At 38.0% G+C, this 129446-nt stretch overlaps 5 protein-coding genes and 1 long non-coding RNA gene across 9 annotated transcripts; 2 read left to right on the forward strand and 4 right to left on the reverse strand.

Annotated features, from left to right (window-relative positions):
• The first annotated feature begins 1180 nt into the window (after positions 1–1180).
• LOC126780166 (uncharacterized) lies at positions 1181–1584 on the forward strand. Its single transcript, XR_007670449.1, has 3 exons — positions 1181–1286; positions 1366–1448; positions 1532–1584. It is a non-coding gene; the product is annotated as an uncharacterized LOC126780166 (long non-coding RNA).
• Positions 1585–21847: 20263 nt separating this feature from the next.
• Positions 21848–24279, reverse strand: LOC126780089 (collagenase-like). Its single transcript, XM_050504354.1, has 5 exons — positions 24082–24279; positions 23642–23909; positions 23081–23179; positions 22646–22842; positions 21848–21952 (listed from the first exon to the last, which is right to left on the reverse strand). The coding sequence occupies exons 1-5, from the start codon at positions 24277–24279 to the stop codon at positions 21848–21850; spliced, it is 867 nt and encodes a 288-aa protein (XP_050360311.1).
• A 4737-nt stretch (positions 24280–29016) lies between these two features.
• Positions 29017–31371, reverse strand: LOC126780088 (collagenase-like). The gene is made up of 5 exons (XM_050504353.1): positions 31174–31371; positions 30440–30707; positions 30141–30239; positions 29799–29995; positions 29017–29121 (listed from the first exon to the last, which is right to left on the reverse strand). Exons 1-5 carry the CDS (start codon positions 31369–31371, stop codon positions 29017–29019), a joined length of 867 nt encoding a protein of 288 aa, XP_050360310.1.
• A 13749-nt stretch (positions 31372–45120) lies between these two features.
• Positions 45121–47827, reverse strand: LOC126780047 (uncharacterized). 2 transcript variants are annotated; one of them, XM_050504303.1, is made up of 3 exons: positions 47777–47819; positions 46396–46446; positions 45121–46193 (listed from the first exon to the last, which is right to left on the reverse strand). In XM_050504303.1, the coding sequence occupies exons 1-3, from the start codon at positions 47790–47792 to the stop codon at positions 45205–45207; spliced, it is 1056 nt and encodes a 351-aa protein (XP_050360260.1). In that variant the 5' UTR covers positions 47793–47819; the 3' UTR covers positions 45121–45204. The 2 variants fall into 2 exon arrangements, with proteins under 2 accessions (XP_050360260.1, XP_050360261.1); XM_050504304.1 differs by lacking the exon at positions 46396–46446 and having other exon boundaries at positions 47777–47827.
• A 6698-nt stretch (positions 47828–54525) lies between these two features.
• LOC126780120 (Kv channel-interacting protein 4-like) lies at positions 54526–109720 on the reverse strand. Of its 3 annotated transcripts, none has more exons than XM_050504387.1 (10): positions 109547–109720; positions 83913–84035; positions 67175–67311; positions 64371–64440; positions 59181–59251; positions 57808–58020; positions 57402–57570; positions 56669–57098; positions 55775–55838; positions 54526–55149 (listed from the first exon to the last, which is right to left on the reverse strand). In XM_050504387.1, the coding sequence occupies exons 2-7, from the start codon at positions 83914–83916 to the stop codon at positions 57460–57462; spliced, it is 606 nt and encodes a 201-aa protein (XP_050360344.1). In that variant the 5' UTR covers positions 83917–84035; positions 109547–109720; the 3' UTR covers positions 54526–55149; positions 55775–55838; positions 56669–57098; positions 57402–57459. The 3 variants fall into 3 exon arrangements, with proteins under 3 accessions (XP_050360344.1, XP_050360343.1, XP_050360345.1); XM_050504386.1 differs by having other exon boundaries at positions 83913–84118; XM_050504388.1 differs by having other exon boundaries at positions 57396–57570; positions 83913–84118.
• A 9400-nt stretch (positions 109721–119120) lies between these two features.
• LOC126779832 (uncharacterized) lies at positions 119121–119969 on the forward strand (the record flags this gene model as incomplete). The annotated part of the gene is made up of 2 exons (XM_050503953.1): positions 119121–119180; positions 119730–119969. Coding segments are annotated over 2 exons (300 nt in total), but the record flags the coding sequence as incomplete, so codon positions are not given.
• Between the last annotated feature and the right edge of the window lie 9477 nt (positions 119970–129446).

The following is a 129446-nucleotide window of genomic DNA, read 5'->3' on the forward strand; positions in this document are numbered from 1 at the left end:
CGCTCACGCGACGTGTATATAATTAAGACGTAATTTTACTAATTATACACGTTTCCGTAAACATCCTTTTATTAAAATTTTGACAGATTTGTTTGTACATTTTTATCTCTTATTTCATCCCCATGTGGGTCGAAATTTAATAAATGCAGGAAGTAATGTTTATTTACTTTTTATCAAGTGCGTAAATACAAAGTTCCGTGGTTTTATCTTCGATAATGACGAATTTCCATACAAAATTGCATCCTATTTAAACCCTGTCAAGCCTTTTTTCGCAATAAAAAATAGCTTATGTTCTTTTCCAAGATCTAGTCTATCTCTGTACCAAATTTTATCAAAATTTGTTCAGTGGTTTAACCATGAAAGCATGTTAGCCGGACAGACATAGGCACTTTCGCATTTTTAATATTAGTAGAGATAAGTAAGATATACTGATTAAAAAAAAATCTACAATCGCAAACTTAAGATCCCTGTGCGCATACGACTTTTACATTGTTACATCTGGCCTATACTTTTTTACGGGTGCGAAGCATGGACAATTAAAAAACCAACAACCAACGACGCGTCAACCAGACATGGCAACTTTTGGAGACTGTCAAGAAAAGAAAAGTTGCATATCTCGGATACGTGCTTAGGTATGAAAGATAATAACTTTTGCAACTCATTATGATGGGAAAGGTTGCCGGAAGGAGAGCTTTTGGTCGCAGAATAAAGTGCTGGCTGTGCAACAACCGAGAATGGACGGGAATCGCGAATGCGGTCGAACACTTTCGCCTCGCGAAGAACAAGAATGAGTATTCAAAGCCGACTGCCAACCTTCGCTAGTCGGAGTGGCACTCGAAGCAGAAGAAGATAAAAAAAAAAATTGAAGCAACTACTAAAAAAATGAGTTTAAAAATTAAAACCAGACTACGGAAAAAACGCACTTTAAAAAATGTGAAACAAGAAAAAAATGTCTAATATTCTTATATACAAGTGTTATTCAATATTTATTAACGATGAACCTCTCCTAATGAAATTAATTTTAATCGTTTTATTAAATAAAGTTCGAGTAGTAAATCGATATTTGTTCCATCAACTAAAATCGATTTTATAAAGTTTGATGGTTGGCAGCACTGCATCGTTCGTCGTTTTCGACTGGTCACTGGAGGTGTTCTCTTTCGTGACCTCTTTGTAGGTTCATTTCCTTTTTACCTCAGATTAGGAGTGGTCGGTTGGTTATCGTTACCACTATTCATTACCAGTAACCGGCGCTTTGTAATTTATAACGGTAAAATGTCATTAAATTTGTAAGTATTACCAGTTAATATCGTTTATTATTAGCATTCATTATATTATACGTTATATATATCCTTCTATTCGTTTCAGATTATATCCAGATAACATAACGGAGGATTATCTACGTCATCAATTTTATTTCAAATATTTAACGGGTTTCCGGATGCCGAACCGTAAGTAAAACAATTGTATTCGCCTAATGAATGCATCCGATTTATTTATCGTGGCATATAAAATAGTTTTGTTTTAATTTCAGTCAATGTACTAAAACCGGCCACGTGGTTATGTCACATACTACCCAATTTTGATATCCTCATACACCCCACAGGTGAGTTGGTGCATTAGTTACATTATTAATCAAAATCCTACACGGTTCAGTATTAATTTTAATTATTTTTTTTGATATTTAAAACAAAAATTGAACTTTGCTTTTGACAGCATACTATACCATAATCCAATCGGAGTAAAGGTACACAATGCATGCGATTTTCTCATTGTTCTGCTGTATTATGCGCCATAAACAGTTCTTGATTAATTTACCTTTAATTATAATACAAAACTATTTCACCTAACTAATTATAACCACATTAATTTAACTTTCGAATTTCCGATTACAACTTCGCGGACATTGAAAAAGCCAATTTTTCACGAATCCATAGTGAATTACAATATAAAAAAAAGTAATTATAGATTTTACATGATATCGACCAATGATATCGGTATCAAAGTTGTTTATTTGGGTTTACTCCTCTTGTATTGAATCTTAAAGTGTTTAAAAAAATTTAAAGGTTTCATTTTATTTATTTTAATATTGTTCTTGTTTTCTTATACTGTTGTATTGCTAATTAAGTAAAAATATTTCCTATATTGGTGCCTAAAATGTTAACTTCAATCATAAGTTGACTAGCGATTTACCTGAGGCTTCGCTCAGGTCATAGTTAGGATTAGGAATACACATATGCAGAATCAGTGAAATTAGACACATGCAGGTTTCTTCATGATGTTTTTCTTCTCCACCAAGTGTGAGATAAATCATAAACATAAATTAAGCACATTGAAATTCAGTGGTGCTTGTGCAGTTTTATATATATGTATTAAATTTTAATAATTTATTTTCTACTTGTCTCTATTTTACTCTTAAGAACTAATATTTATCTAAGAAATTAATAAGATGTTTTGTTTTCAGGGTGAGAGGTTTTTATTATGTTACAATAGTAATATAATAACATTAATGAGCCGAAGAGTTCTTGCTGAGATGGAGCTGTTGCTGTGCTGTTTTGTTGAAGATTCAACTGCTGCATGTCCAATAAGCTGCTGCTGCTAGCCACTTTGCACTGCTTTTATTTCTATGCTGAATGATCAGTTTCATTTTCTATACTGGACGCTGCATTCATGGTTTGCTCTAATCCTGCTTATTTATTTTATCTTATGTTATTACAATTATGTCTAAGTTTAAAACCAACACTCATGTTGCATCAAACTACATATTTGACATATAAATTGATCAATAGTAAGATAGAAGTCAGTTAACTTTTAACTTTTTGAGGAGAATGGCTGACATATTGTATTATTATGTAATTTATATTTATATGTAATTTTATGAAACGTCATAATTTTAATATTTTTTTTTTGTGTATATTATAATAACTATGTTATGTATTATGCATTCTTTTAAACTTATAAACGTTCTCCAATATTTACCTTAAATATTCAGTACGGACATAGGTTATATATAGTTCGGTAACAATAAAATGTTAGTCTTGGAGATTTTGCAACATAACTTGATTAGCGAACGGCTTTACGAACGCTGCTTAAACTATAACACAGCTATATGATTACTTTCCATAAAAAGTTTTTTAGCTTAAAGATGAAACAGTAAAAATTCAACGATGGCGTTTGTGTGCATGTTACGTTTAATTAACAAATTCATTAAACATGATTCAAGAATATATGAAGAATGTATTGTAGTGTAAAGTTAGTTATATTATGAACTAAATGTTTGACTCTGGTGATATCACATTTCAAAAAATTATCTCTATGTAGGGGAATTAGGGCAAATGTGTATTTTAAATTAAAATAAAATAACATTTTTTATATTAATGTTAACAACCGCTATATCATTATGAATGCTACTTACATATTTACTCAGGTTACGTTACGCTCCAAGATTTTAATTTTTTTGTCTGATCCATGCCCTTGAGTGATGAGAGGCGAAGTTAGTAGAAGACTAGGGGCAGCAGGAATCTCATTCATCCATTCATACTTGTCTAGATGTCGTTTGTCGACTAATTAGATGTCGTTTTGGGTATTTTTCCGCATGCCTTCGTTCACCCAATGTCGTGCTGAGCGCCCAACTAGCTGGGAGTCGTCGGCCCCGGGAGTAACCATGCTGTTTCCTACTCCCGTCTAGTGACCGCGGCCGTGGCTGCATTGTACAGGTTGGTGTTGCAAGCGGTTGAGCGCAGTTGATACTGGAGAGGATACCTGCATAGCGGATCTACCCATACTGTAAGAATGTGGGTCCGGTACCGTGAAGGTCCTGTAGAAACCCGACTCAACCGACGCCGTTGAGATTGCGGTCATCTGGTTGAACCTGGTCCAGTTAATGTGTGAACCTCTCAGAACGAGGCCTGGTATTTGCTCGAATATGGATTTTTCAAGCCCGAGGAGTTCGTGCATCTCCCTTGCAGAAACGCCGCTCCAAACACCGCGCCAGGAGGCGGTACATGAGGTGGCACGTACACTCTCCGCTCCAGATAGCCCTAGTCTATCAGCCACCAACTGGACTAGCTCAGCGTGTTTCCTGTATTTGCTACGTTTCGCACGATGAGCGTCGTCCTGCGGTCTCTGACCCGAGACTATCTGAATGTTTATGATCACTCCAGCCCCGCCCCTAGCAGCGATTATATCGGGCTTTCGATACCCTATTGAGGTCACGAACCTCTGCTCCACGACCACGGTCCATCCTTTTTCTACCAACGCCTCGGCGATGACTTTTGTGACGCAATTATGGCGTTAGATTCGGCCGCCGTGCGTTCTGAAGCACTGCTGTATGGTATGAGCCGTCGTCTCCCTGAGCATGCACCCGGCACGACAGTTCAACGTCGACTCTCCCATACATCTACGCCCTCGCGATGCCCGGACTCGGGAAGGGAGGGCGTTACTGTGGTAGTGCACAAATTGCACGTATTCTCAGCCACTATATTGCATGCATCGCTCCCTTATCCACTTAGTGGAGGCCGGATTCCGGAACGACTCTCGACGTTTGAGGCATACAAATTCTCCCACCAATATTGCTCCACAGACATCTGTGGAGCAATATTGTCTTGATACATCGACGCCCTCGTGATGCCCGGAATCGGGAAGGGAGGGCGTTAATGTGGCAGTGCACAAATTGCACGTAGTCTCGACCACTATACTGCATGCATCGCTCCCTTATCCACTTAGTGGAGGCCGGATTCCGGAACGACTCTCGAAGTTCGAGGCCGTCCGTCGACGCATACAGACTCCCGCCAATACTGCTCCACAGATGTTAGTTGGGTTTTCGGATTTTCCCTGGTGAATTTCCTTATCTGCTTTTTGGCCCAGCTGAGTTTTTTACGGATCCTTTCGGATCTGGCGGCAGCGTTGGCAGCAGACCATCGCGACGAAGCCAGCCGTCCGTACCGTAAGATGAGGTTTGGAACGACTGTCCGTAGCGATGGGATCGCCAAGCCACCGGCCTTAACTTCGGCGTGGAAATAGGCCTTAGGCACATCATGTGGAAGCCTTAGCCACTTCCTCACTGCGCCCCGGATCTCAATGTCGAGCATTCTGAGTCGATCATCCGATATCGTTCCTAGCACTAGACCGTGCATGAACCTCGGAATCAGGTGACCTCTCACAACTTCGAGCCGCTGTTGCGGCTTGAGAGGTGCCTTGGAGATGTTGTCCAAAGCCTTGCGCACCTCCTGCTCGAGCATTGAAGCCCCGGACGATTCGAAGTCTATGCCAAGGTATCTCCAGCGTTCCACGCAAGACACCAGCCGAAGCTTTTTCTTCCCAACAGAGAACACCCTCTCCGTCAGTTAGTGGTGTTTCTTGCGTTTCCCGTCTAGCACCATTGACAGAACGGAACTTTTACTGTGGTTGATACCAAGACCCACCATTTCGCCGACCTGCACCACACGATCGATGGCTTCCTGCATCCCTACCTTCGAGCCTGCAAGCAGGACTAAATCATCGGCGTAGGCTAGAGCCGAGATCTGCTCATTTTCTAGCCTATATCCGACTCCTTTTGGTAGTGACGCAAGGACTAGGTCCATCGCCATGTTGAATAGTATCGGTGAAAGGGGTCTCCCTGTCGCATCCCTCGACCCACTTTAACAGGATGGCTACGTTCGTTTCCGACAGCTAAGGTGGTACTTGCCGTCTCGTACATGGTAGTCATGTAACTGCAGAACCCATCCGGCAGCCCTCTCGCCCTAAGCAGCTCAACAAGTGCCGCGTGCGACACTGTGTCGAATGCCTTAGAGAAATCGAGCACCGCCACGTGGCATTCTCGCAGTTTTTTCCTGCTATCCCCCAATACAGCGTCAAGCACGGCGGTGTTTTCGAGAGTACCATCGGCACTCACGAAACCGCGCTGACGCCCGACAGGTGGACAGCAGGCGAGCAACCTCCTCGCCAGGATGCTGTGTAGGTGCCGAAGTGGTACCGACGCAATTGAAATTGGCCGATAGTCACCCGGACCTTTCGGAGCATCACTTTTCGGGATGAAGATTGTTCGACACTGTCTCAGTGTTTCGGGGATACTCCCTTGTACCATCCATCTGTTGAACATTTCCACTTTTAATGATGCTGGAATTGCCGGCCAGTCATACGCACGGATTCCGTCCGGACTTGGCGCAGTCCTCATGTCGATGCGGGACTTCCGACACAATTCTTGCATCTGTGCGTACTCTGCTCCGTCTGCGGCTAGACCGAAAATCTGACGCAATCGGTTAGTCATTTCCATAATTCTTACGGCGGTGGCGTCTCCTAGCCTTCGCCCCAGGCTCGCAGCGCCGCTTCCGTCTCTCAATCTCCAGAAGGAGATCTTCGAGTACTTGCGCCGCGTTCGAGCCGACTGGGGTTTGGGCTGTACGGCGTGGCTCATCGTCAGGTAGGTCTTCGGAGGCGCTCTCTGGCTCTCTCGTAGGCAGCACTTCCAAGGTCAATTCGATGCGCGAACCCCTTCTCGCGTTGGGCTCAACTTCCGAGAGTGCCAACTCCTCCAGACATGTTCTCACAAGTCCTTTGTATTTGGCACTCCGGCGTTGGCCCTTAACTGCTTCCAACGTCCTACGGAGTTGGGGCAGTTTGGCGAGAAGGTCTGCGTTCGGACACTACCCGGTTTCCCTGGTAAGTTGCGCCTCGACTCGAGCCATGAGAAGCAATTCCTCCTCACTTCACCTGCGCTTCACCAACGCTGGAGCAGCCTCCGCATTGGCCTCGACGGGGTGGGCTCTACGTTTGTGGACACCCAACCCCGTCTTGGTTCCAAAAGTACGTCCACACACTGGACAGGTCCATCCAAGTGACCGCCCAACATTCCCGCCGGGAACGCCAGATCGAACCACCGGGGAGAAATTGACCGTGCTTCCCGACTCCTGTGGAAGATCGAGGCGGCCCAATATTCTTTTAATCGGACTTTTTGCAACGGAAAATTCTCAAGGGGATACTCCCTTGTACCATCCATCCGTTGAACATTTCCGCTTTCAATGCTGCAGGAATTGCCCGCCAGTCTGGAAACCTACTGGTTTCCAACTTTCTTTGGTTGTGCTTTACGGCCCGAGTGTGTCCGTCGATCACTTCAGCTGCTGCACGACTGGAACTCTTCCGGAATAGTTTCTGCATCCTTGCGTACTCTATTCTCCTCCGTCAGCGGCTAGACAGAGTCTGACGCAGTTTGGTTGTCACCTCCATACTTCTTACGGCGTTGGCGATTCCTAGTCTTCGCCCCCGGCTCGCTGCCTCTTCCGTCTCTCAGCCTCCCGAAGGAGACCTTAGAGTACATGCGCCGCGCTTGACCCAATGGGTTTCGACTGGACGCACTTTGGTTGTCATATCCATGTTTCTTGCGGCGGTGGCATCTCCTAGTCTTCGCCCCCGGCTCGCGGCGCCGCTTACGTCTCTTTACCTCCCGAAGGAGATCCTCGAGTACTTGCGCCGCGTTCGAGCCGATTGGGGTTTGGACTGTACGGCGTGGTTTATTGCCAGGTGGGTCTTTGGGAGCGCTCTCCGGTTCAATCGTAGGCTGCACTTCAGAGGTCCGCTCAGCGCACGACCCCTTCTCGCTTTGAACTCAACTTCCGAGAGCGCCAGACAAGACTCTCCGGTGATGGCCCTTAACTGCTTATTTCGTTCTACGCAGTTGGGTCAGTTTGCCGAAAAGACCTGCGTTCACACACTTCCCGGTCTCCTTCGTCAGTTGCGCCTCGACTTGCGCCATGAGAAGCAACTCATCCTCATTCCACCTGCGCTTCACCAGCGCTAGGGTATCGTCCGCATTGACCTTGACGGGGTGGGCTCTACGTTTCTGGACGGCCAGCCCCGTCTTGGTTCCAAAAATTACGTTTACAAGCTGGACAGGTCCATCCAACATTCCCGCCGGGAACGCCAGGTTGAACCACCGAGGAGGAATTGACCGTGCTCCCCGACTCCTGTGGAAGATCGGGGCGGAACAATATACTTTTTATCGGACTTTTTGCAACGGTTAATTCTCCCTTGTGGTCGATCCGCAAACCCAACCACGGGGCTCGCCCACGTTTTTTGCAAGGTCCTAGCCGAAGAAAACCGCTAGGCTTGAAGGACCAACCATCGAAACTACCGCCACCTGGATTATATCATTAAAGATGACACCGCTCGAAGATAATCCAAGATCAAAAATCTGTAAGAGAGTAAAGTTCGCTTGAATCAAGTTAACTAAGCCCGCGCGGTGCTTTTTATCTAAATTGGTATTAGTCGTTCTTTATAATCGCAAAACCCGTTCTCTTTGTACTTGTGTATACACCCAACAAGCTCGTGTGTTTTCGTTTGCGAGCGTGCGTGCGTGCTTTTCTTGGTGGTAGCACTGAATAAGCTTGTTCGGATGGTTACCAACTGAGTCTATCGCCAAACGGCAATACAGAGTACTGTTGTGTTTGGTTGTTAGGGAAACTGAGCCAGTGTAATTATGGACACGAGGGACGTAACGTGTTAGTTCCCAAGGTTTTTGGCTAACAGCTTCAATGTCTATGGGCGGCGGCGAATACATTAGGCGACCTATTTGCACATTTGTTTAAAATTAATATACTATGTATTTTGGTAAGGATTCATACTTTGGGACAGAGAAACTAAACTAGTTGTACTTCCTTATTCCTTTTTAAATGTGAGTTATCTTTAAAAGATAGATACATGTTGTTGCTGATATTTTACATTTTGTGTACATACAAATCTCTCATGTGAAGTATTTTTTTGTATCAATTTTGGCGGCCTTCGGTTCAAACGCTTCTGGACCTGTTATTTTCTCTCGGACTGTCAGCGCGCTATGCTATGTCTTTAAAGGTGCTTCATATGACCTTACTGTATATGCCTATGTCCGATCTGAAACATTAAATGAAATAATGTGAAACTTCGGTACTAATCGAATTGGAAGAGAATCGAGTACGTGATATAGGTGTAACTGAAAAAAAAAAGATCTTTTTATAACATTAGTATTATTATTGTGTTGATATTTAAAAATATATATAGAAAAAACGTAAATGACAAAGATTGGGTTTGCAGGATGCAATTCTCTTTCAAATTGCCACTAGCAGTTGGTGACTGGTTTAAACCAAAACTTAACAGCTCCAGTAAGTTTCGTATAACTGTATTAATAAGTGGTCGCCCGATTTTCGATCGTGATTCACTGATAATAAAAATGAGACGACATTCATAGAATTATACACATTAGTGCATTAGTTATTGAAATATAAACGGTGAAACCTGGTACTGGCATAAACAAAGCCAAGCAATTTCAAACGAGTCGTTATGTTTTGTAATGTTTGACGCAATAAACTTCTCACTATTGAAGGTAAACTCTATTCGAATCTATTAGCGGCTTGTGTTGTTAGGTCTTTGCGGTTTGGCTACATTTGAGATATAATATATATAAAAACAGTGTTCATAATTATAATTTATGTAATTTAATTTCTGATACAACAATTAATTTGTAAAAACGCCTACATATCATTGTCTGTTTTTAATTCATGTAATATTTACGAGCGTCTGATTAAATCACTCGGCGTATGTAAAATAAACTACCCGTACTTATAAATGAGCAATATGTATTATAATTTGTGTTATTTTATTTATAACATTAGCTCGTACAGATGTTTATTTCGTTTTGATTAATTTTAGAAAGCTTTGTGTCTAACAAATGTTATTATATAATTATTTCATAATATTCAGTGGTCAAAAGTTAAATTTCCTCGAAGTGTTTAAAATATCGTTTTATGAACTCGGTTTTGTAATTGTCTTCATTGTAATTTAATTTTTTCTTAAAGTTTTAATAAAAATGTACTCAAAAGTATAATTTGGATTTTTATTTGTCAAAATATTTAAGTTTATTTTTGTTTCAATGTCTGAATGCTTAACAATGAAAGGTCATTATGAGTCCTTCAATGAGCGGTATGTTAGGTTGTTATTTTTTAAAGTGCGTAAGGTATAAGGGTGACAGTGTATTGTGTGTGAGAGATACGTAAATAATTTCCTTCAGCGATAACATATCTTGTTTCTTTATCTAAAACTACAAACAAAATTGAACCTTATTGCTAGAACACTATTATATATATAACGTATATCTTCTATTTATTTAAATCTAACGAATGGGATATTTATAAAAAGGTTGTTTTTTAATTTACCCTCAAGTAAAATTAAAAATGAAGCTTTGTGTGCAAGTCAAGTTATTTAATATTAGAGTTAAAAAATGTTTGAATGGGTGGGCCTATTGAGCCTTTTGAGAAAAGCTACAAAAATAGGGTTTTGTTGCTTACATACCAATTTATCTTGTACTTATGTTTATTTGTAATAAACTAGTTTCATTTAATTCTTTATTAAAATGATAACGTTAAGGCGAGCTGGCTCCTCCGTCGCCTGTGTTTTGGTGGTTATTTTTTGGTGTGTTTTGAAAATTAAGTGGAACATTTCGTGTGTAATTTTAAGTTTAGTTAATGGATCAGTCAGTCTGGACAAGTAATTATATTTCTATAAACTGTTTTTCTTTTCATGTTTCTAGTAGATTTGCCGACGATTGAAATTTGTGTCTTAATATGACATTACATAGACTTGTGATTTGTGAATAAATTCGTTGTATTCATGTAAATTAGTAATAATATATGTCGCCTGAATGAATGTGGAAATTATAATTATTATCATAATAAATAAAAAAGTAAAGCACTAATCTCTGTTTTATTAGACAACTATAGACTATTTTTAGTTTTTCGATTGTGACTATGTTTAGATGTCTATGACTGCTGAGCGAAAATTAGCCATTTTGTAGAAAACTATCGAGAAACGCACCTTACTTGTGCTTAAAATGCAATACAAATATCTATAAATTGCACTGTGGTTCGAAATTCCCGTCCTAACTTCTACCCTCTATTTTTAATGGGCGGTACATAAATGGCGCAGGACGCTTTGGAATATTTTCCTCAAAACTTTTGTATGAAGTCATTATTCTTCGATCCGAGTTAGTGTTCTGTGCTCATAATGCCTTCACAAATCTTTCGTGTAACAGACAAATTGAATTACTACAAAATAATTATTGACATATGGTTAAATTTAATATTTAAAATTAATATTTTATTGAATTTTATATAACTTGGAAATTATTTATTTTCCACAAATTATATAAAAAAAGGAAAATAAAAATAATATAAACAACGCATTTTTCAAACAGACTGTTTAAATGTAGCACTGCTAGTCTAAATAAGTTTTATTTATTGCATAAAATAATTAATGTTACTTAGAATAATTATACCAGGTTTATTTTGAATATGGTCACAGTAAATTAAATATTTTAACGATGAATTAAACATCAAATGTGTTCATCCAATTCCAATAACTATTTGAATATGAATTTCGTGTGTTTTAGACATTAAAAAAAATATAATCATTTAAAACATAACTTAAAACAAAAAGATCAATATTTGTCAATATACGCCGCTAGATGGCGATATGAAACTTGCAAGTCATTTGCCCTCCCGGCGAATATAAAAGAAAAATATATATATATACTATTGTGTCTCATTTTGCGTTTATTTGGAACATAAATTTTCATGAATAGTAATAATTGTTAGAATATGTGAATATGTATATATAGAATAGAATATGCTTTATTGTACACCGGAAAGCTATACAGAAACACAGTTATAAACATAAAAGAAACTCTTAATGGTATGTACGTATGGCGGTCTTGTCGCTAAGAGAGTGATATCTTCCAGACAACCTTTTGGTGAAGGACATGATATTAATAAAGCGATAAGGCGTATAGATCAAATAATTTAAAGAAAATATTGTTTTATTTATTGTTAAGACTTCATCTGAAAGTCGCTCCAATTGTTAATTTTTTATAAAATTGTATAATGTAACAAATTTTTTATTTATTTTAATGTTTGTTTTCGCCACTTTAGGTCTTTTAAATAAAAGCTTGTTGTGAAAGAGAAGAATTATTTACTATTAATTCTTTTGAGCAAGAATAATGTCCATCGCGACGACGTCACTTTAAATACCGTCTGTAGTATTCCGTGTAGTTAAAGAAACTAGCTGACCCGTGCGCACTTCGTTGGGCGTTAAACATTTTTACTTGTGATCGATTGGCCGAACATTAGTAAAATTGTCGGGCGTATTTGATATTTTAAATTATCTTTTAAACTATGCAACCAAAAAACAAACTGTACAACATGAATTTTATCTAAATAGAATTTCCTTGGTAATAAAGTAATTTATTTTTAAATAGATTGACGTGTTACAAATGAAAAAAAAAAACCGTCTAATAGAAATATCACTTAATAGATTACGACACGGTCGCGGTTCCACACCTATGTGAATGTGGAATGATGACAGTATTAAAGAATTAAAAAATAAAAGATTTTAGAAAAGAAACTATTTTAAATGGATTCTAAAAAATGATCCCATTTTAATATACACATTGAGATTAATAAGATTTTTAATAAAATAAAAGTATAAAATTCTGCAATCGGCCATTTTATTTCAAACACCAATCAGAGCGAATGACGTCACGCCTCTGTATCTATAACCGTTTCCAGTTCCAGTTTTGTTAAGGCAAATTCCTCTAATTCGCCCAGGATTTGTTGATGTTAGGAGAGTTTCTTTCATCAAATAAAGACTTTTGTTCATCTAAATTTCGAAATGTGAAAACTTCCTTGTCAGTACATTTTTATTTATCTTTAGTGTTATCATGGGTGTTTTCCGTTAGCTATATAGTATTACTCGCATATGAACAGCCCTAATATTTTTACCGGTAAGAAATTTTAAGACAATATTTCATTTAGCTCCACTAGTACTGAATTTGTGAATTTACAAATTTACGAACACTTCTATAAATCTAAATATATATTTTTTTTTTTATAGAATAGGAAGGCGGACGAGCATATGGGCCACCTGATGGTAAGTGGTCACCAACGCCCATAGACATTGGCATTGTAAGAAATGTCAACCATCGCTTACATATCCAATGCGCCACCAACCTTGGGAACTAAGATTTTATGTCCCTTGTGCCTGTAATTACACTGGCTCACTCACCCTTCAAACCGGAACACAACAATATCAAGTATTGCTGTTTTGCGGTAGAATATCTGATGAGTGGGTGGTACCTACCCAGACGAGCTTGCACAAAGCCCTACCACCAGTCACAAAGCCCTACCACCAGTAACATAAATATATAATAAATCTTTATGAAACTGTGCCTCAATTTGCAATTTCTTCAAAATGTTCTGTAACCATACTTTCTTTTAATTGCTTTTCACATTCTTAAAGAACCATCAGCTTTCGTTGCTTACTTATGGTCGTTCTGCTTCTGTAGATTGTTCTTCGATCTGGATGGCATTCGAATGTATTTTTATATAGAGGGACCGCACACCATTTGTAAACTTTGGAATTCATTTTTAACCTTAGGAAATACGCAATATTTTCTGCCTTACTTCGTTGAGTATAGACATAATACAACGTTTACCGTCTGTTCACGCATCATGCCCAGACAACGAAAAAATTATTTATCAATAAAATTAACATTATATTAATTTATAGTTATTGCCAGTATAAAATATTTAAATTATTATCATTAATTACGTATGGCGACATTGTACATTTTTTTGTCACATTTCTGTCGAGTCTCATCCGTTATTGTTTAAATTGTTACCTGTATGTTGTACGAAATAAAAACTTATACTAAATTGCAAGTAAAGAGTTTCACTAAAGAAATTCCATTTCTTGAGCGTAAACAAGAAAAATTGGCGACCGTGACAGGACGCTTTGAAGAAAAATCAGGTTTGAAAAGTCAGTTATGTATTGCGCCATACTACTTGGCAATACGAAAGTTGCCTGAAGACCAGATTTGAAGCAAACCTTGATGTTAGAGGCTAGTCCTGCCTTCCTAGCCAACGAATCATCCAAGGATCGTACCGGAACGCCGAGATTCTTCAGCATCAACGCCAAGATAAGTGTCATCCTTTTTTATCCTAATACTACTCCAAAGATTCTTTCCTCTTCAAACTTCCAAATTCTATACCAATATATCCATTCTTAATTACGCCTATTCCAGTATTTAACCTCTATTTATGCTATTCTCCATAAATTTTACAACGATTTTTATTTGCAAACTACCTGCGTTATTTCGAACAAAAAAAAAACAAAATTACATTTAATTCAGTATTTCCCTAATTTCAAAGTGTTTTATGCTTATAATCACAATTTTAAGTTCATCATTTACGTAGGACAACAATAATATACAGTAATATTGTAAAATTCACACCGATTTGCCGACATTTTCAGGAATAAGTTACTTATTGCAAGATACATCAAGTCGGATGCAAAGGTCATCGTTCCCAGTCCGGCTGACCCAGCACTGCTTCCAGACTGAGACCAGCTTCCCGAAGGATTCCATCGCTGAGGGGAGCGTGAGAATACATAGCTTTATTTCTTTTCTTATACTTTTAAAACTTTGTCGATTCGTATAGGTATTTTTACTGCTATTGTTTACATATTTTACTATTTACATAAAGTTATATCGGTTTGTATTTCATAATGACTAACGGTAGTGAAAAATCATCATCAAAATCATCTTTAAAGGAATTAATAGCGAAGCGTAGTTCTATTAAGGGTCAGATAACTAAATTTAAAAACTACTTAGATAAAATTTTTGAATTATCGGAACTATCTATCATAGAAATAGCCGAGTTGGATTTAAAGTTAAATAAATTTCAAGGGTTGTCGACAAGGTTTGACGAGGTTCAGACAGAGATTGAGATTTTAAATAATTCTTGTCTTGAATTAGAGCTTGACGAGTGTGAACGAATTGAACATGAAATTGTTCAGTGTACTGCTATAGCTAAGTGTAAATTACAAAAACACAGTTGTGAGGAAGATGATAAGCGTCGTCAGTCTATGATAATGAGTGCAGAATCTGATTATCGAGGCATTGGTTTTCGGTTACCTAAAATACAAATTTCGAAATTTGACGGTTCACCATTCCGTTGGTTGGAATTTAAAGATACCTACGTCAGCTTAGTTCACAAGAATGGACGCATTGAAGACATACACAAATTTCATTATTTACTTTCTTACCTGGAGGGTGACGCTGCGCGTCTAATCTTGAAGTGTCATCAGTTAATTATAAGGAGGCTTGGCAACTGGTTCATCAAGCTGTTCTCAAGAGTCGTCACGAACCGTCTCGCCAGACGACTTGACGAGTTCCAGCCCCCAGAGCAAGCCGGCTTTCGATCAGGCTACAGCACCGTGGACCACATCCATACTGTTCGGCAGATTGTGCAGAAGACAGAAGAGTACAATCAGCCGCTGTGTATGGCATTTGTGGACTACGAGAAAGCTTTCGACTCCATCGAAACCTGGGCAGTGCTCGACTCATTGCAGAGATGTCATATCGACTGGAGATATATCGAGGTACTGAGATATCTGTACAACGCCGCTACAATGACTGTCCACATCCAGGACTGTAAGACGAAGGCGATCCAACTGCGCAGAGGGGTGAGACAGGGGATGTAATATCCCCGAAACTGTTCACCAACGCGTTGGAAGACGTTTTCAAGACACTGGATTGGACTGAGTATGAAGTCAATGTAAACGGCGAGTACATCTCACACCTTCGATTTGCCGACGATATCGTCATCATAGCAGAGTCGCTGGAACAACTCACCGAAATGCTGCGTAGCCTAGGCGAGTCTTCCCGGTGTGTCGGTCTCGGTATAAACTTGGACAAGACCAAGGTCATGTTCAATAGGCATGTCGTGCCGGGACCGATATACGTCGAGGGGAAACCTCTCGAAGTTGTTAGTGAATATACCTATCTAGGACAGATAATACAAGTCGGTAGGAACAACTTCGAGAAGGAAGGCGATCGAAGAATTCGCTTGGAATGGGCAGCATTTGGCAACCTTCGTATCTTTGAAGGATAAGATTAGAAATGAGATTATCCGGAAAAGAACCGGAGTCACCGACATAACTTGCAAAATTAGCAGGCTGAAGTGGACTGAAGTGGATGGTCACGTATGTCGTAGGACCGATGGCCGTTGGAGCAGACGAGTCCTAGAGTGGAGACCGCGAATCGGCAAGCGCAGCGTAGGGCGCCCTCCAGCCAGGTGGACCGATGACCTTAAGAAGGTGGCGGGCACCAACTGGATGCGGAAGGCGGAGGACAGGGAGCTTTGGCGCACCTTGGGAGAGGCCCATGTTCAGCAGTGGACAACGATTGGCTGTTGATTGATTGGCAACTGGTTTGCGAGCGGTATGATAACAAAAGAATTCTTATAAATGACCACTTAGATTCATTGATTAGTTTACGGCCGCTAATCCGTGAGTCAGATAAGTCACTTCGTTACATGGTCGACAATGTCGCTAAAAATCTTAGAGCGCTAAACAGTCTAGGTCAACCTACTGAGAGTTGGGACTTGTTGTTGATATTTATGTTAACATCAAAATTAGATAATCGTACACTATTAAAGTGGGAAGAATACCGTAACACCTTAAGTGATGTGCCCAACTTAGAACAATTCAACAAGCTTATTGTTGATCGCGCTGATGTGCTTGAATCACTCAATCAAAACAAATCATTATATAACAATAACTCAAAACCACAAGATCACACACGCCCTTCACATTCATCAACTCACTATCACTCACAGTCTATTTCAAGTCATACTAAATCTAATTATAAGTTAAATCGTTCACAAAATACTAATTCTGTCGCAACTACAAGTACATCACAATCGAGCAATAAAACATTGTAGCAGTATGCATAGCATCAAGAATACACACGCCACGCATGCCTCATTATTTGACGTCATCGTTTGAAACAATGAATAGCTCTGAAAAGAACTGTTTATTTGAAACAAGAAGCAGCATGCAATGACGTAGTATGACGTAATGTCAAGCTCTTAAAAGAGCCGTTTTTATAGTTATAATCTTCACATAATAATCTTCGCTTCAATTGGTTTCACTTCTTCAATGAAAACGACTCAACTTGCCGACTTCTTGAAACACGTCTTCACTCCACGCGCCGCTCGACTGACTGAACGCGACGCCGCGGTAAAACGAGTATTTGTAGAATCAGCCGCGCATCGATAGAGGGGAATCAAGCGCAGGAGGAAGACGCAAAACAGGTTTTTACGCGCCAATCAAAATCCCTACTTTTAATGTAGACGCGCGCATTTGTTATCATTTTTACATTTTTACAACTTATATTTTTCTTGTATTCTGATTGGTTAATTTTTAGTTCACTTTTAGTATATATACTCGTACCGTTTTTCAATAAAGCATTCCACGAATTCCACGATATTCTACTGCTCTACAAGAAGAAGTTTTATTTTACTACTACAACGTCCACCTCTTAAAACATTTTCGGTTCCGCTCCTACGTCATCTGGATATTCTCTAAATGATATCCTCGTGGTGGGACCTAACATACAATGCTCTCTCTTCTCCATTTTATTAAGATCGCGTCAATACAAATATATTCTAACTGCAGACATAGCCAAAATGTACAGACAAATTGCTGTGAACGAAAATGACTGTAACCTTCAATTGATATTATGGAGAGAAGAAAAGTCTCTTCCAATCCAGACTTTGCAGCTAGGTACTGCAAGTTGTAACCCTAATTTTTTTTTTGTCAATGTACTAGGTGACCTGGGTCGAATCCTAATGTGATTCGAATTATTTAAAAGCCTTGTTTCATTAATTTAAATATAGTTCTTGCTTTCTAATATTATTTTATTTCTAATTAAGCAATAATTTTCCATGTTTTTTTACTTTAAAAGTTATCTTTAATAACCTCAATTGTCTAGGTTATTACTTGGTTGGTGGTTCATCCGACCCCACCACCGAGACCCGCACAGGCGCCGAAACGGGTGCCTGCAGTCGAGTCAGTCCCGCTGGCACCGACTACGTGCCCATCAGCCACCCCGACCACGTCGGAGTCCCAACCACGGGAGGCCCAGGAGACATCATGGTCCACCGTGGTTAAAAAGGGGAGAAAGAAGAAAAAGGCTTCCCCCTCGGCCGCAGCGTCCGCCACAGTACCATCAACAGTGGCGAAGGCTCCGCCGGTGGCCAAACCGAGGCTGGTTGCTCCTCGCAGGGCTGCAGTAATGGTCACTCTGCAGCCGGATGCGCAGGAGAAGGGCGTTACATACGCTCACATCCTGGAGCGCGCGGAGCAGGGCGTAAAGCTTCAGGATATTGGAATCAGTGGCGGCCTTAGGGTCCGACGATCGGCGACGGGAGCCAGACTCCTCGAGCTGCCGAAAGCACAGGCGGAGCAGGCGGATAAGTTTGCTGAGAAGCTCCGCACTGTGCTGGATGGAGTCGCAAGCGTCGTTCGACCTGTAAAGCGAGTGGACCTTAAGGTGACGGGATTGGATGATTCCGTCACCAAAGATAAATTGGTCGCTGCAGTTGCTCGTGCAGGGAACTGCTCCCCTGACTCAGTCAGATGCGGAGTGTTGCAGCGTGGTCCCGGATATATGGGAATGGTCTGCGTCACCTGTCCTCTCACAGCGGCGAAGAAGATATCAGATGCCGGTCGTCTCCTCGTAGGGTGGAGCTCGGCCAAGGTATGCGTATTGGAGCAGCGCCCTTTGCGCTGCTTCAAGTGTATGGGCCTTGGCCACACGAAGGTGCTTTGCCCATCTAAAGCGGAACGGAGGGGTCTATGCTTCCGGTGTGGCGTAGATGGCCACAAGTCGGCGGGCTGTACCGAGAAACTGCGCTGTGCTGTGTGCGCAGACCCTGGCAAGCCCTCTGGGCACGTGATGGGATCAGGGGAGTGCAACCCCCCCATCACAAAGGGTACGGTGGTCTTAGGCACCCAGACTACCACCAATGTCGGACGGCGCCAGGCTGAGGAGGAAGCTTCAATGTCAACATGAGCACAAACATAAAGTTCCTCCAGACGAACGTCAACCACTGCGCCGCGGCGCAGGACCTGCTGCTGCAGTCCATGGTGGAGTGGCAGATCGACCTGGCTGTGGCCTGCGAGCCATATTATGTCCCTCCCCTACCTAACTGGTTAGGAGACTTGGACGGCACCGTGGTGGTTACTACCCGGAGTGAAACGAGTTCTCTCTCACTCATTGAGAGGGGCTCGGGTTACGTAGTGGCAGGGTGGAGAGAATTCGTTGTTGTGGGTACGTACTTCTCTCCCAACCGCGGCCTGGCGGAGTTCGAGATTTATCTCGGCTCGATCAGAGCTGCGGTGACCAGGCAGTCACCGAGGCCGATACTGGTCTTGGGCGACTTCAATGCTAAATCACGTGCCTGGGGCAACCCTGCCACGAATCCGCGAGGAAGGGCTATTCAGGTGTGGGCACTACTCTCCAGCCTGTCCCTACTCAACAGGGGGCAGGTTTACACGTGCGTGCGGCAACAGGGGGGGTCCGTGGTGGATCTCTCTTTCGCCACCCATGTTGTAGCACGCAGAGTGTTGAATTGGAGAGTAGAGGAGGAGGTGGAGACTCTGTCGGACCACAGGTACATCCGGTTTGAGATCTCTACCTCTCGCAGGTCGGTGGAACCCTCTAGGGTGCCAACCACGCTTCCAAGGTGGTCTCTTAGCCAGCTAGATCGTGAGCTGGCTAAGAGACCACCAGCCTCAGGGAGGCTGCCATCGTACAGCGATGGGGTTCCACAGGAAGGTGGGAGGGCGCCAGTGCAGAAGAGCTAGCGGGCCACATGCGCAGTGCCCTCAAAGAGGTCTGCGATGCTGCCATGCCTAGGTTACGGCATAGACCTCCGCGCCGGCAGGTGTATTGGTGGTCGCCCGAAATAGCAGAGCTTCGGGCGACGTGCAGCCGGGCGCGAAGGGCTTACGTCCGTTGTAGGAGGCGCAACGGTTTTGATGCGGACTTGGAGGGACAGCTATTGGCCGCTTATCGTCAGCTGAAAAAAGACCTACAGCTGGCGATAAGTCAGGCCAAGGAGAAAGCTAGGGAAGAACTACTGGCGGGCCTGAACCGGGACCCCTGGGGGCGTCCGTTCCGCGGTGTGCGTGGAAAATTCCGCACGCTAATTTTATAAAAGTCCTTATACATAAAAAGTACATACGGCATTATTGTTCATGTACTAAAACTATATAACAGATTGTGCCTTATGTACCAAAGTATAGAAATGCGTGTATATGAAATGAAACCTTATGTGAAAAAATTCTTAAGACATTAGTCCTTATCTATTCACCCCAGCTCAGTACATTGCATTTGCTGAAGAGCATAGGCTCCTTCTTACTGAAAAAATGAGCACATACCATAGGAGACCTATGTATTTAAGCTCCTGCAATAGGACTGGGCAGCTTGGCATCTTCCGATTCAGGCTCGTTCGATACCTACGATTTGTTACGCAAGGGCCTAAAAGCTGCTTTTGCCGCAGCGCCGCAGATGTTGCAGTCTTAAAATAGAAACAGAAATCCCTCTAAATCAGTCCCCCTACTTTTCTCTGATTAAAGGGCGTCGTCCCCCTTTCCGTAGTGGGAAGCCACTTCCCCTTTAAGGGGTCTCCCTCCAGTTTTATGCACTTATTATTAATTTTAATCTAAAAAATGAGGATTTTTTTTTCAAAACTAAAAATTAAAAAACTCGTAAAGGGGGCTTTGACACATTGACTTTGACAGTTTGACACATTGACATTTACAGATTGACATACATAGATTGACATTGACAGTTTGACATATTGACTTTGACTCTGACAGATTGACTTTGACACATTGACTTTGCCAGTTGATATTGACAGATTTACATTGACACATTGACATTGACAGCTTAACACATTGACATAGACAGATTGAGTTTGAAACATTGACTTTGACAGATTAGATTATTAAAGATATAATTAAAAGTATTATTTTTTTACAAAAAGTATATAGTGATAGCCAAGATGGCCAAGTGGTAAGAACGCGTGAATCTTCAGCGATGATCGTGGGTTCAAACCCGGGCAAACGCCACTCAATTTTCATGTGCTTAATTTGTGAGTATTATTCTCGTGCTATACGGTGAAGGGAAACATCCTTAGAAAACCTGCATGTGAATAATTTTACTGAAATTCTTCCACATGCGTATTCCACCAACCCGCATTGGAGCAGCGTGGTGGAAAAAGCTCCATACCTTCTCATCAAAAAGGGAGAGGAGGCCGTAGCCCAGCAGTGGGACATCCACAGGCTGGTGTTGTATATATAAGTAAAAGTATTAATGAATACTGTGCAAAATTTCTTATGTATAAAAAGTATATAATACATGATGTCTTATAAACTTAAAGTATATAAGGCATTATTTCTTACGTACAAAAAGTTAGCATGTAGGATTTATGAATAGCTCCTGATCTATTGAACTAAAATCAGGAGATAAAACCTTTATAATATCCAGGAGTAACTTTTTGCATTGACGTGAAAAACATCGAAAATCTTTCGACAGTCAGTCAACTATGATTCAGAGTGACATTCAGTGAAAGAAGTAATGTACAATGATAGCTGCCGTTGCTAGACGGTTCAGTAGACGAAAGAGAGTGACAGAGACGAAACTAATTATTAATAATAAAAATATTATAATATATCAAATAATATAATCTAAGTAACCCATAAAGCCAATTTATCCGTCAGCCATACTGAACAATGACACTTGTTATACTTTCAACAAAAACTTGTAAAGAACAAATACAAAATTGCAAAATAAACAATTATAAAAACACGAAATACAACAAGACTTTTTGTAATGATTTTATTGAAAATGAAAAATAAAATGTCCGCCAATCATTTATTGCAATATAATAAATAAAAATTGTATTTAGGCATGAAATGTTCACAGTCTTCCTCTGATCCAGCTGGCGAATGAGGTGACTCTCGCGTAACCGGCGGGCAGACCGGCCTGGCAACCTCGTGCTGACACGAACGAGGAAATACCAATCTGGAAACGAGGCGAACGAGTAAAGCAACGGCCCAATAATGTGTGGTACTTGTGTATGGTTTCTTCTAAGGTTTGTGTCATATTGTTTCATGCTGCTCCAACACGAGACAGTGGATCCTCACGATATTTGTTGTTAATGTCACAACATCAAAACAGTGCATTGAATTTGGATGTTTCGAACAGTTTTTTCTACATTTATTTCCATTTTATTTTTATTGGTAAAACTTCAATAGTAACTAAGTAAATAATAAAAAAAAAGAGCCGGTGTACAAACGGAAGAGAAAAGAGCACTGTGCTTACTTTTCTTTGTCTGTTTACATATAATTATGACCGTTGAATTACGATCTGAGGAAACTATATTGAGATGGCCCAGTGGTAAGAACGCGTGAATCTTAACCGATGATCGTGGGTTCAAAACCGGGCAAGCACCACTGAATTTTCATGTGCTTAATTTGTGATTATAATTTATCTCTTGTTTTTCGGTAAAGGAAAACATCGTGAAGAAACCTGCATGTGTCTAATTTCACTGAAATTCTGCCACACGTGTATTCCACCAACCCGCAGCATTGGAGCAGCGTGGTGGAATAAGCTCCAAACCTTTTCCTCAAAAAGAGGAGTGAAGGCCTTTAGCCTAGCAGTGGGACATTCACAGGCTGTTACGGAACTAAAGAATAGCAATTTTAGAAACATTACCAAGTTTCTGACACCGTTGAAGGTAAAGACGAGAGGGCCACCAGAATCCTTCTGACAAATACCAATGCCTCCCTTTCCACTGGTGCAGAGAGTGCTTCCGATTACGGTTTGTGGTCCGTAGACTTTGGTACATTCGGAGTTTTCGATAACAGTCAGCGTTACTTGATGCAGGTCCTGGTTATTGTTTCCAGCTGGAGCTGCAAATAGTTTATTGTTATAAAGTATTATTGCAATAAGGTCGCAGCTGCAAGGTTCATGATCAAAGATAATCTCCAGAAGGTCGTCATTTGATAAATAACGAATAGCAAAGTTTCTTTTTACAATCAACTCAGGTCATATCAACTCTTGGCAAACACACTAATAAATCTGTTTTGTCAAGTCGTTTCTCCTGAGTACTCCTAAGTGTACCTACTTCAGAGATATGATTGTACTTACAGTCAGAAGTCCTACCGAAGCCGGCGGCCACCGCGCGTTCTCCAGCGAAGTTGCGGTTCAGCAGCACACCACTGGGCAGAGCGATATTACGAATGTTGTCTGTAAGGAACGGGCAATAACAATATCAAATAAACAGGATGAGATTCATCGCATAAACCTGCATTAATTCTGCTAGTGGCATATCAATTATTGCTACTGTAGTTTCGAGAAAAAAATATCTGTTTGAGATGAATAAACCCCGACACCGTTTTAGTTTAGATCACTATGAAAGTCAACACATATTAGAGGGAGTTTTTTAATGAAGACGTTTTATACAATATGGATAACATTGTCATAGCACTGCTAGATGGCGCTGCAGCACGTCTGCACCATCCTCGACAACCGTCATGGCACTTTGAATAAGTTCAAGCACAAGTCGTTTCAGATTATAGTTAATATTCCACAAAATTCCGTATTTCAAACAATTTCCTTAATACTTAAATGTGCTTAAGAGACGGAGAGAGGAAGAGGTTTTTCTGGAGCGCGTTTACAACGAATAAATAAAAATCTGTTAAAACTTACTGTTGTAGCCAACCCACGGAATGGTGATCATGGCTACGTCATTGTTCATAGTGAAGACGTTGTAGCTTCCATGTAGTTGAACATTATTGGTGTTGACTCTGTGACCACCCGAGAAGAGGCGGGTAGAGCCGAGGACGACAGTCAACTGTCTGCCCTGGTGTTGGGGGTCACGCCAACAGTGGGCGGCGGTGACGAGGCGGGTGTTGGACAGCAGAGAGGAGCCGCATGCTGAAGTATGACCGGTGTTGAGGATTATGACTAAGCCACCCTGAGAAGTAATTACGTAACTAATATTTCACACAGATATACACACACATACAGATACTGTACTATGTTGGGTCATCACGTAAACGAAAACAACACTAAATATTTTTTATCCTGACTCAGTATGGTTACAATTATTTAAGTTAGGACTCAGAAAGATAGGCAAATGTATTTACCAAATGAGGGTGAGCGCCGAGGCGTGCCACCTGACCCCCAACGATCCTGCTGCCGTCGAAGTCCTGAGCGGCCTCTGCATTCCTGATTCTAGTCGCCTCTGGAATACCAATATCTTTATGGTAGTTGATGGAGATGGGCTCGATGGGAGTCCTGGCGCTGACCAGAGCGAGACCGGCGACGAGTAGTAACAGTTTCATGGTGTTGAGTGACGCTCGGTACAGATGTCACTGTTTTTATATTACTGGTGTCTAATCTGAATTTATTTTCAGATTAGGGTTCCGAGCGATAATATGACACATTACATATACTAGCTGTGTGCCCCTAGTTCGTTGCGATAGGACTCGATGTAATTTGAATGCATTAATATGAATGGCCAACACATAACAATTCTGCGATTTGCCAACGACATTGTCATGATGGCGGAGACCCTGCAGGATTTGGAAGAGATGCTAAACAGCATGAACGGTTCTTCAAGATAAGTAGCTCTTGAATTGAAAAGACCAAAATGATGGTCAACCATCATATATCCTCGATACCAGTGATCGTAAATGGCTCTCCACTCGAAGTTCTGCAGGAATACATCTACCTGGGCCAAACTATACAACTTAGCCGGCACAACTTTGAGAAGAATAAGTTTGGGCTTGGTCGTGGTTGGTTGGCTTATATTCAGTGCGTCCTGCCTGTAATGACTTACGGCAACGAAACGTGGACACTCAGTGAGCAATAGAACGCGTGATGCTTAGGGTTTCTCTGGCAGATAAAATCCGAGGACATCTCGCTGAAGAGGAAGAGGGCTGGACATGTCTCCAGGCACATTGATGGTCGATGAAGTAGACACGTGTTAGAGTGGAGACCACGCTTAGGCAAACGTAATGTAGGAGCTCCCCTATGGCAAACTGTGATGTGGGCTGCCCAAGATCGGGATGGTTCTATGGGGGAGGCTTTTGTGCAGCTGTGGATGGCGAAGTTTAAAAATAGTAATAATAAGACTTTACCTAGGGGACACCGCAGTGTAATATGGAATCACGACTTATTATTTATTTGTTTATTACTTTCTATTTATTTATTCTTAAATAATTAAAGTCAGTAAAAGTTATACATTAGTATATATACAAAAAAATAAATTTGAAATGTCTGTGATTTCAAAATAACTGCCTCTTTTAACGTTAAGATGACTACTTGCTAGTTATCAAAACCAAAACAATTATGTTTTTATTATTATCTGTCTGTCTGTTCGTCCGGGTAAATCTTCAAAACATATAAAATTACAAAATGATATAATTTTAACTGAAATAATAAATGAAACTAATAAGGAGATTTGTTAGTCACATTTCAGGACAAAGAAGGCCGTCGGCAACACAAATGAGTACCCTAATTTCTTGCTGAGAAGGCCAAATACAAATTACTCATTACGTGATATCAATCTGACATTAAGCTCGTGCTGAGTTTTGGGAAAACACTTTGATAAGAAACACGTGATCAAGTCGTTAATCAGGATATCTATACATAACTGTTATATGTTTTTCCCAAATGCGTCACGACACGGAACGACTTCGCAGTAGACTATATACTACGTGTTGTATAAATAAACAAGTTATGCTTAAAATACTTTTCATTCTACAGTAACAGCTTGTTAATGTCCCACTGCTGGGCTAAGGCATAGGAGATTGATGAAGATTTGGAGCTTATTCCACCATAGATATAGAGCAGCGGTTCTAATGCAGGATGGTAGGTTGGTATGTTTCATTCTACAAACCATTATTATTACAATTTTATTTAATACATCACTGTTATTTATTACAAGCTAACAATTATTCAACATTAGCACTTTCTTCACTAGACTTCATTTCTCACTCGTGAAATGTCGACAACCGATTTATGGTCGCATATCACTTGCTGACATTTCACGACCGATTTTTAAGTTTGTTCTTACAAATTAGCCGTACATTATCAAGTTGCCTTTCAACTTGTCAATTTCAATAGCTCCTGTGTCTTTGTAAGTGAATTGGATTGAAGTGTTGCTGCGCTGTGCTCTGATATGCTGCCCTATGCTTCTTAAAGCACAGCTAATCCAGAGTTTTAGATTTAATTCCTTGCGGGTAACTTAGTAAACTGATAAAAATATATGTTATGCTTAGGATTACTCGTTTGTAAAAGGTTGTGCAAGCCTGTGAAAGTGTCAAGCTGTGATTACTGCTGCTTTATCTAACGCTGGTACCTAATAAATTGGATATTCTATATTTATAATTTAAATATTCATTATGTTCATTAAAATACCAGATTTTAAAAGATTTTCTTCACAAACTGTTCCACGCTCGCGGGTTTTACGGTCTGTGTATTATTCATGGTTTTAAAAATGAATGAGGAAAATAACGATTGAAATTTATGTAAATACTAACAGTACATACAAACAATATAAGTGTTTTTTAACTATTAGTTATTTAAATCAAGCTGTATTAATATTTTGTACCGAGTTTGCGGCGTACTATGTATTTTGATGAATAAAACGCTATATAATAAAAAGGGATAGAATTATTATTCGGAGTGCCAATAAATGTGGAAATTGGACAAATATATTAACCAGTTTCAAATGTTCCCTTCTATCGGCAGTTTCTTTTTATATAACTTTATATTTATAAAATTTATTGGTTTTCTTAATTTTAAAATCATCGAATAGATAAATTAGATCCAAGGCTGACGGTCATTGTTACCACTTAATAATTCTTCATATTTCAATTTTAACCCAATCAGGGTTGTAGTAAATTTCGGGGTTCGTCACGGTAGCACGCGCAAGCGATCCCGTAGCACTCCTCGTTAAGACTAAAGGGTACCGCTGGTTTTTTAGTGGGTATTCCGAAGTTCAGGGCGCACTCGGTGCCTCGGACTTTATCACAGAATGTATACATTGAACAGATTATTTTGGTTTCGATGTATTAAGACATTATTTTGAACTTTATCTAGTGCTATCGGTAATTCCGAAACATTATCTATTTCTTTGATATAATCAGCGCACTAATTAGACTAATTCGCAGTTCATACTGAATTAAGGACGTTATTGGGTAACGTCTGTATATACGAATGCAAATGATTTTCTTTAAGGACTAGAATTGGTACTTTGTGACCACTTAGCATCAGGTGGCCCATTTTTTTTTTTTTATATAGAATAGGAAGGTGGACGAGCATATGGGCCACCTGTTGGTAAGTGGTCACCAAACGCCCTTAGACATTGGCATTGTAAGAAATGTCAACCATCGCTTACATCACCAATGCGCCACCAACCTTGGGAACTAAGATGTTATGTCCCTTGTGCCTGTAATTACACCGGCTCGCTCACCCTTCAAACCGGAACACAACAATACCAAGTACTGCTGTTTTGCGGTAGATATCAGATGAGTGGGTGGTACCTACCCAGACGAGCTCGCACAAAGCTCTACCACCAGTACATAAAAAAGATTTCTTCCAGTAACAGTTTATTTACTTAAAAGTAGACTCCTCACATCGCTATGAGCGCTACCAATGCCATAGTATGTTTGCATCCTTCACATTCGAGATTGTTAATTGAGATTTTTAGCTGCTTTCATCAACAAATTTACAATAATATACAATGACTCTATATCGTAATTATCGCACCCCAAGCTGTGTACGTAAAATTAAAATGTAAGAAATGTATATTATATCACAGTTATGATCAACTGCATTAACAAAATTTTAAAATAAACAATAACAATAAGCTCACTAATATATTTCGAGTGATTTGTGAAAGAATCCGCAATCATAAGACTTTCGGTAGATTACTTGTTAGTCTACGTGAAAATACTGCTCTTATTTTAGCATAAAATAATATATTAATAATCGTTCTAATATAATTATAAGTAAAAGAACATACGTGGGGCATCAAATCACAAAGAAGGATAAATTAAATACAAAATTATCAACGCGCGTATCGCAAAAAAGTCGCCCGCCATAACGAACCGATGATGTGACATCACAGTCAAAACTCGCAAGGAGCAAGAATTACACGAGAGCGCCTAAATTGATTTGCTTATAAAAAAAGTTTACATGATATAATCATAATTTTTTCAAGCATGTTATTATAAAGTAAAGATTATTTTAGTACAAAAAAAAATTTTTTTTTTTAATTTACATCTTCCTAATTGGCAACACATTGAATACTATACTGAGAGGTTGAGATGAACTAATTACTTACAGCGCCATCTGTTGATATAATGTAATGCTAAATGAAGCCTAACATTATATAATGCATTATGTCATGCTTCATGTGTATTGCTCATGTTTTGTGTAAATTGAGAAAAGAGTTACTGCCTGTAAGTATTCTCAAAAAGAAGGAAAAGAAAATATTTTAAAAAAATGATTTCGAAATAACAAATAATGATGATTGATGAGCGTCAAAGTGAATCAAACATTTTTTGTGACTTTAAAAGGTAAGGTGAGGTAACGGTTAAATATTTAAGGTAAGTCTAATCGATATCGCCTTACATTGCAAGCGTATCTAATAAATATTTTTGTTGCAAGACGATAGCAAAAAAATATCTCGACGTGATATTAGATTTAAATGAAAAACTGCTGCCACTAAAGTCACTCGACTCTTTTAAGAAAAGTAAATTAAAAAGACAGCAATTGGCAACACATTGAATAATAGTTTTAGGAATATGTCAATCATTAAAGGAGTACTACAGTGTCTTTCGTTTCATTTTAATTGAGATGAGTATTGAAATGAATAAAACAATAACGCCGGTGCAAATTAAATACCGAAATGGTAATCAGCTTAACTTTAACTGACGACTTACATGCAAGATTTCATTCTGATCAATATTAGATCGGATATTTAGTAAACAATGAATTCTTTAAAAATGAAAAAAATATTATCAGGCAACCATTTATTACAATATAATTCGTTTTTACGCATGAACTGTTCACAGCCTTGCTCTGATCCAGCTGGCGAATGAGGTGACTCTCGCGTAACCCGCGGGCAGACCGACTTCGCAACCACGAGTCGACACGAACGAGGTAACACCGATCTGAAAACGAAGTTAACGAGTAAAGTAACGGCCCGATCATGTCCCACAGCTGGACATTGGCTTCTAAGGCTTAACTTATTGTTTCATGCTGCTCCAACATGGGACAGCGGGCCCTCATGATATTTTAGTTTTAGCGCTCGCCACAAACAAATGGGAATTGGCATTTTCGAAAAAAAAAATTCTACAATTACTTTCATTTTATTTAAATTAGTCTATACTAATATTATAAAGAGGTAAAATTTGTGACGTTGTAGGGGGTAATTTCTGGATCTACTAAACCGATTTTAAAGTTCTTTTACCGATAGAAAGCCACACAATGTGTGAGGCTATATATTAACCCGAAAAATGAAAAGACTTTTTCGTGGTAGTCGGATGTCGTGGCCAACGCGACTTTTGTCAGGAATTAAATCATAGCACTCAGTACTAACCGAACCACAATCATAATTTCATCACAAGTAAAAATGTTTAGCGCCCAACGAAGTGGGCACGGGTCAGCTGGTAACACTATGAAGGTGTTCTGCTAATAGTTGACAAACAGGAGAGGAATATGTACTGAACTGATTTGTGGTTGCCTGTTTATATACGTTGAATTATGATCTCAGGAAACTATATTAAGAAGTATACTTGATTGGCTTATTACGACAAAAACAAATGAACAGAAACTTTAAAAACATTACCAAGTATCTGACGCCGCTGAAGGTGAAGACGAGAGGACCACCAGAGTCACCCACACAGACACCAACGCGTCCCTGGCCACTGGTGCAGAGAGTGCTTCCGACCACAGATGAGGTTCCGTAGATATTAGCACATTCGAAGTTCTCGATGACGGTAAGAGTCACCTGACGTTGGTCCTGGTTGTTGTTTCCAGCCGCAGCTGCAAATAGTTTATCGTTATAAAGTATCGAAGATGATCTTCGGCAGGTCATATCAACTCTTGGCAAACACACTAATATATCTGTCTTGTCAAGTCGTTTCTGCTGAGTACTCCTCAGATATTCCAATAATACGATTGTACTCACAATCGGAAGATCTACCGAAGCCAGCGGCCACCGCGCGTTCTCCAGCGTAGTTGAAGTTCAGCAGCAGACCAGTGGGCAGAGCGATGTTACGAATGTTGTCTGTAAGGAACGGGCAATAACAATATCAAATGAGCAGGATTTTCGCATAAATTCCAAACCCCGACACCGTTTGAGTTGAAATCACCGGGATCATACAATCCACATTGTCGTAACGCTAGAGGGAAAGAAGGTTTGTGCCCATGCGTGGGAATTATACGTTCACTTCAAATGAAAGAAGTTAAAAAATTGTCAACACTTACTGTTGTATGCAACCCTTGGGATGGTGATAATGGCTACGTCATTGACTAAAGTGTTCATATTGTAGCTTCCATGCATTTGAACATTATTGGTGTTGACTCTGTGACCACCGGAGAAGAGGCGGGTGGAGCCGAGAACGACTGTTATCTGTCTGCCCTGGAAAGATCTGCTACGCCAGCAGTGAGCGGCGGTGACGAGGCGGGTATTGGACAGCAGAGAGGAACCGCATACTGAAGTTTGGCCGGTTGTGAGGGCTATGACTAAACCACCCTGAGGAGTAATTACGTAACTAATATTACACACAGAAATACACACACATACAGAAATTATACTATGTTGGGTTGTTGATCACCTATGATGATGATGTATGATCACAATGGTTACAATTATTTAAGTTAAGCCGAGATGGCCCTGTGGTAAGAACGCGTGAATCTTAACCGATGATCGTGGGTTCAAACCCGGGCAAGCACCACTGAATTTTCATGTGCTTAATTTGTGATTATAATTCATCTCGTGCTTTACGGTGAAGGAAAACATCGTGAGGAAACCTGCATGTGTCTAATTTCACTGAAATTCTGCCACATGTGAATTCTACCAACCCGCATTGGAGTAGCGTGGTGGAATAAGCTCCAAACCTTCTCCTCAAAAAGAGGAGAGGAGGCCTTTAGCCCAGCAGTGGGACATTCACAAGCTGTTACGGAAGTTAAGACACAAACAGATAGCCAAGCGCTCTTACCAAATGAGGGTGAGCGCCGAGGCGTGCCACCTGACCCCCTACGATCCTGCCACCGTCGAAGTCCTGAGCTGCCTCTGCATTCCTGATTCTAGTCGCCTCTGTAATACCGATATCTGCATGGTAATCGATGGAGATGGGCTCGAAGGGAGCCCTGGCGCTGACTAGAGCGAGACCGGCGACGAGTAGTAACAGTTTCATGGTGTTGAGTGACGCTCGGTACAGATGTCACTGTTTTTATATTACTGGTGTCTAATCTGGATTTAATTTCAGATTAGGGTTCCGAGCGATAATCCGAACTCGAAGCACACAGCTAGTATATGTAATGTGTCATACATTACATATACTAGCTGTGTGCCCCGAATTCGTTACGATACGTTTCGAAATATTTGTTGATAAATATGAAAGTTGTGTTATTTATTTAAGGGTAAATACAACGTGCGATATTTGTAAGGAATATCTAAATTGAAGTTAATCTTGACAGAAGTATAGCTGTGTACTGCACTCGTAGGTCACCTACATCAAATGGAAGCAAGGAAATCCGGGAGACATTAATTTTTTTGACATTAAGTTCCTTGGATATCCGGTGTTAAATCTTAGGAGTCACGCCCGACTGAATAAACTTAATTTTCAGTTCTATATAAAAAGAACGCAACTGAGCAGCGTTCGTATGTGTGGAGTTACATGTCCCTTAAAAATAAGACATACCTCATACATCTACATACGTCCCGATTGCAATTGATCCAAAACCGTTTTCTTACGTATCGCCGCGAACTCACTTTCATAATGTGAAAACTTCGTATCACGCAATGCTCGTAAGAAGGAATTCAAAGTCATTCGAATTTCCGCCATGACATGTATCTGTCAATGTTCTTGTTGCCAGATTAAACACGTAGATTATTTTTGTTTAACAACAAGAAAACAGATACTCTCGAGTAATATTTAATAATGATTCATATTTCATCTAATATTATATATAACGAACGCAGGACATAAAGTGCTCAAACACAGGTGCACTCTCTATTCTCTAACTCTCATAATCCGATGGAACGGTAATCCGACCGGAAAGATTTCAGACCCAGGACCGGCTTTACGTGCTTTCCGAGCCACAGGTACACACTTCCAACTTCCAGACTCCGGGCTGCTATTGAGAATTTTCGACAGAGAAACTCAATTAGTTTTTATTGGTCTTACACGTAGCCACTAGACAGACAGACAATCGCAAATAATCATCGTAAATTATTATACGGCACCCACGATCGATTTATACAATTGGAAGTTAAAATAAACTTCTTTTATCAATTAATTACCTGATAATGAGACCGTCGCATTCGTTGATTGATAGAGTGTTATTATTTAGATCTACTTAGAAAATATTATCTGTCCATAATCACCGGCGGCCCGCCTCACGTGACATCGTGTCATTAATAATAATAATGTCCTCCAGACCGATTTCATCTACGGCGGCCTATTTCAAGAGAGATTAGCCAACTGTGTAGGAGATATTATAGTGCACAAGTGTGTGCGCAAACACAGGTGCACTCTATTCCCTAGCTCTCATGGATTATGAGATGGGATGGGACGGCAATCCGATACGACCGGAAAGAATTCAGGCGGCGACCAACGGCTTTACCTGCTTTCCGAGGCACGGGAATGTGCACACTTCCAACTTGCAGACTCCGAGCTGCTACTGAGAATTTTCCTGAGAAATTGGGAATTCAACCCAGGACCTCAGGGTCTGCGGCCTTACATCAAGCCACTAGACCAACGAGGCAGTCATTATTTACCTTAAAGACTATCAAGTACCTTTAATTTATTGTAGTGTGTAATACGCCTTATCTACTAATGGCTTCAGTTATAAAACTAAATCGTCGCCTCGTCTGTCTGTGTGTCTTCGATAGAGATAAACTCGATCAAAAAAAAAAATATTGTGAAAGAAAAACTGACTACAAAAATAAATGGAACTCGAGTTTGGTAAAATCATATCTCTCAAGTATATAATACGTATAAATGTATGTACATATGTTATGTCTGTTACAGCTTAACCTTAAAATATTAATATTTTGTACCGAGTTTGCAGCATACTGTGAAATTTGGTGAATGAAAAGCTATATAATAAAAAAGGAATAGAATTATTACTTGGAGTACCAATAGATGTGGAAATTGGCGAATATATTTAACAGTTTCAATTTTTCGCTCCTATCAGCAATCCCCATGACTGCCTTTTTTTACTAAGAAAGTAAGAAACAGTTATTTTTCTATATAATAGTTTATTACACAATATATTATATAGATAATAAAAAATAATAAACCGCAGAACAAATGATGCGCAAAGGTGTCCTAATCGCTTAAGTGACCTTTAATTGAAAACCTTTGGTGATAGAAGTTTTTTTTAATATAGAATAGGTAGGCGAGCAAGCACATGACCCACCTGATTGTTAGTGGTGACCAACGCCCATAAACATGATATTGTAAGAAATGTTAACCATCGATACATTGCCATTGCGCCACCAACCTCGGGAACTAAGATATTATGTCTCCTGTGCCTGTAATTAGAAAAACCTTTGAATATGAGGGAGTTTATAACTATTATATACATTTTTTATTGGAGTGAGCCGATGTAACTGCGAGCTCAGAGGACATGGCATCTTGGTTCACAGGCTCGGTGGCGCATTGGCGATTGAATGGTTAATGTTTCATACATCGCCGATGCCATGAATTGGTGACCACTTAAGTTATCATTCATAAATGAATTATATCATATAAATGTTATCATTCTTATTATTAATTATCTTTAGAGAGATTAGAGGCGCTTATGTCAGCTTATCCGCTTGGTACAGGTTTTTTGGTAGATTATTAATCCGATATTTACTAGCAAATAAAAATATATACCTACCGAATTAATACGGCAATCTAATCTCCTATCAATATATTTAAGGAAATCCTAAATAGCTGAAAAGACACCATCGAATTTTGTACGTCAAATGTCTGCGTTGAGATAAATATTATAAAAACACATATTATATTATCTAAAAATGTTAATTGTGAAGTTATTTATTTCACAAATATCACCTTTAAGGAATATCGAGTTATTTGATAAAAACAAAGCTTACATAACTTACATAGCAATGTCACCTCCATTACAAGAATTGTAGCAATAAAAAATATTAAAATAATCACAAAACACGTTAATTTTTAAACATATTAAGTACATAGCGTTTTGTAAAGTCGTAATATAATATTTAAATTCATGTATGTCACTTATACACTTATTTCGTTTATTATTCATTAATAAATTAGACAGTTAATCTGCATCTAATAACTCACGTTTTCGTTAATATTAATTGCGATTTGTATGGAACGTAGACAGAGAAACTAATTCTCTGTCTACGGTATGGAATCAAAACAGCACCATCTAGTGACAATAATCGGAACTATAATAATCAGAATAGGCACCAGGAAACTAGGTCTGAAACTAGGTCACAGGACGCCCACCGTGGAGGAGTTTGTCTGCCACCTCGCACGCACGATGTTCGCCAGAAAGTACCACAGTGTAGACACATAGCTCCTTTGTATGCTCGATCACCTGAGGGACGTCCTCTACCTCGGGAACTTCCGCTATCGCCTGTCATCTGCCCTGTTGCAGGTATCGATGGTAGCGAGTAAACACCAGTCACTGAATTTTCATGTGCTTAATTTGTGATTATAATTCATCTCGTTCTAGTCGGTGAAGGAAAACATCGCGAGGAAACCTGCATGTGTCTAATTTCACTGAAATTCTGCCACATGTGTATTCCACCAACTCGCACTGGAGCAGCGTGGTGGAATAAGCTCCAAAACCTTCTCCTTAAAAAAGGGAGAGGAGGCCTTAGCCCAGCAGTGGGACATTCACAGGCTGTTACGATACGATACGACGAACAACCACAAGGATGAGACAAATTTAATTTTTTTTAATTTAGTTTTCGTTTCTCTGTCTACCTGTTGTAACAATCCTGTCAAAACTACCTACAGTTAGTGATTAAGGAGATTTATAAATATATTAATCACTTTAATCGTTTATTTAATTTCAGTTTTTTTATTTTCCCATATTCAATTGATTTAGTTATTTACCAGTGAGTTACCAGCGCACATGTTCCCCTCCTCTTACAACCCGGGTTCCTTCAAACGAGGCGTTAAGAGGCATCTTGCGGGCCGGCAAGGCGGGGACGGCTAGTACAGAACATTCTTCCCGACTGTACTGGCCGTCGTCGCGTTTGGACTCTACTACCACTTACCATCAGGTGGAGTAGAGTCTTTTGTCATACCGGCCGATATAAAAAATAATAATAATAATAATTTATAAATAAGTATGCCGCAATATTTTTCTGTTAAGTGGTAACTGTCTTTTTAATATTTTTATATTTAAAAGAAGGCGGTAAATAAGAGTTGAGGTATATAATAAATCGCTGCTGATGTGGATATTTGTTTTTTTTATTATTTATAAATAGTATAGTCCACGAGCCACGTCCGTCCTCCATGATATTATTTTAAATTAATAAAAATAAACAAGCTCCTTCATTTTTAATAAACTTTAACTCGATCTTTAAAATAAATGCATTTTATCTTTAAATATAAAAAAAAAACTAACTGTCACTTTTGTTTCACTGTCGGGTTATCTTGAAGAGTAACTTTGCAGCTTATTCACCTGATGGTGTGTAGTCACCGCCACCAATAAAGATTGCCATTGTGTGAAATATTAAGCGTTCCTTACGTTACCAAAGCGCCACCAGCCTTGTGAACTAAGATGTTATATCCCTCGCGCCCGTTACACTGACTCACCCTTCAAACACGGAACGCAACAATACTGAGTAGAATATCTGATGAGTGGACGGTACCTACCTTTCACATAGCCCTACCACTTAGTAAGTAATTAATATAAGTAAATAATTATTCGGTTTTTTATTAGTAAGCAAGAGTAACTACCGAGGTCCTATTCAGTGCCCACGCACTCACTATACCATAGAGTCGTGCTTCCGTAACAGCCTGTGAATGTCCCACTGCTGGGCTAAAGGCCTCTCCTTTTTTTTTGAGAAGAAGGTTTGGAGCTTATTCCACTACGCTGCTCCAGTGCGGGTTGGTGGAATACACATGTAGCTGAATTTTAGTGAAATTAGACACATGCAGGTTTCCTCACGATGTTTTCCTTCACCGTCAAGCACGAGATGAATTATAATCACAAATTAAGCACATGAAAATTCAGTGGTGCTTGTCTGGGTTTGAACCCATGATCATCGGTTAAGATTCACGCGGTCTTACCACTGGGCCATCTCGGCTTGTAGTTAGCTGTGCTTATCGATACCTAAAATAGAGAAGCGGCAAGGTCGATGAACGGTAACGTCGGCACGCGGATCTTACATACACAGATACAGACGACTTTGACGACTGATACAATATTTAAAATTATTATCTCAGGATAATGTATAATTATATCTACAAACGAATTCATAAATCATCTAAAAGTAGATCGCGGAATGTCAGATATGATTATTTATGTAATGCTAACATTTTAATTTGACTAACTGACATAACAGCATGAAAGGAACAGCCTGTGAATATCCCACGGCTGGGCTAAGGCATCTTCTTCTTTTTTGAGGAGAAGGCTTATTGTATATAACTTATAATTGTAAATATTTGAGATAAAAAATAAAAACCGCTAACCGCCGACGCCCCCCCCCCCCCCCAAGTATTATCCAGCGGTTCTCCTCAGGTCTGAGGAGAGTTACCAGCGGTCGATATTTGACAATCAGTAAGCAAGTGCTTAGTGAACGCTTGTATATTGAGTATAGGTTTTTATCTTCGACCTATTGCGCACGCAGAGAGTGCGTAGAACCTGCGGCTTTACGTGCCTTTCGAGGCAAGGGAGTATGCCGTGCCAGCTGCTTGGGCTGTTTTTGAGAATTTTTCGATTCTACACAAGTGTGTGCGCAAACACAGGTGCACTCTCACTCTCGACCCTCGCTGCCTCGGAACCTCGAGAATGGCTTATAAGTAAGACTACCACGAGACCAACAAGGATAAACATAGCTAGAAATATAACATGTATCTTTGTGTACGTATTGTATACATTTATATGTATATGTTGATGACGAGATGAGCTATTGGTTAGAACGCGTGAATCTTAACCGATGATAGTGGGTTCAAAATCGGGCAAGCCACTGAATTTTCACGTGCTTAATTTGTGTTTATAATTCATCTCGTGCTTGACGGTGAAGGAAAACATCGTGAGGTAACCTGCATGTGTCTAATTTCGCATTGAAGTAGCGTGGTGGAATCAGCTCCAAGCATTCTCCTCAATAGGGAGAGGAGGCCTTAGCCCAGCAGTGGGACATTCATAGACTATTACTGTTACTGTGTATGTATGTATAATACACTCGCCCGATATGTCCTGCAAGCATCTTAACGCAGGGTTGTCTGGAAGAGATCACTACTTGAGTGATAAGACCGCCCCTTGCATGCATCATTACAGTCCGCAATTATATTTATATAGCATGACTATACTTACGCTTTTGTTTTTCTTTTTCTTTTTTTTTCCTGTAAGTGTGCAATAGTTATTTAATAATAATAATAATTTGTATCTACGACATGTAAGGAATTAATTCAATGTGATCGATTACATTTGATAAGCTAATATCGCGCAGGACAATCGATTAGTAAGTTTTTCCTCGTGAATGGCGGATTAACAATAAATAATAATATTATATTAATTAGTCATTCACATCTATATTAATATTATAAAGAGGTAAGATTAGATTTTTTTGTATGTTTGTTTGTAATGGATAAACTCAAAAACTAATCAAAAGATTTTAGTAATTCTTTCACCTCTAGAAAGCTACATTTTCAGCGAGTAATATAGTCTATATGTTATTTTCAAAAATTTCAGAGATACCTAAGAAAATTGCAATAATGTAAGCCAAGGTCATTTTTTTTTTATAAATCATTATTTAACGAAAGCTATTGATGATACCTAGAATTATATAATTTTATTATAATTATATTATTAAGTTTGTCCTTCCACAGATGGCCCCTCACTCTGTGATAGAAGACCTAGTGGCTCCACCACTGATCACGGAGCGAGAAATGGAGATGACCCTCAGCCGCTTGAGGGCCATAAACACCGCGCCGGGTCCAGACGGTGTTCCAGGGCATATTCTGTGCGATGCCCTGGAATACCTAGGTACAAGGCTTCGGGAGCTGTTCAACGAATGTCTGCGCAGCGGGCAGTTTCCGAAGCCTTGGAAGCAAGGAAAGTTGGTGCTCTTGCCAAAGGAGGGGCGGCCACCAGGCTCCTCTTCGGCATACAGGCCGATAGTGCTGCTGAACGAGACGGGTAAATTGTTTAAGAAATAAAGATTCTCATAGCTCGTCTCGTTCAATACCTCGACGAGGCCGGTCCGGGTCTCTTGGAGGCTCAGTTCGGGTTCAGGGCGGGCCGTTCAACGATCGACGCCTTGAACGCCCTGAAGACTCGGACCACGGAAGCAGTGGCCCAGGGGCAAGTGGTCCTGGCGGTGTCGTTAGACGTTGCAAACGCCTTTAACAGTCTCCCATTCGAGACGATCAGGGAGGCACTCCGATACCAAGTGGTGCCGATCTATCTGAGGAGACTGTTGGAGGCGTACCTCCAGGATCGGGAGGTCATATGGGCAGGAGGCGATGGGAAGTTGGTAGGCTGCGGCGTTCCACAGGGGTCGGTTCTCGGCCCAATTCTTTGGAACGTTGGCTTTGATTGGCTTCTGAAGGCACCCGTCTTTTCCGGTGTGGGGATGTTGTGTTACGCAGATGATACCCTCATTACCGCGACAGGGCGGGACTTTGGGGAAGCGGCCCGCCTGGCCGAAGTTGAAACAACTTTGACTGTGGACCGAATGGAAATGCTGGGCCTGAGAGTCTCAAAACGGAGGCTCTCCTCTTCCACGGTCCATGGAGAGGCCCCCCTCGGGGGGCGAGTATCACCGTCCAGGGGACGGTGATCACGGTGCAGGGCCAGATGAAGTATCTGGGCCTGATCCTGGACGGGCGATGGAGCTTTAGGCAGCACTTCGTGCAACTCGGCCCGAAGCTCGTCAACACAGCTGACGCCTTGGGTCGCCGGGCCCTCCTACGGAGACCGCAGAGGGTCATAGCGGTAAGAGCGATAAGAGGATATCGTACGGTGTCTTGGACAGCGGCGACGCACCTCGCGGGCGATACGCCCTGGGAACTCCAGGCGGAGGTGCTCGCAGAGGTGTATCACTTCCGGGCCGAGGCGCGAGAGCGCGGCGACCGTCCAGGGTCAGCGGATGTCGAGCGGATCAGGGCTCTAGCCCAGCAAGCCCTGATAACCCGATGGGAGGAGGATCTGGGGTCCCCCACAGCGAGTCTGGCGACAGTGGAGGTGGTACGTTCCCACTTGAGTCACTGGGTCAAAAGAAAACGAGGCACGCTCTCGTTTAGGTTGACGCACGTACTTACCGGACACGGCTGCTTCGGTAAGTACCTGCAAAAGATAGCACGGCGAGAAATGTCACCTTCCTGCCATGAGTGTGGTGCGCCAATCGACACGGTGCAACACACCCTGACGGAGTGTTCCGCGTGGGGGCCGCAGAAGCATTCCCTGGCGGCAGTTGTCGGCGGAGACCTCTCCTTGCCGAGCATCATCAACGCGATGCTCGGACGCGAGGAGTGCTGGTCGGAAATGGTCTCCTTCTGTGAAAATGTGATGTCGAAGAAGGAGGCCGCGGAACGGGAGCGGGAGAGGACGCCGCTGCAAACCTGCTCCGCCGAAGAAGACCGGGGAGAAGAATGAGGCGAAGAAGACCGGGGAGAAGAATGAATCGCCTATGCACACCTTCTCCCTCCGACACAATAGGCGTCGCCGGGACTAGGGGCGTTCTCAGTACCCTGGTAATCCCCCTAGAGAATGGAGGCCTGCATAGGCAGGCCGCCCGTCGTGGTAGCATGCGCAAGCGATCCCGTGGCGCTCCTTGTTATGACGGAAAGGGCCGAAGTTTGTGGGTTCGATTCCCACCCTGGAAAGACATTTGTGTGCATGAACATGTCTGTTTGTCTTGAGTCTGGGTGTAATTATCTATATAAGTATGTATTTACAAAATAAAAGTAGTATATGTAGTATATCAGCTGCCTGGTTTCCATAGCACAAGCTTTGTACAAGCTTAATTTGGGATCAGATGGCCGTGTGTGAAAAATGTCCCAGGATATTATTTTTTCATTCTTTTGCCGTCCACTGCTGGAAGAAAGCCTCCCCCATAGAACGCCAACCATCCCGATCTTGGGCAGTCCGCATCCATCCGGTACCTGCAACCTTTTTACACTACGTTTGCCTAAGCGTGGTCTACCCCAGGATATTATTATTATTATTATATATTAGTTATGTATGACATACATACACCACACATCATTACCTACAAAAAAGTCGCGAGGCTATATTATCGTAAGAAACCTATCTAAACTACCTACAATTCGTGATTAAGGGGTTTAATTAAATATTTACTTCATGTTATTTCACATATTTCATTGATTTTATTATAATTTATAAATACAAACATAGGTATGTCGTAATATTTTCCTGTTAAGTGGTAAATGTCTTTTTAATATTTTCAAGTTGGCAACATGGTCTTTTAAAAAGGCGGCAAAGAGTAATATGGAGGGATGCAACAAATGGCTTACACGCTAGAATAAGAAAAAAAAATGGCTCCCGAACTGGATATTTGTTTTTTATTTATAAGCAGTATCGACCACGCACCGACCGCATCTACAATAATAATATATCTAGCTACTGTATTTAAGATACAATAAATACTTTTTATTCAAATTTCTCAACAAAAACTGGTAGAATCGAAATATAATGACATTCGTATCATGATATGAATCCTTATGCAATGAAATAGCTTCATAATAAAGACTGATTATACACATGTAAATTCCCCTTTAAATTATTCGAATCGGACCTTTCAGAAAAAGCGTTATTGTCTTTTCGCCGATAAAGTCTGATTGACTGCGGGCTAATCCAGGATCTAATTGTTGCAACAAAACATGTCTTTATCAGTAAATATTAATAGCCCTTATCAAAACAACGTCAATGCTTACATCTATAATATTATTATAAAAAAAAATCTGCTTATCTAATAAGTATCACTATCATCGTTGCGCTACTAGCAACGGACGGCGTGACGGCGTTGTGACGGCGGCTCGACCGAGAGCCGGCCATTAGCAGGACCTAGAACCGTCCAGGTCCTGCTAATGGCGGCGGAAAACTTTCTAAGCCTCGACTAAGATTTGTTTTTCTCTGCCCACCAACAAAATTGTTCCTCGAATATCTTATTAGCTAGTATATATTTTATTTTTATTGTGTTATCTCGTAGTGTTTAATATAATTAAAAACCAAAATATTTTTTCATTTCAGTATTATTTTATTCGATTATAAATTATTTTAATAAACATCAACTTTAGTGTCCTACATCGTACGTTAGCGTCTATTTCAAATTTAATAATATCCTTTAATATCCTGGGACATTATTCACATACGGCCATCTGATCCCAAGCTAAGCAGAGTTCGTACTATAGAAACCAGACAACTGATATACTACATATTCTACTTTTCTTTTGTAAATACATACTTATACAGATAACTACACCCAGACTCGGGACAAACAGACATGGCCATGTACGCAAATGTTCTGGGTGGAAATCGAACCCACAATCTTCGGCGTGAAAGGCACTACCAACCACGCCAACCGGCTCGTCAAATTGTTTTCCAGAATCTGTTCCTTTTGTCCGCGTCTATGTTTCTTTCATTTATATATAATAATTCGTTATCATGGCGACACGTTATTCGGCTTAGCTTGATTATGTAAATGGCAATGACGCCATGTCTGCTCAAATTATTACTTAATACTAAACATTATTGCACAACAAAATTACATCGCACGCATCGCATTTTTTTTTTTATAGAATAGGAAGGTGGACGAGCATATGGGAGACCTGATGGTAAGTGGTCACCAAAAGCCCTTAGACATTGGCATTGTAAGAAATGTCAACCATCGCTTATAGCCAATGCGCCACCAACCTTGGGAACTAAGATTTTATGTCCCTTGTGCCTGTAATTACACTGGCTCACTCACCCTTCAAACCGGAACACAACAATATCAAATATTGCTGTTTTGCGGTAGAATATCTGATGAGTGGGTGGTACCTACCCAGACGAGCTTGCACAAAGCCCTACCACCAGTAATTGTGAAGTTATTTATTTCACAAATATCACCTTTAAGGAATATCGAGTTATTTGATACAAACAAAGCTTACATAACTTACATAGCAATGTCACCTCCATTACAAGCATTATAGCAATAAAAAATATTAAAATAATCACAAAACACGTTTATTTTTAAACATATTAAGTACATAGCGTTTTGTAAAGTCGTAATATAATATTAAAATTCATGTATGTCACTTATACATTTATTTCGTTTATTATTCATTAATAAATTAGACAGTTAATCTGCATCTAATAACTCACGTTTTCGTTAATATTAATTGCGATTTGTAAGGAACGTAGACAGAGAAACTAATTCTCTGTCTACGGTATGGAATCAAAACAGCACCATCTAGTGACAATAATCGGAACTATAATAATCAGAATAGGCACCAGGAAACTAGGTCTGAAACTAGATCACAGGACGCCCACCGTGGAGGAGTTTGTCTGCCACCTCGCACGCACGATGTTCGCCAGAAAGTACCACAGTGTAGACACATAGCTCCTTTGTATGCTCGATCACCTGAGGGACGTCCTCTACCTCGGGAACTTCCGCTATCGCCTGTCATCTGCCCTGTTGCAGGCATCGATGGCAGCGAGTAAACACCAGTCACTGAATTTTCATGTGCTTAATTTGTGATTATAATTCATCTCGTTCTAGTCGGTGAAGGAAAACATCGCGAGGAAACCTGCATGTGTCTAATTTCACTGAAATTCTGCCACATGTGTATTCCACCAACTCGCACTGGAGCAGCGTGGTGGAATAAGCTCCAAAACCTTCTCCTTAAAAAAGGGAGAGGAGGCCTTAGCCCAGCAGTGGGACATTCACAGGCTGTTACGATACGATACGACGAACAACCACAAGGATGAGACAAATTTAATTTTTTTTAATTTAGTTTTCGTTTCTCTGTCTACCTGTTGTAACAATCCTGTCAAAACTACCTACAGTTAGTGATTAAGGAGATTTATAAATATATTAATCACTTTAATCGTTTATTTAATTTCAGTTTTTTTATTTTCCCATATTCAATTGATTTAGTTATTTACCAGTGAGTTACCAGCGCACGTGTTCCCCTCCTCTTACAACCCGGGTTCCTTCAAACGAGGCGTGAAGAGGCATCTTGCGGGCCGGCAAGGCGGGGACGGCTAGTACAGAACATTCTTCCCGACTGTACTGGCCGTCGTCGCGTTTGGACTCTACTACCACTTACCATCAGGTTGAGTAGAGTCTTTTGCCATACCGGCCGATATAAAAAAATAATAATAATAATAATTTATAAATAAGTATGCCGCAATATTTTTCTGTTAAGTGGTAACTGTCTTTTTAATATTTTTATATTTAAAAGAAGGCGGTAAATAAGAGTTGAGGTATATAATAAATCGCTGCTGATGTGGATATTTGTTTTTTTTATTATTTATAAATAGTATAGTCCACGAGCCACGTCCGTCCTCCATGATATTATTTTAAATTAATAAAAATAAACAAGCTCCTTCATTTTTAATAAACTTTAACTCGATCTTTAAAATAAATGCATTTTATCTTTAAATATAAAAAAAAACTAACTGTCACTTTTGTTCCACTGTCGGGTTATCTTGAAGAGTAACTTTGCAGCTTATTCACCTGATGGTGTGTAGTCACTGCCACCAATAAAGATTGCCATTGTGTGAAATATTAAGCGTTCCTTACGTTACCAAAGCGCCACCAGCCTTGTGAACTAAGATGTTATATCCCTCGCGCCCGTTACACTGACTCACCCTTCAAACACGGAACGCAACAATACTGAGTAGAATATCTGATGAGTGGACGGTACCTACCTTTCACATAGCCCTACCACTTAGTAAGTAATTAATATAAGTGAATAATTATTCGGTTTTTTATTAGTAAGCAAGAGTAGCTACCGAGGTCCTATTCAGTGCCCACGCACTCACTATACCATAGAGTCGTGCTTCCGTAACAGCTTGTGAATGTCCCACTGCTGGGCTAAAGGCCTCTCCTTTTTTTTGAGAAGAAGGTTTGGAGCTTATTCCACTACGCTGCTCCAGTGCGGGTTGGTGGAATACACATGTAGCTGAATTTTAGTGAAATTAGACACATGCAGGTTTCCTCACGATGTTTTCCTTCACCGTCAAGCACGAGATGAATTATAATCACAAATTAAGCACATGAAAATTCAGTGGTGCTTGTCTGGGTTTGAACCCATGATCATCGGTTAAGATTCACGCGGTCTTACCACTGGGCCATCTCGGCTTGTAGTTAGCTGTGCTTATCGATACCTAAACTAGAGAAGCGGCAAGGTCGATGAACGGTAACGTCGGCACGCGGATCTTACACACACAGATACACGACACGACTGAACGAATGACTTCTGAAACAACATCTTGTCGTGTTATCCGAGGCGTGGTAGCATATGCTGCCGCATTCCAGACTCCGAACGGCTACTAAGAATCTACCTAGAAAAACCCAAGAGATGAATTCTAAACGATGATACAGACTTCAAACTCGGATAAGCGCCACAGAATTGGTGTTTTTAATTCAGCCGTGCTCCGTGAAGGAAAACATTGTGAGGAAATTTTATGTAATTTTCAGCCAAGCCAAAAGGTTTTGGCAAATAGGCATATTAAATATAAAAGAGAGGCAGTTATTTTGAAATCACAGACAAACGCTTCAATTTTATTTATTTGTATAGATTTAATCCGTTTTGAATAACTCAAATTATAGACAGAGATAAGTGTACTATTGAACTTTACAAATTGAAAACAAATTTCAGAATATAATTGTTTTGTAGGAAATCCTCGTTAGTTCTATTGAACCCTTTATGTCTTAACATCCTATGATACTCTGGTGATATAACTTCAAATGTTTTATTTATTAAATGACCTCGGTCCGTATCGCTTTGTTCACTATGTGTATCAAAATGGTGAATTGATTTTATCAAATCATTCACTGTCAAATCTTCATCTGTTTGTAATGTTCTGTGGTTATCCGTTTTCGTTTCATTTTTATTTCTGACTCCTTTTGTATTTGATACGTTTTTGTGTGAATGGTTGTCAGGAGTTACATCCTCAGAATTTGTATGAACACTTTCAATATTATCATCATTTTCCATCGACTTATTTAGGTTTGTAAGAACCTTCGTTTTTATATTTGTATGAACCTTCGGTTTTATATTTGAGTTATTTAAGATATTCTTGATATCTATGTCGTTATTGGATGCTGTAGATTCTAAATCAGTTATTTTATCATTTATTGTTGGTTTATATTTAACATTGTCAAGCTTAATTTCTTCTGGTTTCAATATGTCTTCGTCTTCACCTTTGTTTATTGCGAGTTCGGAATGTTTTTCCGTTTCAGTTTTAACATCTTTATTTCTATCAAATTTATATGAATTTTTAATAATTTCAGTCAAATAATCATTTATATTAATATGTTTCAAATCATCTCTCATATTTTCTTCTAAATGAGAAGCCAGAATAACAGCTATGGGAAAATCTATGTCGCCTTCATAATCACTAGGGAAAATTGTGTTATTTTTCAAATCCCCGTTTCCCTTGAATGGTATAATTTTAAGATACTTTTTGAGTTCATTAAATTGATCCTGATAATGACCTTCAAACGAGGTGTCTGGAACGAAGTGTTCAGCGACGACAGGTGACGCATCGTCTAAGTGTTTGTTTGTAGTGTCGATATTGCGACATCGACTCGAAGTTATTTGCAGGATCATTATTACTAAAGCTGTAAAAAATATAGTTTTCATTACTTGATTGAATATTGGTAAAAAGATCTGAAATTATTACAATTTCGTTCTAAGTTTCTATATTCAGTAGAGCTAGCCCGTAAGAACAAACACTCACCGCAGAACGGTCGTGAAATGTCAGAAGGTGATATGCGATAGTGAGGCGAGTTGGTATATTGCCTGGTAAATACAATAGCTTACCTACTTTATGCAGCAAGTCTACTTCCAACAACAAGGCCGTTACAGACTCAGCTAGACAACAGCCAATAAAAAGAAATATAATTATTTTTTTTCATAAAACAAGTGAAAACAAACTTTAAAAGAAAGCCTAGACAAAATTTGTTACAAATACGAAACACGGATAAAATTACTTTGATAATATTATTAGGTTAGAGTTTTCTCAGGGTGTTGGAAGCCACCCCCAACATTATATAGCACCTAATTACTATTATTTAAGTCGAAGCCGCGTTTATCTGTTGCTTATTACAGTACAGTACAGTAACAGCCTGTTAATGTCCCACTGCTGGGCTAAGGCCTCCTCTCCCTTTTTGAGGAGAAGGTTTAGAGCTTATTCCACCACGCTGCTCTAATGCGGGTTGGTAGAATACACATGTGACATAATTTCAATGAAATTAGACACATGCAGGTTTCCTCATGATGTTTTCCTTCACCGTCAAGCACGAGATGAATTATAATCACAAATTAAGCACATGAAAATTCAGTGGTGCTTACCTGGGATTGAACCCACGATCATCGGTTAAGATTCACGCGTTCTAACCACTAGGCCATCTCGGCTTTTTACTAGGCCATCTCGGCTTTTTGATGTTGCTTATTAGCAACATCAAATGGACCGAGTATCGTAGTACCACCTGAATCTTAGTTCAAACCCAGACCAGATATGGTTTTTGATATTTCACGTGCCTAATTTGGATTTGTGGAAAACTGCATGTGCCAGATCAATATCTACCATGTGTATTCACCAACCCACATTCGAGCCCAAATTTATTAACTGACTGCAAAAAACGAGAGGCCTTACCCCAGCAGTGGTATATTAACCTTAATCTATAACAAGCCGAGATGGCCCAGTGGTAAGAGCGCATGAATCTTAACCCATGATCGTGGGATCAAACCCGGGCTAGCACCACTGAATTTTCATGTGCTTAATTTGTGATTATAATTCATCTCGTGCTTGACGGTGAAGGAAAACATCGTGAGGAAACCTGCATGTGTCTAATTTCACTGAAATTCTGCCACATGTGAATTCTACCAACCCGCATTGGAGCAGCGTGGTGGAATAAGCTCCAAACCTTCTCCTCAAAAAGAGGAGAGGAGGCCTTTAGCCCAGCAGTGGGACATTCACAGGCTGTTACGGATTGACGGTGAAGGAAAACATCGTGAGGAAACCTGCATGTGTCTAATTTCACTGAAATTCTGCCACATGTGTATTCCACCAACCCGCATTGGAGCAGCGTGCTAAGCTCCAAAACCTTCTCCTCAAAAAGGGAAAGGAGGCCGTAGCCCAGCAGTGGGATATTAACAGGCTGTTACTGTATCTATAACTACTAATAATCAACTAACTCACCTACGGTCCGTGCCATGTCTACTTATCCAGTGCGTCAAGCGAGTAGCTCGGTCACTTATATTAACGGCTCGTTACTCGTTACGGTTCGTTCCGATTACGATTAAACCTTTCATTAAGACTTAATCAACATTCAACTATATTAACACGAATTATCAAATTATCGCATGACAGAAACGCACTTCGTTAAGTAATTATATTAGTATTTATTTTTAAATATTACTTTTTTTATTCTAATAAGTAGGCAGACAAATAGGCTACCTGATGCTAGGTGACCATCGCCCATAGAGTGTAAGCATCATCAGCGACATCAATATTGGTTACTAAGATGTTATGCCTTTTATATGGTACATTGACTCAATCGCCCTTCCAACCAGAACACAATAACAGGTATTGCTGTTTAAATAATATATAATAAGTGGGCCGTACCAAGTCTCCCTTGAGAATGACCACCGTGCACAACAGCCAGGATACAAATAGGAAGGTAAACATTCACACACAAATGAAACTCAGATGAGTGATCCAACTTGAAATAGAAGATTTATTTAAGTAAATAGAATCTATAATATTTATCACATAATATAATAATACCCTTATTTATATAAGAATATTTTAAATACATATTAACGATTTGACAGATGGAGTTCGTATCACAAGCTAATTGTTTTTAAATTTCTGCAATCGGGCAACACTCGCCTTTCTATCGTGGGAGGAATACTTATGACCGGCGTTTACTTAGCGGATTGTATTGCTGACTTTATTGGCTCAGCTCAGGGTTCCCAAACGTACGATAATTATCGTACAAGTACGATATTTCATGACTACGTACGAATTACGATGGTACAATAATGCATTATGATGCAAAATTTGATATTACACTACTCAATTACAATTGTTTTTACTGTCATTGCAGACGTTCATATCCTTTTATTGGTTGCTGCTGTCTGGCAATCAGCGAACTTGGTAAGACGTGGAGTGGTGGCAGATGCTATCATTTTGAATTTGATCATGTTTACCGTATATATTGCGTATTTTTGGGTTCTTGTTTTTTTTATATAATCATTTTTTTTATATGTACGATAATTTTACTGACTTTAGGTTGTGAATCCTGACTCAGCTAATAGTCCAAGAAATATCAAGTTTTGTTGAATAAACATGTTATAGTATATAGATATATATCTGTGAATTATCTGCGAGAAGTATGGTCTTTAGATTCACGCATTTTTCAAGTCGTATATCCAACGAATAATCATTCGAAGAATAATAAAATCATTGAAAAGCAAAAACAATATTGACATCACACCGTGAACGAAGAAGTTATTTATAAAACAAATTGCAAAGCTATTGCACAATATCTATACTGATATTATAATTGCGAGAGCAACTCTGTATGTCTGTTACGCTATTAAAGCTAAACCACTGATACTTGATCGAAGGTATGAAGCTTTACGCGGGCGAATGTAGTTGTTTTATAAGCCACAATGACACATTGTGTAACGTTTCATTTCACGTTCAAAAGAGAAGGATTTTATTATATATACATTCGCGTGTAGCTATATATTTATGAAATTTTTTTGCATAATAATAATAATATTTTGGTACATTATTCACACACGGCCATCTGATCCCAAACTAAGCAGAGCTCGTACTATGAAAACCAGACAACTGATATACAACATATACTACTTTTGTCTTGTAAATACATACTTATATACACAATTACATCCAGACTCAGGACAAACAGACATGTTCATGCACACAAATATCTGTCCTGGGTGGAAATCGAACCGACAACCTTCGGCGTGAAAGGCAAGTATCTACCAACCACGCCAACCGGCCCGTTTGTTTCATGATTCTTTATATATTGTTTCAAGATAACTCCAAGGTCCTATATCAATTTCATTAAAAGAAATTGAAAGAAGACTTTTTTATCGTATACTTAAATCTTTATAACACTTGGAGTTGCTTAAACACAATTATTAATTTATAATATTGATTTGAGAGCCACGGTAAAAACAAATAATATAGAATAACATTTTAATATCATTTTTATAACGCTGTTGATTACAAGTAAAAATAAATAAATATAACGAATCACTGCTAGAGTTCGCGGTCGCGATTCATGGGCGAATACAAACTTTACAATTTAAATATTTTTTATTCGTTAATAAACTTTATATTCAAATGAATCATCAAATTATATTTCATATCTAATGTTGTGAAGTAACAATATTAATATTTTATCTGTGTAACAGTAACAGTAACAGCCTGTTAATGCCCCACTGCTGGGCTAAGGCCTCCTCTCCCTTTTTGAGGAGAAGGTTTTAGAGCTTATTCCACCACGCTCCTCCAATGCGGGTTGGTAGAATACACATGTGACATAATTTCAATAAAATTGGACACATGCAGGTTTTCTCACGATGTTTTCCTTCACCGTCAAGCACGAGATGAATTTTAATCACAAATTAAGCACATGAAAATTCAGTGATGCTTACCCGGGTTTGAACCCATGATCATCGATTAAGATTCACGCGCTCATACAGGCAATAGGCATAGGCAATCTTGGATTTTTATATAACTAAACATATAACTAACAACAGACTAATGATGAATATTACCAGGTTCTGCCTGCGGCTTCGCGTGTGAGTAGGTAGGGTGTTCTATCTCACTGTGACTGTGTCGTTACCAGTACCCCGGTCTGTATGCAAAGTTTCACGAGTTGGTATTGTTATGTTTCAGTTTGAAGGGTGAGTAAACCAGTGTAATTACAGGTACAAATGACATAACATCTTAGTTCCCAAGGTTGGCGGCGCATTGGCGATGTAAGCGATGGTTAACATTTCTTACAATGCCAATGTCTAAGGGCGTTTGGTGACCACTTACCATCAGGTGGCCCATATGCTCGTCCGCCTTCCTATATTCTATAAGAAAAAAAAATCTATTTTATACTTATTATAACTTAACAACACAGATAAAGAATGAAAAGCCGAGATGGCCTAGTGGTTAGAACGCGTGAATCTTAATCGATGATCATGGGTTCAAACCCGGGTAAGCACCACTGAATTTTCATGTGCTTAATTTATGATTAAAATTCATCTCGTGCTTGACGGTGAAGGAAAACATCGTGAGAAAACCTGCATGTGTCCAATTTTATTGAAATTATGTCACATGTGTATTCTACCAACCCGCATTGGAGGAGCGTGGTGGAATAAGCTCTAAAACCTTCTCCTCAAAAAGGGAGAGGAGGCCTTAGCCCAGCAGTGGGGCATTAACAGGCTGTTACTGGTTACTGTTATATATATTTTGGTTTGGTATTGTTTTCAGTTAGGCGCTGAGCAAACGAAGACCTTCGTCGTGTTCGATAGCGGCAACCGGACACAGTCGATTGCTAACTCTGGTCCCTGGTAACAATTCGTTGCTCCTTTTTCGTCAGTTTCACGGTGGATGTCGACGAAGAAACACGAATTGTGTTGATTATACTTTTAGTTTTTAGTTCTATTGATATGTGTCCAGTCAAAAAGCTGAGATGGTCCAATGGTTAGAACGCGTGAATCTTAACCGATCTTCGTTGGTTCGAACGCGCATTGGAGCAGCGTGGTGGAATAAGCTCCAAATCTTCTCCTCAAAAAAAAGGATAGGAGCCCAGCAGTGGGACATCCACAGGCGTTTTTGTAAGCATCTGGACACAAAAAGTGTCTACGTGTGAGAAGTTCATATTGATTGTATGAAAATTAAATATTCAAATAATAGCTAGTATCAGACACAAGACACAAAAATGTTCACGTTTGTGCAACGCCTTAAGCATAGTATATAATGCTCCGTTCACAGTGTTTTTAAAGCTTCTATCTATCTTAATTCATTATGAGCTTAAGGTCCTTACACATCACATCTGTCATATATATTCATACACATATATAATACAAGAGATCCCATGATCAATACAATAGCGTTGTTAAAAAAAAGTAACGCGCAAATTTCAAACCGCCATTTTGTTGTCTTGCCAGAAAGGTAAAGTAATTCATTATTGGCGCAACTTATAATTTGTTGAATGTGTTCAAGTGTTTTTTGGATTTTTATGAGTAATCAAGTGAGTTATTTATATCAATTTATATGATTATTGGTATTCTATTTTTGAAAAGACCATTTCGAGGTTTTTTAAAAATGAATTTCACTTCTGGATGCTGAATATACATATATATAACTACTTAATTGGCACGTGTTGTTATTTCTAACAGTGAATTGACGAGAAATGCTGATAGTTTTAAGTTTTGAACATTTTAAAATTAATTATTAATTGCCTCGTTAGTACTTAAAAAATTAATTAAATAATTACCTAATTATTGTTGAAATTCGAAAATATTTTAGCGATATTTTTGTTTTATAATAAAATTATGATACATTTTATTCTAACCTCTTACCAGAGGCCGCCAGAGGTAAAGAGACGTGGTTGAAAGTATTTTTTTTTATGAATGTTAGGAAAGAAACAATTACTTATTGGCTTTGAACTTAGGACCTCGATGTTCACCCCCCACCCCTCTTTACCGGCTGTCCGACAGGTGAATAGCCTCCTTAATAGGAAATACTAATTTTAAAGTTATATAAATATAATATTTTTCATCTCCACTACACAAGGTTTTTAATTAAGTAAGATATTAAATTCGGCTTAGCTAAAGAATTTAAATATATTTAAATTTTCCTTATATATATATATATATAAAGATACCTATATACATAGAGACAGACATAGAGAAAAATTGTCTTTAAATATCTATAATTTTCAAGCTTGTCTTTGGTTAACTACCAAAAATAAACTTTATTAAGGTCCATCCGCTGTCTGTATGCTCACGATACACAATACACTATAAGCTCTTCCAACCGCAGGAGGAACAAAGACAGATGACAAACTTTGACCCTGAATGAAACGATATCATTGGTCGACATCTTGAAAAATCTGCGATACTCATTATGGAATTTGTTATCGTAACTTTGTAAGTAAAACTAAGTGTTATGCATAGAGATATATTGATCGAGAACTGTTTGTGGTGTACGATACAGCGGAGCTGGTAGAGAATCGTATGGAATGTGTAAATCAAAGTAAAGATGATGACTCCTTCGATTGGAATAGGTTATACAACGAATTCGTTATAAACTTCAACAGACGTACATTCTAATTTTATATATACGTATTATCTTTTCTAAAATTATATTATAATGAATTTTTTGGACCGAAATTCGTGGAAAATTTTAAAACTATTTCGATAGAACTTTTAGCTTCATGCAAAGATTTTAATACTAATAGACTTTGAAGAGAATTTTAAGAACTATATTTATTGAATTTTTCTTTGTGATATTGCAATTTATTGTTTGTCTTAACTATGAACACATTTAAATATCTAAACTGATTTCAATGTAACTTTGATAACCTAATAAACATTTGTACTGTATAGTGAAATGACGAAAAAATGGCGGGAAGTCGCCAGGGTAATCTGTGATCGCAGGGTGCCGGTGAAATTAAAGGACCTTGTGTACAAGTGCATCACCCGACCATTCTTATTGTACGTCGGCGAGACGTGGCCAGCGCTCGCGAGACACGTTCAGCAACTTCACGTCGCGGAAATGAAGATGCTGCGGTGGATGTGTGGCGTTACGCGACTAGATCGCATTCGTAACGAACACATCCGTGGTAGACTTGGCGTTTGCGATGTAGCGGATAAGTTACAAGAGAGCCGTCTGCGTTGGTTTGGCCACATTAGCCGCAGACCACTAGACTATGTCGGGAACCGATGCCTGGACTTTGTTGTCGAAGGCCCGAGATCCTATTTACTGGTGGTAGGGCTTTGTGCAAGCTCGTCTGGGTAGGTACCACCCACTCATCAGATATTCTACCGCAAAACAGCAATACTTGATATTGTTGTGTTCCGGTTTGAAGGGTGAGTGAGCCAGTGTAATTACAGGCACAAGGGACATAAAATCTTAGTTCCCAAGGTTGGTGGCGCATTGGATATGTAAGCGATGGTTGACATTTCTTACAATGCCAATGTCTAAGAGCATTGGTGACCACTTACCATCAGGTGGCCCATATGCTCGTCCGCCTTCCTATTCTATAAAAAAAAAAAAAAAATCCCGCGGCAGGCCCAAGAAGCGCTGGCTTGATGTTGTGAGGGACGACATGAGAGAGACGATCTCACTAAGGAGGACGCTTTAGATCGGGCAAAGTGGAGGCATAGATGCAGGAAAGCGGACCCTGGCGTTACTAGGCCGGGAAAACGCTAGGCAGAAGAAGAAGAAGAGTGAAAAAATAGTTGCTGTGCTGCAGCGCCATCTAGAGGCCAGTTGCATCTAAGTGGATTGTATAAAAACATTTTATATATTTTTTCATGTTGATTGAATATGTATAATTTGGAGAAGTTCATTTTATTTTATTGTATTAGGTAGGTAGATTGGCAAGTAAGGTGCTTGTTGGTAAGTGATCAGCATTAGCGCTGTAAGAAATATTAAGCATTCCTAACATCAACGCGCCACCAACCACGGTAACTAAGATGGTATATCCCTTGTAGCTATAGTTACACTGGCTCACTCACCCTCCAAATCGGAACGCAAGAATACTGAGTATTGTTGTTTGGCGGTATAATATATTATGTTGAACGGGTGGTACCTAACCATCGTACGAAGCCCTACCACCAAGTACAATGGACACAGCGGACAAAATAATGACATACGTATAGATAAGCAGATCATCAATAAATTGCAATATCAAAACAATATGATCCATTCAATTACAAATTGTATTATATACTTATAATATATAAGTCGTGTCCGCTATTTCATTATCAGAAAACTGAGGCGCGTTACGCTTACGAGAAAGTGAAAGAGAGAAATATATTTTAAGAAGTTCCGTCGTGTACGATGCAGTTTTTTTATTCGGAGATGATGAAAACACCTAAGTATTTATTAATAAATTAAGAATAAGGCTTATGTTATATACTATAACGTAAGTTCATAAGTCATTTTAGAATCGGTCTTATTGAAATCCGCAATGATTCCAACATCACATACATTTGGCCGTATTAACGTTGTTCAACGAGTGTGTAGTTAAACATCGATCTATCTCTTTCTGACGTCATTGTTTTGACATTCGAAAGAATGAGATAACATTGTTAACGTACATTACACGTGAAATCGAACATTTTTATCAATCTGAAGTTAGACAATTTGTAATTAAATAATAATTAGATTTGTTTAATATCTAGATATGTCCAAGTAATAATTAAAGAAGCATGTAAGATTTGTTCCCAGCATCCAAAGCACCAGATCACATCTCATTGAGGCGTCTTACTCGTTTTTCTCTTCGTCTTCCTCGCTGTGTTCTCCGTCACCTGCAACATAGTATTTTTATTAATATAAGGAGGTTGACAGATATGATGCTGTTTAATTAAATATAGGTAGGTGGTCGAGCATATGGGCCACCTGATGGTAAGTGGTCACCAACGTCTATAGACATTGGCATTGGAAGAAATGTTAACCATGGCTTATCGCATCGCCAATGCGCCATCAACCTTGGAAACTTAGATGTTATGTTCCTTGTACCTGTAATTAAACTGGCTCACTCAACCTTCAAACCGAAACACAACAATACCAAGTACTGCTGTTTTGCGGTAGAATGTCGAATGAGTAAAACTGTCCTCCTGACCTATTCCGGTCACGGGAGCCATTCGTAACGGTGGTTAGCCAACTGCGCAAGAGATACAAATGCACACTCATGATCAAATGGATCAGCAATCTGATAAGAACAGATGAATTTACGTGCTATCCGAGGCAGGGAGTGTAAGCCAAACGGATGAACTGACTTTGTCTTAGCTATGGCTCAAAAAAACTGTCCAGTTGTTTGTACATCATCCATAATAGAAGAATAACCAACTCCTCCCCAACTTATAGCAGATTATATAATTACATACTTTTTTGAAATTTACATTTTTATTTTTTATTTTTTTTATAACTTACATTCATAGTCATCCGGACTGGAACAGCTGGTGGACTCTGTGTTGAACTGGCTGACGAGTCTTGTCTGAAACATTCAAACATATACCTTATATATACATAGATATACTAGCTGACCCAGCAAACCTTGTTCTGCCATATAAATTATATCTACTGAATAATTTGGTTTTTAAATAAAAAGTAACGAATTTATTGTGTGGGGATGGGATCTGTGACAGAAAAAGGAAAGGAGCGCTGTAGACGATAACCACCAATCATTCATTTTCTCAATTCAATGTATCTTCATACAATCATTAATGTAATTGACATATATGTATATAAAGGTATGTTCATTAATGTGTGTGAGGTTAATTGACTTCAACACCATTTGGCTGATCATTATAAAGTTAGCATATATGTACTGACTCACTCACCCTTTAATTTAGAACAACAATAATGTTGAAATAATTAAATTATTAAATTTAATAATTAAATAATTATTAAATGAGATTATCCGGAAAAGAACCGGAGTCACCGACATAGCTTGCAAAATTAGCAGGCTGAAGTGGCAGTGGGCTGGTCACGTATGTCTAGGACTCCAACGGATGGCCGTTGGAGCAGACGAGTCCTAGAGTGGAGACCGCGAATCGGCAAGCGCAGCGTAGGGCGCCCTCCAGCCAGGTGGACCGACGACCTTAAGAAGGTGGCGGGCACCAACTGGATGCGGAAGGCGGAGGATAGGGAGCTTTGGCGCACCTTGGGAGAGGCCTATGTTCAGCAGTAAACAACGATTGGCTGTTGATTGATTGATGTATACTGTTGGTTGGTGGTAGAATAAGTGTAGAGTGGTTTCTTATGGGTCTTCTACCAAAACGGGCTTGCACAATGCCTTGAAAAGTTTGTGTAAATGAAACTTACCGTCTTATGTTCCTCGGTGGAGGTGGGGGAGGCGTCCCCACCGGGCGCATAGACCCAGGAGAGCTGGAGAACGTCGCGCGTCGCGGGGAGCTGGTCACTGTGTGTCGGGGAGAGCTGGTTCCCGCGTGTCGAGGCGAGCTGGTCCCCGCGTGTCGAGGAGAGCTGGTCCCCGCTTGTCGAGGCGAGCTGGTTCCTGCGTGGAGGGGCGAGCTGGGCACAGGCAAGGAGCGCGGCAGAGCCCGCACGCTCGCCACCACCCGCCCGCTGCACTTGTTGAGGTTGGTCTTGGAGTCTGCGGTGCTGTCTTTGTCAGTTTTGGATGTGTTGATCGATGTCGTTGATGTTGTTCTCGATTTGTCGAAGGTTTTCGTCGAAGATTTGTCGTCTAAGTTTGTCGATCGAGTCCCGAGCGTGTCCGTGTCGACGGGTACTGGAAGTACGATAATTAATTCATAAATATCTTAATAAAGGCGGAGATCACAGTAGCACTTCTAAATTAATAACGATTTATTTAATGACTGTGTACTAGGAGATCATGAAAAATAAGGTGTTACCGAACGTGGATGACTCCGATCTCGGTTTTGGAGCGAGTGTCACAATTGGAATCAAAATTCGTTACCTCGCAAGCTCTTACACTATCCGCTACATTAAGTGGGTAGTATATTTAGCATAAATGTATGTATGTATGTAAGTGTAGTACAGATCTGTAAACGAGTAATATTTGTACACGAACAGGCAGCGAGAACGTCGCGACGGCCGTACGTCTCGCACGCGTCGCGCTCCTCGCGGGATCACAACACGGTGTCGAGCGTGTCCAGCGAGCGCAGCAGCGCGGGGTCGCGCGCGCACCAGCGCGCCAGCTCGTCGGGGGTCACCACGCCGTCCGCGTTCGTGTCCATCAACTGGAACGATAATCACGTCGACAACTGGTCATTTTCATTGTATAAATGTACATTTTTTTATTTTATTTTGGCGTGTGCTTGACTTGATTCACCAGCTTTTGTGTTATCGATAAAAGTAAATTGAAAATTAGTGTAGAAAAGAAACATCCGAGACGACATTTTCAATAATGATTATGTCCATAATCTGGAAAACACTAGTTTATGTTAATTACGTCACGACCAGGGTCGTGGACTCACATGGAAGATCCGATCCACGTGATCTTCAGCGGCTGCTTTGTGTAAAGGAGGAGCCGCAGCCCGGCCCAGCAGCTCGTAGACGGCTCGTACCACAGCCAGCATCTCGCTGCGGGAGATACGGCCATCGCCATCCACGTCGTAAAGAGCGAACACCCAGGAAAGCTTTTCCTGGCGAGAACCACGCGCCACCCGAGAGAGGGTATCGAGGAACTCCTAAAACGTCAGGGTTAGTTTAAAAAAACTCCTAAAAATAAAACTTGAAACATGATGGTTCACTGTGTTGAATCGTCGGTTCGGAAAAAATTGGTTCAAATCCAAGCACCAAGGAGCTTTCATTAGTTTTTGTTTATCTTGTGCTTGGTTAAGTAATATGTTGTAAGGAAACCTGCATGTGATTATGCAACGATTTACGGGCTACCTAGCGCCGTCACAGTCGCGGGTTCGATCCTGATCTGTTCTATTCGCCTTGTTGTCCCCACTCCTAACACAAGCTTTATGTAAGCGCCAATTAAAATAATTTTAGGAAGAATATTAGGAATTCCTTAAAAAACTGCCATTGTTATTATACTTTTTAATAAAAATTAAATAAAAATGTAGCGGATGAAATTTTGACTCATGTTCACCAACTCCAACTAAAGCAGCGAATTAGAATGAGCTTTTTTCTCCTCGAAAGGGGACCATAGCCGTGTTAGCAGCAGTGAGATGTTTTCTTTTATTTAAAACTATAACAGTGTTATTCTGTACCACCTACTCATCAGATATTCTACCGCAAAACAGCATACTTAGCATTGTTGTGTTCCGGTTTGGAGTGAATGAGCCAGTGTAACTTCAGGCACAAGACATAACATCTAAGTTGCCAAGGTTGGCATTGGCGATGTAACGTGTGTTTAATATTTCTTATCCTAATGTCTATGGGCGATGACCACATACCATGAGGTGGCCCATTTGCTAGTCCACTTTTAATACAACCGCAACAAAACAAACAGCCCCTTCTAATGTGTGTGAGTTACGTTAGCTACAGACGGAAGGCCGAAAAAAAAACAAAAACTATTTTAAAACTAATTTAATTAATTAAAATTAATTTTACATTTTAATTTAATGTACAACTTACTCGATGTAAGCTTTACAATATATTGAACGTAAAAGAATTATAATAAAGAAACTGATTTCTAAATTGCAATTTAGCATTCCCGATAAATGCACATTACTGTATCTTCCTGGAGCAGGTTTGCGTAACTTGTGTGTCTAGTTGTGTTTACACACAAGTATGTGTAGCTTATGTTGTTACACGCTACGTTACATGATGATTGATGTATGCGTGCTAAATTAGTCTATAGATTGCTTATAAAACTTTAAATGAGAGATTTGCTCACCTCGAAGTTTAGCTTCCCTGTCTGCTTGTGTTTGACCGTGTTGAACACGTAATGGGCGTATTGTGTCGCATCTGAAATCAATAGAACTGTTTGTATATCTCAAACACACACACACAGAGTGAGAGAAAAGAGACCCTGACACATCCACGACTGACACAAACAAACACACAATTTCGTATAAATTTATGTACATGAGAAATTATATAGAATCTGCTAGGATGCTCCTAGAATTTTATCTAAAAGCAATAAATAAATAAATTTATTATAAATATATATATGTATATATTTCAATTCTTCATTTAATTTAGAGACTTTTGTCCTACACAGGCACGCCAGTCCCATTGTATCTTCTATATTTTGTAACATCACTTATTATTTTATTGCTTTTAGATAAAATTCTAGGAGCATTCTAGCAGATTCTGATAAAAGATCTGATATAATGCTCTCAACTAATCCAACATCGAACAAACATACTTTTAAATTATTTAAGAGTAACTTTCTCTGATCACAGAATCAAACACATCTTGAAACATTCCATCAACAAGTCATGTAGATCTTCAATACGTCCACATCTATCACAATTAGGAGAATTAATATTTTTCATAAGGAAACCAAAGCTTTTTGAAAATATAAATATTAATTAATAAAATTCTTTCATTAGTTTTTTATAGCTGAGGTGTTATAATCATTTTATTACAGACAACAAAGATAATACACAAAGTATTAATACAAGAAGATCTTACAAAGTAAATTTCAATAAGTAAAATTACAATTAATAAAAACCATTTTTTCTGACCTTACGAATAACATCAGAACGCAGAGTTAGAGTTATATCAGGGTGAGTATAAAATCAATACTCCTTGTATATCTTTTATACTCACTAGGAAGTAAACAAAGCTGTAAGTAAATATTACAGAATAACTAGAGCATATTCAAGACAATTTTGACATTGAACTGTCGCGATATCATTGGTCGACATCTTGAATAATATGTGATACTCATTATGGAAGTTGTTAACGAAACTTTGGTAGTTAAAGTGTATATAAGTAGTTAAGTATAACAGTGTCGTGTTATATATAAAGACTAGCTGACCAGTGCCCACTTCGTTGGGCGGTAAACATTTTTACTTGTGATGAAATTATGTTTGTTGTTCGGTTAGTACTGAGTGCTATGATTTATTTCCTGACTGCCAAAAGTCGCGTTGGCCAAACATTAATAAAATTGTCTCGCGTATTTGATATTTTAAATGATGTCTAAACTATGCAACCAAAAAACATACTGTAAAAAAAGAATTTTATCTAAATAAAATTTGATTGGTGATAAAGTAATTTATTTCTAAATATGTTGAGGTGTTGTATATGAATAAAAATCTAATAGAATAAAACTCAATATATTTTAACTCAAGATACTTTATCGTATTATTTCCTAAACCATTCGTCCTAATTTGAATCAATAAAAGGGAAAAGTCTTTTGTTTTAAACACTTGAGACGATAAGTTTACTTATTTTGATAAAAATGATAATATCGAAATGTGTCAAACGAAGCTCTTAAAATTGATATTTTTAATGATAATTTGAATCAGTTTCGTAAATAAAAATATCCTTTTTTCTCAATAATAATGTATAAAAATAATATATAAATTTTTGTTTTTAACATCTTTTTCTTTATTTATAAATGTACCTCTTACTTTTGTTTGCTTTTAATCAAATAATTCTCAGATATTTATATTTTATTCATTTTATACCAATCAAGTGATAATTTTACAATAATTTAATTGTTAATGTCTTTTCTATTTGTTATAAATATTTTGCTTTTTAAAATTTTTATTTTTTTGTTAACTTGAAATGTTGACATATTTTGCAACACCTATAATTTAGGAGACACTTGATTTGTATAACGTCATGTTTAAAGACTCAATTGTATTTATTAGTGTACTTCTTGTTGATGTTGATATTATAATAAATAATAAATAAATAGGACCAATAAACATGACCTAACGATTTATATATATTTTTTAAATATAAAAAACTACTTTTTGTGACTTAAATATAAAAGTTAGACACATGCTGTCGCTGACTTTTTTGTAGGCATTATCAAACTCTACAACTTTTTTTTAGAAATTAATCATATATCTCTTATCGTTAAGACAGCGTTCGTAAGAAACGTTTCCGTTCGACCGTATTTTCTCCAAATTACTTTGAAAATTTGACTAACACAAACAGGTCTTTTTATTTTTCGGGTTAGTATATAGCCTATAACACAAATTATAAGCCTTTCTAAAGCAAAGAGTTTTCAAAATCGTTCTGTAGATCCAGAGATTACCCCCTATAACGTCACAAACTTTACCTCTTTATAATATTAGTACAGGAACAGCCTGTAAATGTCACTGCTGGGCTAAGGCCTCCTCTTCCTTTTTGAGAAGAAGGTTTTGAGCTTATTCCACCACGCTGCTCAAATGCAGGTTGGTAGAATTCACAAGTGACATAATTTCAATAATTAGACACATGCAGGTTTCCTCACGATGTTTTCCTTCACCGTCAAGCACGAGATGAATATAATCACAAACATTCAGCAGTGCTTGCCCGGGTTCGAACCCACGATCATCAGTTAAGATTCACGCATTCTAACCACTAGGCCATCTCGGCTATAATATTAGTATAGTTATTAAATATTAGTATACTGTTTGTAGTTCGTAAAACAGCGGAGCTGTTAGCGAATCGCTTGGAATTTGTAAATATAAGGTTTGTTTATCTTTACTCCTTCGAATGAAATAGTTTAGGGAGGTATCTGACAGGTTACTCTTGGTAGAATTTTTAGCCTTTGTTAGCTTTATGTACATTTAATAAAATCTTGTAAGCTGACGTTTTTAAAGTACTTATATACCTACATAAATATATTTTTAAATTTTGTTTCTTTATATTTCTCTTTTTTTGGGTATATAGACCAATAATCCAGTGAGCTTATGTGAGCGTACTTGAATAAATTTTCCATTTGATTTTGATTTCAAAGAATATTTTGTTTTTCATTCTATATTGTGAATATAATCATTATGCTGTGCATAAATAAAAATTCACCCCCTCGAAGGGGTGTCTTCGATATTATGCGAAGATCTCGTTTTTGCGTTTAAGATATTATAATAAAATGCAAAGCGCTTGCTCCTCCACGTAAGCGATGCGGCTGAATTTAAATATTTTAAAAATACATACATACCAAAGTCAGCGGAATAAGTTGAGCGAAATAAGACCAAAATTAAAATCTCAAGCGAATATGACACTTATAACGAATAGTTAGAGTTTTAATTACGAAATGAAATTAACATTGCAAATGTTCGCAACAGATGTGGTTGAGTTTACGGAAGTTGGAGTTTATTTTAAACTAGTTAATAGGATACGATGCGGAGGCGCTTTGAACTTTTTTTTAAGTGTATTACTTCTTTAGTATAAAACTTTACGACGGAAATGACGTCAGAAAATGCAACAACGATATAAAGTATTTAATATAATTATTCAATGTGTTACCAATTGCTGGCTTTATAATTTACTTTTTTTTAAATAGCTGTGTGACTTGTGGCGAAAATTGCAGTCTGACGTCACAAACCGATATTATAAATACCATTGTTACCTTCTTGGAGGGTCATTCATTTCAATCGGCTGCTGTCAAATAAAAAAAAAGGAAATTGTAACCGATGTTTAATTTTTTATATCACGTCCAAATATTATATATATATATTTGTATGTTAATTTATGACTGTACCACCTTTTTTTTTCTTTCGCTGGAAAAACGCGGTACGTGTTTCCCCCACGGCGCCCCGATCATCGGAATATCGGAATACCCACTGAAAAACCAGCGGTACCCTTTCCGTCTTAGCGAAGAGCGCCACGGGATCGCTTTCGCATGCTACCGTAATATGACTGCCTTGGTAATGATTTTAAAAACTCTCTCAATTATACCGTTATACAACATATAATGTTTTATATGTTTATGGTTTACAATAAAGAAAGGCTTGCAGGTTCCGGCCTCTAAATAATTTATACTATTCTTAAAGGTTTTTATGTCACATCGGTTCGGAAAAGTTCTGTTGACATTGGCGCTGTGAAAAATATTAACTATCCCTTACGTCGTCAATGCACCACCAACCTTGGGAATGTCTCTTGTGACTGTTAACACTGGCTCACTCACCCTTCAAACTGGACAACAATACTAAGCATGATGTTTTAATAAGTCACATCGTTCATAGGAAAGTAAATATCGTTAGGATGTTCGCCACCCACCAGGATGCACGTGTTGGGTGGTTCCTTTATGTGTGGACTCACCAACTCCTCGAGGGAGGGCGTTTGACCAGTCATGGGATTAACAAGTACATCAAAGGTTTGTCTACCTTTACTCCTTGCTGGATGAACTACACACTTAAATATTAATTTGTTATCAATAACAAATCCTTCAAATTATCTATTTTTATAATCGAAATGTGAAGTACATTTACATGTGAAGTACATTCAAGTACGCTCTCACAAGCATCGTCATTTTACAATTTTAATTATACTAATTGTATAAATGCGAACGTAAATCTGTCTGTTACGCTTCCACAGCTAAACCACTGAACCGATTATGATTAAATTTGATATGGATAGAACCCTAAGGAAGGTCTGGGACTGGAAATGGGCTACTCTTTGGGGAAAACGGAGTAACGCGTTTCCCCTATAGGAAGTGGTGGGCGGGGGTTCATGTAGGACTCGCCGGCGCCTGTAACTCCAGTGCACCGGAATACCAGCGATACCGTCTCTTCTGGAGACGTCACGGGATCGCTTGCGCATACTACCATGACTATACCTGCCCCCCAGACCTAGGTGAAAACTGGTTTCAATATGAAACACCCACCGGTTTGGAATGTAGATTCTACCGAGAAGAACCGGCCAGAAACTCAATAGTTACTCTTTTTATGTTTTTAAAAATGTACATATACAATTGCAATCCAATAATCATATACAATTATATATATGTCCCGTATGAACATCAACGAATACTAACTCCGAGCTCTTCTACCATTTATATAATCCTGTACATTATGATAAGAGTGATTTATTAAAGCTTTTTTTAACGTGAGTTATATATTTAGTAAAGAATCGAATGTATTTTTTTTTTACTGATTCTAGGTGTTTTTCGACTTATATATTAAAGAGTTGTACTTACCCCCCAGGGGAAAGAACTGGGAGAAGATGTTCTTGAAGGCTTCCTCGTCCACCACGCCCGTCGGACATTCCTGGAAACAAAATGGAGCAGGTTGAATAAACGGATTAAAGTGGATATCTTACTAATATTATAAAGTGATAGTGGTGGTTTATAAGTGGTTTAGTGGTTTACCGGTAGGGCTTTGTGCAAGCTCCTCTGGGTAGGTACCACCCACTCATCAGATATTCTACCGTAAAAGAGCAGTATGTTGTATTGTTGTGTTCCGGTTTGAAGGGTGAGTGAGCCAGTGAAATTACAGAATACATAATATCTTAGTTCCCAAGGTTGGTAGCGCATTGGCTATATAAGCAACGGTTAAAATTTCTTATAACGCTAATGTCTATGGGCGTTGGTGACCACTTACTATCAAGTGTCCCAAATATTCGTCCGCCTATCAATACTATAAAAAAGGTGAAAAGTTATGTTTGTGTGATTGATTTTTTATAATTAAATAATTACTAAACCGATTGGTGCATATACTACTTCGATTTATATTACATATAATATATAGAAATTTTGTATAAGCATGCCTTTTACTTCATCAAATATTCTATCGCGACACAGCAATACGTAGTATTGTATTCCAGTTTGACAGGTGAATGAGCCAGTGTAAGCACAGACACAAGACAGAAAACCTTAGGTCTCGAGGTTTGTGATGTAAGGAATGGTAACTATATTTTACAGCGTCAATATTTATAGGCAGTAGTGACCACAAACCACCAACTGTGTTACCACCAGTACATTTCATTAAAAAAAAATATAGTACAGTACAGTAACAGCCTGTTAATGTCCCACTGCTGGGCTAAGGCCTCCTCTCCCTTTTTGAGGAGAAGGTTTAGAGCTTATTCCACCACGCTGCTCTAATGCGGGTTGGTAGAATACACATGTGACATAATTTCAATGAAATTAGACACATGCAGGTTTCCTCACGATGTTTTCCTTCACCGTCAAGCACGAGATGAATTATAATCACAAATTAAGCACATGTAAATTCAGTGGAAAAAATATATTTTGACATATTTTTTCACCTATTTTATTTATGGTAAGTATAATGAAGTTTTATATAAAAACTTTTTGCTGCCAAAAATAATAAACATTTAACTTAAGACCCCTAATGAGCTTTGCTTAGTTCAGTTAATGTCGCGACAGCGATGAGCTTATAAAGAGCTTTACGTGAAACTCTGCGCTATCATTTATAATTCACTAATCACGTAATTTGTTATTTATAATTATGAGAAACAGTGGAATTGCATCCGTATAATATCTATATAAATAAATAAAATTGAAGTGTACGTCTGTGCTTTCTAAATCTTCCTCTTTAAAAGTTAATATGGCTATTTGTTACCACAAAAAATTTTTTTTCTTTTTTACTGTCGCTGCTATCTAATGTTTTTAATGTTTTATATATATATTGGCGTATCAGTAGAGACATTAGGTAAATCCATCTTATATTATAATTCAAACGTAATTAAAATTAATGGCGATCCATCGATGACGTCCAACCACGAGATGGCTGCCCGTTTGACGCTTTGTGACAGCTAAAAAGTACTTACTGAATTATTATCTTTATTTGATCGAATTTGGCTTAGGCATTGTTACATGATGTTTTTGAACATAATAAATTAATTATATAGAAAAGCAATTGATATTTTTTGTTCAATTTTTAATTTTTATATCTTTCATTAGAATATTAATTATAAATTCGAAAGCAACTGTTTCTCTCTTACGCTTTCTCGGCTACACCACTGGACTGATTATGTTGACATTTGCTTTGAAGCACGCTTGAACAAGAAATAACATAGTGTACTTTTTTATAATTGTGCCCCGAACACGCGAACGAAGCCCCGGACGAACTGGTACCATATGAATATTATATCAGGCGGCTTATACCGTAAATCAAACATATTATTAAAATAAAAAAAAGTCTCCCGCGTCTGTGGGTCTGACTAATATAAAAAAAACTAATCGATTTTCATGCGGTTCTCACCGATGGATGGAGTGGTTTTTAGAGGATGGTTTGGAGATATGGTGATGATTGTTGAAAATCTCGAAAAAAATCATGCCGACTGGTGTATTTACTTATTACGACGTTATATAAATATATTACGTAAAACTTTATTCTTTTGCGAAGCTGGAACCAGCCAGTATCAAATATTTATAACGTTTTAGGTTGTAACGTTAATGTCATACAGTAACAACGTTAATTAATGTTTTACGAAATAGCATAGATGCTTTGAATGAATTGAAATTGAAATTCAATGATCGTTGAATCACAATAACGAGGCTGTTAGCTGCTCGTGCACGCTGCGTCCAAACCATTGATAGCCAATTAGAAGTGGAATCGGTTACAAAACAATTGCTTGTATATTTCCAATTAGTTTCAAAACATAACATGCTTTATTCAAGTAGATTAAATTTAATTTAAAGCCGTGTAGATTCTACCGAGAACCGGCCAGAAAAACAAGAAAAAGAAGTTTTTAATTAAACTAAAAACGTGAATATATCTCCGTTTATCTGTAAAATGAATTCATGGCAGAGAAAAATACAGGAAGCAAATGGTAACCACCACCTGATAGTCAGTGGTCACCACCCATATGTCTTAAAACGGCAATGTACACTGTAAATGCATCACCAACCTTGGGATGTAAAATGTTAGGTCCTTATATACCCTTCAAACCCACAATACTAAGTAAGTGTTCGGCGTTAAAATATCTGATGAGTGGGTGGTGGTACCTACCCAGACGCACCAATTATTTGTATCTCACCTGCTTAAATCCTCGATACATAAGTTTTATCTCGTGCTGCGTGAAGTGGGACGCCCTGGCCAGAGCCTCTGGCGGTTCAGGTCGGTACCGCGACCCCGGACACCAGATATTCGAGCCGGTCTCTTCAAAGTCCTCATCTGCAAGTTACGAAAGGTGCTTTTACAACTATCAATTCACATTTAAAGACATTTTTGATGTGTTAACATCTTAACTGAAACTTCGAGCGTGTGAGGCGTAAGATTTCGAGCGTCAGATGACGTCAGCGTAATTATTGTATTATAAGTGCGTTAATGTGTGAGTGAGATCAGTATATGAGCTCACGTGTTCACACGTCAATTCTCGCGAGTACCTCGGTTCTCATATTTATTTTTTTTATTTCGTTATTTATTTATTTAGATTCACCAACAACTATTCGCTCCATTTCATATACAATATACATTTTTATATCCCGGTGGTATGTTAACTTTTTGCTTAGCGTTATTTATTGAAATCATGTATAATTGAAGTAAAACAATAAATGCATTTCGAATAAAATATATAAAAACATACATAAATACGTTACATTAAAATACACTTTAAGCTGTTGTAATCGCTACTGTATCCGATATATACGATTTTTTTTTTTAAACTATCACGTCACTCAGATGTAAAAAATTGAAATAATTATTGAAAAAATGTTTAATTAAGGAAAACCAATACTTAACTTAACAGTCGAGATGGCCCAGTGGTAAGAACGCGTGAATCTTAACCGATGAACGTGGGTTCAAACCCGGGCGAGCACCTCTGAATTTACATGTGCTTAATTTCTGTTTATAATTCATCTCGTGCTTTTCGGTGAAGGAAAACATCGTGAGGAAACCTGCATGTGTCTAATTTCATCGAAATTCTGCCACATGTGTATTCTACCAACCCGCACTGGAGCAGCGTGGTGGAATAAGCTCCAAACCTTCTCCTCAAAAAAGGGAGAGGAGGCCTTAGCCCAGCAGTGGGACATTTACAGGCTGTTACTGTACTGTACTGTAATACTTAACTTACTCATTGTATATAAAACAGGTTCGTTAGTTAATATACATATACATATATATAGATATATATTAATCAACGAAGTATGTAGCCTAGCCTAGAAGTATTTCGGCCACGGCGGCCAATCTCAAGAGAGATTAGCCAACTACGCAGGAGATATTATAGTGCACGAGTGTGTGCGCAAACACAGGTGCACTCTATTCCCTAACTCTCATAATCCGATGGGACGGCGATCCGACACGACCGGAAAGAGTTCCGACGTAGGATCAATAGCTTTACGTACTTTCTAAGGTATGGCAGTGTACACACTTCTAACTTCCAGACTCCGGGCTGCTATTGTGAATTTTCAACAGAAAAACCAAAAAAACTTTTTATCTGGGATTTGAACCCAGGACCTCCGGGTTTGCGGCCTTACATCTAACCACTAGGCCTACGAGGCAGACAAGCCAAGTCAAGTATATAGTCGCAAGGGAGTAGAGAGTGGAGAGACATGACGTCTTAGAAGTGGAAAATATACAAAAATAAACAACAAATGAATATAAGCCAAATAATTGGCTTCATTCTGTCTAGAGAAATAAACAATTCGTATTTGCCCTACTTTATACAGCCTAGACCAATTACAAGAGGAACAAAGACAGATAAACAACTTTGACCTTCAACTGTCGCGATACCATTGGTCGACATCTTGAAGAATCTGCGATACTCATTACGGAAGTTGTTAACGGAACTTAAGTAAAACTAAAGTGCATATAAATAGTTATGTGTATATATTTTGTATATGAAATTAAAGTGTTTGTCAGTGATTTCAAAATAAATGCCTCTTTTTAAGTTAATATTACTGCTCGCGAGTTATCAAAATAAAAACACCATTTTTTCATTTTATGCTACCGCTAACTAACCTTAATATTATATGTATAGTTAAAATAGAGATTATGTAAGTTAAAATGGAACAATTTAAAGGTTTTCGTCACTAACCGTTTCCGTTTTGCTATTATAATAATAGAGTTAGAAAACTCCTTGATACATACAACAGCGTTGTTAAAAAAAAGACGTGTGCCAATTTCGAACCGCCATTTTGTTTGTGTACAGAAATGTAAAGTAATTAATTAATTATTGGCGCGACTTGTGATTTGTTGAATGTGTTCAAGTGTTATTTGGATTTTTATGAGTAATCGAGTGAAATTTACATCAATTTATATGATTTGGTGTTCTATTTTTGAAAAGACCAATTTGAGTTTGTTTTTATAAAATCAGTTTCACTTCTGAATGCTGAATGTCGTATATATGTATCATATATGACACTCAACGATAACTACAATACAGTACATTGTCCTATAACCGAGTCCACTTCTATGCTTTTCTATTCAAATTAAAGCGCCCTGGTTTTCAATATATAAGCCGATTCGAACGCTACGCCAGAAGCGTCAATAACGCAATGGTTAGAGGCTAATTAACTGTGTAAAAGTGGCCATTTCGATCCTAAATATTGGGCTATTGTTATCCCTCAACACAAGCTGTACTCTCAATTGTAGGGATAAATAGAAAAATTAGTTATTTCTTTAAAAAGAGATTGGTAGTGTTCTTTGAGAAAAAAAACGTTTACGTGAATACAGGAATTCGCGTTTGCATAGCGAGATGTTTATGAAAGACGCTAAAAATACGAGAACAAGTGGCCGAGCGAGGTGGAGCTCGAAACGTAAGAAAAAGCGATTTTTTTATCCAAAAAATATTACTTTTTAATATAGGTAGGCGGCGGGCCAATGGGACACCTGATTGCAAGTGGTCACCCGTAGACATTGGCGATGTAACAAATATTAACCAATGCGCCATCGTGCCTGTAGTTACACTGACTCACTCACCCTTTCACCCAATGATACGCTTACTTTCAATTTCAAATTTGACAATTCTTTGTTCTAGTTGATTTTTGGGCTTGGACAACGCCCCGCTTGATGTGTATTCCGCGAACGCTAAGCCGCGAATCGTCTCTCCTTTTTCGTGAGAACACATGTTTACCTACTCAGGAGTGCCACACTGAGACACCGAAACACAGAACTGATGTGACGTGACGTCACGTGACCTAGACGGCCATTGGATTTTCGTCGAAATATATTATGAAAATAAATAATTTAATGAACACCGATGCTGGCGCAAAAAGATATGCACTAAAATATCACCACTTTAATTCGCTAGTTACTTTTAAGCATGGCCGATATCAGTTCAAAAGACATTATACGTTAGGATATTATAACCACACCGTTCCCCGTTCGTAACTTGTAACACGGACAGATCTTGAAACTGAAGCCGTTGTCGAGTTACAGTCCCTCGAAAACAAACACGCTAATTGTGAAACATGGCTGCAATTTCTTTGTTGCGTTTCAAACATCTTTATTTGTTTGCTTATAAATCACGCTTTGAATTTAAACTTACAATAAGGCCTGTCGCTTCTCAATATATATTTGATAATGTTATGAATATACGCAAAAACCTAAAACATTTTTCCAGAAATACTGACGTACAGTGTTAACACCAGAAACAAGCACATGGTTAGTAAGTCTTTTATGGGACAATGTTTACGCTTTTACAACAGGATTCCAGAAAACGTTCAAAAACTCAATTGTGATATTCAAAAAAATCGTTAATGAACGCTCGTGTGCTAAAGCATAAAAAAATATAATTCTTTTATTGTATATAACTTTTAATTATTGTAAAATAGGTGGTAAATAAATCTTTCAATCAATAAATCGCTGAGTTTCTTTCGCCGGTTCTTCTCAGGTCCGAGGTGTTTATTTCCGAACCTGTGGTAGATTTATGCCAATCAATAAGTGTAACGCTTATATATTGAATAAAGATTTTTGACTTTGACTCAGTAGGACTCTGCAAGGCCTTCTGAGCTTCTGGCATAATCAATTTTATCACTTTGATTTCCTAAAGCTTTAAGCACAAATAACGCACTTGAAAAGCGTGCTTGCTTGGCTCAGCTCTCTTAAATCCACCAACACCGTACGAACACACACACACAATACACTTCTAAAAGCATAATTAGGCACGAAGATCTTAAAATGTGAAATTTGACACATACAAAGAATTTACAGCGAATTCCAAATAGATTATCTTTCCAACTTAGAGGTCGAAAAATTCGGTTAACATCCGTTTGCGCGACACGTAATCACCGAAACGTAATCACGTGACACAAATACTGCGCTTTAGAAATTGATCAATTTAAAGCAATTTTCATGCGCCATATACGAGCGCTTTGTTTAAAGGAATGATTTTGGGAGTAAACGTTGATGCTTTAAGTGAGACTTCGGTAGCGCTTTAAGCGTTTTGCGGAACGGTGTTTCATATCGGTTTCAAGAATTTGTGTTATGTGAATGATGGAAAAAAGCGCTGAGTGCTATCGTTCAAGCCACCAAACAGCAATACTATTACTCTGGTTTGAAGGTTCAGTGCATGTTCACGATCACATTACATTACGTTAAATATTATTTTAATTTTTCTTTTCATTACTAGATGGCACTAGTTGTATTTTACATCGCGCTATAATTAGTAATTTCTGTAAGTACTTAATAAGGAGCCTATTTATAATGTTAGAACAATACAGCTATCCGACCTGCAGTACATACTCGGTGATTTTATTCTAAAAGTAGTACAGTACAGCTGGGTAGCCCCAAAAAGTGTATCTACTGCTAGTGTTTGTTAGTGGTAGGGCTTTGTGCAAGCTCGTCTGGGTAGGTACCACCCACTCATCAGATATTCTACCGCAAAACAGCAGTATTTGGTATTGTTGTGTTCCGGATTGAAGAGTGAGTAAGCCAGTGTAAATATATCCACAAGAGACATAACATCTTAGTTCCCAAGGTTGGTGGCGCATTGGCGATGTAAGCTATGGTTAACATTTCTTACAATGCCAATGATAATAATTAAAATTCTATAATGTCTATGAGCGTTGGTGACCACCTACCATCAGGTGGCCCATATGCTCGTCCGCCTAGCTATTCTATAAAAAATAGCACAAAGGCGTAACATCTTAGTTTTTAGTTGATATAATATACATATAATATACAGCGTCAAACTCTAATAACCATCACGTGACCGATTCGTCAGTCTGTCAAGGCAAAATATATATAGACAATATTTATGGAAAAACATCTGTATATTTTCATATTGAGTAGTAAATCTTATTTTGTTATTTAATATTTTTCTTCCAACATTTTTTAATATAACCTGCATATTCTAAGCGAACAAAGTCAGGTCTAAAGTGCCAGTTACACAGAGCTCACTCACAAAGCGCTTCACAAATACAAAACGGGGCCAAACGACTTCTCAGAACTCACATAGAGAGCTTGATCTACATAAAACAAAGTATTCTTTACAATAAAAAACGCAACAAGGCGCGTTTCAGGTTTCTGATTAGCTTTGAGAGTAAATTAATGTAAAGGTAAAGGTTATATAGCTTCATTTTAGTAATTCTAACCCCCCTCCCCCTTGGTGGTGGGGAACCAAGTTATGTGGAATTGTCACCCAATTAAACCACTGCAATAGCACTCAGCACGGAGCAAGAGACGTAGCACCGAATGAACACGAATCCCTGTCCCATTCGACCAGGGAACGGGGACCCTTCACTGCCCGCCCAGTAGACGGCGACGGTTCCAGTGTGAATCGCAACGGTTTGCATCAGCTACATGATATCACCTGCCTTAACTAGCGAGCAAAGACGCGCCCAGATAAAAGTCATGTATATATTTTTATATATAACCCGCTGTAACTGTGACTTTGGCGGAGTGGAATTCACCAAATGTCAATAAAACCACATACGCGCACGATAAAGCAGCTCGAAAGCGCTCTTTGTTTTAGCTTGATTTTTAAATAAATAAATTACAATCGTCTGAATAAAGCAACTTTTTTATGGTGAAATAATTATAAAAATCGATGCATTAGTTTGAGAGTTTATTAATAACAAACACATTTTTCCCCTTTTTAATATTAGTGCCCATATATTTAATTAATTAACCCAGCTCCCATCTCGTAATCACTACTACCTTTCCGATATTGAAATTATAATTTTTCAATTTTCAAAAGCCGCCTCTCACTTAGCTTGATTAAAAACCGCAAAGCATAATGATAGGAAATTATGCTATGCCACGCCGGAGACCCTGACATTCCGTATTTTTTAGATTAAAACAAGATTTTAAAAATAGATAGTCTCAAACGAAGGTCGTGAGTTCGAATCCGATTGAACACAACTGATTTTTGATTTGCATTAATTGTAGGTACTGTACTTTAAAGCTCCGTGCATCAAATGGATGTACATCAACTCACTTAGGAACGACCTTATGGGTCTTCTTAGCCTTCTTCTCAAGAGGGCGAAGACTTTTGCCAAGCAGTGGGTCATTATTATTACATTTCATTGCATCAACTAGATTACTATATAAATTTACTTTTCTTCAAGGCTCACGAAATATAAAAACAAAAACTATCCGCTAGATGGAGCTGCAGTACGTAGAGCTCTGTACCACTCGACCGGTCCGGCTCCCTATCAATAGAAGGAAGATGAACCGAGGGACTCCCGGTAGGAATGAAGTTCCTTTTGATTTAACTTATTGTATTAAACAGTTACAAAGAAATCACTTGGTGGTTGGTCTTTGTGCAAGCCCGCCTGGTCAGGTACCATCCACCCATCAGATATTCTACCCCAAAAGCAATACTTAGTACCGTTGAGTTCTAGTTTGAAGTAAGTGACAGCGCAACTACAGGCACAAGACATGACATTTTAGTTCCCAAGATTGGTACGCAGTCACGTGTTAAGGAACGGTTAACTTTTTTTATATAGTTAATGTCTATGGGCGATGGTGACTATTTCTATGATAGTCGGACTTTTTTTATATAGAATAGGAAGGCGTACGAGCAAAATATGGGCCACCTGATGATAATGGTCACCAACGCCCATAGAGATTGTAAGAAAGAGACATTGTAAGAAATATTAACCATCGCTTACATCGCCAATGCGCCACCAACCTTTGGGACTAAGATGTTATGTCCCTTGTGCCTGTAATTACACCGGCTCACTCACCCTTCAAACCGGAACACAACAATACCGAGTACTGCCGTTTTTGTTCTGCTGACTCGGTGGTACCTACCCAGACGAGCTTGCACAAAGCTCTAACATTAGTAAACTTCGTATTTTATAAAAAAAAAATAGTAAACACGCCACACATACAAGGGAGTAGAGAGCGGCGGAGAGACATGACGTCATAAGAGAGCGTCATGACGTTTGCCGTCACGGCACACGAGTCGGACTTACCGAGGCGCGATAATTGATGTTACTCATCTTAATTGTCATAATAGAAATCAGAGAACGATGTCCCAGGATGGCCAGTAAGCGCTGAAGCGCTGTATTTTTTTAACACAACTCTTATCTCAGAAATAAAAGTGATATTTCATCGTCGCTTCGAAGCCGCATTTATCCCGAAGGGCTCTCCAGAGATAAATAGCTTTCGAAAGATGACACGATATTTTATTGTGTTATGAAAATAAACGACTTGCATAAATTTACCTGTTTATAAAGAATCCATCCAAAAATATAATATATAATAATTTGTTTGTTTGTTCGAATGCGATAATCTCCAAAACTACAAGTCTGGTTTGGTGACTGTTAAGAAGATTATGGATTATCACCTAAAAATGGCGATCCACTAAAGATCATCTAGATACGTGGTAGCGTGTTAAGCCAAATTCAAGCTAACAGAACTGGCGAGCAGCACCGTGTGTAATATTACACGAACCATTTGAAGCCACTTGGCCCCTCATAACTCAATAATTATTTCACATATTTATATCAAATTTGGCTCATATATTGAGACATGAAAGATGCATATGTGCTCCAAATTTCATAAACACACCTCAAACGGTTATTCAGATATTAACGTCCAAAAGTCGTTATTTTTATCACTGACTATAATAACGTAATAAATACAAAAGTCGACTCTACTCTTTTTAAAAGTACTAAAACTGATATGTTTGGATTAAAAAAAAATTATCACTCGTTATGTATTCACGTTAAGACCTTAAACTCCACATAAAGACCGGCTGTCATCATTTTTGATTACTGATTCTTACACTACAGGCACTATAAGAAAGTGTTCCTAATAGAATCAAATAACTGAAAATTTATAGTAAAATGATAAAAAATTATCATACAATTTCTGTTCAAAAAGTAATGATATCCCATCAAAATTGTAAATGTGAAATGAGAGCCAAGTTCAATATTATGATATACGCTTTCAATGAAGAACAAAAGAAGTGAGATCTAAATGGTTGCAAAGTTCTTTATAACAATTTATTTATAACAATTTAAAATATCATTTGTTCTTATAACTTAGGATAATATATTGAAGCCTAAGGTCTGACTTGGCTAGTTTTCATATTCATTACAGTCCGTTTGACTTGAAATTTGTCACAGTTACTCCTTCCACGACGTAGACGCTCACTGAGAACGGATTTCACGCAAACATACATACATACATTTTTCTTATTATCTACCCATGCGTAGCCGGGGCAATTAGCTAGTAAATAATAATCAGTTTAAATTAAACACATGCAGGTTTTTTCACGATGTTTTCCTTCACCGTCAAGCACGAGGTAAATTACAAACACAAATGATTTGAACTATGAACATCGGTGAAGATTCACGCGTTCTAACCACATCTCGGCTCTTTATATATAGACAGTGGCGTCGCTCTCGTAGGGCTAGGTGGTGCAGTGCACCAGGGCCTCGGAGCTCAAGGGGGCCTCTAACCTCAGCTTTGAAAACAGAGGAGCATAAAAGAAAAAATAAAAATGTGACCTTACGGAAGTGTATACAGCAATGCTACTGTTTCATACAATTTCTATTACTTCCGCAGCAGTAGAAAGATCTTTCAGTAAGCTGAAGATTATAAAAAAATATTTAAGAAACAGCAGTGGACAAGATCGCCTCCGATCCTTCCTAATCCTATTAATTTCTATCAATAATTTTGAAGGCCAATATAAGTTCAAGCTACGCGGAAAGAGGGGATGAGGGCCCTATTCTTTCCTTATGCACCGGGGTCCTTGTCCACCTAGCTACGCCACTGTATATAGACATTGGCGATGTAAGAAATGTTAACCATCGCTTACGTCGCCAATACGCCGCCAACTTTGAGAATTCATCAGTTATGACCCTGACGCGTGTCCTCACACCCCACCTCCCTTATTTAATTTTGACAGATATTGTAAAAAGCTGCTGGAACAAAGTACGTGTGTATTGATTGTGTGTCGTTATCGTGTTGAAACAAACGATGTTCGAAGACAGTTCAGCGCCGTTCGACTAGTTGATTTCAATGTAGTATTGTACCCGCGATTCAGTACGAGACAGCATTATTTATGATCTGACAGACAATGGACGACGAAACCGTTCGTTTTTTTATATAAACAATTAAAATTGATGTTCTATATAAATATTGTTATCAATTATCTGTGGACAATAATGATGTCTATTGTTTTTTATTACTCTGTTAGGCGGGTATTTGTTATATGTCACTATTGTACCCGCAGCTTCGCTCGGTAATAATTCAGAATCGCTAAAATCAATTTCCATAGATCTTTCTTCAAAAATGAAGCATTTTCATACAAACTTTCATCCCCTTTATCACTACCCTGGGGGTTAAAATTTCGAAAATCCTTCTTCAGCGCTAACCTACGACGTAAAAGGAACCCGTGTGCAAATTTTCATGTCGCCAGCTGCAGTAGTTTGGGCTGTGCGGTGATATGTCAGTCTGTTATTCTTTTATATATTGATATATATATATTATTGGGGTGTAAAGCTGAGTCTATTGTTTTAAATACACCCGTAGAAGTAATAAATTTTATTATGTGTTAATTTTAATATCTTTAGTATAATAACTTATGAGATATTTTAAATTTAATTATAACAAAATATCACATATTGTTAATTCGATGACAACCGTTCAGTTCTCTGTTTTTTATATATACGCGGGAAAACTATTTTTTTAACTTTATTACCAAACAATACCAATGACGTTCTGAAACTGATTATATTGTTATTAAATCAAATACAATATAGAAATATTTAATTATTAAATATATGAATTGAAGTACATAAATAAGTATTTCTAACATTTGTTATATAAATGTTCCTATGTAATAGTATCACAAGTATTATCTACAAACGTCCTTTTACAACCAAGTCACTCCTACGTGTCGTGTTTGCAATGATAAGATCATTGCAGAAACGACACGATTTTAATTATCCGTAATATTGACTTTTCTAATAGTACATATATACACGAAATGAGTAAACAAATTAAAATATATTATAATACTACGACGAGCCGGTTGGCGTCGTTGGTGGCCGCTTGCCTTTCACGCCGACGATTGTGGGCTCGATTCCCACTCAGAACAGACATTTGTGTGTATAAACATGTCTGTTTGTCCTGAGTCTGGGTGTAATTATCTATATAAGTATGTATTTACAAAAGAAAAGTAGTATATGTAGTATATCAGTTGTCCGGTTTCCATAGTACGAGCTTTGTACGAGCTTAATTTGGGATCTGATGGCCGTGTGTGAATAATGTCCCAGGATATTATTTATTTATTATTATTTATATTGATTGCTGCAACGATATTGTAACATTATTATTTTTGAAATGTCTGTGTCTGTTAGCTGTAATTTATTTAATTAACTAATAGTTTACTTTTCGGTATTTTTTTACTATTATATGTACACATATTTATTTAGTAGGGCTTTGTGCAAACCCTTCTGGGTATGGTACGATCTATTGTTGTTGTTTTTTTTTTTTATAGAATAGGAAGGCGGACGAGCATATGGGCCACCTGATGCTAAGTGGTCACCAAACGCCCTTAGACATTGGCATTGTAAGAAATGTTAACCATCGCTTACATCACCAATGCGCCACCAACCTTGGGAACTAAGATGTTATGTCCCTTGTGCCTGTAATTACACTGGCTCACTCACCCTTCAAACCGGAACACAACAATACCAAGTACTGCTGTTTTGCGGTAGGATATCTGATGAGTGGGTGGTACCTACCCAGAAGAGCTTGCACAAAGCTCTACCACCAGTTGTGTTCCGGTTTGAAGCTCGAGTGAGTCAGTGTAACTACAAGCACAGACATAACTGATATCCCGAGGTTGCTGGCGCATTGGCGATGTAAGGGTTGGTCAATATTTTTTACCAGTTACCTACAAGTCATCAATATATGTGTTTAACACGAGAACCAGCGAACACATATTCCCATTTCTACATTATTGTATTCCAAACGATGCGATTAAGCGATCTGAGGGCGAGCGAGTCGTTAGTAAAGCAACAGCCACACCTGTGCAATCAAACGACGCGATAACCATGAAAGGAGTCGACAATTACGTTTCACGAGTGTGGCTGTTGTTTTTAACTCTGAATTTCAGTTTCGCATTTCCAACTAGTTTTATCGTAGTGGATATATTTTCAATGTGTTTTAATTTATCAGCTGTTTTATAGACGCCGTCCAAAATTTTTTTTTTGTATTGAATAGGAAGGCGGACGAGCATATGGGCCACCTGATGGTATGTGGTCACCAACGCCCATAGACATTGGCATTGTAAGAAATGTTAACCATCGCTTACATCACCAATGCGCACCAATCTTGGGAACTAATATGTTAAGTCCCTTGTGCCTATAATTACACTGGCTCACTCACTCTTCAAACCGGAACACAACAATACCAAGTACTGCTGTTTTGCGGTAGAATATCTGATGAGTGGGTGGTACCTACACAGACGAGCTTGCACAAATCTCTACCACCAGTATTACTAGTACTTTGGATCGTGATAACAAATATCGTGTCTTCTTCTTTCGAATGTCAAATCAATAATGAGAGAAAGAGAAATTTTTGTTTAACAAAAACCCCTAAGCAACTTTTATGAGTAAACGAATGAGTTACTTCGAAATATATAGCCTGATTTGCTTAATGAGCATTAAACGCAATCTTTCAAAATGTATCATTTTATATATAATATTTAAATTAGATAGCAGGGGCAGCCTAAAAACATGGTCATTTTGGTTTTGATAACTCGTAAATAGCAATATTAATTTTGAAATCAGAGACAGCACATTAATTTTATTTATATATATATTATATTGTTAGGAATGTCTTCTGACGGGGCGTGGCCTGACGGTCCGACTTGATCACGTGATTATCATCATAGTGGAGACTGGCCCTGCCGAGCTCATCGGCCAGGCTGGCTTTAAGACACTTCTGCTTGGACTCTCGGTTGTGGCGGATATCTCATAAATAATATTTCGGTTGCTCAGTTTTGATTCCTCTGTTCTATTTGTGTGTAAATTGTACGTGTCGATGTACGTTTACTTTATTGTTGTATAGTTGTTTTGATTTATCTCTTTTTTAAAAACCTATTTCTATCTTGATTTCTAATATCAGAAGTGGGATCGGAACCTCATGTGTTCTGATACGCTTAGCTTCCTGAAATAAGACCGTTGGCTATGCAAATATGCCTTCAAACGAGGCGTGAAGAGGCATCTTGCGGGCCGGCAAGGCGAAGGCGGCTAGTGCAGAACGTTTTTCCCGTCGTTTTCGACGTTAGTAACTACACAAGTTGTGTGTAGTTACTAAGAAACTTATAATGTACAAAAACTACATTGTGTGTGTGTACAAAACCTATTTCTAGCTTGATTTCTAATTATATATATATATATATATATAATAACTTTAGTATCGATATATATATATAGATCGATACTTAAGTTATTATTGAAACGGTCTATCTGTGTGTACTTATGTTATGTAATTTGCAATTTCGATTCAAAACACAATTACATAGCGACGGCTCGGAGTCGCAGCGCTCGGCGTAACGTTATAAATCCGTCACGTGTCAAACTGATTGACACTTTAATCTCACGGGACAAAGGCTACATTCCCTTGTACGATACACGTCATGAGATACAGAGTAACTGTCGTAAAGAGGCATCATTTAATTATGTTATGGCACATGTCCCTATGTGCTTAATTTTTGTTTGTGATGACTCATTTCATTTTCGGTGGCGAATGCATGTGTCAAATTTTACTGAAATTCTGCCAGATATGTACTCCACCACCTCGCTGCTCCACAGCGTGGTGGAATAAGCTTCTAACTTACACCTCAAAAAAGTAGAAGAAGCCTTAGCCCAGCAGTGGGACATGCACAGGCTGTTACTGAGGACTGATTTCACAAGTTAACTAATAACAACAAAAACATCAAATTTGCGGCAATGCAGTGAAATGCAATATTCGTTTAGAGCTTAATTAATTTGAATATTAATTTGAATTTAAAAGCAACATTTCATAGACGAAAATACTTCATAAACCTGCCAGTTAGTCAAATGGATAAAACCTTTTTAGAATATCTGACTTAATAAATCGAAATCTTCCTTTTATATTGTGTTTAGTATCAATGGCTAATATAGATACAGTCGAATGTGGATAAGTGAGGGTTCAAGGGGCCGCGATCTCTTTCACTTTATAAAGATTTTTCATTTACTGGGGTTTCCAGCTTGTGGAGGTACAGAAATGACCATTATCACACATAGAAGTTAAATAAGTTAAGTTTGACGAGCCGGTTGGTGTGGTTGTTGGATACTTGCCTTTCACGCCGAAGGTTGTGGACTCGATTCCCACCCAGGACAGATATTTGTGTGCATGAACATGTCTGTTGGTCCTGAGTCTGGGTGTAATTATCTATATAAGTATGTATTTACAAAAGAAAAATAGTATATGTAGTATATCAGTTGTCTGGTTTCCATAGTACGAGCTTTGTACAATCTTAATTTGGGATCAGATGGCCGTGTGTGAAAAATGTCCCAAGATATTATTATATAAGTTAAATAAATGATACAACAAATAGGCAGTGAATAAATGTATATATTATGGCATAAATTTTACTCATAACACGGAAACGATAAATATTACACTATTTTCTATTTTAAAAAAAAAACATTACTTTTTTCTGTTTTTACATGCGTTTTTAATATTACATACTAAGACTATCATAGTAATGATTAAGGACTAGCCTTCACGACTTCAACTTCTATCCCTTTTGAAGATTATCCCGAACATACAGACAGACAAAAATATAAAAAATGCTTGTCTTAATTTTGATAACTGTCAATTTGTAGATTAAAAAAAGTATAGTATATAATACAGTTTTTCATATTCTTATATAAATATAAGCCGAGATGGCCCAGTGGTAAGAACGCGTGAATCTTAACCAATAATCGTGTGTTCAAGCCCGGGCAAGCACCACTGAATTTTCATGTGCTTAATTTGTGATTATAATTCATCTCGTGCTTTACGGTGAAGGAAAAAATCGTGAGGATACCTGCATGTGTCTCATTTCACTGAAATTCTGCCACATGTGTATTCCACCAACCCGCACTGGAGCAGCGTGGTGGAATAAGCTCCAATCCTTCCTCAAAAAAGGGAGAGGAGGCCTTTAGCCCAGCAGTGTGACATTCACAGGCTGTTACGGTAACATAATACTACTTACATATATTACTTATATATACGAAAACCTTCGAAACGCACCGCATCTTATGTAAGTTTCATATATATTGTTTTAGTGTTTTTTTCCAGTTAGACAGAACCAAAAAAAAACTCATTTATTAATTTATATACCGTAATAACTAGCTCTGTGCTTAATTAATCTGTATTCGAGTTAAATTATGGACGCTTGGATTCTCGGCATTGTCTGGTCCCATCGATCCATTACACGTAATTACTAAAATATACTTATTTTTTAACCGATTGCGCTGCGAGTTATTAGTGTAATGAGTTTCGAAGGATGAAAAATAACAAAGGCACAGATACTATCAGATTCCATTCAAAAGTAAATTATTTTAACCGACAGTGAAAAAAGAAGGGTTACGATTTGAACAGGCAGGCAGTGTTTATAAGTTTGAGGTATCTTTAGATACTTCTTATATGATTATTCTTATTGCACTCATTTTTTAGGTATAATTAGATTTTTTTTTAATTAATTTCCTCTATATAAATAAATCCCTTATATTTGTACTAGCTAACCGGTCCAGCTTCGCTAGCGTCTACAGGCACGCGGCGCCAGTAAAAGCTAAAGTCGGCACGACAATTATTGTCGACAGCGTGACCATCGTGACAATTCAGCCAATTTACACAAATCTTCATAAATCACTGCATCCATTCGTGAAAACCGTATCAAATTCGGTAGTTTTTGAGAACGCACAGACAGACGAATTTTGTTTTATAATATATAGTAATCATGACAAAAATACTATAAGCACATCAAACGGTGTTATTGCACAGCCTCTCATCTCGTAGAGTCAGATTATGCAACATTAACAGATAATTACCGCTAAGCGGATTAAGAGATAAGATTCTTAAACAAGGTTAGTTTCGGAGTTATAATCATATTTATTTCATTTCAGACAAAATGTTTGGAAAGGAATTTGGAGCTTAATTCACCACGCCGCACCAACGAGATAGTGGATACACGTGTGAGAGATCAGAGAAATGGCACGTGTTTCCTTATGTTCTTCTTCACCGTCGAGCACTTAAGCATATGAACTTACGATCTTCGCTGAAGTATCACGAGCTCTAAACAATAAACCACCAGGGGACCAATTCTACTAACAAATTGTCACTGTATCGCAATCGAATCGAAGCGTGATCGTTGCCGTTTATCCGTTTTTCTAGTCTTTAATTTAATTATTAACTATTGGTATAAAAGTTAAGTAAATGTTAAAATCACATCGGTTCGGTTCCTATCCGTATAAATATATAATAGTCAAAGTTGGGTTGGAATCGAATCGGGAACGTACCGTAGCTATAAATTAGTAGAATTTGATCCTGGGAATCAATGATTTTTGCTAAACACATAAATACCAACCAACTTATAATTGTTGTCGAGGGGGTGTTTAGTTGAACATTCTGTCTGACATCATTGATCTGCCTTGTTGGTCTAGTGGTTGAAACGTTATGCGTTTTTCTATCGATGTTTCTCAGTAGCAGAACGGAGTCTGAAAGTTGGAAGTGCGTACACTCCCGTGCCGGAAAGCACGTAAAGCTGGTGCTTCGGCGCCTGAACTCTTTCCGGTCGTGTCGAATTGCCGTCTATATAACACGGATATATCGGATTATGACAGCGAAGGAAGAGAGTGTACCTGTGATTGCGCACACACTCGTGCACTATAATATGTCCTGCGCCGGCTAATCTCTCTTGAGACCTAGAGTAACAGCCTGTTAATGTCCCACTGCTGGGCTAAGGCCTCCTCTCCCTTTTTGGGGAGAAGGTTTAGAGCTTATTTCACCACGCTGCTCTAATGCGGGTTGGTAGAATACACACATGACATAATTTCAATGAAATTAGACACATGCAGGTTTCCTCACGATGTTTGCCTTGACCGTCAAGCACGAGATGAATTATAATAACAAATTAAGCACATGAAAATTCAGTGGTGCTCGAACCTACGATCATCGGTTAAGATTCACGCGTTCTAACCACTAGGCCATCTCGGCTTCTCTTGTGCCGCCGTGGAAATCAGTCGAGAGAACATGATCAACATCATTGGAATGATATGTGCAAGAACACATAGCATTATTTAACTAATCGCCTTTCAAACAAATACGTTCATATTTTATAAAAGCCTACTTACCCATCTCCGCAGCTTCTTCCGACGAGATCTTATCCTCCAACGCTTATATTATAACACCGTATACACTGAGACCCACTGTGAGATGCGCGTTATTTCCTCCAGAGAATTGTATATAACTTGAATCTGAAGTGATCACTATTTTAAAACTTTTGTCCACGAATCGATAACGCTTATGAAACAAGACTATTAACAAAATTGCTTTCGTTCTGAAATTAAAATAAATTAAGCCGACATTTACAGTGATGGGGGCCCTATAGTGTTTTTTTTAAATAGGTTTAATGTATACTATAAGAAGCGTCCCTCCGAGCTGTCAAACGTACCTACGGAGGTGATAAATGACGTGTGTTGTCGGCTAAACATTGACGCTGTAAGAAATATTATTTCCTTACATCGCCAATGCGCCACCAACCTTGGGAACTAAGATGGTCCCTGTACACAACACGACAATACTAAGTATTACTAATTAGAGGTAGGTATGAATGGGTTGTACCTAGAGCTGGTGGTAGAGCTTTGTGCAAGCTCGTCTGGGTAGGTACCACCCACTCATCAGATATTCTACCGCAAAACAGCAGTGCTTGGTATTGTTGTGTTCCGGTTTGAAGAGTGAGTGAGCCAGTGTAATTATAGGCACAAGGGACTTAACATATTAGTTCCCAAGGTTGGTGCGCATTGGTGATGTAAGCGATGGTTAACATTTCTTACAATGCCAATGTCTATGGGCGTTGGTGACCACTTACCATCAGGTGGCCCATATGCTCGTCCGCCTTCCTATTCTATTAAAAAAGACGAGCATAATACCCATCCACCAAGTAAAACCAATAAAAGTTAATATTTAAATAAAGCCTTTTAAAGTAAAGCAATGCTGTCTCATTCTTCCGAATGTCAAAACAATGATGACAGAATGAGATAAATAGTCAATCATCTGACATCTTTCTTAGCGTTCAAGCTAAGCTAACATTAAGTTATGGCGACTCGCCGCATACAATACTAAATAATTCATTATGTTTCACATTGCTTAAAATAACTTGGCCTGTCAGTGGATATTAAATAAAATTACAATTAATTAAATACGCCGACTCAAAAACTCGATTAATTATATCTATTATTTATCTATATAGGTAACAGCCTGTGAATGTCCCACAGCTGGGCTAAGGTCTCCTTTTTGAGGAGATAGGTGGAATACACATGTGGTAGAAATTTCAGTGAAATTTGACATATGCAGATTTTCTCACGATGTTTTCCTTAACCAAGCACGAGATAAATAAACACAAACTAAGCTTATGAAAATTTAGTGGTGCTTACCCGGATTTGAACTTACGATCATCGGTTAAGATTCAAGCGTTCTAACCATTAGGCCATCTCGTTTCTTTTATCGTTTGAATAAAAGTAATTGTATTCGAACATTTTATACACACATAAACAGACGCCCATTTGGTCTGTTCCTAGTTCAGCATAACCCTCGATCATCTTCGAGATAGGGGTATTCATGAGGACACATACGAAAACAAAGGCGTAAGGTATCTTTTGTCCTTTTCCATACCACTGACAAAGTGTATGTAACATTCTACATCCAAACAGCAATACTTTGTATTGTGTTCCGGTTTGAAGGGTGAGCCAGTGTAACTACAGGCAAAAGGGAGGTAACAGCTTAGTTTCTAAGCACATTGTTCATAAAAGGAATGGTTAGTATTTCTAACGGCAATGTCTATGGGTGGTGGTGACCATACCATCAGATAAACCTGGCCGTCTTAACTATATTATTAAAAAAATCCTGATTATTGAGTAGTTAAGACGAAAAAGCGCAACAAATAAACACACTTTCGCAATTATAATATCAGGATAGCATTATACATATGCAAGTCGAGATAACCTAGTGGTAAGAACGCGTGAATCTTAACCGATGAACGTGGGTTCAAACCCGGGCAAGCACCTCTGAATTTTCATGTGCTTAATTTCTGTTTATAATGCATCTCGTGCTTGTTGGTGAAGGAAAACATCGTGAGGAAACCTGCATGTGTCTAATTTCATCGAAATTCTGCCACATGTGTATTCCACCAAACCGCATTGGAGCAGCGTGGTGGAATAACCTCCGAACTTTCCTCAAAAAAGGGAAAGAAGGCATTAGCCCAGCAGTGGGACATTTACAGGCTGTTATACATATGCATATATTTTTTATTTAAAAGACCCTACATTCACACTATTTATTAAACAAAGATATATGAATATATTCCAACGGATCTATCCGGCCGTACTGCGCTAAGGGCGAAGGCGTCGTACGACTCGCCCTGTGTATTTATTGATGCGTTCATTTATATATCTCGTTATATATCTAACTGTCGACTCGAATATCAAAATGTAAGGCAATATTTATCTATATTAAACGTGTATTATGTGTCATTTGGATACGGATTCATACTTTGCCTTATCTATGAAAGATAATAATATGACATCGCTGCGGTATCTATTTTCACATTGAAGACGTAAAAATATATTTTAGAAGTTTTTGTCTATCGACATTATTATTTTCGCCTTCGCATACTATATCTTAAAAAATATAAAACATATTAACGTACTACATAGAACAGTTTTGGCGCGGAAGGGGAGACGGAACAACTTCCTTGTTATGTATAAAAAATAGCCTATTCTTGATGCTCAAGCTTGCTTCCCACCAAATTTCATCAAAATCGGTTCAGCGGTTTAGCTATGAAAGCGTAACAGACGGTTACTTCGTATTTCTAATGTTATTAGTTAGATGTGTGTTTAGCACTTTTTAATAGAATTCGGAAAAAAACTGCTTGTAACTGTCCCACTCTTGGGCTAAGGTCCTCTTTTTTTGAGAAAAAGGTTTGATATCTACCACACTACTACACTGCGGGTTGGTGCCCATGTCTACACAAATATCACATGCAGGTTACTTCACGATGTCCTCCTTCATCGAGCCTGAGATGAATAAACACAAATTAAGCACATGACAATTGAGTTGTGCCTGCCCGGGTCTAGGCCACTTCGGCTACAATATAAGCATGATAATGTCCTTCAGACCGATTACAGCCACGGCGGCCAATCTCAAGAGAGATTAGCCAACTACGCAGGAGATATTATAGTGCACAAGTGTGTGCGCAAACAAAGGAGCACTCTATTCCCTAGCTCTCATAATCCGATAGGACGGCAATCCGGCTTTACATGCTTTCCGAGGTATAGTAAACACTTCCAACTTCCAAACTCCGGACTGCTTCTGAGAATTTTCTAAAAACCCAATAACAAAACATTGAATATTTAAAGCGTTTTTATGAATGCCGCCCTTAACTCGAACTGCGCTTTAATTTCTTTGCTAGCGATCGTTTTAATTGCTCGCGTATTGTATAAATACGTTTTCAGTGAAATATATATACAAAGGTTGTATTTATTAATATCGGGTTTCGTTTGAGTTTTCCTTTATAAATACGTTTTTGAATATTTTTGCGCGGAATATTTGAATTTTCAAATAAATTTCAGCGAGTAACTGAGATGAAAGAATAATACGCGTGACCCCACTCTGAAGTTCGCGTGGTTCTAAAACTTCAAACATAACTGACTGTCAACGTGCTTAGTTCTTTTTTTTATGAAAGAGGGCACAAGCGGGCGGACTATTGGCTATGCGAATTAATTAATTGAAATCACATCTTAAGAAAACTTTAATTAAGGCGAGTTACTCAATAAAGGATTATATTGATGATAAAAAAGTGTCGAATTAGTATTCGTTGGAAACATTAAGGATAAGTAATAATTCAATTGTGTTTAATTATCTGTGTAATTTAATTGTTAAAAGAAAGTAACTTCTGAGTTTCTTGCCGGTTCTACTGAACATAATCTACATCGATTCTGAACCGATATTACTTGCCAGCCTACAGGACTAGAGCCATTATTCCTTAAAGGCCGCTAACAACCTGCGCGCAGTGTTGCCAAAAACATAATCATGATGATTATCTATGGAAGCGATCACAGATAAAACAAATATATTATAAAAAAAATACTTTGATAAATAACTCAATGGCTAAAGAACTAACTTAGCTTTTACTTTTTATTTTCTCTTATTCGTATTTTCCACAATGAAAATCCATTTCTTCAAAAATTGCCTTAACGATTTTGGCAAGGCGCGCGACAGTCGAGACAACCGTACGATTGTACGCGCAGTTAATATTGGCGTCGATCCAACGTCTACACATCTGCTGAGATGACTCTTGTCATTTCCGGTGTCACGGAAATTACATCTGTGACGGAAATGACGTGAAGTAGTAATGTTTTACTCGGTGGTAGGGCTTTGTTCAACAAATTAATGGTTTCACCAAAATCGGGTAATTGGTTTAGGAACGCATAAAGGATAAACATACGAAAAATATTTTTTTTATTTATATCATAGTTGACAGGCAGACACAACTAAATAAATAGTTTTTTTTATTAAATATGTCGGCGAACGGATAAATGGGCCACTCGACGTTTAATGGTCACCACCATTATTTACATCGCCATTACGCTATCAATCTTGTTAACTAAGATGCTACACCCCACGCACTGGCAATTACTCTGGCTTACCCTACGAACCGAAACACAAAAATACCAAGTACTGCTGTTTTACTTACTTACTACCACCAGTGAAAGCCCACCAAGTAAACTAATCCGTTAACAATTCGTAAACATTTTGAAGTCCCGCTATATTTATTTAAAGCTGACAAACCAAATGTCCATTGATATATTAAAGTTATTTGGCAAAATGGCCGAAAATCAAACAAGTTATATGTCCATTGCGATTGGCAGCGCCCCAACTCGGCGCGACCCTCGGCTCCAGGATATCCGGCGAGCAACACATTGCAGAATCAGAAATTGGCTTCGAATTTGTTAACGGATCGAAATATGAGGGTTTATTTATTTGTCATTTCTGTCATTTCGTATATAGGGAGATTTTTTTACTGTATTTGTATCTCCACAGACGTGTTCTCTATGCCATCGATGGACTTTATCTTTAATTTGTTTTCATGTCCTGCATATTTGCAGCATCTCGTACTACATTTCAGGATTCAAAAAAATGTATGATTGAGCCAGTGTAACTACAAGCACCAAGGACGTGACTTCTTAGTTCCCAAGGTCTGTAAATTGATTCAATTAATGAATTCAATAAAAATTTTACTCACACAGTAATCTTAAGCAGTCGTTCGTGATGCTGCGCGGAACAAAAAAACATAAAGCCTATCTAAATTATAGAATAGATAAACCAAAGGCCAAACGTATGGACAGCACACCGGTGTGGATTTGTTTGTGTACATAATTACGCAAAAAATATAGATTAGTAACGGCGGGAAGGCATAGAAAAGCCTGCCTTCCTTGGGTTTCTAGGTTGCTTCATAGTAAATTACATCAAAATTAGTTCAGTGGTGAAAAAACTATAATGAACAGTTTTACGTGTAATACAGAATCAGATTATTTAGAAATTCTTGTCAAATCTTGCCGTACAAATAAACATATAATAATAAGACTTTAAGGTGAAACATGTTACAACAAACTATAATACCCGCGAATATAAATAGATAATACATTCGTTTATATTCGAATTGCGTTCAAATACAAGCATCAGTGTGAATATTCGCATTACATTCGATGTCTCCTGCGGTAAAGATATGACAACATAGACACATTCAACGTTAAGCTACAAGTTGCTATTATTTTATAACAGGCGTTCTTGTAATTTTATTTTCTTAAGTATATTTGTGTACACAATAAGTTGAAGTATCTAAGTTTTTTTAAGTTAATATGGTTATTTTCACATTACCAAATTCAAAATAACCATTATTTTTAGTTTTTTCTTTTTATTTGTCCGCTGTGACATTCGCTGTTAAATAATAAATGTCAGCAAATGAATCATCATAATAGTCTAAATATATACCCTCATCTATTTTTTGGTAATGACAAAGCTAAATATATATAATAAATGTTAAATAATATTTATTTATTTATTTAAAAACAAAGTAACACAAAATAAAGGTAAGCTTTCACTAAATACAGCAAAACGAAGCTATTTTTATATTGTACGTATAAGAAGCGTATAGACATACAATATTAAATATTATTACAACAGCATTATTTGTTATGATATTGAACCGTTTAGCAAATATTTTTTGAGTTTATACTTAATATTATATTTTGTCAATTTTGCTTCAAAGTCTAATGGCGGTTCGTTTGTGAGCTTTGGTAGAAGATAATCATAAAAAAATATAAAAAATAGCTATAAAATTTCATATTTTTTTTGCCAAGATAGTCTAAAAATTTATTTTAATTTCCATTAATATTGTTGTATAACGTTCGATACAAGTGTAAATTATAATAACAGTCTCCAAACGTCACAAAGACAGACATTAGAGTTTATTCCACCATGCTGATTGACATGTCCACATTAGACATAAATATTTTCATTCTACACATACTCAGTGATAAGAACATGAAAGTTCTAACCGCTGGGCCATCAAAGCTGAGTGTTCTAACAAATAAATCAAATGCAATTGCAAGCAGCTGCTGCACCTTGATATTATTTACGCTCCTTAAAGACCAGTGAATGAAGATGTTTCTTCTCGTCGCGTTCAATCGAGTATATCGCTGTCGAGCAAACTCTATTGTAACACAAGTAATACGTTCGATATTACATCGACAATAATTCAATCGACATTTATCAATAATAGTTAAGACACACAGGCGAATGACCACCTGATGTATGTGGTCACCAAGACAATTTGGAGATGTAATAAATGTCATGTATATGATGTCCTCCTGTCCGATTTTCAAGAGTAATTAACCAGCTGCGCAGAACATATCATAGTGCACAAGTTTGTACAAACGCTGGCGCACTCTCTTCCCTGACTCTCATAATCCGATGGATAGAGTTCAGGCACATAACCAACGGTTTTACTTACTTTCCGAGGCACAGGAGTGTACACCCTCTCAACTTCCAGACCCCGGGCTACTGGTGAGAGTCGTCGAGAGAAATACTTAAAAACCTTTTATTGGCCCCACCTGGGGTTCGATCAAGCTACTACCATAAGGTACTTTTCATACTACAAACAGTAACACTATACTTTTCTTCACGTAATGTAAACCTTTTAAAAGACCCACGCGAAGACAATACCAAAAAAATCGATAATGGGATACTAAAACTATAAATCCCATAATCTCGTTCCTCGTTGTGTAAATATTTCCATTACCCGCGCTCGTAATACAACGCGCCTACAAGTAAGTTACAAAATTTATTGCGGATCACGTGCTCTTTAAAATAGCTTAAAAAGACGTTTTTACTTTCCAATTACAGTGACAATTTGAAGCACTTCCCTTCATCAGAGAAGAAATCCAAGAGTAAAAGGATGTCGATCATTGTTTTACTTGGTAGGGCTTTGTGCTAGCCCGTCTGGGTAGGTACCACCCATTCATCGTTATACATTCAGGTTTGAAGGCTGAATGACCCATTGACAGGCACATGGGACATCATAGTTCCCAAAGTTGGTGGCGCATTGGCGATGTAAGCAACGGTTGATATTTCTTACATCGCCAATGTCTATGGGCGGTGGTGACCATTTACCATTAAGTTAAATTATTATTATATAAATTCGCAAAACTAACAACGATTCAAATAAATAAATTTGAGAAAAATATTCAGAAAACAAGGCTTTATATAATAAAAGTTAAACTATAAACTTAATGATTAGAAATTTCAAGTATTTACTTACTTTAAAGGTCTGTCTGCCTAATTTAAAAGAAATTTATTTTACAACTAAATTTTTAAGTTATATTTTATTTACTAAAACTCTCATACTCGTAAGCACTTTTGACTCATAATTTTACAAGATTTAATAATAATAAATTATCGTTGTAATGTAGTTTCTACCTAGAAGCGATCAGAAACTGACTAATTACTCTTTTTCATCAACTTTATAATTATTTAAATATTTTTTTTAATTTATCAATGAAAGCAATTTGAAACATCTGATATCCTGTTGTAAAACCATATACATGGCTCAACAAAGGTGTTACTAATGGTACGGCGTCGGACATTAAAAGCTCTTTTGTATTATTTAATTAATCAATAAAAAAATTTAATGTGAAGTGTACTCTGATTGTGCTTCGTGCTTGTTTACTGTATCGCTAACGGAACGAGCAAATATGTACATTTGTCCGAACGCCAATAAAAGCCTTGTTCGATGTTTAAAATACAATTTTTAAGCGACTCTTTAATGGTAACGATCCAGTTTTTACCGGTTATGTCTGGATTAAATAGGATAAAACCGGTTTGTGACTTCAATGACACAACAAGACTAAATATTGCGTTTGCTGTTCGAATATCTGATGAGTGGTGAGCTACCTGGATGAGCGTGCACAAAGCCCCATCAACAAGTAAATGTTCGATAAAAGACAATGTATGTCGCAGTATATATGGTAATATATTCCAGGGATTCCCCCGATTAATACCTGTTCAAGGTCGAAGCGAGTATTCGTTATCTAACAAATGTATTCGTTCGTATTCTAATAAAATTAGTTTTATCGCGAGGATTTATTCAATCTTTTAAAATTATTCATGGCGATGAAATATTTATCGTGAATATTGTCGTTAGTTTGTCTGTTTAAATGGATACGCTGATGGCGCAGGACTCAATGAATTCGAATTTCAAAACAGACGAGAATTTTAACCAATAGCGCAATAGTTAACGGGCCTAGCGATGTAAAGCGTCGCCGGTTCTGTCTTGACTCCTAGGGCTATATTGTATGTATGTAAATAAGAAAAATTAGTAACTATTGACCACTACTTCTTATACAATACCAAGTACTGCTACTTTGAAATAGAATATCATTAGATATTCTACCGCAAAACATTATTTGTATAACCTGCTAACCTGCAAAATATTATTGTTGTGTTCCGGTTTAAAGGGCGAGTGAGCCAGTGTAATTACAGGCACAAGGGACATAACATCTTAGTTCCCAAGGTTGGGGAGCATTGGTGATGTAAGCGATGGTTAACATTTCTTACAATGCCTTTGTCTATGGGCGTTGGTGACCGCTTACCATCATTTGGCCCATATGCTCGTCCGCCTTCCTATTCTATAAAAAAAAAACTCTAAACCTAACAATATTAACGGAAGCAAAACAGCACTTATTATCATGTCCCGCGGGAATTTCCTAAAAATTGCCCGGAGGCCACGCTCCTGGCAATTTCTGAGAATTGTCCGACTGAAAAAAAAACAATAAGTTTTTATTGGCATGACCTGGAAGTTGACCTAGGTCTCGGGATCTGCAGCCTTGTGAGTTACGAGACCAAGGAGACCATAACACACATACGAAGTCGAGGCGTATAAAATAAAAATATACTTTATTCAAATAACTCCTATAACCTTTCGCAAGCTTTTTTCATATTTTTAAAATGTTAATTTTAATATGAGTCTGTTATCGGTTCGGAATATACAATCTATCTAGAAGAACCGGTAAGAATCTCCGTAATTAAACTTTTTCATCAATCAATAAATCTACATGCAATAATATTACAAATACAATTTCACTAATACATATTTCTATAATCCTCTACAGTATAATAAGTCTTATTTAATAAAAAAACCTTGGGTTAAGTGGTCACCACTGTCCATACACATTGGCGATGTGAGAAATATTAACTATTTTTTCTCCACCACCGTTTCTCGTCTACCACCAAGTGAATAAGCAACTTCTATAAATGAGCCCTTAAGTGATTTTTTTTAAATTATTGATTTTGTTCCTTAATATTTTCACAGATATAACTTGCTTTTGTAACTTTATGATAAAATGTTTACTGAAATACCATACATTTATAATGTAACGTTCCGGTTTAAAGGTTGAGTGTGACAGTGTAATTATAGGCACAAGGGACATAACATCTTAGTTCCCAAGGTTGGTGCGCATACCGATGTAAGCGATGGTTAAAATTTCTTAAAATGCCAATGTTTATGGGCGTTTACCATTTACAATCAGGTGGCCCATATGCTCGTCCACCTACCTATACTATAAAAAAATGTAATGTCTTTTAATATTTAATTTAATAGTTTTTATATTTTATAGTTAAATTTTAGTTAAAATATTTTCATGTCATAAATATAGTAACTAATCGTGTATATTATGTTTAAAGCAAATAAAATAAATTGAATTCAATTTACAGTTACGTTAAGATTCTGATATATATTATGAAAATACAATTGGCAACGAGAATAATCGTACAATTGTTTACAAAAATATTTAAACGTTGAAATACCGACCCAGTTGCTTATTAAAATGCTTCCTATAGACAAATTTTAATTAAAATTTTCATATTTATATCCAGCGAATTGGCTCGGTTGGTTCGTTGATCGTAACCGAAGATTCAGGATTCAAATCCGGGTAAGCACTGAATTTTCATGTGCTCGGTTTCTGCCTCGCCTCATGCTCGCTAACGGAAAACATGAGAAAGTCCGAATATATCTGATGAAAATCTGCTTTGTGTATGCGGCCTAAGCCCAGCAGTGAGACATTTTTATACTACTCAATTTTTCGAAAAAAATCTTAAAGCTAAACTAAGCACTTTATACAAACGCCTGACATAAAATTATAGCAAGTTTTAACTTAACGATGAATCGGATTTTTTACCTCTCATTGTTTAAAATTGACAGGAAACGCTACGAATACCACAAATACGAAACACAATACAATACTAGAAGTCATGTTTATATCTGTATGTATGTAGATAACATAGAGAGGAGTTGCGATGTGTCTATTGATTATTGCTATTAATAAATATTAGGCGCTAAACTACACTAACGGCAGCTATGAACGCTGCGCTTGGAACGGATGTTTTGACTACATCGACACGATTATAATAACGCCCACTAAAGATCCCAGTGCTGGGCTAAGCCCCACTTTTAAGACGGTCTGGAAATGCAGAGATGGCCTAGTAGTTAGAACGTGACAATCTTAACCGATGATCGTGAGTTCAAACACTGCACTGCGACACTGAAATTTCATGTGCTTAAATTGTGTTTATAATTCATCTCATCATCTCATGTTTAACGGTGAAGGAAAACATCGTGAGGAAACCTGCATGTGTCTAAATTTCACTGGAATGTTGCCACATGTGTATTCCACCAACCCGCATGGGAGCAGCGTGGTGGAATAAGCTCCAAACCTTCTCCTCAAGAAGGGAGAGGAGGCCTTAGCCCAGCAAAAGGACATTGCAAGCTGCAAATTTAAATTGTCATTATTTGTTTAATTCTGTAAACCGTGGCAATAAAAAAAAAGTTACTTCCGTTCTAAATAATATACGGAAATATTATAAGTCGCCAAGAAACTCAAGTTTTTTCTTTTCTAAGACTTTATATAGTTACAAGTAGTTTTCAATAAGATACATTTTAATTAACAATGATAAATAAAATTGCAATTATATAATGCAAATAGTACTAAAGGCAAAAAAACAATTATTTCTCTCAAGTTTTCTCGTTTGCAATTATTTGCATACAAGATAAGTACGTACACAATATTCAAAGCAGTCTGTATTAGAGGTCCTTCGCACTGCTGCAAAAACCGCATCAACTTAAGATGTGAAACATTTATTGTCGCATTTCGGGGGTAAGATGGCCTCCAACGCACCGGGCCTAGATCTGGACCTAGGGGTCCAGACCAAAATAATATAATTTTGCTCCAACCGTTTCAGAATGGGCGAGTCCATTATCAACGTGCTAAAGGCCTTGGAACTCGTAAGTGTGACGGCATAAGAATGCCGACATGTGTCTCCGGGGCATTATTTTAAACATATTCTAACTAATATTGTAAATGCGATAATGAGTTTGTTTATTTGTTACGTTACGTTTAGTTTACGTTAGTTGAATACTCAACTGATCGACATGAAACTTTGCATACAAGCATATATTAAGGAACTGGATATTGGTATAGCTGTTTGAGATTAATAAACTTCACACTAAGAGCGTCAATAGTGCAATGGTGTGCGGGCCTAGCGATGTGAGATTCGCAGATTCGATCCTGACCTTGAGCTATTGTCGTCCATCTCCTAATGCTAGCACGCTTATTTAGATGGATAAATGGGAATATTAGTATATTTTTAAAAACGGGCCTTGCTTATATTTTTTTTTTCGACAGATCACCATGAAAGCTGACACAGAACTGTATATTTTAATGGAAAAGTTATACTATCCACCTTTTGTCGCTAGATGGCGCTACAGCACGTAAACTTTTACAACGCCATTGGTACACACGCAACGCATGCATATCTAACAGTCCTCCAGACCGATTTCGGCTACCGCCGCCAATCTCAAGAGAGATTAGCCAACTGCGCAGGATATATTATAGTGCACCAGTGTGAGCGCAAACACAGAGGCACTCTCTATACTCACCCTCAAAAACCGATGTGACGACATTCCGACACGACCGGAAAGGGTTCAGATGCAGGAGCAACGGCTTTACGTGCTTTCCGAAGCACGGGAGTGTACACACTTCCAACTTCCAGACTCCGTGCTGCTATTGAGAATTTACTACAGAAACACTCAATAACTTTTATTTGCCCGACCTGGGATTGCAGCCTTACTTATCTAGCTACTTGGCCAACAGGGCCAATGCGTACTTAGAATTTCTCACCACAACACAAATTTTTAGTGACCCGACCCCGGTTTCTATCTAGGATATTAGGAGCTTATAAGTTAAGCACTAGACAGATGAGACAGTACTTTTATACATACGGTATATGACGTCACGGCTATATAGACTAACATTGTCTAGAAACACATACATAATATACAAGCTTATTAAGTAACTCAAGTTATTATTGAAATATACAACTCGAAATATTGTGTTGACAGTACTCGTTGAAACATTCAGCAACTTTTATTGCGAACTGTACTCCGAGACGAGAAATAAAAAATATTATAGTCAAAGTTTCGAACAACAATCCTTAAGCGAGTTGAATGAAACTCGAGTGCCAAGCGCGAGACAGTATTAATAAAAAGAGACAAAAAAATATTACAAGTATTTATTTCAAAATATTTATAATAAGGAGGCAAACTGTCAAATGGACCACCTGATGGTAAGTGCTCACCATCCATAGACCCAAGTGTCAAGGTGCTCAAATTATAATAAGTAAAAAGTGTTATAATATGGTAATAGTTTATTGTTACGTGACAATAGATGGCGTTAGTAGTAAGTTGAATCGCGCACAAGGCACAAGGGACATAACATCTTAATTCCCAAGGTTGGGGCGCATTGGTGATGTAAGCGATGGTTTACATTTCTTGCAATGCCAATGTCCATGGGCATTGGTGACCATTTACCATCAGGTGGCCCATATGCTCGTCCGCCTTCCTATTCTATAAAAAAAGTGGAGTGTGTACACAAAGACATAAAAATAAATACTTTACCCAACAAGGCTCGTCAAAGCACATTGGCATTGTCATCTTACGAGATTATATCAAGCTTAAAGCACCGGTTTAGCATGCAGATTATAGAACCGACAAGAAACTTAATGATTACTCATTTCCACAAATTATATTAATAATTAATTAAATATATATATCCTGCGTTATAAATCAACTAATATTAACAAAGACTGTATTAAGTGACAAAGCTAGTCAACATCTTATGATGTGATCAATGACAAATATTTTTGGAGAGTATTTTTTTAAATTTAATTTTTTAGTATTTATATTTCATAAGCAAACTCATAAATCAAAACTTCAATGCAACTGAAATAATTAGAATAGAGTTAAAACTGAAGCGATGTGACGGCGTTCGCCATATCCGGCTCGCCTCAGGACCAAGTAGATGAATTGCAACGTATGTCGTACTATACACATATAATAAAATCATAAAAAGTAATTGCTTGTAAGTTGTCTAATAATGTGATTCTATTTTAATTAATTTGATTGTTAATTTGTAAATACAACTAACCATATTTCTTTTGTTATGTTAAATGGGCCTCCTGGGGGCCTATCTACTAACAAACTGTCACTTTATCGCAATCGAATCGAAGCGTGATCGTTGCCGTTTTTGCGTTTTCCTATTATTTAATTTAATTATCGACTATTGTTTTAAGAGTTAACAATTAAGTTTGGTTTTGACACAGCGGTATATGTTAACATCATATCGGTTCGGTTCCGATTCGAATAAATACAGATGATTTAAAGTGGGATCGGAATTGAATCGGAAATGTATTGTAATCGTTATAAATTAGTAGAATCTAGCCCCTGATCTTAAATGAGCACCACCGCCAATAGACATTGGCACTGTAAGAAATGTTAACCATCACTTACATCGCCAATGAGGCTACCAACCTTGGATACTAATCATAAGATGTTATGTCCCTTGTGTCTGTAATTACACTGGCTCACTCACCCTTCAAACCGGAACACAACAATACCAAGTATTGCTGCTAAGCGGTAGAATATCTGATACATGGGTGGTACCCAGCCGGACTTGCGTATAGCCTTACCACCGAGTAAATTTCGAAACTACTGAATAATCGAGGTAACAAAATATGGAGACTTCCCAAAATCTAAACAAAATTACGTCATTGACTCATAGTCATGTAAGCTTAATGGTAACATCATAAAATATAACACTTTTCTTAAACAGACAAAGTCGAAAGCAAGTTAGCTTATGTATGAACATGTTTAATAAAAGCGTGAGCTCATCTCGTTTGCATGAAGATAACAGTTATGGTTTGTTTTAGAGTAATTTTCTCAGATTTAGGTAATTTTCGGCATCAGTTGGCGTACACTTAATTACCCACTTAATTATACACTTAATTACACATGTCCCACTGCTAGGCTAAAGCATCCTCTCCTTTTTTGAAGAGAAAGTTAAGAGCTTATTCCACCACGCTGGTTGGGCGGGTTAGTGGAATACACATGTGGCATTTCAGTGAAATTAGACACATGCAGGTTTCCTATGTTTTCCATCACCGTCAAGCTCGAAATGAATTATAAACACAAATTAAGCACATGAAAATTCAGTGGTGCTTGCCCGAGTGAACCCACATGATCGCTTAAGATTCACGCGTTTTTAACACTGAGCCATCGCGGCTTTTATATATAATACAATGAATGTTATGTTTATCAATTCAAAATATACTTTATTCAAGTAGACGTTTGCGGGCGGGGACAAACTGCCAATGGTTCGTAATGATTCCACGACAAAGAACCGACAAAAAACCCAGTAGTTACTTCCTTCCAACAATTAAATTACATAAGTGATGAAATACAATTGATTTATTATTTGTCCTGCATGGAAATTAAAGAATACTAACTCCATCCTTTTTTATCAACTATATAATCCTTTATTAACTAACACGCCTTATTAATTCCGTAACAGCCTATGAATGTCCCTCTGCTGGGTTAACGGTCTCCTCTCCCTTTTTTGAGAAGGTTTGGTGGAATACACATGTGACAGAATTTCAGCGAAATTAGACAAGATTCCTCACGATGTTTTCTTTTACCGTAAAGCACGAGATGAATTATAATCACAAATTAAGCACATGAAAATTCAGTGGTGCTTCCTAAAGTTTGCTTAACGTGTGATTGCAATGTATTAATTAGCGAAGCCAATAGTATTTGCATTTATTATAGAAGCGAACACCTTGGAAGGAAGAATTGAGTACGCGGAGACGTACCTAGTATTACATGTCTTTACTCGTCGTGTTTATACAATGATTATCACTGTTTATATGTGTACACATAATATTTATATAAATATAAACTTTTTATAATAATTTTAAAATATTTAATATTAATAACTTATAAATATAAATTAAGCAGAGCTCGTGCTATGGAAACCAGACAACTGATATACTACATATACTACTTTTCTTTTGTAAATACATACTTATACAGATAACTACACCCAGACTCGGGACAAACAGACATGTTCATGCACACAAATGTGTGTTCTGGGTGGGAATTGAAACAACAACCTTTGGCGTGAAAGATAACGACGATACTAAACGACCGTTCTGACAAAATATATAATATCACTTGGTGGTACCACCCACTCATCACATACTCTAAATAGCAAAACTCAATATTGTTGTGTTCCAGTTGGAAGGGTGAGCCAGTGTTAACAGGCACAAGGGTCATACCATCTTAGTTCCCAAGGTTGGTGGCGCATTGGCGACGTAGGGGATGGTTAACGTTTCTTACAATGCCAATGTCTATGGACGTTGGTGACCACTTACCATCAGGTGGCCATACGGTCGTCCCCCTACCTATACCATAAAAAAAAATGTTGAAAAAATGCCGACTGAGAGCTCTTATAACGTAAAGCAATAGAGTTGTATGTATTTAAACATAATTTGTAGAACATTATTCTAGACGTGCGAAGCCGGGACGGGTTGCCAGTTAATATTAAAATATTAAGTGGAGGACTTTGAATACCAATAAAGTAATTCCATTAAAGATGTTTTCACAGCATCCATTCCGGCGCTCTCTTTGTTTCGAATTAAAATTCCGTCTCCGTAACTGTCATATTTATTTATGAAAAATTATTTCATTCATGTAAATCGTTTTCAATGTATGCGAACGTAAAATTGGTTCGATCAATAAAATACTTACTTGAATTTATGTATATAATAAAGCAGGAGAAACCGTGTGTATGTACATTGAATAATTGTATCATTATCATGTCAGCCGAAAGACGTCCGCAGCTGGACAAAGGCCTCCCCAAGGATTTCCATGTTGGCCGGTCTTGCGCTGCCCGCGTCCAACGGTTTACCGCGACTCTTTTTATATCGTCAGTTCCCCTTGTGGGGGGCCTGCCCACGCTGCGTCTTTCGGTTCGTGGTCACCACTCGAGAACCTTTCTTTATTATTATTTTTTGAATAATTGTATGAGTGGGCGACATAACAACAAGTACCAAAACACGTCCGTCTGTACGTTCAGGCTAATCTCCGAAACTACTGAACTACTGAACGCTTAAGATTCACGTTCCAACCACTGAGCCATCTCGTCTCTTTAAACTTACAAACAAATCTATATAATAATATTATAAATGCGGAAGTTACTCTGTATGTTACACTTTTATGGCTAAACCACTGACCCACTTTGATAGGTTGATAGATTATATCTAACACCTGCCCCCCCTAACACGGGAGCGAAGCCATGGACGAAAACTAGAACACAATAAATAAAAAAATCGCGAAAAATACAGTTTAAGCCCTAAAACTAAACAGTCTGTCGACAATTTTTAAGCGCTAATTGGTAACGAAATTTTTCCGCTTCAAAATACCCTTCAACCAATAGGAAATCAATGTTTCAATGACGTAAAACTTATCTGTTATTTGATTGGTTGAAATCGAACTGTAAAGTTTGAACCTATTTTAACCTTTCAGGGTTTTTTAAAAACGCTGCTATAAAGTCAACTCGATGGTTTATTGTATTGCCTTGTAAGACCGAGGTTCTAGGTTCGACACCCAGGTCGGTTAAAATCTGTGCAAACATCGAATTAAAAAATTGTTTTTAAGGCTGCATGAAATATATATGTAGGCAAGTTAATACAAAACGATATACAAGAAAATAAAAAAAAACCATAATACGTTTTTTAGTAATATTTTATTTCAAGTCGGGTTGGGGATCGCCATTTCAAATCAATCGGGCCTGTGGGTAAAACTTTTGTTGAGTAGGAAATGAGCTGATGGACTTTCTCGATCGTATCAGTTTTTAAGCAGAGAAACCGCCAAACCACAATGGTATTGTTGTGTTCCGGATTTCCGGACCGGAAAGGGTGAGTGACACAGTGTAACTACAGCCTCAAGAGATATAGAATATTAGTACCCAAGGTTGGTGACGCATTGCGGGTGTATCAAATGATTAATATTAATGGTGCCAATGTACATAGATTGTGGTGACCACTTACCATTAGGCGGCCAAAAAAATCTTTTTTTTACATATAGACAAAAGAAACAGATAAACACATACTACACTAACAGCCTGTTAATGTCCCACTGCTGGGCTAAGGCCGCCTCTCCCTTTTGAGGAGAAGGTTTGGAGCTTATTCCACCACGCCACTCCAATGCGGGTTGGTAGAATACACATGTGGCATAATTTCAATGAAATTAGACACATGCAGTTTCCTCACGATGTTTTTCTTCACCGTCAAGCACGAGATGAATTATAAACACAAATTAAGCACATGAAAATTCAGTGGTACTTGCCCGGGTTTGAACCCACGATCATCGGTTAAGATTCACGCGTTCTAACCACTAGGCCATCTCGGCTATAAACACATAAAATTTACAAAATTTTAATTCACGACGCTGTCTGTACGTTGAAATACAAATTCCGTATTAACGACGAACATTCAATTCAACGCATCAAATAACATTTTAATTAAACAACGCGTGTGTGTGTACGACACGCTACACATACGCTCACACTATCACTATCCTGTCGCCATTTTAAGATGACGAGAAATATAATTTAAAGTAATCAAAATTAAAATATGCTGTACTATTTACGAGCGTCTGGGAGTGGTAGTTTTTTTATAACGCTGAAAAAGGGGACAACCACGGGAACAGTGGGTGGATATGTGGGGCTCGCCGGTGTTCAAGGCGCCGAGTGCTCCCCGAACATCGGAATATCCAATAAAAAGCCAGCTACCCTATCTTAACGAGGAGCGCCACGGGATCGCTTGCGCATGCTACCGTGACCGAGTTTTAATTACTCGAAGTCATTTTCTGTAATTGAAAACGTGTGCAATATTTCATATTAATTGGTAGAGTAGTTAAGACGTAACTGCGTATCGAACAAACAAGCTCGTTTTTTCAAGGTAAAACACACGTAAGAAACATAAACTGGGATAGTTACATCGGACATTTGCGTGAATCGTAACCGGTGATCGAGGGTTCACTCGGGCAAGCGCCACTGAATTTCCATGTGCCTAATTCGTGTTTATAATTCATCTCGGTAAAGGAAAACATCGTGAGTCTGCATGTGTCTAATTTCACTTTATTTCCACATGTGCATTCTACCAACCCGCATTGGAGCAGATGGTGGAACAAACTACAAACCTCCTCAAAAAAAGAAGAGGCCTAAGCCCAGCAGTGGAACGTTACAGTGGAGCATACTCGTGGTGGTAGAGCTTTGTGCAAGCTCGTCTGGGTAGGTACCACCCACTCATCAGATATTCTACCGCAAAACAGCAGTACTTGGCATTGTTGTGTTACGGTTTTAAGGGTGAGTGAGCCAGTGTAATTACACAGGCTCAAGGGACATTACATCTTATTTCCCAAGGTTGGTGGCGCATTGGTGATGTAAGCGATGATTAACGTTTCATACAATGCCAATGTCTATGGGCGTTGGTGACCACTTACCATCAGGTGGCCCATATGCTCGTCCGCCTTACAATTCTATATAAAAAAAGAATACACATATAAGAAAAGACCGCGTATGTTTCTTTTTGTTATCAAAGGCTAATTGGCTTGTTTGCGTAATATTTAATGACAAGTACTGATACTCTGAGATGTGGTTCAACATCCGCCCTTAAAGAACATTCAGGATATCTCGGGACTGACCAGATACAGCCATTAACTGTATGTCATAATAATGTTCTGATCTATTTAATTTGACTTGGTCGGGCTATTGCAATAATGGAACCCGGGTAGCACCATATATTCTACCAAACAGTATTAGTGAGCCAGTGTATAATGAACGTTTTTTAAAATTTGTGTTTAACATTTGGCATTTTAATCAGTATTGCGTATATTATATTATTTAGTAATAATTAACTTAAACATCCGTAAAACTACATTTCATGCAAATAAATTATTATTACTAGGAACAGAATATCTTAGTTGCGAAGGTTGGTGGCGCATTGGTGACGTAAGGATTACGTCCAACCTATACCATATTACAAAAATAACAAACTTATACATTTTTTACTAAAATCATTGAATTCTATATTCGAGCTTTTTCTAATATCTTTTATCTGATAGGAAGCATTTGTTTATAATTAATCTAGCTAGATTATAAACTGTCGAAAAACTATGAACGGTGCGTTTCGTCTATACTATTATAGAGAGTTAAGATTAGATTTTTTGTGTGTTTGTTTGTAATGGATAAACTCAAAAACTATAAAACCGATTCTAAAAATTCTCTCATCTATAAAAAGCTTCATTATCAGCGAGTAACATAAGCTGTATTTTATTTAAAAAAAGCAGATCTATGAAAATTGCAATAATGGAACCCTGAAATGCATTTGAATATATTATAAACTGACTTTCGTATTTATATTAATTTGGATAACTTCATTCATTCAGCTTCAGCACGTATACTGTATACTACATTGGTATATATGTATAATAGTTATCGCCTGCGTGTAAAGGGAGACTGGTGCTTGGTATAAAAAAACATTTTAATTTATTCAGTGATTTAGCCATGAAAGCAATTTATATAGTTTATTAATTGATTGACGAGCTTACGTTGTTTACACGCCTTATGCCCCCTGTTAGAACAAAGGCCCCCTTAATTTTTACAATAAACAACTATCTAATACGAAAAAACAGTCTAACGTCATTGGGCTGTTTTATTTTCAACAATACATCTTCTATCGAATAAAATATAATCAAACCAAAAATAAAATTTTGAGGCTTTCGATATTAACATTTAAGCTTTACACTTTCACTTTAAGTTACAGTATTGCAAGAGAAATACTACATTACCAGAAAATTAAGGTCCTCCAGACCAATTACAGCCAATCACACTTGTGCACTATAATATTATAGTGCACAAGTGTGTGCGCAAACACAGGTGCACTCTCTATTCCCTAGCTCTCATAATCCGATGGGACGGCAATCCGGCACGACCGGAAAGAGTTCAGGCACAGGACTAACGGCTTTACGTGCTTTCCGAGGCACGGGAGTGTACACACTTCCAACTTCCAGACCCCGGGTTGCTACTGAGAATTTTCTTACAGAAAAACCCAATAACTTTTTATTGGCCCGACCTGGGAATTGAACCCAGGGCCTTCGGGTCAGAGGTCTTGTATCTAGCCAATAGACTAACGAGGCAGATAGTAACAAAAATATATTTAATTAATGAATTTTGACAAATTGTTTGTATTTATTAAACTCAATATTCATAATTCGATTTTATTAATTATAAATTCGTTCACTAGTCATCTTCTTATATGTATATATTTTCTAAAACGCATTTCGTTTTATAATAGTATTATATAAAGTACATACTTAATATATAAAGTACAGCCAGCGCTGTTATTCAAGAGCTCGCTTCGTATCTCACTCGCGACACGTTCAAAACTGACTAATGCGCTAGGCGACATACCATTTCGTTGCATGTGTTTTCGACAAGTTAATCGTCCCGGCTTCGTACGGATACATAAAAAAATGTATTTTTGATATGATTTTCGTAAAATCCGTTCATAGAGAGCGTCCACGTCGGGATAACTGTGACAAATTTCAAGTCCATCGGGCGAATTGTTTAGGAGATCTCGTGATGAATGGTATTTCGTTCATATTGTTTGTATAGATGAGTAAATAGTTTTTTATGTTTATATTATAAGTAGGCGGACGAGCATATGGGCCACCTGATGGTAAGTGGTCCTCAACGCCCATAGACATTGGCATTGTAAGAAATGTTAACCATCGCTTACATCACCAATGGTCCACCAACCTTGGGAACTAAGATGTTATGTCCCTTGTGCCTGTAATTACACTGGCTCACTCACCATTCAAACCGAAACACAACAATATCAAGTATTGCTGTTTTGCGGTAGAATATCTGATGAGTGGGTGGTACCTACCCAGACGAGCTTGCACAAAGCCCTACCACCAGTAGATATAATAAACATGTTTTACTCTTAACAATTGAATACATCAAAAGTTTTAACTTCAACATCACGTACATCTTTGTTTTTCACTGTTTTAGGCTTATCTATACAAATTAATAAAATTGAAATGCACGTCCGTGATTTAAGAAAAAGTTTGTTTGATCCCGCTAATCTCAGATTCAACTGGTTCGAATTGAATTATTTTTTTTGTGTTGAATAGCCCATTTATCGTGGATGGCTTTAAGCTATATAACATCACGGTACGCCCAATAAGAGTGGAGCATCAATGAAAAATGTTGCAAAAGCGGGAAAATTGATACGTTTTGAAAGCCTCAGTTGCGTGCGCTGAGTAAACGGTTAAAGTTATGACGGAATTATTCCTCTGAAAAAGTTCTAAAAAAAGTCCGCGATAGCACATGTCTATCTTTGAAGGTTGGCTCACTATAACGTTTTGTATGGTTATCCAATTTGTTCTAACATAATGCATTATTTGCGAAGTCGATTTTATAAACATGACCTTAATATGTATGAAAGATACCGAGATAAGATCTTCGACAGTTCTTAGTACTTTTTATAGTTTTGACATATTTCAACAGGTCGTTGAGTAGGTTGTTTGAAAATACTCATACTTAAGTATTTGTTTTCTGTTTGTAAATAACTTTGTAAGTTAAAGTTTATAGGTTAAGTAAGTATTAGGTCCTTACATATGAAATTGGCGTTTTGTACGGGAGGAATATAAAGTCAATTTTTTTTTTTTTTTTGTAAAATATATTTAAATAATCAAAGTATGCACCGTTGTTATCTATGCACTTTTGCCATCTCATAGGTAGTTCATTGATCCCTTTACTAAAAAAACCATCGGGGCGAGAATCAATAAGCTCTTTGAAGGCGGTTTGGACTGCCGCATCGGAGCTGAATTTTTTTCATTGTAAGAAGTTGTCCAAATTCCGGAAAAAATGGTAATCTGTTGGAGCAAGGTCCGGGGAGTAAGGTGGATGTCGCAGACATTCCAATTGTAGCTCATCTAACTTAGTGATTGTTTGTTGTGCAGTGTGTGGTCTTGCTTTGTCGTGAAGCAGCAGTGGCCTAGAGCGATTGACCTATCTGGGTTGTTTAGCAGCTAGTTCTCCCTTCATGGTTGGCATTTGCTGACAATAGATATATGCCGTAATCGTGGCCAGATTTTAGAAAGCTGTAGTGAACGACACCGGTGCTAGTCCACCAAACACTCACAAGTAACTTTTTCTGAGTCAATTTTCGTTTAGGGCAGGATTTGGCTGGGTCTCCAGGGTTCAGCCATTGCGACGAGCACTTCCGATTATCATTCAATATCCACTTTTTATCACAAGTAATGATTCGATTTAAAATCCCTTCATTATTGCGTCGGTTGAGCAAAGTAACACAGCAGTCGACGCGTGTTTGCAAGTTCGATTCACGCAATTCATGAGGTACCCATCGTTCAAGTTTTTTTACTTTCCCGATTTGTTTCGAGTGGATTAATACAGTTTTATTACTTACACCGAAGCCTGCAGCTATCTCTGAAGTGCTTTGTGATGGATTCGCTTCCACAATATCCTTTAATTCTTCATTTTCCACTTTGGTCTCCGGCCGTACACGGGATTGGTTCTGAAGGTCGAAATTTCCAGAACGAAAACGTTGAAACCAAAAACGTACCGTGCTTTCTTTGCGACACCAGCGCCGTACACATCATTAATCCTTCGAGCTGTTTCTGCAGCACTGGTGCCACGGTAGAACTCGTACTCGTAAATATACCGATATTTCATGTTTTCCATTGTGCGGTAATAAGCAACGCCAAAGAAAAAAATAATGAGAAAAAAACAAATGAATGACTGTTTTCTAAACTCAAATGTACCAGCTAAATGAATTTATAAATTTGAATTTGGAATTCTTAACCAAAGAGGAGATATTTCAGATCAAAGTGGTCAGTACGACAAAACGCTAATTTCATATTTAAGGACCTAATATTTCGTTTCGTCACAACATATATTTTTTCCCCATTGTTTTGTTAAATTTTAAACTTAGTGGCTTAGTTGATAATAAGTATTTATTTATACTAATATTATAAAAAGGTAAAGTTTGTGACGTTGTACGGGGTAATCTCCGGATCTACTAAACCGATTTTAAAATTCTTTTACCAATAGAAAGCCTATTATATTTGTAAGTGTCATAGGCTATATATTAACCCGAAAAATGTAAAGACTTTTTCGTGGTAATCGGATGTCATGGCCAACGCGACTTTTAACAGTAACAGTAACAGCCTGTAAATGTCCCACTGCTGGGCTAAGGCCTCCTCTCCCTTTTTTTTGTGGAGAAGGTTTGGAGCTTATTCTACCACGCTGCTCCAGTGCGGGTTGGTGGAAACGCGACTTTTGTCAGAAAATAATCACAGCACTCAGTACTAACCGAACTACAATTTCCTAACCTAATTTCATCACAAGTAAAAATGTTTACCGTCCAACGAAGTGGGCACGGGTCAGCTAGTTATGGTAAGGATACAATTTCCTGTGATACTTTTACTTCACAGGAAATAGTGTCCTTTTAAAACTGTTGTCGTTTGCAGTCACGATAAATAAAGCACAGAGACATAGACATAAGACATTCAAGTATGTCGGAGTAGATTAAAGTTAATGCTGTTTTTCTCACGGCCAATTGTATGTTGCCCAACTTAAACTCGGGTGAAAACCAAAGAATACTAATATCCACCGAAAACAAAATTAAAAACTTTGTATATACTGAAATATTATAAGTCTGCTCCTAGTGATATCTTTAAATTATACGCGAGTGAAACCGCAGGAACATCTAGTATTATATATGTATAATTCGAATACACATTATGTCAATTAAAATGGCAGATGAATCCTCGGGTTTTGCTGGTTATATAAATATTCAATTACAAATCAGTGCACTAAATTTTGTCCTATTTGTCGATCGATTTTCTTTTGTTTTTATTTACTACTTATCCCGCCCGCCCGTACCGACTTTGTCTGCAATGAATAATTATCTCGTCTACGCCAATAATTACTTTTGTGTAAAACCTGGGGCTTAAACGCATGTCTAGCCACTAGACCTTATTATTTAGCACTTATTATTATCATATTGTTCTTACGAATTATTAGCCCTGTGTAGTGTTGGTTCCTGGTATTAATCTAAAAAATGTTTTTTATATACAGTTTATATGGGTATAACGCGTAATTGGGCAGGCATATGGGCCACCAAGTGGTAAGGTCACCACCACCCGTAGACTCTGGCGCCGTAAGAAATCTTACCCATTCCTTACATCACCAATGCGCCAACAACCTTGGGAAGATGTTATATCCCTTGTGCCTGTAGTTACACTGACTTACTTACTTCCAACCGTAACAAAACGGTTCTAAGTATATATATGATATGGCTTTATAGTAAGGCGCCTTTGTCTATAAACATTAGCGCTGTAAAAAAACAAATCACTCCTTACGATATCAATGCACCGCAATCATCTAGTCTAAGATATGCTATTTGGTAGAATACATGGTCAATAGGTGGTACCACCTATGTCATAAGCGCCCATCGGTGTTTCATATTTCTAGCTTAAGCGCTTTGTATTGTAATTGCATTAAATTTAATATCTAAGAATTAATATGTTAGTATATTATATTACTTTGAGTTAAGTTTAAATTAATAATCCTTATAACCTAAAAATCAATAATTACACCTCAAAAAAGGATTTATACCGTCCTTAAATCGATCAACGCCATGTTTTAATAGTAAAAGAAATAAAAATTACCTTGAGTAATTCTGTGTGAAACTTGTTGTGGACAAAAGTTTTAAATGAAATGCTGATATTTTATATGAATTATTATGTCGATTGGACTTCTGTGACAAAAATTTGTGTTTATTTTTGTTAAGCGTGAAACAGGTGGTTGGCGCGGGAGGTTAGGCTGCACACGACCGCTCGACACCGCAGCCTTCGCCGGACTGAAGCTCCGAAGCCCAGCAGCAGCGGGAATTAAAAGGAATAGCGCATGCGTACCGACATTTAAACTCGCAATATACAAAATCAAACCGTAGTTCTAGTTAATTAAAGCTTAATTTACAATGCAATGTGTTTCGAACATCCGCATAAAATGCGTCCTGTCAAAAACACTATCGGAATTTTGAATTTTTTTTTTTCGAATATGACAAAGTTAATTTTACTTTGTATTAAAAATCCGACAAGATTGATGTCTCCGTTTTCGAATGGTCTTATGAAATAACGGTCACGATGTAATTTAAACCTTATTATATAAACATAAGGCTAAAATTCGCTTAACATTCTTAATGAATAAGAAAAATGATAAAAGGAGGCTCATTTAATTCCAGAAGAAATAAGTACAAATAAGTTTGAATTCTAAATAAAGGAAATAAGGTTCATATTATAATCGTGTATTTAAAAATAATTTGTATTTTTTTAATTGAATTGAAGACACGTCGGCGCCAACTCGGAAGAATACAATAGACACATTTTCTGAAATTGGAGTTTAATTAATGTTTTTAAAATTAAAAAAAACATGGCACGATTGCATTAGGGCTGTGAAATACACAAAAAGCCTATTCAAAAAACTGGAGGAGTAAAGTTAAAAAATACGTGATAGAAATACAAAGGTGGGTATTTATATTTTTAGCGATAGAATATCTGATGAGTGGGTGGTACCTACCCACTTGCACAAAGTCGTACCACCAAGTAAATACCACGAAGAAAATCCTTAAGAGTTTATTTGAATATTGAATATTTTGGTTTTAATTTTTTGTAACGGCAAACGGGATGACGCTCTCATCATCATGTCTCTCCGCCACGCGTGTACTTGTACTATATACGTTGTTGCTATATATTATTATATTTATAATGAAAGAATTACGTATTTATATTGTTGTAAATGCCTGTAATGGTATATCACTTTTTTTGCTGTTACTTTTGTGAATATACCGATTGTGTTTCTTATATCAAGAAATAAATAAGTAACTAAATTATTTCAAAAATCTATTACTCCATCAGTCGTCCCGTGACGGCTTTTGAGGTCTGGCAACCCTAATAGTAGATTTTAAAATCAATAACAAATATTACCCGATTATGGTTAAGAAAAACGGGATGAATTGAGTTTGTGGCGAAAATCCTTAAAAATTCGCCATTTTAACGTACATAATGTTTATTTCAATTATAATACAGTAACAGTAACAACCTGTTAATGTCCCACTGCTGGGCTAAGGACTCATCTCCTTTTTTTGAGGAGAAAGTTTGGACCTTATTCCACCACGATGCTCCGATGCGGGTTGGTCCTGCACCTGAACTCTTTCCGGTCCCATCGGATTATGAGAGTCAGGGAAGAGAGAGTGCACCTGTGTTCGCGCACACACTTGAGCACTATAATATGGCCTGCGCAGCTGGACTTAATTGAATGAAGTCTATTTGATTTGGTCACCCTCAAATTCGTGTGGGTTTTATGGTCCCATTGGTCTCATAGCACACAAGACTGCAGATCCCGAGGTTCTCGGTTAACTATCAGGTCATGCCAATAAAAAGTTATTAGTTTTTTTTTCAGTGGGAAAATTCTCAGAACTAATTCATCGGAATCAACAAATTCTCCGGAACGTTTGTTCGAGCCAATTTTCAGAAAATTCCCTCGGGACACGATAATAAGTGTGTTTTGCTTCCGTTAATATTGTTAGGTTACAGTTTTTTTAATTCTTCATGTATAACAAATATTTAACGCGTAAAACGCCTCTATCATTACTGACTGAATATGTATTTACGTATGTAACGATTTATGTACTTCAATTAGTTATATACAATAGCGAATAACAACTGACATGCCATGGCGTTACATTGCATATAATATATATACTTGACGGTGAAGGAAAACATCGTGAGGAAACCTGCATGTGTCAAATTTCACTGAAATTCTGCTACTTGTGTATTCCACCAAGCCGCATTGGTGCAGCGTGGTCTAAGCTCCAAAACTTCTCCGCAAAAAGAAAGGAGAGGAGGCCTTAGCCCAGCAGTGGGACATTCACAGGCTGTTACTGATAAACTTAGCTGTAATCATTGTTACAACGTTTAATTTCTATTTTATTTTTTATATAGATACTTAAGTACATTAACCGATAATCGTGGGTTCAAACCCGGGCAAGCACCACTGAATTTTCATGTGCTTAATTTGTGATTATAATTCATCTCGTGCTTTACGGTGAAGGAAAACATCGTGAGGAAACCTGCATGTGTCTAATTTCACTGAAATTCTGCCACATGTGAATTCTACCAACCCGCATTGGAGCAGCGTGGTGGAATAAGCTCCAAACCTTCTCATCAAAAAGAGGAGAGGAGGCCTTTAGCCCAGCAGTGGGACATTCACAGGCTGTTACGGTATATATGTTAACTGTATGTGTGCTATATTTGTCTGTTTTAAATAGTTTCTTATTCACTGCGTAACATCTGAACATTACCGTTTTTCCTCTTATTCCCGATATATGTATCTTTGGATTAATTAATTTTACCGAAACAGGATTTCCGCGTTTGACATGAGTTATCACAAACAGTCGGACGAGCGTTCGTTACATAATTAACTCGCGAATATTGGTTTTGTTTCTTTTCGACAACTAATTTTCGCTTGTGGAAGAGTTTTTAGGTATAACATTTTATACATCATACTACGTTATAGAAGAATGGGTTTCTCCGACACGATTATAGTATTATGCCCCCCAGAGGGGCCTAATCTTAAAGATACTTTGTTTACTATGATAAAGAATAAACTAATTTTGAATTTTTCACTATTCTTCTAAACCAAAAGTAAAATTTCGTTTAAAAAAACAATACACAAATAACTATCAGACTTTATAATTAAAAATAAACAAATAACAATCAACGATAACATTAATTAAATTAATAATAACTAGTAACAAAAACCAACTAAAACGAAAGCGAAGTTCGCGCCAAAAAATAATATTCCACGTCCGTGACGGGCAATCCCGCGCTTTTCTTTTTTTTTATATTTTTCGCAACAAGGTATTTATACATTCGGTCGACGATTGTTAAGAATATATAATTAAAGTATTTCAGTTTTAAAAGTATAAACTTTAACCTAAGCTAAGTTAGCCACGATAGTCTACAAACGTAGGCATTCAGCTGCATTCTTTACGACCAGCTCCAAGTACATTGTCATAAATATTATAGAGAACTACTTCCTGTGAGCTAAGTCGTAAAGAAACCTGCATTTTTAAAGCCATAGTGTGCACTTATTTATTATTTTTATTTAGCACCAATGGCCCAGGGGTTAAAACAAGATAAAAGATTACAGGTACAAGGCAAGCACCGATGAATTACGTTCACTTTTTTTTATAATTTGTTTATTTCGGGACGGGAAGCATTGTGATGAATGTCCCATGCTTTCCAATAATCAATATAAAACTGTGGCAGAACACGCCTGCTCCCTAAGAGGTTTTACATTTTAATTTTAAATAAATTATTATCAACTAACTTCCACGCGCGGCTATGACGGCGTGTGAAAGTTAGTAAGTAAAAGAGCAAATGTTAAGCAGCCTATGTATTAAGTCTGGACTGCCTCGGAGTCTAGAAGTTGGAAGTATGTACACTCCCGTGCCTCGGAAAGCACGTAAAGCCGTTGGTCCTGTGCTTGTACTCTTCCCGGTCGAGTCGTATTGTCGTCCCATCGGATTATGAGTTAGGGAAAAGAGAGAGCACCTGTGTTCGTGGACATGCCTGTGCACTATAGTCCGGCGCAGTTGATTGTCATGCCGTTGCCGAAATCGATCAGGAGGACATTATCATCATAAATAAATAAATATGTTGATGTATTTCGAACTATATATTAATATATTTTTTAATAAACTTTTATTTACATTAAAGCCTTAATAAATACAAATATAAATTAAAAATAGTTATTGTACAAATCGTGACCGCGTGGAATGGCGGCAAGAATGCTAGCAGCTTTACCCCTTTGAATCGCATTTACGATTCTCTGGGCGAAATATGAACGAGCCCTCCAGCTCCTATCACCAGTAGAAGCAATAAGACGGGGTGACATATTTTTGATGAAAGTTTTAGATAATGATATTAATATTGTAATTAATATATAAACTAAAACACGCGCCTTCAGTGAATTCATTAACAATCGGATCATTACATTTGTATTGCAAGTAATTTATTTGCTTATAAATAACAGGCAGTGATGTCGTTTTATGTTCCACTTAGAACAGCGTCCGCTTGCCAAAAAAATTAATCTGATCCAATAAACTGACTCGAATCGCTATTAAAACCGCACTTTTATTTTATTATGATATTTATAAGCCAAACACTGCTAATCGCTTCTATAAACACATTAAAAATATAAATAAACGACAATAAAATTGAATTTCTATATATTTGGGTAGGTACCACTCACTCATCAGATATTTTACATATATATATATAGATTTTTTTTATTGCATAGGTAGGCGGACGAGCATAGGGCCCACCTGATGGTAAGTGGTCACCCACGCCCATAGACATTGGCATTGTAAGAAATGTTAACCATCGCTTACATCGCCAATGCGCCACTAACCTTGGGAACATCTTAGTTCCCAAGGTTAGTCGCGCATTGGCGTCAAGTTAAGACCCATGTGCCTGAAATTACACTGGCGCACTAACCTTTCAAACCGGAACTCAACAATACTATGTAATACTGTTTAGCGGCAGATCAGATGAGTGGGTGGTACCTACCCAGAGCTTGCACAAAGTCCTACCACTAAATATGTATAAATAATTAAGGTTTTTTGTAATTTTGTTGAAATACGACTATAATTGTTGAAGATGTCGGAAAAAGTAATTCCGAGAGAGAACTTTAATGGCGTACCGCGTGAACCAAACGAACTATACGTAATACGATATGTTAATATACACCATTATACCAGACGTGCGAAGCCGGGTAACTAGTTTATACTAAATAATACAAAGTATCCAAGCTTAACGAAGCGTCCACAAACTGTTCTAAATAGCTTTGAGCTAAATTCCAAGCGCTTAGGCGCTTAAATGTAGTGTTAGAGCTATATATTAGCCCTATATACTGTGATAAACTAAAGCATGTAGCGCTTCATTACACCTCGCTACATTATTGTTATCGCGGTTTAATTTTGGTTTATACATAAATACATACGTTGTGCAAGCCTGGGTAGTACTTAACAAATATTCTCCCATCAAACAACAAATTATAGTTGTGCTCCAGTCTGAAGGGTGAGCCAGTAATAATATCCTGGGACATTATTCACACACGGCCATTTGATCCCAAAGTAAGCAGAGCTTGTGTTATGGAAACCAGACAACTGGTATACTACATATACTACTTTTCTTTTGTAAATACATACTTATATAGATAATTACACCTAGATTCAAGACAAACAGTCATATGTTCATGACAAATGTCTGTCCTGGGTGGGAATCGAACCCACAACCTTCGGAGTGAAAGGCAAATATCTGCCAACCACGCCAACCGGCTCGTCAAACAAGGGACATAACATCTTAGTTCCCAAATACGACGTAAGGATGTTCGATGTAAGGGATGGTTGACATTTCTTCCACCATCAGATGATCCATTTCCCTCTGCCTACGTACTCTATAAAAAAATTGAATCGTTTTTTCTTATGTCCATGATGTATGACGAACTTCCGTTCTCGTGAACTCGTTCATATTTTTATTCTGTGACAAGAGACGTAGGGAAATTGAGCAATATGTCTTGGAAGATTAATATATATTAGTTTCCGTCATTTCCACCGTGTGTGGGGGGGCAGATATTAGGTACCCCTTTCTCGTCTCCCTGACACGTGTATTGCATTATTTCATAAAGATCGACTCAGTTGTTAAACGAACAGAGAGTAAGAAATTAAGAAATGAAAATCAAAAGCTTATATCTAGAGGACCCGGCAGACTTCTTACCATGCAGACATTTTTTCACTTGGTAACATACCAACAGCAGCGCCACCTACCAGGTCTAAATGTGTTTTTTAAACCATCATTGAAATATACACAAAATTTCATCCAAATCGGTCCAGCCACATCCCGCAGAAGTTAAGTGACAAACACAAGTACAGATGTTAAGATGTACATGTTTTAAGGCATCTCCTTGCTCTCATAGAGCTTATTCCACGATGTTCCAATGCCGCTTGGAGGATACGAACAGAGCTAATAAGCATGCGGCCTCCACTAAATATACATATATACACATACATACGTACATACATACATTCGTGCACATATACATAAAACATACACGACATTTTACACAACATAAGATATCGGATAGACGCGAATATTGCAATGGACATACTCATCCCTTATATCCGTTGTGACGTCGTCTTTTGTCTTATGTTGTCGCCGGTTCGACCGGCTGGCCTACCTGCGCGAGCGCACAGATTGCGAGTTGAGATCCGACGCCAATGCGAAACCCGTGTTCGTTATCCACTAAAGTATTACGTTGTTACCGTAGTTTGTGTTTGTTCGCTCGTATTAAGTTGACGACGTTTCCGTCAGATGTCAGATTGACAAGCTGTCAACTTAGCGAAGCGTCATGGTTGATGGCAAAACGGGCAGCCATCTTGAACGACACTCTCGAACGAGACGGCGCCCGCTCACCACGCTTGTGGCGAATCGCTTAGTGCTGCCGCCATCACGCCGCTATTTAATTATTTGAAGCTGATTCTGTGTCGAAGTGATTCCTAGTTACCTAATCGCCGCACTATTTCTGTGCATACTGATTAAATTACGTCGATTGTATCTTGGATTTGTTATTCTATCACGCCCATCTACCCCCACTTTAATAAGAAAATGATTTCGGGTGAAGGCCTGGCTCGTCAAACTGTTTTCGTTCTTTTGTTTTTTGTGTACTTTTCTGTGTGGACAATAAAAACACTTAAATGGACTTTGTGTGCGACTTTAATTGGACTATTATTCGGCCCGATTACACCATTACTTCACACATTCACCCATAAGCATATGAAGGAACTTCACGCAGATTTAATAAAAAACCTCTTGAAAATCTTTGAACAAACATTTCAATTTGAATAGAACTAAAGTTTGATATTACACTCTGCATAACAGTTTTCAATTTGTACTGAAAAATATTTTACAATTCAATATAACCTTTATCACAATGTGATAGGGTATTTTTTGCGTTGGATATATCGGTGTATAAAATCCCGCAGCCTTCATTTTAAGATCTGAACCACGAACACACATGTATACATTCGGTTCAAATATTTGCTCTCAAAAATTGTGAGATTTTTGTAGAAAGATACGTGATTGTTGCAATGGCTGGCGCTCGAATAACTAGTTTCTGAAATTCGAAACAATTTTTAACGTATTAATGGTACAGTTGTCATAATAATTAAAAAATCCACTGTTTCATTCGCTGGTTCTTTTCAGGTGAGGGTATTTATTTTCCAAGCCGGTGCGAATTTTTAATTTGACAATCAAATACAATAAAATGTATATATATTTAAAAATGTCCGCCTGAAAGTCAACAAGTACTATCTCTACGCTTTTTTATCATCTATATATAAAATCCAAGATGGACTAGTGAAGTAGAACGCGTGAATCTTAACCGATGATCATGGGTTCAAGTCTGGGCAAACACCATCGAATTTTCATGTGCCTAATTTGTGTTTATAATTCATCTCATGCTTGTCGGTGAATGAAAACATCGCGAGTAAATCGACATGTGTCTAATTTCACTGGAATTTTGATTCTGACACATGCCTATTCTACCAACCCGCATTTTTTTTTTTATTTGCCGGGAGGGCAAACTAGTCTACTCCACCTGATGGTAAGTGGTAGTAGAGACCAAACGCGACGACGGCCAGTAAACAGACGGGAAAAACGTTCTGCACTAGCCGCCTTCACCTTGCCGGCCCGCAAGATGCCTCTTCACGCCTCGTTTGAAGGAACCCGGGTTGTAAGAGGAGGGGAACACGTGAGCTAGTAAGGAATTCCATTTTTTGGAAGTGCGACAAAGAGAGGAGTTGATTGGAACAAGCTCCAAAACCTCCTCTTCAAAAAGGAAAGGAGGCCTAAGCCCAGCAGTGGGACATCCACAGGCTGTTTAATATAACATTGTGCTGAGTATTATCCTTATTTATTAAAGATTTCTTAACAAACGATTTTAATTAATAAATTAATAAAGATAAATATGTCTTCGGAATTTTATTATAGAAACACAGATGTCAAGCAAATGTCAACAAAGTGCCTTGGATTTGAGGAGTCAAATGTTGTTGTTATAAGATTGTTCTTACTTCGAGTTTATATAGTGATTATGACAGATAATCAGTGGTAAACGGATTCTATTTTGGGACGTATTATAATAACTTGTAATTACTATTGATAGAGAATACGGTGCTTTTATCTTTAATAAACGGTACGCTGGTATTATACGTAATCAATTAAATCAAATAAATACGTATCGTTATTAATATTTAATAACAGAGACTAAACTAACTAACTCATCTAAAAGAGGAGCAAAAATATTCCTATGTAGTCAGCATAGCATTGCAAAGTGACACTAAACCATTATATAAGCGAGCAAGCAAGTGTAAAAGCATCTAACGGCCGAATACTGAAACGAAACTCAAATATTTAAGTGCAACTCAATTTACTGGTGGTAGGGCTTTGTGTAAGCTCGCCTGGGTAGGTACCACCCACTCGTCAGATATTCTACCGCAAAACAACATAGTACTTGGTATTGTTGTGTTCCAGTTTGAAGGGTAAGTGAGCTTGTGTAATTACAGGCATACGGGACATAAAATCTTAGGTCCCAAGTGCATTGACTATCTAAGCGATAGTTAACATTTCTTACAATGCCAATGTCTATGGGCGTTGGTGACCACTTACCATCATTTAACTTAAAATTTCGCATACTCAACATCAATTTTAAGTAACGCTTAAGTTTGAGAGCAACTCAAAATAAGTTGCTTTTAAACACCACTCAAAGCTAAAATGGTATAATGAAATGTCACTTAACAAATGACAAGTGTCAAATATGCCGCTCAAGTTATTTAAGACCCCGTTAAATTTGAGAGTGGTCGCCAGCTATCTTAAATCTATTTTGTTGTTTTATAAACTTTGAAAATGTCGTTATCTTCAATTTCGTACGATGAAACGACATCTCGTAGCAGTCGTAGGAATGAAGAAAAGTTGAACTTTTGAAAAATATGATGATAACCAGTTTCAAAGTCGGTTTCGTGTTTCTAAAGACATCGTTTTGTACCTAGAGTCATTGTTTGGCAAGGATATTGCGCCTTTGACAAAACGAAATCGAGCATTACAGCCAAAAAACTAAATTTTGATAACACTCCGATATTACGCTACTGGCAGTTATCAAAACGTGATAGGAGATATATTCCATGTTGAATAAGTTACTGTTCACCGTGTGGTACATAAGGTTACAGCTGCAATTGCAAAAACTTTTTTTTATATAGAATAGAAAGGAAGGAGCATATGGACCACCTGATGGTAAGTGGTCACCAACGCCCATAGACATTGGCATTGTAAGAAATGTTAACCATCGCTTATATCGCTAATGCGCCACCAACCTTGTGAACTAAGAAGTTATATCCCGAGTACACTGGCTGACTCACCCTTCAAACCGGAACACAACAATACCAAGTACTGCTGTTTTGCGGTAAAATATCTAATAAGTGGGTGGTACCTACCCAGACGAGCTTGCACAAAGCCCTACCAGTAAATGCCATTTCATTACAATGCCCGATTCCTAAGAAAGCATAGAAGTAGCAAACGATGTTATTCCATAGCAGGATTTCCGAGAGTTTTGGAAGCTATTGATTTTATACACATAAAAATAAATTCGCCAGGTATGTTTATTTGCATTAGTACTAGGAGTAACTTAAAAGGAACTCAATGATTAATTTTTAATTAAATATTAACTTGGTTGCAGGGGGAAATCAAGCTGAAAGGTTTCGGAACAGAAAAGAGATTTTTTATTAAATGTACAAATGGTACTGCAAAATTATGTAACTGGAATGTGACAGCAAAATGGCCAGGCTCCGTAGATAACAGTACAATTTTTAATGACTCTCCCTTGTGTGCTCAATTTGAGCGATGTGATGCTAATTTTGTACTTTTAGGGGATAGTGGCTACCCATGTCGACATTATTTCCTAACCCCTTTTAGTTAGTTAGTTAGTAATTTGAAGAATTACATCGTAAATAATGTTTTTTACAGTATGAAGTATGTAGTAGGAACATATCAAAAACTTCTTTTAGCCATGTTTTATACTCTATTGTTTGTTAATAGACAGTTGGACACCACAATAAATGTATATTCAACAATAATTTGATCCTCACCGTTATATCAAATTAAAAGAATAGTACAGTAACAGCCTGTGAATGTCCCACTGCTGGGCTAAGGCCTCCTCTCTCTTTTTGAGGACAAGGTTTGGAGCGTATTCCACCAAGCTGCTCCCATGCGCGTTGTTGGAATACACATGTGGCAGAATTTCAATGACATTAGATAAATGCAGGTTTCCTCACGATATCTTCATTCACCGTCAAGCACGAGATGAATTATAATCACAAATTAAGCACATGAAAATTCACTGGTGTTTGCCCGGGTTCGAACCCACGATCATCGGTTAAGATTCACGCTTTCTAACCACTAGGCCATCTCGGCTTCTTTTTAGAAGAATAGTGATCGACCTATATTCAGCGCAAACTACCACTGATGGTATGTGCCTACTAGCATATATATATACTTACATATAGCATATGTACTAAGAAGAGATGGTCTTGTTCGTTTCGTCTAATACATACAAAAGTCTGCACTATTACGAATCATTTCAGAGCAACAACAGCCGCAGCGCCTCACGTCTTTGTGAAAGTTTTGAAACAAAGAAACCCATGTAAGAAAGCTTCGTTTATTTCTTTGAATATACATTCTTAGAACTTAGAAACTACAGCTTATCTCACTCTCTAAGAATATTGGTATTATGACAGTTGATGTCGCAATATCGCGTTATAACAAACAAAAATAATGGCGTTTTGTTCCATACTTCTCACTTTTCGGGTGCAAAATAAAGCGCAAAAGCGCAAAATATTCTGCCAATGTCATTTGTAAAAAATGTTCCCGCCATTTCAATCGCGTATAACTTAAATAAATCACTAAGAGCAGACTTATAATATTTCAGTATATACAACATTTTTACAGTTATTTTTCTAGAGTATTCGTTTTCGCCGCACCCTGATCTAGACAGGACAACATACAATTGGCCATAATAAAAACAGCATTCCCTTAAATCTATACCGACATACTTGTATGTCTTTCTCTGTGCTTTATTCATTGTGACTGTGACTGCAAACGATACCTTCACAGGAAATTGTATCTTTTTAAAACTGAAAGGTATGTAAAAAACTGTATTTAAAAATAAATACTTATTACAAAACAATAAGAAAAATATATATGCGGCGACGAAACGAAATACTTACCTAACCTATAAACTTTAACTTACAAAGTTATTTTCAAACCGAAAACAAATACTTAAGTATGAGTGTTTTAAAACAACCTACTCAACTATCTGGTATAATGTCAAAACTATGAAAATTACAAAAACTGCTTAACTTATTTCTACAATATCGTGTTCGGTTAAGGAAATCTTCGTGAGGAAACCTGCACGTGTCGAATGACTGATGACCAAATGCGTATCCACTAACCTATATTGGAGCAGCGTGACGAAATATGCTCTGAACATTCCTCAATACGTGAGGATGCTTTATCCCAGCAGTGGGACATTCATAGGCCGTTACTTTACTGGCAAGAAAAATCTAGAATTTAGTTCAAATGTTGATCTCGTACTTTGAGAAAGTTCGAAAACCGTTGATAATATCTTATTTTATAAAATTTAAAGTCGTTTCGTTTGTTTTTTTGGATTATTTTTTTGTTTGTTGGTTTGTTTATTCTTTTGAAATGTTAACCATCGCTTACATCACCAATGCGCCACCAACCTTGGGAACGAAGATACTATGTCCCTTGTGCCTGTAATTACACTGGCTCATTCACCCTTCAAACCGGAACACAACAATACCAAGTACTACTGTTTTTGCGGAAAAATATCTGATGAGTGGGTGGTACCTACCCAGACGAGCTTGCACAAAGCCCTACCAGTAAACCATGTGGCCCATATGCTCGTCCGCCTACCAATTTTATAAAAAAAGAATATTTTGCGCTAAAAAAGAATACGAATAAAATAGATATACGAATTAAAAAACAAAACATATCAACAATAATGACAAGTCACTCGCCCTAGTTCGAACCCGCTAACGAATATTAATTAATATAAAACTAACGCGAAAGGTATTAACGAAGTTCATAACAAACTTTCACCCATTCCTTGTAACTAATAACACACGGTGATTAATCACCCTTTAACTAACGACACGCCGTCGAGCCAACGGCCTCTATATACACACATAATGAAATGCGACAGAAAACAAAACACAATCGTTAATTACCTAAATCGTGTAAAATGTTTTGCCCAGCGTTAAAACTTCGAATGGACGTTATGCAATTATGAATATACACATTATAATTATATATTATTGACTGCCTCGTTGGTCTAGTGGCTTGATTGCTGAATTGCTAGCCAATAAAAAAAGTTATTGGGTTTTCCTGTCAAAAAATTCTCAGTAGCATCTCGGAGTCTAGAAGTTGGAAGTGTATACACTCCCGTGCCTTGAAAAGCACGTAAAGCCGTTGGTCCTGCGCCTGAACGCTTTCCGGTCGTGTCGGATTGCCGTCCCATCGGATTATGAGAGTTAGGGAATAGAGAGTGCACATGTGTTGTGCACACTTGTGCACTATAATATCTCCTGCGCTGTTGGCTAATCTCTCTTGAGATTACCGCCGTGGGCGAAATCGGTCTGGAGGACATTTATAAAAATGCAATAAATATTAATACAATTATATAACCATTACTATATATTATTTATTTATTTACGAAACTATCTGTATTATTAAAATTTAACTAATAATTTATTTATATAATATTACCTTATATAATTGTAAACGTTATTTAATCTATATAAATAAATAAAACTAAAGTGTCTGTGTATTTCAAAATAACTGCGTTTTTTATTAAAATCAACACAACCATTTTATTTGTCCGGGCTAATCTTTGAAACGGTTAAAAATTACAAATAGAATTTATATATTATAGATGTTAGCATAAATGAAACCAGACCGTGGCTAGCTTATCTAAAGTGTTATAAGCTAGAGAATAGAGAATGTTTAACGCTAACTAAGGACTTAGCGCTCGGAATTTACTTCAAAGATATTTAGAGATATTTGTGGACACTAAAGGGAATACTTGGAGACATTTCATATTATCTTTATATATACAAGCGAAATAACACTCATCACGAAATCCCGTAAACTATCCACCCGATTGACTTGAGATTTGTCACAGTTACTTCCCCGGCGAAGACGCTCACTAAGAACGGATTTTACGCAAATCCTATCCAAAGTAGATAAGAAGAAAAACACATTTTTTCTTCTTATCTCGTGCGAAGCCGGTACTATAAGCGAGTTACTAAATAGTTATTATAGTAGCGCGTCATTATTCCGAATGGCTAAATATCATAGCTCTATCTAAAAATAAAAGATTTTCTTATCGTGATTTGAGAACATGATGTTTTACGATTAAACTCAGCTATACTTGCCCGGGCTTCAACTGAGGTTCATCGGTTACTCACGACTTCTAACCATTGGGCCATCACGGTTCCTTTTGATGGTGAGTGAGTCAGTCCAACTACAGACACAAGGGACATAACATCTTAGTTCCCAAGGTTAGTGGTAGTGTAAGGTTAATACTTATTACGTTCCAATGCCTATGCTGTTTTTGTTTTCAATAAAAATAATAATTAAGACATTCAAAACAATACGCCAAATAAACCTTCACAAAAACCGCGTTAATTAAATATATATTTATATTCCATACAAGTGGTAGTGAACGGAGATACTTCACCGCCGTTTTATAATTCACGAGACTTGAACCGAGCTGTCAGGCGTCGAGGAGACATCAGCGTTTTGAGCCACGTTAATAATTAAATGCTAACGTAAAAAGTTTTACACGGAGTAAAATAGTACTCGATATTTACACGTCAAAGTCTTTTTTTCTAGGTGTTCTGCCACAAAACAGCAGTACTTGGCATTTCGTGTTCCGGTTTGAAGGCTGAGTGAGCCAGTGTAATTACAGGCACAAGGGACATAACATCTTAGTTCCCAAGGTTGGTGGCGCATTGATGATGTAAGCGATGGTTAACATTTCTTACAATGCCAATGTCTATGGGCGTTGGTGACTACTTACCATCAGGTGGCCCATATGCTCGTCCGCCTTCCTATTGTATAAAAAAAAAGGCTGAACAAGTAACCGTTTCTGTCATATACTTATAAGTCCTGTGGAGTTATATGGGATTCTTTTTATGTTCAGGATGAATTTCTAATGACACTTAAAATTCGATTGTGTGAAATTCTAACCATTGCAGCGTAAATGTCGTGTCTACCGTCCTTTTTCTAGCTGCTAAAACACATTTACGCGTTACCCCCACTAAAGTGGGGGGTATATAGGACTCGCCTGCGCTGAAAGCATCGGTATACCCGCTAACCCAGCGGTACCAATCCGTCTTCTGGTAGGCGACATGGAATCGCTTACGCACGCTACCGTGGCTATCTAGCGTCCTGACAAACTGTCAAATTTATAAAATAAAACACTACACGCGGGTACTGCTCTTCGATTATTGCGATCATGACATCGCTTGTTGCTGAGTATTGAACGCTGACGCTGCGTCTGGTGCTGAAATGTCAACCGAAAACATACGCTCAAGTCGGACGTTACGTGTAGTCTTTAATAGGCAACCGTTGCCTAATAGCCCATCTCAGCTGTGATTAATTTCTACAAACTATTTCACAATGACGACGGGCCGGTTGGCGTGGTTAGTAGATACTTGCCTTTCAACCCGAAGGTTGTGGGTTCGATTCCCACCCAGAACAGACATTTGTGTGCATGAACATGTCTGTTTGTCCCGAGTCTGGGTGTAATTATCTATATAAGTATGTATTTACAAAAGAAAAATAGTATATGTAGTCTATCAGTTGTCTGGTTTCCATAGTACAACCTCTGTACAAGCTTAATTTGGGATCAGATGGCCGTGTGTGAATAATGTCCCGGGATATTATTATGTCCGTGAATAACCCACATAACCACACCGTGGGAAGCCAACTTTATATTACACAAAGTATGAAGCAAAACATCGTGAGGAAACCTGCACATTTCCTTACCTTTAAATACAGGTGTAAAGTTGCTAACACCAATATTGCAATATCACTTTTTAACAAATTATAAAACATCTCCGCCACGTCTGTATGTCTGACCGCGATAACCTCAAAAACTACTTAACAAATTTTTATAAAGTTTTCACCAATAGACGGAGTGATACACGAGGCTGAAATATGACGATGATTGATTAAGATGTCTGAAAAAAAATATGCCGACTGTGAGCTTTATTGATGTGCGTCACGTAAACCAATTGTTATATGTATTACTATATAAGCGTTCTATGCAGACAATTATTCTGTCCGTGCAAAGCTGGGACGCGTAGCTGGTTAAACATAAATAAAGACTGCGAGTTATCCGAGAAATATGTCTTCACTGACTTTTCTATTTGAATGCTTACAAACCTAATATATATATATATTTGTAAATCTATTAAAGTTATACCAGCGGGTGCTTCGAAAGCACAGCATACTTATTTCAACAAAAAAAACACAACAGATTAAAAGTTCTGTATCCAATCGGAGTGTTCATTTTTCATCACGGACAAACAATTCAACAAAACATTATAATATAAGTATAGGTATGTCGTTAAGGTCGCACGAAATCCTCGCCGAGCACTTAAGCTATTTTATATTGCTAACAAAATTGGTAAATGGTTCGGTTTTAATGTAATTCTATTGAATGGTCCCCTTGAATAGTGAATGACACGAAATAACTTTTCAAAGTGGACAGTCTCTGAAGGAATCAGTTACGAGCTAAACAGATTCTTAAATAAGATGAATATTCGTTTTTTTACGTTATAGGTAGGCTGACGGGGAAAAAAAGCCGAGATGGCCCAGTGGTTAGAACGCATGAATCTTAACCGATGATCGTGGGTTCAAGCCCGGGCAAGCACCACTGAACTTTCATGTAATTAATTTGTGATTATAATTCATCTTGTGCCTGACGGTGAAGGAAAACATCGTGAGGAAACCTGCATGTGTCAAATTTCACTGAAATTCTGCCACATGTGTATTCCACCAACCCGCATTGGAGCAGCGTGGTGGAATAAGCTCCAAACCTTCTCCTCAAAAAAGGAGAGGAGGCCCTTGCCCAGCAGTGGGACATTCACAGGCTGTTACTGTACTGTTACTGACGGGCAATGGGTCATATGATGGTCAATGATAAGTAATAAACAGCAATAAACATTGGCGCTGTAATATTAAGCATCTTTACATCGGCAATACGCCACCAACCGTGGGAACTAAGATACCATGTCTTGTGCCTGTAGTTACACTCTGGCTCAGCCTTCAAACCGGAACTTAACAATACTAAACATTGCTGTTTGGTGCCTAACGAGCTTGCACAAAGTCCTGCCAACAATTCAACCCAATTCAACAACACGTAGACACTTTCTGTGTCCCAGAATAGAATGCCAGTGGATAACAGCAAAGAGACTCTTTATACAAAGGTTCTACTTAAAAAAATACACATTATTTTCGAACTATGAAAACCGAATGAAATATATTTAAAATTAAGAAACACTCTGTTACGATAGCCTCCCAGTAGCTATTACCGTTAAGGCAGCCTTGCTGTCCCATCTCGCTACGCGATAATCATCTGTATATCAATGATATAAAACCTAATATTGCCTAAAATATAAACCTATACTTAAAGTCCTTAGAGAGCATTTCTCTTATATATCTTATTGGTTTCAAATTGAATTTCTATTTGACGACCATTCGTAACAACATGGCGTGTTCCTGTTTCGCATAGAGGTTACCCTCACCCGGGGTTATCTTTATTTTATTTTAACCTTGAAGGTCAGAAAACCTCATCTAATCCGATGGTTAGCGTCGTCCTATTGTCGTTCCGAATGATGGTCACCAATGCTGCGTTTAGCCAGATAGTCAACGACAGCAGGAGCTCACGAGGTTAAGGACACTCCTCAGGTCATCTTGCGTGCGAACGCACAGTGCGCGAGGTATCGTACGAGCTCCTCCATTGTGGAAGGTCGGTCCACATATCTCGGAACTGTTACTATCAGAAGCAGGCATCAGTTCTGCTGGATCTGGATCCTTTTGGTGTCACAATCTGGTATGCCCAGATGGCGATGGCTCACGTGAAGCCGCGAGCGAAAACTAGTTATTCATTTCAATTATTCATTCTTAATTTCTACGCACTCTTTATATCGCCAATGCGCCACTTACTAACTGTGAAATCAGTGAAAATATTCTTCAATCAACAGAATTTGCAGTCAGTACGAACGAGCGTAACGGCACAAGTTTTTAATTCATATACGTACTATAGATGCACTTTATCAAATAAATAAATAAGCCATTACAATACCAACTATTGATAGACGAGATGGCCCAGTGGTTAGAACGCGTGGATCTTAACCGATTATCGTGGGTTCAAACTCGGTTTCAAGGACCACTGAATTGGTATGTGCTTAATTTGTTATTATAACTCATCTCGTGCTTGACGGTGAAGGAAAACATCGTGACGAAACCTGCATGTGTCTAATTTTACCGAAATTCTGCCACATGTGTATTCTACCAACCCGCATTGAAGCAGCGTGGTGGAATAAGCTCCAAACCTTCTCCTCAAAAAGAGAGAGGAAGCCTTAGCCCAGCAGTGGGACATTCACAGGCTGTTACGAACATACTAAATATTGCTTTTTGGCTGTATAATATGTGATCAGTGGATGTACCACAGAGCCCTACTACCAAAAATAATCTCATATTAAATACCATTATATAAATATCTCGCCGTACGAAGTCGGCCAAGTAACTAGTGTTATACAATCAACAAACAAATAGGAATTTATACGTTTTCCATGAAAAGCCTGAAAACTTTATTCAAACAAAAACCCACTTCTTTAGCTTTATACATTTCAAATGAAATGTTTTTTTTATATATTCACGTTTAAATTAAATTATAAAACGTAACATAAGGCTTTTTTTAAAGTATTTCTTTTGATATATTTTTAATTAAAGTATATTTCACGTGGATTTTTATATTTAAGTTTAGCCAGAGGGTTTGGTAGCTATGAAATATGAAATATTATTACCGACTTTCTGCTCAGCATGAAATTAAATGATTTATAACACTTAATTAAAGTAAAAAACAACGAAAATCTAATAAACTATAACTATATCAATAAGTTTTTTGTTTTAAATATAACTAGCTATTGCTCCCGGTTTCGCACGGGCTAACTAATGGTCAACATAATACGTTCATATCGTAATGCATAAACGTTTCTCGTGAATTACTACTCCGTCCAAGGCAGAACATAGGCTTTTTATAAAAAAAATTTAACGCTGGAAAAACGCGTGACGCGTTTCCCCCACGGGAACAGTGGGGGGGGTATGTGGGGCTCGCCGGCGCCCAAGGCGCCGAGTGCACATCCAAGTAGGTTCCACCCACTCATTAGATATTTTATCGCAAAACCATTACCATAATTACTCATGGTGGCCCATCTGCTCATCCCTCTACCTATTCTATAAAAAAAAAACAGCCGCTCGCCTCGCTTTAACACACGACAGACGAAGACGCTGGCAAAAACTAGGAATCTAATATAAGTAACAAATGTTCGGTAAGTACAAGGATTGAATAAAAATTTATTTTTATAAACGGGTATACGTTTTTCAAAAAGTTTTCACCCAAAGATAACATAGACAAACAAACAATTAAATAACTCACTTTCACAATTATAATATCAGCTAGTATATTATACACACTCCGAGTACGCTCAGCCTCCGTCTCGCGATCTGCGTCGTCTGAAATCTCGGAGTAAGCTTTATTAAGTGCCGTCTTAACTTGAAAAATACCATCTCATTTGCCGAGCTCACAGAGATTTCTTGAAGCATGTGGTTTATATATACCGCTTACAGTTATATGTATAATAATTTCAATGACTGCCTCGTTGATCTAGTGGCTTGATGTAAGGCCGCAGATCCGGAGGTCCTGAGTTCAATTTCCATGTCGGGCCAATAAAAACTTATTGGGTTTTTCTGTCAGAAAATTCTCAGTAGCGCCCGGATTGTGGAAGTTGGAAGTGTGTACACTCCCGTGCCTCGAAAAGCAAAGACGTTGGTCCTGCGCCTGAATTCTTTCCGCTCGTGTCGGATCGCCGTCCCATCGGATTATGAGAGTTAGGGAATAGAGAGTGCACCTGTGTTTGCGCACACACTCGTGCACTATAATATCTCCTGCGTAGTTGGCTAATCTCTCTTGAAATTGGCCGCCGTGGCCGAGGTCGGTGTGCAGGACATTATTATTATTATCATAATTTATATATTATATTATAATTTTGATATGTACGGCCACTGATGGGCCACATGGTAG

This window comes from Nymphalis io, chromosome 30 (assembly GCF_905147045.1).
Source record: "Nymphalis io chromosome 30, ilAglIoxx1.1, whole genome shotgun sequence".
NCBI classification, from domain to species: Eukaryota; Metazoa; Arthropoda; class Insecta; order Lepidoptera; family Nymphalidae; genus Nymphalis; species Nymphalis io.

What these genes read in the sequence shown, in the direction of transcription:
- LOC126780089 (XM_050504354.1), bottom strand. Translation starts at nt 24,279, where the DNA reads ATGAAACTGTTACTACTCGTCGCCGGTCTCGCTCTGGTCAGCGCCAGG. An exon ending in TCGGCGCTCACCCTCATTTG is followed by an intron (nt 23,910 to 24,081) that starts GTAAATACATTT and finishes ATTACTTCTCAG; the next exon opens with GGTGGCTTAGTCATAATCCT. An exon ending in TCCGTGGGTTGGCTACAACA is followed by an intron (nt 23,180 to 23,641) that starts GTAAGTTTTAAC and finishes CGTTCCTTACAG; the next exon opens with ACAACATTCGTAATATCGCT.
- LOC126780088 (XM_050504353.1), bottom strand. Translation starts at nt 31,371, where the DNA reads ATGAAACTGTTACTACTCGTCGCCGGTCTCGCTCTAGTCAGCGCCAGG. An exon ending in CCCAAGGGTTGCATACAACA is followed by an intron (nt 30,240 to 30,439) that starts GTAAGTGTTGAC and finishes CGTTCCTTACAG; the next exon opens with ACAACATTCGTAACATCGCT. An exon ending in TCAGCGGCGTCAGATACTTG is followed by an intron (nt 29,122 to 29,798) that starts GTAATGTTTTTA and finishes CTTCGTTTTCAG; the next exon opens with ATCGGTGTTACCTCGTTCGT.
- LOC126780047 (XM_050504303.1), bottom strand. An exon ending in AGACTTGCTGCATAAAGTAG is followed by an intron (nt 46,194 to 46,395) that starts GTAAGCTATTGT and finishes TATTTTTTACAG; the next exon opens with CTTTAGTAATAATGATCCTG.
- LOC126780120 (XM_050504387.1), bottom strand. An exon ending in CCAGTTCTTTCCCCTGGGGG is followed by an intron (nt 59,252 to 64,370) that starts GTAAGTACAACT and finishes TATTGATTTCAG; the next exon opens with ATGCGACACAATACGCCCAT. An exon ending in CAGGGAAGCTAAACTTCGAG is followed by an intron (nt 58,021 to 59,180) that starts GTGAGCAAATCT and finishes CTGACGTTTTAG; the next exon opens with GAGTTCCTCGATACCCTCTC.